This window comes from Tigriopus californicus, chromosome 1 (assembly GCF_007210705.1).
Source record: "Tigriopus californicus strain San Diego chromosome 1, Tcal_SD_v2.1, whole genome shotgun sequence".
Taxonomy (NCBI): domain Eukaryota; kingdom Metazoa; phylum Arthropoda; class Copepoda; order Harpacticoida; family Harpacticidae; genus Tigriopus; species Tigriopus californicus.
The window spans coordinates 10,805,930-10,922,329 of NC_081440.1; the positions used below are offsets into that span (position 1 = coordinate 10,805,930).

Sequence of the window (116,400 nt, forward strand, 5' to 3'; positions counted from 1 at the left end):
TAAAGCTCAAAATAAAATTGGACAACTGGAATAAAATTGAAAACAAAAACCATGAGTTGAAAGCCGTGCTGGCAGGTCTCGGGGGTGGCGGTCCAGGCATGCCAGATTACTTCACAAGACATGCTAGAAAATGCTTGAATATGCCAGATAGACATCAAAACTTGCCAGAAAATATGTCAGAAAGAAATGACAAAATATCACATAGTTGCTATTTCTATGCTCGATGGAAAAAAGGGCGCAATCAGCAGACAATCTGAAAATATCTACCTAGATGGACAACGCTGTAGCTGTCAAAACTGTCAACGTTTTTCTGGAAAGTAAATCAACTTTCAAGCAAACGATTTTTCGCGATAATTTAATCAAAATTTTAAGATAAGTAAAATATCAGTCTAATGATCAATCAAAATTGTTGTTGAATTAAGCAAATACGACACTATAATGCTATTAACTTGAATTGGAATGTACTAACTCCTTTAACAACCAATTGAGACCTAGATCTTTAGAAATCAGTGTTTCTAAACAAATTTCCTTCAACTTGTAAAGACAGAACAGCAAAAGGAACTAGGGTGACCAAGTAGTCTAAGAGCACTGCGAACAAGGCAATAATCTTCTCCCAAGGTGTTGTGGGTTCAAACCCTGTCTCCTTTTGGAGAAAGGTCAGGGAGGAGAATAGAACCAAAGACCTCTCTCATGCAAGGAACCTGCGCTCACTACTTTGCCACATCTCCTCCACTAAAAGGATTACCCCCCAACACCAGGAGGGTTTGAACCCAAAGATATGGGAATAAGATTTTTGGATGGGTTCCACTGCTTTTTAGATTGCTGGACAATTAAAGAAATGTAACATTTTCTAGAAGAAAAGCCGGAATTTCCAAAAAATCATGCCATATCTGAAAATCATGCCAAAAAATCAATGTCATAACTAGATTAGATTGTTACTAAACATTTTCAGCTATGGCATTTTTCGAGTAGATAGAAAATAACATTATCCTATGAATTAGTAGAAGATTAGTAGATTAGGCAACACTAGTTTAAAATACAATAGTTGTCTCAGACAAAAAGAGGTATATCGCGAAACAAATTTGGCCTTTTTGGCTGAAACAAAACTTTTGAGCCAAAATTTCAAGGTTAACTTTTCTAGCCATTTTTTCACTTTCTTGACTCTTTTTGAATTTTTTCTTACTATTTTGGGACTTTTTTGCCCTTTTATTATCATTTTTTTTGTTGTTGTGCGGACTTCCTTACCGCTACCGGGATTGGAATCCCAGCAGTTCAAGACGAGAAGATTATTTATTTTACTTGACTTTTATTTATATATATTATTTGATCGACCGACGAATTGGAGTTGGCTGATCTGGCTAATCCTTGAATATAAGGTTGATCCGGAATTTTAGTCAAAACTTGTCCAAGTCTGACTTAAATCTTCTACTGGATCACCCTACCCTACGAATATTTGAAGGCAGCAAATTGAACAATGAAGGAGGCCAAGGAATTGCGAAGAGAGTTGGATTTCATTGTTATAACTAGCTTGGATTCTTGAGGGCTTGAAGGTGCTCTCAAAACGCAAGTTAAGCTTCTACGGTCACTGGCATTGACCCTAAATCCTAGGTTGGGATAAAGCTCATGAATGCTTTTAAAAACGTACAAAATCAGATACCTTTTGCACCCTCTCTGAATACTCTGCAATCCCAACTTTTTTAGTCTCTCCCAATACGAGAGCTCTCTCATTGCTGTGATGTTCCTAGTGAAACATCTTTGGACCTGCTCAAGCTTTTGCAAACCTGCTGAACTAATTTGAGCCCAAATGGGAGAGGCATATTCAAGATGTGGCTGAACAATCAACTTGTACAAAGTTAGCATCGTGATACTATCTCTGGACTTAAACGTGCGATTTATCTAACCATATGTTTGAAAAGCTTTACCAACATTCAACTGGATATGCTTATCAAACTTTCCATTATCTTGGAGGACTACATCTAAATCCTTCATGGATGTGACCTGCTCAATGTCCTTACCTTCATCATCTAATAGTGGAGTGTCTAATGGCGTCGACCCAAAGTTCATTGAGCGAAATTTCATTCCATTCAGTGCCATGTTACTCGCAGCAACACAACAGTAGATTTGGTCTAGAACCTCTACCAGACAACCGGAATTCTGACCATTCCTACCAACTACCAATTTTGTATCATCAGCATAGGAAGAGATACTGACACTACTACTACCAAGCTTCTGAAGCGGAGCAATGAAGATGATGAAAAGGCGAGGACCCAAAATGGAGCCCTGAGGAACACCTGACTTGACATCATGTATGTCACTAAGGAATCCCTCAACCTTAACCGATTGCTTCCAACCAGAAATGAAACTTCTAAACCAATTGAGAACCTTGCCTTGGATCCCAATCTCATGGAGTCTGTTAACTAAAAGGCCATGATCGTCCTTGTCCAAAGCCTTGGCAAAATCAAGATAGACAACATCGACCGACTCAAGGCTCTCTAGTTTCTCAATAATCTGTTCTATATGTTCAATCAGTTGAGTCAACGTTTTTTCATGGGAAATTTATTGCATATGTATCCCATCCTGGCCCTGGCCTTAGTTATTGTGGATTTGAGGTGATTGATGGAGAGTTGAGTTGAAAATGTGAAACCGACATAATTAAAATTATTGACGATTTCAATCGGACTATTGTTAATATAGACGGAGGTGGGAGGCAGACGACCTTTATGGAAAACCATGGCCTTCGTCTTGATGGTGTTGACTTGAAGGTAGTTCTCTTGGCAATAACCGTGGAGTGCATTGATGGCATTTTGCAATTCCACGGCTGAATTAACCAAGAGAACCAGGTCGTCTGCATATTGAAGATATTGAACCAGAAAATGGTTGATTGTGGGGCCTTGGTGGGTGAGGGCTGCGGGCAGGTCGGATACATAAAGATTGAAAAGAATTGGCGATAGTGGATCCCCCTGCGGAAGGCCAATGGAAGTGAAGTAGCAGGGATATGTCCTCACCAGACCGAATGGAGCATCTGAGTCCCGCATAGATGTTGGACAGCAGGACACAGTTTGAATGCGGAACTCCCCACAGTTGGAGTTTGAGGAATAACCACGTTCGGTCCACCCTGTCGAATGCTTTGGAGAATGCTTCCCAAACAAGTACCCAATTAGGAGGCAACGCAACACTCACATGTCATGTAGCATGTCTTCTGGTTGGACCAATCTTGGAAGATTGTACTCGGCAGTAGAATTAAGGGTGACTAGGAATACGGCTCGTCCAAAATTTGCACTTGCAAGCTGCACTTTGAGTCTAGAATACCGCTTTTCCAAGTCTGCACTTGAACTTCAAACTCATAAGCTCAAGGTCGAATCAAGAATACCACTTTTTCAGTGAGATGTACTTCAAGTAAGGGCTTGTACTTAAATCAGCTCTTCAAGATCCAAGTGCGATTTAAGCATACCGGCCCTGATGATGGGTGTCCCAATTTAGGGGTATTTCCAATCCTTTGTCACAACAAAGATGTGATATCAATTATCACCTCACCCTTGGGAATGATCCAACGATGTTGTATGTAGGGAATGATTGCAGGTTTGGCCATTTAAGCTGTTAAGGCAGCAACTTATGCTGTAATTAATTAAATATTGCAAAGAAGCTTGGACTTGGTTAGCCTGGGATCGAACCAGGGTTGCAGATTGGTAAGCAGATGCTCCACCAAAAAGGCGTATATTCGGTTGTAATAAGCGCTGACCCAAGGAAATGTTAAAACAGAGTTTTGAATTAATAAATAAAGGCTTTTTTGAGTGAGCTCATTGTCAGATAATGAGTTATATAACAAGTGAGCTTACTTACTTCATAAACCAAGATCTTGGGCGAACCTTTATATTTTTGCATTAACACAGTTGGACCCACGTATTTCCTCTCACTTCATGATAAATATTTAGCCAGGTATGTGGCACACCAACGGGCACACATCCCATGGGCACAGTTTGAAGCAATATTGGACAGATGCACTCTAGATTCAAATGATTATGGCACAAATAATGAAAATGAGCAGATTCTTTTTTCTCTTCTCTTCTTTCAGTATTTTTCGGCGCATTTTGTTGTGCTTGCTAGTACTGATGTGATGAATCTGCCTGCGCCTCAAATTTTCAAACCAGTACTGCCAAGTTTGATCCAAACTGGATTTTTGAAGGTGAAGGAAACTGTCATTTTCTGACCAAAAACAATCTAGCTTGGATCAAACTTGGCAGTACTGGTTTGAAAATTTGAGGCGCAGGCAGATTGATCCGATTGATCACATTAGTACTTGCTAGCGTTTGAAATGTTCAGGATCGCGGTTTAGTTTTTTGGTTGGAAAAGAAGGAACTGCCCAAAATGTCCCCTTGTTCAAATAAACCATGCCAACGTCTCAAAGCATGAACTTTTTTTATAATTTTACTTCAAATTAGCGTAATCATGGTCTATGAATGTGGATGTGGCTGCTAAGGAGTTGTTGGAGTCATTGAAGTTAAGATACTTCTCATTTGTCATGACAAACCAAACTTTTACTCCTCTTGGAATCTTCCAAGGCCTCTGGCCAAAAATGTCGAGCTTTAGTAGCCCTACTACTGAAGGTGGGAATTCCAATATTTTTGAACCAAACTGAACAAGTAATTTAGTTGTACTTGGTGTGGGCGACGTGGTTGCACCTTTACATAATCAAGGTGATCTCGATATCTCTGGGAGGTCAACCTGAATAGATTCTTATACCCTTTTGTTTCAGTTATTGAACAAGGTCATTAGAAGAAGCTTGAGGATAAAAGCGCTCAACAAGATATCTTTCAAATTAACTAGTTACCATTCAAGATAAAGAAAGGCAAAGCTCACAAAAACCGCCTTTTGGATGAGAAATGTGCTTTAGTGATGTGTACCGTAAAAAATGTGTAAAGTAAAACTGGAAAAATGATTCTAGCAGAGGAAAAACGTGGAATCCTTGATTTGATATTTTTTTCCAATTTAGGGATCGTCTTGTGCATGCAATAACCATCTCGTTCAATGGTAAACAGTCAAAAGGATGTGCTTGGTTATAGAAAAAGAAATCGCATTTTTCAAAGTTGAATTGACCATGACATGATAACACCCTTTTTAGACTAAGAAAGAGCAAAATTCAATTTTGAGAAGAGCTGTCCTCATTACAGATTAATGTCCATGTGGGGAGTTCGCTGACTAGAGCACACTGTGCTTGATGCGTAATCACGAACTTAAAGAAATACACCACAGACCATATAATGACTAGACCTCGCATAGCGCAAGGAAAAATGCGAACGCTTGCCTTCATCAGCTGGTACATAAATTTTGGTGTACAGTGACTCATGCTTTTTCATCCGCCAGCGTGGCCGGATTCAGAGTGAGCTTGTCACTGATAGCGTTCGTTGAAGGCCCAGCGATTGTAGGTTGTTACTATTGATCAGGCAGTCACCCTCCTCTTTTTTGGTGTACAGAGTTGTTGACACAAAATCCATTTTCCTCTGCACTGAGGTCGGGCCAATGCGACATCTAGTCGTTATATGATCTGTGAAATACACACTGTGAACGAGCTTCCCGCCAACGTAGATCTCTCAAATTAAAGTCAGGTCACATTATATTATTTACTTGTAAAGTGGCTCGTTTCAGGAAGAATATTAGAAGTTCATTTAATGTATAATATAGGTACAGTTTTTGGCTCAAATTTGGCCAAGTTCATCTACCCAACAAGATTTTGTTGTGAAGTGCTATTTGGAATAAAGTGAACGATTTAGAAGACAAGAATTTTTTGCGTTTGTTTGCAGTCGATATCTCTAGAAGTTCCTGGTATAAACCAACATTTGCCGCATGACACAGTCATTGGGGCTCAAAGACTGGAAAGTTCACAGGCATTTCTGCCAGCTTCTTCACAATCATGTCCATACTAACGCAATGCTCTCAGGCTGTCCAGAGATTTGGCTGACGTTGAGGTCAATTCTGGTCACCAGGTGGCAGGATTACCTGGACTACGTATGTCGCAAAAGGATTTTCGCTGCTTGCCCCTGAATCAAGTCGTCAGTCCAAAGTAGAGGGCTCTAGTCCAAAGGAATTTGATTGAGAAGAAGTAAATTTTGGGGCATTGAAGCAGGAAAGGAAGATGACGTCACTGTCAAATTTTGGGAAGCTACCTGCTCTATTGAGACTTCATAGTTCTTTGTTAAGGGATCAAATAAGACTTCCAATTCATCTATCCATAAAAGGAATGGGTCATTTAGTATTGTATTTTTATAAACTGTCACAGTATTATTTATTAACATGCTTAGAAATAGCTATTTATTTGAAAAGGCAGTTTTTGGACTTGTTTTTCCTCCTCTGGAATGTTCTATTTTCACATTAGACTTTTTGAAGCATTAAAAACGTTTTTTGTCTAATATTGTGCTTGGTATCTAGGGATTTTATAACCTCCACTGTTTTGCTAAGCAGCCCAGCTACCTTCCAAAATTTGTACTGATATCATCATTCAGCTGCTACTTAAAGGAGTCAATACTAGAATACGTAGGCGAGGTAATCCTGCCATCTGGCGGCCATAATTGACCTCAAACTCAGCTGTTTGTTATGATTTGGTTTTGGGTGGGCAGATTTTGAAGTCCACAACCGTCAGAACGGACATTGTCCCTCGTTTTCAAGACATTTCAGCGTCATCAAACTAGAAGAAGAGCATAGGACCGCCAAAACGGACATTTCTCTTCGTTTTCGAGATACTTCAGCGACATCCACAGTTTTACTGCTATCAAAAGGAAGGTTTTATCTCACACACTCGTTCGTGGAGTGAATGAGACACATGAGGACGGAAATCTTTATGTTTTGAAGAACATGCCGTGATGCAAAGACATTGATCTGCCAGATTGGCATATCGAAAGCAACGGAATCGACCCTCAACCAAATTGGAAAGTGGACGACAGTCAATCCCATAGTTAGGCAACACATCCAAAACCAACAGGGCCATTGGGGACGTTGGGGCCGTCACCCGCTCTTTGAAGCAAGGGACTACAATAAAGGCAAAATGCAGGCAAAACAATTGATTCGACCTTCGCTCTATTGTCAATCCAAGTAGATCTCATGAAGAGTGAGTGGCCCAAAAATAGTGGACGGGAAGAAAAAAGAACTGATATCCAATGCTCTTTCCAGCCAAATCTCTGGACAGCCTGAGAGCATGGCGTTAATACGGACGGGATTGGGAAGAAGTGGCCAGAGGAGCCTTTGAACCTTCGATTCCTTGAGCCCCAATGACTGGGTTATGCGGCAAATGTTGGATTATACCACGAACTTCTAGAGATGTCAACTGCAAACAAAAGCAAACATTTATTATCTCCTAAATTGTTCACTTTTTTCCAAATAAGCTTGACATACGACCACAAAATCTTGCTGAAGAGATGATCTTGGCCAAATTTGAGCCAAAAACCATGCCTTGGGAACTCAAGAAACATGCACTGAAAACAAGTTTGAATTTTCCGCCTGAAACGAACCACTTAAAAGTGAATGATATAAAGTGACCTGCCTGTAATTGAAGAGATCTCTACGTTTCTTATGTTACAGTTTGATTCGGAAAGTGGCTCGGAGTTGCTACGACCAAGCGCAGGCCGATTTGGCGGGAAGCTTGTTGACATTCCATATTTCAAGTACATTGTGCCATAGTTGACAAACTCATCAGATGGACATGAATCTGTACTAAGGAAAGCCTCAAAATTGAATTTCGCTCTTTTTAGTGTGAAAAGAGTGTTATCATTTGGATTAGATACACATGATTCATTTCAAAAGAGTGTCAGTGTCATGGCCAATTCGACCTAGAAAAATGAGATTTCTTTTTTTTTATAGCCAAGCACACTCAGGGTTGACTGATTACCATTGAACGAGATGGTTATTGGATACAAAAGACGATCCCTAAATTGGAAAAAATATACCTAATCAGGTATTCCATTTTTTTCCTCTGCTGGAATCATTTTTCCGGTTTTACTTTCGATCCATATGACTAAAGCACATTTCTCATCCAAATGGCGGTTTTTGTGAGCTTTGACTTTCTTTATCTTGAATGATAACTCGTTAATTTGAAAGATATCTGGTTGAGCGCTTTTATCCTCAAGCTTCTTCATTTTGATTTTGACCTTGTTCACTATCATTGGCGCCAATCACTCTTCACGGGATCTATCCGAAATGTCAAATCAGAACAAAGATCAAAACGTAGGTGAGTGCCTGTGAAGAGCCATGCAGTTTGTTGAATGGTGCTTTTTGGTAGCCGCTGGCTTGGAGAGCCACAGTTGATTCAAAAGGCAGGTGACGGCCCCGAGAGCCCCGGTGATGATGAAGTGTTGCCTTACAATTGAATTGACTGTCATCCGCCTTTCGTTTTTGTGGAGGGTCAATTCCATAGTGTTGGATATGCTCTTCTGGAGAATCATTGTCTTAGCATCGCGGTATGTTCGACATCACCTGATGTTATCCATCCTCTCGGGTCTCATTCACTCCATGAACAAGTTTGGCATCAAGTGAGTTTTTTGAAAAAGCTGCCATACTTTGTAGATGGAAAACGCCCTTTCAATAGAGGTACAACTGGTTTGATGACGCTGAAATGTCTTGAAAACGAGGGACAATGTCCATTCTGACGGTTGTGGGCTTCAAAATCTGCCCACCCAAAACCAAATCATAACAAACAGCTGAGTTTGAGGTCAATTATGGCCGCCAGGTGGCAGGATTACCTCGCCTAGGTATAGCAAAAGCTATGGGAGGAGACGTGGTTTAGTGGTTAGCGCAACTTCCTAGTATGAGAGAGTTCCCCGATTTGATTCTCCTCCCCGACCTTTCTCAAGGAAACTATTAGACGCTCACCACACCCACAAACGGAGAATCAATCTGATCCGGACCATGACACTGCCAATCGGAAATAAATTGGACGATGTAATGGGTAGCTATGCTGGCCGGGCGAGGTTCACCCCTCCGACCCTAACACCCAAAATACAAAAAAAAGATTCAAAACCAAGAACACACCCAGGGTGTTAAGTGCACGCACAATTTTCAACCCTTTCATTGCTCATAATATGCTAGATGGAAATAACCAAAAGTGGCAATTTCTGTTAAGCCTTAAGTTTCCTCAGCTGTCACGAGATACACGAAAAATTAATGGCGGTTCTGCAGAGCCAAAAAAAAGGAACGAGTAACGAGTAATTCTATTAACTTTTGGGTCGTTAAAATTACACAAGTTTGAAATGTAATGGAATTACAGTTCCTTTTTCTAAAAAAAGGAACGACTTACTGTAATATGGTTACAAATGCCCTGTCTATTGGTAATATGGTGTTTCTTTTCTTCTCCAAAATTTATTCGCAACTTACTCTGCAGCCAATTTGAATACTTCCACTTCAATCAAAACATGGTCACCTTATGAATTCCCCGCCAAAACTCTGCGGTATCCAGTTAAACATTCGAAAAGTGCGATCGTCGAAGGAACAAAATGCCGTCCAAGAAAAGCAAGTCAGGCAAATCTTCGGCTTGGTCTGGTAAGGTCAAAATCACTGGAAAAGCCAATCCGAAGAAAGAAGTCGACCTGTCTTTGTCGTCTTCACCGTGGAAGACATTTGATTTCACGTCTAGCGCCAGCGAAGCAGAAGAACATGAAGAAATGGGTCCCTATCGCCCCTCTATATGCAAAAGCAAAAAGCGCCCTTCGGGTAAGTCCGTGCCAGGTAATGTCACTCTCTTCGCATTTTTGGGGGGTCACAATAAGTTTATTCGAGGCCATCATCAAATTAGTAGGTGCTATCAAACGAGCGGCCGGACGTCCCCGTGTGGATCCGTTATTGAAAATGGAACGGGCCAAGGCCAAGGAACGTGAGAATTACGAGGCCATCACGGCTTGCCTGAAGATGCTCTCTCAAAGTGTTCCTGGAGCTTACCTGTGTTCGGGAAAATCCACTGTCATGGACATGGCTGCGAAATATGTAGCGTTTTTACTTCAAAAACTTAAACAGAATGCTCCTTAACTTTTTTAACGCTCATATTAACATTATTTGAGACAAAAGAAAGTCAGTTGCGAAGAGACGACAGGAAATTGGTTAAATAGAGAACCCCTTGATGAATATCTGTTCCTTGTGGCTTCATTGTATGTTTGGAGCTCTACTCAAAGATACAGACATTTTGAGATACCTCATCTTTTCCAAATAGACTTTAGCCATGGTCAAAACAAAAATGAATTGACTGGGCCAAATTTGGGCTCAAAACCTCCCTTTGGGAACTCAGGAGAGTTAGTCAAAGATATATCTCTATATATGAGAAATGAAGGGCGTGGCACAAAACTAGGGCTGCGCCATGTTATTTGGGGAAGGAGATCAAACAAGGGATGAACCAATGCCTCTGGATGAAGAACCAAAGTGAGTCTGTATTTCGACAACAGAGAAAACTGACCCCACACGAGCAGATCGTTGACCAGAACCATAGAAAACTTCAATATGTAGTATGTCTACAAAAATATCAATCTTCTTCCTCTTTATGGTTAAGGATGTAACGTTGGAACGTGCCACTTTGCAATGGAATGTTTCAAAAGTGACTTGCATTTAATTGAATTGAAACGATGTGAATTTTCGGTTTTATTGATTTGTTGTGTAAAGAGAACCAGAGTTACTCTGACCCGAAGCAGACCGATTTGATGGAAAATTCGTTTTATTCAAAATTTCTAGAAGACTGTCTAAAGGCGAGACAGAGTCAATCTAACAACAAGGCAATAGTCTGGTATTTTTTGATTGAAGGAGAATCAATTGCATCTCTTGTGCGTAGAGTTCTAGGACATTTTCTTGTGTGGAGAGTGAAAACATGTATCAATAGGCCAAAAAAAGTTCCTGACATTGACCATTGGTGATTGTGCACTTTAGACTAGCAACTCGAAGGATTGCTTGATGCTAAATGCTTGGCATACTTGAACTAGAGAACACCGTTCAGTGTGCCAATGTCACCATGATTTGGTGATTTAGTTTTCGTTCATGTTGGATCAAAAAAATCGCGCTCGTGAATCAACACGTTAAACCAAATGAAAGATATAAATAACCCCACTGTAACTTTAAAGATCATCAGTTCATTTGAGGTCTTCTGGTGGTAACACGTGAAAGAAAACGTGTATCGAAAGAAACAATCATCTCCAGTGATTCTACACGACTAAAGTGCCTTCAAAACCCACCCTTGTCTTCGTACTCTTAACTGGAAGAATGTCTTTCCAAAGCAAAAACCTGATGGCATGCACCGTAGCTGTGGTGGTGTTTATGATCCTAGTATTGGATCAAACTAGCGGGGTAGAGGCTGGGCATGGACATGGGCATGGGCACGGTCATGGTCATGGACACAAGGCCCATGGTACGGCCTGCATCGTCAAAGGCTCGTACTGCTCTTGTCATTACTGCAAGTGCGAAAAAGGTCACATCCATTGTGGAGGTTACGGCAAGAAGGGATACGGCAAGAAGTACTGCTACGGATCCATGGAGGGGGAATACTGTCATTGTGATTACTGCAAGTGCAAGCATGGTTATGGATCCTCTGGTTATGGCAAGTGTCATTAAACTCTGCCACTCTGCAACTTAAATCATCAACGGCCTCATTTCCATCATTTGTTCCTGGATCGCACCGCCTCTTCCCTTCTTTTAAAGAACGGGCGAAGCAACATGGAATCTCTGTTTGAGTCCGACAAGAATCAATCAAATTTTGATTCATAGAGGGCAGATGTTGTTATCCATCTATGCTTAGGGTGGTGGAGTGAAATTCAATGTGCTATACACACTTCTCACTGATCCGGGTTGATCATTATAGACAACAAATTTTTATTCTTTTAAAATGTTATTCTTTACCTTCCCTGAGTTCCACTAGGTGTACCAAGTCCAACGAAATATTTCTCATCAAGAACTAATATATGTGACAAAAATAAACATACGATTCATAGTCCTTGGTTGTATTATAGTCGATTTTTTTTCGAGTTTTTCTTTGCAACAAGTAATATCATCATAGGTAAAGGCCTCGTGCGGCTCCTCTATTCTCCTCTTTTCACCTCTATTTGCTTTTTGGGTACTTTGAATACCTTTTTTGTCTCCTCTGAGGAGTGCAAACTCCTCTTTTCTTAAAAAAAAACTTCTCTTCTCCGAAAAGAAGCTTCTTTGTTGACCATTACGAATTGAAAATTAATCGTAATTGAATGGATTTCTTTCCAGCTTATTGAGCAGCAACCTTGGCTAAAAAGGTCCAGAGCGCTACTTACTTCAATGCCTACTTTGGTTTTGTCTATGGTTTCTGACCTTTTTCGCTGGCCGGGCGAGACTCAACCCGCCGACCCCCAGTGCGCAAACAAATTATGATCCATTTTTGGTAATTTTTCGAAAAATCGAATAATGGTCCTTTTTCGCTTCGGTTTTGTATTTTCCTGTGTTAGTTCATACTTTCTTTCGTCCAGTTTGGTCCGGCTCCCGTTATGGATGACCATCATGGCACTTGAATGCTTTAGAACCTGAACTTCTAAAAAAAAATGGGCGGTGAGCGGGCTTTCTCTCAAAATGGCCAGGCCCTCGTCAGAGGAATTCTGAGCCACATTTTGAATTGTAGAATAAGATAAGAAACTTAGGTCTCCTCTATTTAAGGCAAGTCCTTTTATTTCATTTCCTGGTAAGATGGCTTGTTTCAGAGGGCTGATGTCAAGGGCTTATGTAGTTGACTAAGAGGAGGCCGAAATTTAAATTTTATGCAATGAATACCTTATAACGTTGATCACTAATCCCGAGTACCTTGAGCATTATTTCGGCCTAATTTCGTCAAGTTCATCAATTCGAAAATATTTGTTTTACAATGAAATTTTAAAGTTAGCCGAAGTGAAAGGTGAAGGAGATACGAATTATCGAATCCGTTTGCAGTCCATATCTCTGAAAGGCCATAGTTGGAATGGGAGTGTCTCAAAAGGTAAAGGGATGCCGATAGGGTTTGGAGGAGATAAGGTGTCCCCAGGAATCGCCGATTTCATTTGTAATAAATTCATTATACTTATTTTTATTCTCTCTTCTTTCTCTGGCTCCTTCATTGTTCAATTTGCTCCCTTCAAATATTCGTAGAATATATGTAGGCGTTGATCCAGTAGCAGCATTTAAGTCAGACTTGGACAAGTTCTTGCCGAAAATTCCTGATCAACCTCATATTCAAGGGTTAGCCAGATCAGCCAACACTAATTCGTTGGTCGATCAAATAATATATATAAATAAATAAATGAATAAATTTAAATTTATCGTCTAGAACTGCTGGGATTCCAATCCCAGCAGCGGTGAGGAAGTCCGCAAAAAAAATATTGGGTCTTATGTTAAGAAAAAGGGAATGAACTCGGCCATAGTTTTTAACTCTTGTAGTATGTATAGTGACTGGCAAAAAGTCTCACTTGAAATCTCTTCAGACTAGTCTCAAATGAAAAAGAACCAGGGTTGGCTAAAACCCGCCTGGTGGATAAAAAAAAACCCAAAACCTACCCAAAAACGGGCATGGGCGGGTTTTTACGGGTGGGTTAATTGAAAATCTTTCTCAATTTTTACGTTACTTTCCGATGACCTACCTCTTTATTTGGCTGTAATTTGATTGATAATGAAACTGGAAGAGCAATGTCTTGATTTCATGGACTAAATGGTACGAAACTCTTCCTTTATGGTGTTCAATCCTTAATGTTCTAAAGGTAGATTTTGGGTTTCCTGTACGGAATGTTTTTAAATTGCGTATCAAATGAAATAGCTTATTTGCTCCAGTTCTTTGACTCATGCATTAATCCTAAATCAGCTGGGCAACTATCAAAAACTTTTTACTTCTGCTGGTAAACATTTCGACTATTTACTTCTGAAATGAGACAAGTTCGTCTTATTCCCCCTCCAAAGTACCTGTATTGGTATGGCGTTACTATGTTTAAAAAGTAAGGTAACGGAGTAGTTTTTTAGTAACAGTTTTTGTCTTTGGCTCAAAATTAAAAACAAAGGTCTAACCTTAACATTTGATTAAAAATTAATAAAATCCGTCCGATTAAAAAACCCAATTAAACCCATCAAGCCAAAAAAACCGTCCCACCTGCCCATTAAAACCCTAAAAACCCACCCCGGGATTAACCCATTTGCCAACCCTGATGAAGAACGCAATGCGTGTACTAAATTCTGAAATGCTAGTTCTCCACCTAAATTCCCCGTCCATATTCCAGTGGTTCCTGGTAGTGGGTAGGTTTCAAAGTGAAATTTTTCAACAAAAAATATCATGTCAAGTGTTCTAAATAACGATCAATAGTGATGAAATGAAAATTTAACGAGAGTATGAATGGGAACAATGAATATATTTCGTGATTTCGCAACTTGTAGTGCTTGATGGTTACTATCAGTATCTCCCCTAGACCGCCATAAGCCGCATGGCTTGTTTTCATGGAAATCTTCATCGAAGACGGAGAAAGAAAGAGCCAAAGTGTAGGCCACCCTCACAATGACGCAAAAGATATGTTAAACAACAAAAGCTCAAAGAATAGAGTGTCACACGCAGTGTGTCACTTATCACTACATTCACCGGAGCATCTTTATCACAGATTAAACAGTGGGTCAAAATAATCAATCAAATTACGGTAAGGGAGGATGAAAGACAACACAGCAGATAATACAGAGGATCAATCTTATGCAAAAACTTCTCCTCATAGAAGTGTCCAAATAGGTGTCATGTCAAACCATGTTGACTGCTGGTTGGGTCAGGCTTAAACCTTAGAATCTAAAACTTAGCTCGTGAAATGACATTGTAAACTCTAGTATCTTTGTTTAAACATGAATTGGCATAAACACTTAAAAATAATAATTATAAAGCTTTAAACCTTCTTGACACCGTATTGTATTGTTTATACGAACGACCTTCTGTCCTCAAACTTATGTGTGTTCTTTCAAATTTGCCGTCGATTCCAAAATATTTTCTACCGGAACTTCTGTGAGTGGAAATTAAAATACAGTCTGCTCTGTACTTAATTCTCACTTTCAACTTTCAAATATCAAATCACATGATATTCAACGCCTCTAAGAGCAAAGTGCTACGCCTTGCTTCGGGTAAGGGTGGTATACCCATTTATCCCTTTGATCTTGATGCCTGTTATCATTAGAAGTTGTCCTTCTCGACTTTCTGCCTCACTATGTCCAGTCGTGCCAATTCTGTGTCTGGGATTATAAATCTCTTGTTCTCAAAGGTCCGCACTCCCTTGACCAAGTTTTCTTTCCGAATTCACTCTTTCTTTCCCCGAGCCATTGATCCATGAAACGTTCCTCCCATTGCGACTTGTCTTTCCAGTTCTTGTTCCGCGTTCAAAAATTTGGTTGGGAACGAATGGCTCGTATATTTCGTGCCGTTTTCTTTATGCTCTTGCGTGTAACCCCATGACTCGTGCTTTTTTGTTTTTGTGTGCACTAAACGGTTTTTTATATTAGGACTATTTCCATTATTTGCACCAATTTCCTTATTTTACCATTCTGCCAATACTTGTTTTTACACATTGTATTTTCAAGTGGTTTTAAAGAAAACAAATGTGATAAAATGTATTTAATTTTGTTTTTTTTGTTTATTTTGGTATTTGCCGACTTGGTTGCACCAATGGGAATGAGATCTTCAGCAGTTCAAGACGGAAAATTCATATATCTTATTTTTACTCTGCAGTCATATAATTAATGCCTAATCGACCAACGAATTAGAGTTGGGCGATCTGGTTTGCCCTTGAATATATGTTGGTATGATGTAGAATTTTGGTCAAAAAACTTGTCCAAATCTGACTTCAAATGCTGTTACAGGATCAACGCCAATGCATTCTCTACGAAAATTAGAGGGAAGCAAATTGAACAGTGAAAAGCCTGAGACGTAAGAAAAGAGGACTTCATGTTTTCCCTAAAGGGGAATCTGCAGGGCTCGAAGAGGATTTCAAAATGTAAGTGAAGGTCATTGAGTGGAATTTCATTCCGTTCAAGGCCATCTTACGCTCAGCAATCCATCAGTAAGTAGATTAGATTTCACCAGATTATTGAAACTTCGACAATTCCTACCACAGGTTAATATTGTATCATCAGCGTAACATACTGACATACTATTAGGATTTGAAGTGGACCTATGAAAATGATGAGAAGGAGAGGACCCTGACCCTGAGAAACGCCCGACTTGACAACATATGAGCCACTAAGAGAGCCCTCGACCTAAATTAATAGCTTCCTACCACGAATTGAGAACCTTACCTTAGATCTCTTTGTCATAGAGTCTGTTAACTAAAGGCCATGATCTACATTGTCAAAGGCCTTGCCGAAGTCGAGATAGACTTTATCAACTGACTCATGACTCTCCGGTCCCTCAATGATTATTTAAAAATGGTTAGACTCAATGACTAGCTCTATATATTCAATCCGCGCTGAATGACGCTCGAAGCCCACACTGACCTAATGGACTGTAATAAGATCGGCTCGTTTCAACTTCATGATCTTGTCAAACACCAAAGGGCCCTACAACTACTGGAGAGTGACTTCTCTCTGCCCACCGAAACTGTCCGTTTGAAAATTAGCCATTTTTTGAAGTACAGTACTGAACATGAAGAAGGCAGCCTTGCTGTTGAAATTTGGAAATATCAAACTTAATTATTTCAGTTTAGGACTCGAAATGATATGTCATGTTTTGGGTCTAAGTTTCTTTTATGCGGAACCTATGCTATATGCCATAATGGAGTGGAAAATATTATTTTGAGGCATTATCTGGCTTTTTTATTGGGTAATCATTAACTGTGATTGATCACTGATTAATACTTTGATAAATAAAGAGTCTTGAAAACATTTAATAAGATTATTTTCAGATAGTTCGCCATTTCGAGGCATATTAGAATGTTCAGTGAAATATTTTCTGCTCAAATTCCTTAAAAGTTCCTGCTTTCTGTTTTATGATCACGATGCTGTTTTTTATCACGCTCCGCATCAGCGTCCTCATCTAAACATAGTTCAAGTACTACCAGTGATGTGTCTAGGTTTTTGTTTCATGCATAACACTTGTACAATAATTCTGAAGTGAGAAATGTTCACACCCAAATGGAGTCAAAAGTAGTGGTTGGTCCTTGTCATGATTGAAAAGATAGAACTTCAGACTCGGCTTGACCCATTAATCCACATATCAGTCTGAAAAGCTCGCCCTGATTACGATCGATCCATTATTGCATGAATAACTCTGACCAAAATTAGACGCTGGTGTGGAACAGGGTTAGCAAATAACAGTGGGGTTTACTACTCAATGCGCATTTGGTTCTTCAAAAAGATTTTGTTAGACAGTTTTTCCCATTTGCACGACTTGGTCAACCCCAAATTAGTGTTTGCGATAGGCCTAATATGTTTAAATGATATTAGCTTTGTCGTTTTTGTCTGGCAAAAGTCAAGCAACGTTTGCCTGGTGGTTAAACGTCCGCGTCCACTTTCAATTTGCTGCCTCTGGTTCGAATCTAGACTAACCAAGTTCAAGCTTCTTTGCAGCATTCGAATTACTGCACAAGTTGCTACTTTAATGGGCGAGCCTGTGGTCGTTTCTAAGGGTGAGCTAAGGATTAGTGATAGCTGTGATGACGGAGCGGGAAGATTCCTCAATTGGGACACCCATCATCAGATGACGTCCCGAGCGAGAGAGCTGCCATCTGACTCCGATTTTGTTCTTGATCTTCCTCAAGCTCATTCCTGGAAGTCCATTTTACCTCGGACATGATATTGTTGGTACCTCATATTTTAAATTTACTCGTGTCTGCTGATATTTGCGAAATAGATTATTTTCGCAAAACAGGGTTTTAATTAAAACCGAAGATTTTATAAAAAGGGTGGAGTCAAAGGCATTATTTAAAAAAAAAAACAATAAAAGACACTCGTCCTTTCGAATTCGAGTCCTGACAATCTCCACACTAGTCTATGTCTGTTTGCATAAAAATCTAATGGGGCGAGTGCGTCAGCTCTAAAAATAGTCATTAGCCACATTTTCGCGTGTTTGATTCTTTTTTTTTTGAGACTTTTATTGCGTCTTTTACAGATTTTGGTACTTTAGAAATAGGGCTCTTGCCAATTGTCAAAACACTTCTCAAAGTAACAGCACATAGCTTTGTGTTTGCAAACTTTTTATACATGCCAAGGAAATGAGAATGTATTAATCTTCGGATCAGGGCTTGTTCTCGAATTTATTTTAAACTTTCAATTATAGATAAATAATGGTAGCCAAGAAGCCAAAGACAACTTGGTTCCCTTGAAAAAGTTCTTATTGCTAATGTTTTTACAAACGCGTTTAGTTAGAAGTTGTTGACAAATGGTTTTTTTTTTTTCATTTTTCGTAAAACCAAATTTTGCATGTAACTAATTACTACAGATATGATTTGAAAAAAGTGATATTTCTTCAAAAATGAACTGGAAATGTCTTTTAAAGTTAATACCATGGATAACCTTTAACTGCAAGGCTACTGCACTGAAAATCACGATGCTTTTCAAGGAAAGTGCATTCAAACAGATCGCGCTCGCTAATTCACACGTGAAAACAGATGTAGGGTATAAATACCAGCAATGCGAAAAGAAAGATCATCAGTTCATCTGGGGCTTTTCAGTAAAAACACACGATATAAAACATACAACGAAAACGAATTTAAAAATCGTCAGTGCTTTTCAAGAGTAAACTGCCTTCATAACCCTCGCCTTTGTACTCCTAAGTGAAAGAATATGTCCTTTCAAAGTAAAAACCTGATGGCATGCACCGTGGCTGTGGTGGTGTTTATGATCCTCATACTGGATCAACCTAGCGGGGCGGAAGCTGGCCATAAGCATGGACACAAGGCCCATGGTACGGCCTGCATCGTCAAAGGCTCGTACTGCTCTTGTCATTACTGCAAGTGCGAAAAAGGTCACATCCATTGTGGAGGTTATGGCAAGAAGGGATACGGCAAGAAGTACTGCTACGGATCCATGGAGGGGGAATACTGTCATTGTGATTACTGCAAGTGCAAGCATGGTTATGGATCCTCTGGTTATGGCAAGTGTCATTAAACTCTGCCACTCTGCAACTTAAATCATCAACGGCCTCATTTCCATCATTTGTTCCTGGATCGCACCGCCTCTTCCCTTCTTTTAAAGAACGGGCGAAGCAACATGGAATCTCTGTTTGAGTCCGACAAGAATCAATCAAATTTTGATTCATAGAGGGCAGATGTTGTTATCCATCTATGCTTAGGGTGGTGGAGTGAAATTCAATGTGCTATACACACTTCTCACTGATCTGGGTTGATCAGTATACGGTAGACAACAAATTGTGGATGTTTAACTTTCTCTTCAATAAATATTATTTGTGTCTTAAATAAACTTCTATTTCATATTCTTTAAGCGTGCTATATTTCACAGAGATTTTGATTCAACAAATCTTTGCAAAAATCGTGTAGAATGTCCTTAAGTCATTAAATAGATTGATCAGAATCCTTAAATAAAGACATTTTAAACGTAAATTTGCTGTTTTGCCGACGTTAAAAAATGTTATGGATTAGGAATTGTTCGTTTAAAAAAAATTCAATCTAATGTTGTTTGATTATACAATCTTACATAAGGAACGCGTTATTGTCATTTGCTTTGAGCGGAGATAGCGCCCTCGGCTTTGTCTAGGTGCGGACGAAAAAACGTAGAAATGAGAGAATACGCTCTAAGATGCCAGACTTCATAAAGAGATTATTGAAAGAACAATTTATTGCTTAAGTATTGTGAAACAATTGACATGCTACTAACTCCTCTGGGAGACCCTTCAATTCCTCTAAAGACTAAATTCTGAACAACTATTACTTGTAAGTAAGAAAGAAACAAGATGTATTTTGTCTAATTAATAATACGTCAACACTTTTGCAATGATCATTCATAGATACTTTTTCACAAGAAAAAAGATTATTCTAGCCACATGCAACAATCATTATTAGCTGAATATCATGTAGACGAAATTTTAACAAAATTATACAAGGAAAAGCATAGTTTCACAAGGTTTTGTGACTAACTTTAAAACTTTTGCTAAATGGTACTGAATATCCTGCTATCTTATGGCGAGTGTCACAGTGAAGAAAAATTCCCGCTCTGATAGCTAATAAGCAGGAACTATAGAGAGGCTTGAACTCTGCTATCAAGGGATAGAAAGAAGCACGAGTAGCATGATGAAAAGCGAATGTTATACGAATACATTACTGCTGCTAACCTGAAAAAGATAGCATTGTGTACAAGGAGTTTTATTTCATTTTTTCTCCAAGAGAGTGTAAATATTCAAACAGTTGATGTGTAATCTCTTCAGTTGGTTTCTTTGTTGAACTTGTTTTCATCTGGATTGCATGATGATTGCCTTTGAAAGCAATGTTCTGTCCTCATTAGACCCCGAAGAAACTGTTGTTTTTTCGTGTAAAGCTGAAATTTTAGAAGTTTGCCCGGTTTGCCCCCATTGACATAAACTACGAAGCGCCTAGAAACACATACCTGCAGCGTTCGTGGAGGTGAAACTCAGAAATTTGACACCGAGATTTAAAAATGCTTTTTATCAAGAGAAAGGATAAATCTAGCCAGATGCTAATCCTTATCAGCTTTACCCAAGAACTAAAATGATTTAACCTTACAAGGGCATTTATTAATCTTGGTGTCAAACTCTCAAATTGGACCCAACAAATGGTTCAGGCCACGGACTTCTAGAAATATGGAGTGTGAACGTACTTTCCGCCAAATTGGCCTGCTCTTAGTCATAGCAAATCTGAGCCACTTTTCGAATTAAAATAATGAAGTAAGGAACGTAGATCTCTTTCATTAAGGGTAGGTTATTATTATATCATATACTTGTAAAGTGGATCATTTCAAAGTAATCTTGTTAAAAGCTTATATTACTTACCCAGAGCAGATCGAAAATTCTAAATTTATGTACTGTTTACTATATAACTTTGACCATGTTTCCTGAGTTCCCAAAGCGTAGGTTTGGACTCAAATCCGGCCAAGTTCATCTATTCAACAAGATCTTGTGGCAATATGAAGTGTTTATTTAGAATAAGATGAACGGTTTAGGTGATCCGAAATTTTGCAGTCCATATCTCTAGAAGTCTGCGCTCAGACCTAAAGAGCACGTCAAGTCGTCATTGGCATGGAGTCCATCAGGATTGAAGGGGAAAGCTTTTTGAACACTTGCTGGATGGCGTTCCAGCTTTGCATTACCTCCTAATCTGTTGCATGAATGTGAAGATTGAAAATATAGTCCGCGACGGACGCTGCTTTAATGCTAACATGCTGAATCCTGTCCCATTTACACTGCAAAAACTGAAGTTTTTGAATCATTGTCACCCAGCATTTAAGGTTTCCAAATGCTTGATGAAGAAACAATTGATAATTGTACAAAACTAGATAAAGAATTCATTCGACTTTATTTAGGATGAAACTGATGCGGCTGACCACTTAGGTCCACCAGCATAATGAGTTCAAGGATAGTAGTTAACTAGTACACTGCTTTATTTATGGGAAAAACACGTATTTATATGAGGGAGAAAAACAACTGCTGGAGTATGAAGGAGAAAGAGCATTGAGGTGAGTAGGAAGAAGTGGTAGGTGGTAAGCAGAGCCGGGTTGCTACAGGGCTCCCTCAGTTTCTGAGTAAGTGTTGAGGTCAGTTGGTGCAAGGTTGGCCAGCGGTCACCAATGTTGCAGACCACTTAGGTCTGCCAAAATATTGAGTTAGAGGATGGTAGACTGCTTTATTTAAGGGAAAGACACATATTTACAGAAAGGAGAAACAGCATAGACGCAAGTAGGAGGAATCAGTAGGTGAAGAGCAGAGCATGGTCCCTAAGCTGCAAATTTAAAGACAAGTGCACGTCTGTTCCTTTTTTAATTTGAGGGTGCTTTTGTGCTAGATTAATTTTTTGTTATACATTGCGCATTGTTTTCAAAAAGCTGCAAGAATTCAAAACTGGTTTTAATTAAGCATGTTAATTCAATTTGAAAATGTGACAAAGGTTTCAATGCGCTACTGCGTGTCAATATCAATTAGAAATTAATTCAAATCAGTTAAATAAAGCCTTGGTCTTGGCCATGGTCCAAAGGCTTTGTCAAAATTTTGAGGTGAATCAATATGACTGATCTTGAAACTACTAGGGGCTCATACAATGTCAAGGTGTAAATAAAATGAGTTGTAGTCCCCTTTTTTCAGCTATCTAACATTTCCACAATTGTTTGTCAAATCATGTGTCCAAATTTAGTTGTTAAAATGTGTCATTAGCCTAGCTCACCCCTTGTAGCCACCCTGGATTGAACTTGCCAGCTTCAGAGGACCTCCTGCCTCCTCCTCAGCTGACTTGGTAGCTCAGGGTAGGAGGCTTATGGTGCATTTTTTACCCTTGTTTTGACACAAATTGTGGTCACACACAATGGTCACATACAGACATACTCTTGACAACACTGCCACATATTTGAGTTGGAACCTCCTCCAATTTTCTGCGATGTGTGAAACAATCCTTGGTGACATTAGCATAATTGTCTAATGCAAGATTGAGTTGAACCAAAGTAAGACTAAGTAATTGATATGGGTGTTTTCTTCAAAGCCTCCATCCAATTGGGTTATATAGTTTGTTAATGAGTTCAACACAAGCTTTGATGGGACTAGCTAAACAACATTTGATGATTGTTTTAGAAATAACACATCTCAAGAGAACTTTTGTAAAATGAATGCGGTCTCCCTGGGGGGCAGTGAGTGATGAAAAGTGCATCCATTTCAATAATAAATGACTATTGTGCACTTTTGGCACCCAATTGGAATAATTAATAGCCCATTCTTAACATGGAAATCACATTGACTAATGGCCCACTTTCAACCTTAAAGCCCATGCCAGAAAAGCATTTTGTCCTCTTTTTCAGATGTTTTCAGATTTTTCCGAAATTATTGGTCAAGTTATGTGTCCAAATCAGCAAGTGAAGGAAGTTCAAGGAAAAATGTGGTCCGGCACCCTGATTTTGGACATTTTAGGGAGGGAGAACTAAGACAAACATCACAGTCAACTCAAACCATCCACCCATTGAATAAAGAGTTATTGTTTAAAGCCAACAAAATTAATATGTTTGGTGTTAATCAGTGAACGCACTATCAAATTGGCTCAATACCACAATGCTATTTGCTTAGACAAGCAGGTAAAATGAAATAAATGTCAAACTTCAATGCATACACAGTGCGGTTTGGCTAGTTATGTTGTCTTTGATTTTACGCCATGGAATAACGTCAGCTGTTCATGCACGCGTTCATTGGACAAGCTCAATATATTTTGTATAGATGTGCCTTATTTTTCAGTGCATCAAGAAGTACATACACCTGTATTCGGGTTTCTTCTCCTTTTAGGTTATGATTAAGCACTCTCTCTCTGGGCATGCATTGAATGAGGAATAACGCAATGCCAAAACGTTATCCAGCGAGATTTTGAAGAATTTCAGACAGCTTTCCACTCCAGGCCTGGCGACCTCCTTGTCTTTTGTTGCATTAACCAGTTTCTTACCTACGTATGCTGAGGCCTTTTTTTAATAGGTATTGATAAACTCATTGCCAGTAGCCGTCTCTTAGCTTCGTATCAAGAAGTTACATGATAATGATTGACCATAAACTGAGTTTCCAAAACATTTGAATTGCCAAGCTACGAAGCTCACAAGGTGAAGACGTTTTGATCTGTTACGATGGTAGTAAATATGCGAGGTAGTTTTTGACTTGACAAAATCTAATACCATGAGAGTGGCACCAAGAGATTCCATTGCGCAGTCAACCGATTAATGTTCAGATTCTATCAGAGGTAAAGCATGGAAAAAGCTTTTTACATGGCTTTTTACAAGGCAGAAGACAAGTGAAGTTTGAGGTACTTATTTATGATTCAAAAATCAGTCTCAGGGACACTCAAGGGTCAATTATGGGGCTCATTTTATTGAATTTTACTCTTTAAACCTATCGTTGACCTACATTCTACCAAATACACGCGACACAAAATAGGTCTTCGATGAGGACAAAAAACATATCAATGGGTGATGGAGAGTAAGAGACGGGTATTAATTTCAAGTTTAGACTTTTGAAAAATAAAAAGTCATTCGCTGTCATACGCAGATGGTTCCAATAAAGAAATTGAAGTAGTCAGTAATGCTAAGGATTTGGGGGTTTGTCACCCAAAACGAGCACCAATTTTTGATTAGCTGTATGGAGTTACAAAAAAGTGATTAAGGCATTTCAAACCTGCTCATGGATGTACCATACTTTTCAATCGAGAGATAGTTTTACAATGATGAGCCTTAACAAGGCATTTTTTCAAACGCATCTAGAATACCCGCATTAATCACCAATTTGACCTCCCATGGGGTCTAGACATGTTAAAAAAACTAAAGTCGTCGGAGATCTGAGCCCAATTTTTTAAAGCCAAGGAATGAATCTTAGGTCGAAAAGTGATCGTACTATACTACACTGGTTGCATCTTTTCTCGATCCAAGTTCCACTCCTTGGCTTTAAAAAATTGGGCTCAGATCTCCAGCGACTGGTACAGTAATCAACGAAGACATGAACGTTAGCTTATTGTACCGGGTGCGTCATAAAGAACTGGACTGTTCACTCTTTTTGTTCTACCTCCAGAAATAAATAAGTTAGCGAGAAAAATAAAATAAAATGACTGATGAGGGTTAGACGGAAAGTAAATAAAAAAACCAAACTTCAAAAACCCGATTTTAACCACGACAAAAGGCAAATCAAGAGGCTCTTGCTGTGCATTTTTCATGAAGCTAATTTTAAAGATCGGAAATTTTGGATATTGCCTCTCTCAATATCTCAACATGCTCTTTTGAGCAAGTGAGTTTCGGTTGCAAAGTGTTTGCTTGTTCTTGTCATTCAGGTTCACAAGCATTGGCCATTTGAAGATCTGAGGCCCAATATGTTTGTGAGTCATATTTTTTATCTTTGCTGTTATTCTTTGTATTTTTTTTAATCATTTGTTCTTAATAGGAAACGGTTCAAATCTGTCTGAGTTTCATTGAAAGAGTTTTCAGCATCAGGCGAATTTACACTTATGAAAGATGATCGCCAATTCAAATAATGGGTTGTAATAGGCTTTTTGATTGTTTTTGAAGAAGAATGAAAAACTTCTAAAGGCAAATCCAGAATTAAATATGTGTGCAGTGGCAGTTCAGATCAGAATACTTGATTTTCCTGTTGAACAAATCATCAAATCCGTCAGCTGGTCAAGCTTTAGGAAGATGAATAAATGTGTAACATCCATATTGTCTGCTCTAAGGTCATCCTCTTCACAATTGAGGGCTTTGATGCTGGCACAATCATCTTTCATTCAGACCAAAAGACATTTGTTTTTGATCAAGCCTACAACCAGTTTACAACCCTCAGAATTCCAAGCAAATCCGGTTTTGGGCCCCAGAAAAAAACAGGAATAAAGCTGGGTCAATATGTCTTTGTGATTGCATCTAAGCATCCTACCTCAACATCTTTATTTGGGATCCTAGCATCAGCAAATGAGTCGTCCAACCATGTATAGGATGAGAATGAATTCCGTCTCTCTGTGGCCAATTATGTGGATATGATGACAAGTCAAATTGTTTCTTGAATGCTAAAAGTGACTGAGGACCATGGCAGAATGTTTCTATTCAAAGAAGACGGGACCCTGGTCCCCACAACTAACAATGAAGGACTATTCTAAGCCATTGAATAACCCATTTTTGATCAAGGACCAAAAGTGAAACAATGCACTTTATCTGACAATGTAATATTACTCACTTTAGCAGCGTGTTACAGCCACAGCCTGCAAAACATAATTCTGCTTCAAAAAAGCCTTGGTGGTCACACTCACCCACACCTATAGGGGCTTCAAATCAGCTCCCTGTTCATCCTCAACAATGTCTCCATGTTCCATCATCATCTGGAGGCATGTATGAACGCCAAGACCAGGCCTGATTTATAAATTGAATTGATTAATGTCTCATGTAGTGTTTCCCAAAAAACTGGTTTTTGAAGAACCGGTTTTCAGTTCCAGTTAGAGATATGGCCATTTCAAACTTTTTGGTCCCAAAATCCAGTTTTTCTTGCGCACGTGGTATATGCGTTTCAATTGACTAACTGTTTGCGTCCAAATCGTGGTATTTATGAAATGAGAAAAGAGGGCTATCATATAAATATAGACTGAATGATGATGCAAATCCTCAAGGCCTAATGCCAGGGAAGAATGTAGAAAAAACTTTTAAGGTAAATCGTGCTCTTTCTGCCTTGTGATCTAAAGCGGACTCGTACAGCGTTTAAATTGCTATTAACATGTCTTTAGCTGCTATTGATATTGTCATAATCGCCCTGTCCTACAAAAAAAACCATTCGATGGTGTTGAAAATGAAGACCTAAGTTTTACATCGTCAAACAGAAAAAGATAAGCTCATTGGCTTGACTAGAATAAAAGAAATGCTTTCACAGAGGGCCTCTGTATTTATGTATTCTCTACATCTATGGCCCAGAACACTCGTTCAAAACTCATTTGAATCGGAATTTGTCAAAAATATCTGACCAAACCCTTGTTCATGGCTTGTTTGATCAATTCTTGCCAACTCGTAGGTAGACAAAGTATTTCATAGTTATTCAACTTTTTTGTTATGTTTCACACCTTCAGAGATGAATATTTGTATGTAACACTATACATTAAGCGCATCTTTATAACATGTTGTCAAAAAAAATGGCTAATCCAACAAACAGAAACATTTCATCTGAAACTGAAGAGGATTCCAATCACAAGAGCGGAAAGGAAGTGTGCAAAAAGCTGGAATAAAAAGAAGAAAACCTACAGAGTTCGTGGATTTTTCTTTTGTTTGTGAACTCCGTTTTACGAACAATCTCCATACAAAAAGGTCAAAATTACAAAAAACACCACTAATATGCTATCTTCCTGAGATGGTGGATCAGAAGAAGAAAATCCAGAAGCATTATATTTACTTTATTTCTTAAATGTATCAAAGAGTCTGCGGAAGACTCATACTAAAGAGACGTGTAAAATACCGCATCGGATTAGTCAGGCTGCGCCGCAATCGCGTCAAGAACTACCATGATATTAGCACATCCAGTGCTTCCAAATTTTCGTTGACAAATTTGTTCGCCATTTTAGGAAATCGTACGACAAATATTTTGAACCATTTCAGTCCAACATTCATTTGATAAAGATGCCATACATGTCAAGTGACAAGAACATCCAGAAAATCCAAAAAAAATATTTGGGGCCAACTTATTGTCATCAGGAGGAAGTGTGGTGACACTTCATTCATGGTTGAACCAGAGGGCGCACTGGTATGAACTCCCAAAGCTTTACACGTTTCTATACCTATGAATAACCTTTTACTTCAGGGCTAGTGCGCTGAAAATCACGATGCCGTTTAAACAAAATGCATTCAGAATGATCGCCCTCGCCAATCCACCCTCGAAAATAGACGTAGGGTATAAATACCAGCAATGCAAAGTGGAAGATCATCAGTTCATCTGGGGCCTTCCAGTGAAAACACATAGCGATTCTAAATTCCCAGTGATTTTCACGAGTCAAGTGCCTCCAATGAACATGTCTTTCCGAAGTAAAAACCTGATGACATGCACCGTGGCTGTGGTGGTGTTTATGATCCTCATACTGGATCAACCTAGCGGGGCGGAGGCTGGTCATGGACACGGTCATGGGCACGGTCATGGTCATGGACACAAGGCTCATGGTACGGCCTGCATCGTCAAAGGCTCGTACTGCTCTTGTCATTACTGCAAGTGCGAAAAAGGTCACATCCATTGCGGAGGTTACGGCAAGAAGGGATACGGCAAGAAGTACTGCTACGGATCCATGGAGGGAGAATACTGTCATTGTGATTACTGCAAGTGCAAGCACGGTTATGGATCCTCTGGTTATGGCAAGTGTCATTAAACTCTGCCACTCTGACCTCAGACTGAAATCATCAACGGCCTCATTTCCCTCATTTGTTCCTGGATCGCACCGCCCCTTCCCTTCTTTTAAAGAACGGGTGAAGCAACATGGAATCTCTGTTTGAGTCCGACAAGAATCAATCAAATTTTTGATTCATAGAGGGCAGATACTGTTATCCATCTATGCCTAGGGTGATGGAACTGAAATTCAATGTGCTATTCATACTTATCACTGATCCGGGCTGATCAGCATAGACAACAAATTGTGAATGCTTATCTTTGCCTTCCTTCATCTTAGATAGTTGTACCAAGTCCAACGAAATATTTCTCATATATAACTATGATGTGTGTCCAAAATAAACATGCAATTTTTTGCCTCAATGATACGTTATATTACATGAAGTTTCATTCAACAAATTCATAGAAAATAATGTAGGTAGCCCATTAGTCATCATTTTAATCGTTCATTTTTGTTGACATCAAGAAATGGCATTGGTGAAGGATCGTTTAAATTGAATTTTAAGTTATAACGGTAAGCTAAACGTGACACAATTGATGTGCTTGCGTACCTTGTCCTCTTACAGCAAGGTACAATCAAGGTGCACATTTACAGTACATTTTAACTTGCAGATATAAAATATTACACGATTTGATTTCAAAACATTTCATGTAGCTTAAGAACCATGCTACTTCTGTGAAGTTAGGAAAACTGACACTAATTCTTCAAAGCAAAGAGTGAATCTTAAATTGAGAAGACATTTTCAAAAAATGGAGCTTTTTTTCGATCGAACATTCACTCTTGTGCTTAAAAGAATGGGCACTACTTTTTAGTAAAGAAAGGAGATAGGCTAAAAACCTGACATTGAACCCTTCAGATCGTTTTGACATGACCAACGTCAAGTTTTCTCCTTTAACAAATGTTGATTTGCAGTGATCCTTTTTTATCAATAAAAATGTGATGTCAGAATAACGGCAATCAAAGACAATGATCTTCAAATGCATAATTGTATTGATCCGAATGATTTTGAGAGGCTTGAGAGTAGTCGAATCCAACATGGAACAACAGACCAAACATTTTCATTAACCTTGGATGATTTGATCAACCAAGCTTGACTTGAAACATTTGATGCTCCATTTGAAGCAGTGTATGCGTAGATGGGAAGGGAGATATTTTTTCCAGTTCGTCAAGATAGCTTCAGCTTTCGTTGTTCTTGGAAGAGGTCGGCATTATTTGAGCAAGCTGACGTATTGCTTCTGCTGTGGTGGACAACATTCAGAAATATCCAATTGTGATTTGCCCCAAGGTTCCACTCATCAACCTCACAATGAAACAATATCAAAAGAAACTAACTACTTGGACTTCTTCAACAGAAGTATTGGGTACGAGGGGACAGAGAGTTTGGTTGCCAAAGATGTCAGACCCAAGTGGCAGCACCCCTTCTGATACAAGAAATCGTCAAAGCATCGTTCTATCATAGCTTCATCGACATTTTTGGTCCTCTTGAAATCGTGGGGATTCGCAATATAGCGGGAAAACGTAGTTACACTTATGAGTATCCGAGCCATTCACATAGAGCAAACACCATCATTGCCCAGTCAGGATATCTTTTACCGCTTTTAGAAGTTGCGTAAATATCTTTCCATACACTATCTTCGGGTAAAAGTAGGAAATTTAGTCGGTGTAGGAGAATTTCGATAAGGGAAATGGAAATTCCAAATCCCTAGTAGTCCTACCATTGGGTTTTTGTTCATGAAACCCTCGTCTGTTCTGCTAGGACCGCTATGAATAATGTCCTTGACCAAGTGCTGAATGCTTGTCGACACCTGCGACAACCGATTTGTTGACAGAAAATCTCTAAAGACATGAGTTATGTTTTAAGGACTAGCTTTTAGCCCTAATTGAGTGGTTGGAGACGTTGCTTCTTTTCATGGCATTCACAGACTACAAGAAAGGTATTTGTTCGTCTACATTCGAATTGCTTCGCCTGATTACTACGTGACTTAGTAGGATTACAGACCCTTGTTAGCACTTCAACAATTAAGGAATGGCTAAAGTAATGTCTTTAATTTGACCAGTTGTGTAATTATTCGTCGATTCCATTTTTTTAATTTGCAGCCTCTTAGAGGTGGGAGTTATGGAGCTTAATAGTGCTCTTCATATTTTTCAGCGTTTGATGGAGTGGATTTAGTCGGAGACAAAATGATGCATTTTATTGAAATTATCTAACGTGCTTCATCACTAAGGCCGGCCAAAACTTGAAGATAAATATGGTATTTATTGATACCAAATTTTGAGGGCCAAATAATCACTAACAAAAAATTTTGAAAGCACGTTATACCTTTTTCCGTAAGAAGAAAAATTCTCAACTGCAAAGACATGAGCCTGTTTAAAAGCAAAAAAGACACATAGGTATAAAACCAACGTGAAACTAATTTTGTAAAAGTTTGAAGCAATTACCAAAGGTTTCAATACATTTCATTATTTCAAAATCTTAAAAAACAAAAGCCCTCAAAGTTGTCCTCTAACTTGGACCCCCAAATTAATACCCTGAACCAGGCAGGTTTCTAGATGAAATTTGGTTCCTCTGGTGAAGAGACCTCTAAAATGCAAATATTTGTATATTTTCTCTTTTGTGTGTAAAGTATGGAGATTCTAGTTGTATTTTCAGGAAAAGCTTGAGCTTTTGCCAACAGGACAAGCAGGAATAATGTGAGAATTAGAGAGCAACTACTTTATTGCGACAAACCTAGAAGATTGGGACAATGCAGTATTTCAAGTAGGTGCAGGAGGTATCTTTTACAATACATTTTCAAAAATATCCATTAGCTTTTTCTCAACCAGGTTTTAATAATCAATTGCAATAAATGTAAAGGTTCACAGTTTTGAGCTCTCCAAAATATCAAGGCTAGTCGAAACAATGAAGCACTTGCTACTCTTTGGCTTCCTTCAATGTTGAATTTTGAAACTGTTAAAATGTGTGTCCTTGATCCTTCCTTTAATATGAGGTTGATTTGATACTCAATTTATTTGTTTCGTCAGTTCCCGCCTTTTGTGTGCCCGTGTGAAATCACGTTGGTTTCAACTTGATTTGAAAAGACACCAGATATGAGCACAAGACGACCGAGTGCAATGTTTTAATAATTCCGAAATATATCCTTGTGTGAAAACCCCATCACATTGAATTCAGATAAAAATAGCTATTTAAGATGAATGGAATAAAAAGCCATGAAAGTACAAAAATTAATTTTTGTTAAAGAGATTTAAAAAAAAATATCAGGCAATAAAATTTCATATATTTTTCTAAAATTGACCAGAATTCTTGAAAATTATTCACAAATATTTTATATTTTTTGCTGAAATGGCTCAAAATGCACAATATATTGCAGAATATGTAAATTATTGCTCTTAAATTTGCAAAATTTGCAGAGAAATCTCGAATGTGCATTTTTTTGCAAAATTTGCTCAATATGCAGAATGCAACTTTTGGCCGGCCCTATTCATCACATTAATGATCAGTTGATCAATCGTCTTTAAGAGTCTTGTCATAAAGCGAAAGAATCCATATATTTCATGCATTGCAAAAAAAAAATTTTGGGGGCATTACCTCAAAAATTGTTTATTCGACCAATTGTAAGACAAAGCGGAGCTTTTAGATTTTCAAACTGATCAAGCATCTGTTAAATACATAATGACGAAATACTACAAATGCAAAGGAAAAAAAAACTGATGATGCTGATCGATGACGAGTTTAGAAACTATTCACATAAGTGAAATATATTTCATTCAATATATTTATTTATGATTAAACGAAAAAAGAAAAAAAAGTACACGAAGAAAAATGCGACTTAAAACTTTGGCATTTGAGAATTGACAACGCAGACAATCGAAATGTATACAAAAAGCTATCCTTGCATCCATCTAATTGGATTATGAGCCATTGTCATTGATTTTGAATGACCTTTGAGGCACTTTTTTGTACTGTGGAGTTGTAAAAAATCCTTAAAATTGGACTTGCTCCCAGCAAGTCTTTCTGGGCTCTAACTGGTTAAAAATGGCTCGCGAGCTTTTTCCATAAAAAAGGGGATTCTTGTGTTTATGAAAAAGTGAATCAGTTTAATAGCTCTTTTATTAGTGGTGGGGGTTGTGTAAATTATCCCGGGGATGCTAATTCGTGTTAACTCAACGATGACTCAAAAAGGAAAGGTTGAAATCTAAATCATTTGAACAAAGTCTAACATTTTATCTATAGCCCGTCAGCGCAAGCTAATTGGTGAAAACTGTAATATCTTACAACGCTTAATCAATTATCAAGTGACAAACTCTGAGCAATACTAAAACTAGTTTGATCTATCTTGTGATTTCTGTTTTAAAATAGATAAAAACTAATTCAGATAAATGTCCAAAACATTAAATTCCATTTGTGAACCACACTCGATAGTTGGGCCTGAGCATACAAAAGCTCCATAAAGAAATTGGGGACTATCTTCCTGAATTGACGGAAATGCAGATAAGAAAGAAAAATAAGAAGTGTTTTTCTTCAAAAGTCTATCAGAGGCTTAGAAGGCCTCATCATCACGCTGAATAACCTTTTACTTCAGGGCTAGTGCGCTGAAAATCACGATGCCGTTTAAGCAAAATGCATTCAGAATGATCGCCCTCGCCAATCCACCCTCGAAAATAGACGTAGGGTATAAATACCAGCAATGCAAAGTGGAAGATCATCAGTTCATCTGGGGCCTTCCAGTGAAAACACATAGCGATTCTAAATTCCCAGTGATTTTCACGAGTCAAGTGCCTCCAATGAACATGTCTTTCCGAAGTAAAAACCTGATGACATGCACCGTGGCTGTGGTGGTGTTTATGATCCTCATACTGGATCAACCTAGCGGGGCGGAGGCTGGTCATGGACACGGTCATGGGCACGGTCATGGTCATGGACACAAGGCCCATGGTACGGCCTGCATCGTCAAAGGCTCGTACTGCTCTTGTCATTACTGCAAGTGCGAAAAAGGTCACATCCATTGCGGAGGTTACGGCAAGAAGGGATACGGCAAGAAGTACTGCTACGGATCCATGGAGGGGGAATACTGTCATTGTGATTACTGCAAGTGCAAGCACGGTTATGGATCCTCTGGTTATGGCAAGTGTCATTAAACTCTGCCACTCTGCAACTTAAATCATCAACGGCCTCACTTCCATCATTTGTTCCTGGATCGCACCGCCCCTTCCCTTCTTTTAAAGAACGGGTGAAGCAACATGGAATCTCTGTTTGAGTCCGACAAGAATCAATCAAATTTTGATTCATAGAGGGCAGATGTTGTTATCCATCTATGCTTAGGGTGGTGGAGTGAAATTCAATGTGCTATACACACTTCTCACTCACTCCGGGCTGATCAGCATAGACAACAAATTGTGAATGCTTATCTTTGCCTTCCTTCATCTTAGATAGTTGTACCGAGTTCAACGAAATGTTTCTCATATATAACTTAAATGTGTGTCCAAAATAAACATACAATTTGTAGCTCTTACTTTTTCATTGTCCATTTTGACAACCACTCCATCACCATGTACTGACTCAAAAAGGAGCTTAGGCAGTGTGATAGAAATTGTGATTATCTACAAAAAGTGGGTAGTTCGTGTGTTGAACTGTATAATTAGCCGAGCATGCGATATGTGATTGCTCTGGTTATTTTTCTTATGATACTTCCGTTCAGTTCAACAATCGTTCTTTATGGATATTGTAACAAATTTCAATAGACTGATATAAGGAATAGGCATAAGGAATGGGACATTTGTGTCTTTTTTTCATAGAGCTGTTCAAATGCAATTCAGATGATTCGCATATGTAGTGAGAGGTCTGAAGGATTACAAAAGTACCGCTTACAATTTGGTGTCGGTCTGTCCGGACTCGATCCTCTATTTGTATATTTCCCTCTAAATGAGCATGCTTTATCGTAAGACCTCTCCGAAGGGGCGACACTTTGTTTCGTTCACTGTACACTTTTTTTTTACTAAAGTCTTTATTGCGAGATTCTGCTTCTCATTGGACCACAATAGTTTTACAATTTGTTCAATGTTACATATATATGCTGTCCCATTTAGGGTTCAGGGTCCGCCGTTCGAGGCAATGATCCACTGCAGGGGGGGAGGGGAGACCTAGGATCGAACCTATGAACCCGAGCATAGCTCGGTCGCGCGTTAATCAACTGCGCTACAACCATTTCCCTTTTAGAAAATATATGTCGCAACTATCGTATGGACTATAATCGTTCACATGCTACTTGTAGTTGTGTATCACTGAATATTTTATTACAGGGTGGATTTTATAAGGTGTTACAGAATTTGCTTTGGCAACAGTGACTATATGATTGAACCATTTACTTTCAAAATTGGTGCCCCGATTGCCGACGGTATTGGCTTTGCATTGAAACCATTGCAACATTTTTTTAACAACAGCTTTCGACGTACGGAAGCCAAGGTCAGCAAGTCATTTCTAGGGACAGTACAGAGCGTTCCAGAGGTGAGGCTGACAGTGGGTGTTTTCTGTGCATATTTTTTGTCAAGAGCGAATAATTTGACTAATCTTTTTTACACTGAAAGGGAATTTATCGAAGAGCCTAAATCCAGAATCTGGTGTATTTAGAGCAATTTTCATAGCGGCAATAGATGCTTTTGTTTGTAACACTTTATCCCGTTCACCCTGTACAATCGATCAATCGTCAAAGATTCTTTTCATCGAATTTCAACAAATTTTCCAGGTGATGCCCAAATGTGAAATAGTATTTTATATGTTTTTCATCATGTTTTAACTGAACACGTAGCCTGTTGTACATGCACGTGTGGTTGAAAAGCCTTTTTCGTATGAATTTGCGACCAAGTAACATGCCAAATGTGTTTGATGTTTCCCTCAACCAATAGATTATTGAAATGTTTATTGAGCAAAAGTACACCATACCAATAAAAAAAACACTCACAACACATTTGTTTGTCTCAGACATAGGTATGGGGTAAAAATTAGAATGAGGCAACACCAGCAGAGAATAACTCAAGCCTTAGTTCGCTTAATGCGAACGAAAGCAAAAAGGATACCTACTTCTATTTAGATCAGTAGAACCCCCTTTGACATCAGAGTCTGGGGCGTCACACTCCCAAGCAATCAAACTTTATCTGGACGAAGTGTCAGAGAATGGCACAGCCAGAAGACTATGACAAATACCCTGTACGATACATCATCGAAACGTTCGAATTAGGAGGGGATCAATTAAAGACATGATAGAACCAGAAGAAGAATAAATGACTTATTAAACCAAGATGACGAAATCCAAACAGAGTGGTCCAGATATTTCCGTTTTGGGCCAAGAAGCGAATCAATTATTTTTTGGAACAGAAGTGTTTTTGCGTCGTACAGCTTACAATACTTTTCGTGCCGTTCTTATGTGGGCGCATCTATTTTCATGCCTCAACTTTTTCTGTTTAAATTTTTTCATGCTCTGCTTTATACTTTTGGACACCCTGTGTTTTTTTTTTGTTAAATAGACATTTTCATTTCTTTACAATTCACTAATGTAGTGATTGTTACATCATGTTTTCGAACTAACAAAAAGTTCATTACAATGAGACCTTGCATGGTCAAATTTGCTCAATTGGTTTCCTTAAATATTCATGGATCGAACCAGGTACGACAATAACTGCTTTGTTTTGACACGCTGATTGACCCTCAAAAGCGGTTCCTGAAACAAGGGCTAAACTCGACGTCTTTGATGACACAATTACAATGAGGTCAATGATATTGCCCTAATTAGGCCAACAAGGAGTAACCTTAACGACACACGGTGTACATTTGCCAAATTGAAAATGAAATGACGTGAAGGCTTGCCTCGTGGTTACAAAATTATGAAGTGCTCGATGAAAGATGGCTTAAGACAAGGCTCGGGTGTAGGAAAATGTGTAAATCACAAGCCCAGTATGGAAATGCAATATTAAAAAAAAATGAAGAAACACTCTAGATTCGGATTTATTTGTACAATTTCGGAAACAATCAGAATATGCAATTAACCAAACCAAAAAAAGGAAATGAATTGAGGACATTTCAAAAGCTGAATGTCAAGGTTCCGTGCGAGTTGTCGGCCCAACCACTGAATTATTCAATCGATATCTGACGTTCATCGTCGAATGTCTTTGTACTATATATCGTGAGAACTCGAACAAAGGTTTTGTTCCCTCTTTCAGTAATCGCTTAGGGCAAACCCAGGAAAGACCTGCCTTGGAAGTAGCGATAATCTCCACTAAGTGACATTGTTAGCTTTTTAACCCAGGGTTAATGAACATTACAAAAACGAATTGGATTTCGAGTTCAAATCCAACACCAACTTCTACGACTACTAGCACATTGAGTTCCAAAACACGGATCGATTGTCGCAATCTGACAATTGGGAAGTGATTCAGTTCCAACATGAACAACAGAGAAGAACCATTGGTGTGTCTTTCCAATTTGAACGAGGTGGATGAACTGGACCAAACGGAAGAACCTATAGTCGATAAGGCAGAAGATGACCTTTTCTGTCCACCATTGAGCTCAAGACTTGCTAAAAGTAACGAAAAATCTTGTCCAGCTCAACCCGCACCAAATTACAGATTGGTAATGCTTTGGTCAGTTGTGTTCTCGTTGCTTTACATTGAAATAATGAACCGTATTTTCTAAAGTACGCGGTTTATTGTGTGGAGCTGATTCCAGCCTTTGTGGCCGGCACTCAATTGACTTATGGAACCATTGCCCTCCCCGCTCATCAATTGGACCACTCATTTATTAAATTAGATATTGAGATTGGATCATGGTTTGGTAGGTTACGCAAGAGGTCTTTTGATCTGCCTACATTCTGCTGAAACACCGTGCCTTCCTGATTTCAGTTAGCCTATTGTCCATATTCATTGTCCTCGGCAGCCTTTTCAGTGGGTTGATGTCATCTTTGCTTGGCCGTCGATTGTGCCTTTTTGTGGCTAATAACTTCGTCCTGCTAGGGCTCATGGCGCTTCACGTGGCATGGTCCGCCCATTTCCTTTTGGTTGGCCGCATTCTGTGCGGCTTTGGCTCGGGTCTTGGATTACCCACCTCTTATTTATTTCTCCACGAGAGTGCCATTCCACGCCATCGATCGGCCTTAGCGGCGTGGAACATTTTTTCTCTCAACTGTGGCAATTTGTTCAGTCTCGTGCTTGGTTGGGTGGTTCCCTACCCTTGGATGCCGTTCACATGTGCTGTTCCGTGCTTGATTTTCTGTCTTTGTATCTTCAAAGTGCCTGAGAGCCCGGTTTTCCTGCTGGAAAGACGAAAAGAGCCTCAAGCCAAAGAGAATCTCATCAATCTATGGAGAGACAAAGAGATTGCGCTCCTGGAAATGGCCTGTCTTAAGGCACACCTGGCAACCCATTTATCTCATGATTCATGGGTTGTATCGCTGGGAAAGCGATTGACCTGGCATAATTTCAAGTATATGAGCATGGTATGTGTCCTGATGCTGATCCAATCGTTTTCGGGTTCGGATACAGTGTATAACTACATCATCCTCATCGCTCAAATGGCCCACTTCTCCATGAATGAGAATCTGATCAGTGTCCTCCATCAGTGTGGTTTCAACCTGGGCTTCATAGTGGCCCCATTTTTGGTGAAGCACACGCGTCGGAAAACCCACTTTCTCTATGCATCAATCGGCATCACAATCGCGTCTTTGCTTCTCGCATTGGGCATGTCTCATCACGACCTTGGAGAGAGGTTTCCTGAGCACAGCTTTTTATTGTTCCAGGTAAGTAAACTTGTCAACTCGTTGATGTATGACTCTTAGGGTTTTCTAATGGTCTCTGTTTCCATTTTGAGATATTTTTCGAACCATCTTTTCCAGTTTTTGCCTGCCATCAGCATTTGCTTGTACAGCTTCTTTTATGGCTGCGGCATCGGATCAGTGCCTTACACAATGATGGGTGAGCTCTTGCCCGATGCAATTCGGAACATGGGGAACTCGCTGGCGATGCTGTTTCGTTATGGATCAGTGTTCATCTTATTGAAGCAATTTCCTGCCATGACCTCAACCATGGGTCTGAATGGGTTGTTTTTGTTCCATGCCTGCTGCTGTGCCATGGGTGCAATCTTTGTCCAGTTTCTTGTCCCCGAAACCAAGCCCATTGACACATTGAATGACTCTATCGAGGGATGTCCAGCTCCAAAAACCATTCATCACCAGGAATCTGTGAAGACCATGGAGATCGATTTGGATGAGCTCTGAGCGACCCTACCTTTTGCTTCAACCTCTTCAATGAACGGCACAATTCAGAAGACGGAACTTATCATGCCGCATGTATATTTCTTATGGTCCTTAGTATGATGTATGTAGAAGAACGATTTACTGAGCGTGGAGCTTGCTTTACTTGGGCACAACCTTTACTCGTATTACAGCCGCTGGTGATTGTTGCTCTTCGTTCTCCCCGTCAACCAGACGGCAAATGTGAGTGTCCTCGTATTCCTTCAAGATACAAATTAGTTGCTCCTTGAACTTTTGCTCGACCTCGTACGCCAAATGCAACAAATAGCGAGGACTTTCCACGGCCAATTCTGATCCCCTTTGTGAGTTCTTCAAGTTCAGAAAAAGAGCTTTGTCCAAGAAATGGGCCACACTGCATCCGATGAAGATTTTGTCGAACTTCTGATGATATTTGCTTTTGACCAAGAGGTCCTTTTCTCCGCTGGAAACGGGAAGGAAAGTGATTGTGTGTGGTTGAGGTGCCGAGGACTCCGTCCTCAATGTGGCACGGGAATCCAGTCGGGATTGAAAGTAATTGAGTGTTTTGCTGGTGGCAGTTCGCTTCAATCTAGTTTGGGTCAAATCTATTGAAGAGGCGAGTGGTTGGGTACTGCTTGGGTAGCCGAAGGAAAAAAATGGCCCCGTCACAATATCCCCCCAGAATCCGTATTGAGGAACCTTCTTCCGGCTTGATGGATCCTTGACCAAAAGACTGGAGATTAAGGTCGGATTGGTTTGAGCTGGGGAATATGGAGAAAAATCATCTATCTTCCATCTCATTTTATCCACTTATGCAAGATGAGAATGGCTTGTGGCAAGGAACGATCAAATACGGATATGTAGTACTTACCCTTGGTTACCGAAGCCAACAACAGAATTAGGTGTTTACGTTTCCTCATCAAATAAACAGATGTAAAGAAATACGTATTTCAAAATCAAATTTCGGGTACTGAATTTTTGCCACGTTTTGTCGTGTTTACTTTCCTGTTCCATTGTTCGGTTGTTCTAGTCTCTACATAGTTTATGCACGATATACGACACGTTATTTGCAATCAAAAATTGAAAATTATATTGTTTGCTCAAGTTAGATTATATTATGTCAATAAAACATTGAAAATCAGAGCTTTGTCAAAGAAAAGATCGATTATTTTGCAGGGAAAAGCTGCCACGAAAAAACTTGGCGGTGTTTCAAATTATTGATCTTTCGTTACTAACTGAATATTTTTTTCTCTCCATTCCATCGGCCGTACTTACTTGGGGTACTTACTTTTGTTCATCTCCTCCCCTTGGTCTTTTTCCTCGTCAAATATGAATGCATTTCCCGAGAGTCTCCAGTCCGAGTACTCCAGCAAAGATATGATAGATCCTCCTCGTTCCACTAAACGGAGACGGTAATCCATATCTATTACACCTTCCTTCGTAGCACATATAGATGGATGAAGAAAAAACGAGCAACTTATAGTTTACTTCCTGCTTAGCTGAACGTGGGAGCTAGCTGGAAGATTTCCGCCATCATAAACCCGTGACAACCACTCTACCTATGTACGTATAATTCTACCCTGGATGGTGCTGAGTGTGTGTGTAGTGGGTTCGTACCATATAATGGATTATGTGCCCACACTATCCAATTATGGCTTAGTGAAATTTGTGTCCCGTTTGAATGATGACATCCCAATTCTCTTACGTATGATACACGTACGCTGTACGTATGTACATACCCTGGCTCCAAATTGATCCAAAAGGAGTCGTCGCGTCCGTTCCTCCCAAAATCCAGATGCTGCATCTTCGTATTCGGTGGGGAACTGTTTCCAATGTTTGAAGACATCTGCTAGATCATCACGTTCTTTAGATTTCAGTTTTCCCAGAGCCACGCCCGATAAGAAGGAGCCATTTGTGTCCCCTGTTGGTCTCTCATGGACCCATTGTTCCAGTTTTGCACTCCAGCTACGAATAGCATGAGCGGTCTTGGATGAGACACGGAGATTGCCGAAGGTTTCCATGAATATTTTGGCCTTATCAGAGGCCTCTGCGTGCCTCCATATGGCCAGAAAAAGTAACTGACGTGCATACAAGGCCACGTTTTGTTCCAACACGTAAAAGTTCACCTGACCAGAGTCCGAATCTGGCCCCAGCAAGAAGTCCAAGATGTGTCGGCCATCGCCTGATCCCACCAAAAGAACGTGGTTGCATCCCTCATCTGTAATTGGTCTCGAGGATATAACGTGATCGATGGATCAGTGAAGTGCTCCTCCTCGAAATTCCTTTCGATTCTCTCTCTCTCTCTCTCTCGCTCTCGCTCTCTTTCGAGAAGATGCCACTTGTCTATTTCATGCTTGAGTGATTGCTCTCAACCAAAAGCGTTGGATCCATTAGCATTGAAGGGTGAACAGCGAACGAACACTGCCCTCCTTCATTTCTGGTTGGGAACCTAATCAAAGTTTTCTTGGCCATGATCCAACGTACCTTTCGGCAAGTCCGAGAGAACGCCCGTCGTTGGGCTAAAGCCCCACCATGTGATTCCGCCCAGTCCTGCCTGGAGAGCTCCCATATCCACATCCGAAACTTCAGACATGGCGATTGTTTTCTTTTTGAATCCAGGAACCTGATGTTTGATCAATGACTAGAACTTTCAAGCACGAACGTGTAGCCATGGAAAACTGTACCTGTGTTGGTACAAAAGAACTCGGAATTTGAAGGATAAAAGGAAAGGAAGGGCTCGAGGCTGGTGAAAACAAGTTGTTGTTTTTTTCACCTGCCAATTCACAACGTAATTGAATTGATCGAATTGAAGGGTGTTGACGCTAATTTCGGATCCGTGATGGTTGGAATATTCTAGACTGGAGTGCCAATCATCTTGACATTTATCACTAGTCTCGCCTGGTTGATGAACATACTCGTAGCAGACATGAAAACAGTCAAATCTGTTGGAGCGTGATCTCAAATTCCGTTAGTTGACCTAATTGCCACTAAATTGGTAATGCAATTGAACGTTGCTTGCATGTTTGCACGATCTGGAAATTATTCTGCATACTCATCCCCATTGACTAATCCTTGCGCTAACAAAGCTGATTTTTTTGTCATTCGCTCGGAGACACTTCTCGCATGCGATTGGCAATCCCTCTCGGTAACCATGAATCATTCTTAATTGCAACGAAGTTGGGCCCAATATGAGTAGGGCATGTTAATCGACCCTAATTGAAGCAAAGTCGCTAGTACCAACAAAAGAAGTAAACCACTTGCACGACCATGCGTTAATTGCAATATGATACCGCAAATATTTTTTTTTTGCTTCTGTTTCAAAATTCTGAATTCCCCTTTTGAAGCGTTTTAAGGAACTCACGTTGAACATGGCCTTCAAGAAGATGAAAGCAGCCTCTTCAAGATCTGGGGTTTCTCCCTCCCAACTTCACTTCTCCGGACCTAAGCCCAGTCATTCACTCCTCCAACATCCATTCAGCAACACCCTTCATTCTTCTTTGTTTGCACCAGAGTGGATGGAGTCAGCCGTTATCTTCATCATCCTCAAGAGGAGGCCCAGGGATGTTCCACCCAACCATCGAAACATCGCCAAGAAAAACCGCTTTTGGAAGACAACGTCTACTTTGTTAGATGCCCGCTACTCTGAATTGGTCGAGAATAAGGGTCCCCTTCCCTAATTCCACTTCTGATTTCGGAGAAATCGTTTTATCACCACAGCAGCTACTCTCATCTTTAAAATTGTGCAATACAACCGAAGCAATAAGACCAGAATTTATGGATGCTTTGTGGATATCCCCAAAGCTTTTAAGAGGAGTGTACCGAATATAATGAATCTGCAAACTCCAGCTATTGGGAATCCTTCATTCAATCTGGGTCCTGCTAGCGAACATCTACGAGGGGCTCAGATGCTCCATTCGTTATGGTGATGCTCCTTAGTATTTCACTTAGATCGGTCTCCCGCAGGGGGATCCACTATCGCCAATTTTGTTCAACCAGTACGCACCCAGCCTCCCCAAAGCCTTCAATCGCCAAGGTCCCATCTTCAACCATCTTTCGGTGCAGTCTTTTCAATATGCAGACGACCTGAATCTCTTGGCTGATTCTGCAGTGGAATTACAAAATGCTAGCAATGAACCCCGGTGTTAATAACAACAAGACAAGGGCCATTGTCTTCTATTTAAATGTCGTCTACCTCCCACCTCCTTTCGCCACATCAGCAAATTGTCCAATTGAAATCGTCAAGAATTGTATCCACGTCGGTTTCACCTTTTCCATCCAAATCCCCTTCCGCCAAGTACCGTAACTCTTCAATGGCCAGGATGCAATAACGCATCAAATGCTAATATTTACACTCACATCTTTCTTCGTTAAAGGAAAAATGATCAAGTTCAGACAAAAGACATAAATATTAAAGCTGCTCACATTAGCATACTAAATCACTTAAGGTAAATGAAAATGATTCACCGTACAAAACTTAGTCAAATGATATTATCAGTGCTTTAAGGCAAGATACTGACACAAAATTTCATAATCGTTTATTTATCAGAAGCTTGCTTATTAGTTACACCTTGTTACAAAAAAATAGATCTGGAAACGACCTACTTTAAGTTATTGGCAAGACAACTGATTTATATCTTTTCTGGCATAAAGAAGTAAAATGTTCTTTCACTTTCTCAAAGACTTCTTTAAAAAGACAAATATAGGAAATATTGTCATTTAAAACTTGTGGCTTAAAAAAACACTTGTGTGATTGTGGCCACCCTGGCTGCACCCTCTCGTAGAGTCTAAATCTGTGCACCCACTTGCCCAGAACGCGTTGATGCTCACTCGAGAATTGAGACCGAGAGAGAAAACTTTTTTACTGAATGCTGAAACGTTGTTCTGTCTTTACCAACGTTCTACACGATGTAAATTTGCCGATCACTTTTTCATAAACCTGAAAAGCTACACTAACCAGTTATGATTTGTAAACATTATATAGCAATAGCCCTCTTTACTGATGGGGATCAAATTAATATTCACAGGAGGTTGCGACCAGGGCTACCAATTTACATTTTCAATAGACTATGAAATTACTGGAGGAATGACCGATACCCGTTAGTTTGCCTCGAAAGTAACCCTGATTTTCTTTCGTCAAACCAGGGCTGCTTTTTGCTAAAACTTAACTTTTTGCGTCATGAGGGAATAAGCAGGTGCTTTCACTTTCCACGTTTTCTGGCAACCTTGAATTTGAAATTTGATTTGATCCCATCACTAGCCCTCTCACGTTGCACGAAATATGCTTTAGTTTATGCACTTCTGAGGGCGCGTTGTGAGTGAGCCTCTAGCAAATAAAAGGCCGATTGTATTATGATGCGTTTGTGTTGTTTACTGGCAAATTCTTTCAAAATATGATGTATAAGTATTGACGTGGGCCACATAATGTCCGGAAAAGAAATCTCTTTCATGCCACGTCACGTGTGGTTTGTTTAGCAATCTGCCGTTTGTTAGTTTGTTAGGAGTCAGGCGGCAGATTGATTACTGCGTTCCGATAAAGGGTGTGCCAATCAAGAGATATTCCCGCTCCTTAGTCACCTTTTAATTTTGCCCCCATAGATACAGTAACTCCCATATGATAGATTGCTTGAGGAATCCGAGGAGTTGCTTTAGCGACCATTTGGGCATTTGTGGCAAAGTCGGATGATGAAACCATGTCCATCGTCTTGTTATTAAACCTGGGCATTCAGCTTATAGATGCAGCTAGTAAATGCCATGGAGTCTCGTCGTACTCATTGCACAGCATGCAACTTGGGTCGTTTTCGTCGTTTACGATATGTCAGTCAGTGTCTTTGTAAGTTGCAATGACCTGTTATAAATTGTATGCATTTGCCTAGGTCCGTCTTAGGAGTAGTGCCTAGGATTTTAGTGATTGATTAATTACGTTTTCAAAAATGTAACCTACCTTTAGGTTTCAAATGGATTGATATGCTAATATGAGCTAATTTCAAACACTTGTTTTTACACAAGTTTGTACGCTTGGGTTCTCGTTCTCGTCGTTTCTTCTAGTGGACGGAACTAACTCTAATCATCACTTCATTGTGGACTCAAAATCTAGTCAAACCATTTTATACTCGAACCAGATTTCATGTCTGCTTACTCCTTCATACAATTAAAGATTATATTTGTACGTTTTATGTTTTACTTAGACTCACAGTAGAGATTGATTAGAGAATGGACATATATTCCTATACAATGTTTGGATTATTTTGATCTCTCGAGGGAGGAAAAAAACTTGTTGGTTTTGATGACATTTTGGTTATAAGTTGGTCATGGCTTTTCTAATTGTGTACTTCAATGTCTCAACGGATTTGTGGGATTTGGAGTTGACTTTAGCGTGAAACTCTGCTTAGACGGGAAAGAACGATTCGGTCAAAGTTGGGCTATCTGAAAAGTTAAATATTTTTTAACCAAGCTCCAAATTCTTCAAACTCTGCGGCGATACGCCATTAGACCTCTTCATTAAATGTGCGGCAGCAACGCGTGGTTGGACAAAAGTCTGCTTATTATTTCGTAACTATGTGTGGTTGCATAAAATTACTGAGTATGTCAATATTGAACTTGAGACCGTCGTCAATGGGCAGGGAAGGAATGGCATGGCAAACATAGCTTAAAAATTGGCATTTTAGAGCCAATTAGATTGATGAAAAACCATGAAGCGTTAATTATCCATAACGAATAAGGAATAACTTGAATGTTCAGTGAATATTTGTTCAAACAAATAACTAGTTTTCCATACATTTTATTCATGAAGAATTTCACCGATGTAGTTTGAGTACAACACGTAGCAAATTCATAATACTATCTAAATCGTATCCTAACACAAGCGCGGATTGCCTCGGCTCTCTTTCAGTATCAAATGCTATTGCGTGGAAACGGATATCTAGCCGAACGATATGACAGACGCTCCACCAAATCCAGTCGAACTGGTCACTCCGGTATCGGATGGAACGGGAGCGTTAGGCTCTTCATTCGAGGCAAGATCTTGCTCCACTCTAGCACGTCGAGAATCACGGTTTCTATTGCCAATGGTGGTGGGGGAGGTTAGCATCTCGAAATTGACCTTTTCCGGATCCGGAGCTTGCTTAGCGGGTGACGGCTGAGGCTCGAGTCTGACTCGAGCTAATCCAGATTCTTGATCACCTTCGACCAAGATTCGTGGTAATCGGCTTTGGCGACGAACACTGAACGAGTCGTGAGCGCTGGATGCAATGATAATAACAGCAAAATTGAATGTATCGGTAATGATGATGATGATAGGATGATAATAATTGTTAGAGGGATGATCATCTGAATTTTAAGGAGCTTCTCGGTATCTATGATTAGACTTATCCTCCATAGATTCTAATCAAAGACAAGGGCTTTATAATGGTAAATGATGGTCGATAGGTATGCAATAGACGAAGAGATCTTAGACCAAGCGAAAAGGGAGTAAATTTCTTGTCAAAGAAGGAGTTAATAGAGGAAATAACAAGAGTCAAGTCCTCCTCACAGAGTCCGTTTGGAGAAATGGCGTCGGGGTCGAACTGCTTGATCTCGCAAAGGTTCGTGAGTCTTTTGTGGACCCTCTTGGTCTTGCTCAACATCCCGATGGAAGTTCAGATTAACTGGCTCGAAGGTCTCGACGTCAAAATTGACAGTTTTTCCATCATTCCTCATCCTACTGACGTCATCCGAGCTGTCGGTTGCTGTCGGCAAAACGGAGACAAATTCTGTGGCAGCAGTATCGGTGTGATCCATTTCATCACCGTTCATCTTTTCGTGGTGATGAATGGTCAAAGAGTTGGTCACATTCAAGGGATCTTGAGTCGGTACATGGGTGGGTACAGGCCCATGGGCATGCTGCAAGTAGGCTCCCATTTTGCTGTAACTATAATAAGGAAAACGTGTCATGCAGACGAGGACAAAGAGACAGCAAGGTGGTTATGTTGAATAAAGTCAGTTAATCAGTCAGCAACAAACGAGGACGCTCACAAAAGGTCAGAGTTGGGCTATTCAGTATAGATCATCATGCTCTATCGCTATCCCAGGATTGTTAGATGGCACATGCTCTTGTTACCTGGAATCCACCAAGGAATTGCTGCAGGGCCTCCATTGATCAAAACCAGCCTCGCCCACGTAACACCTACAAAAAGAGCAAGAAAGAGTTGTTCTACTGGAAGAGCCACTTAAGAAAAAGTCCCTTCCTAGACTCGTTAGTTCGAGTGCGGTTTTTGGCCACATTGAAAGGGAGATTATAAGGGCAAAGTGGATGGGATTTACGTGGTGCAAAACTCTTAGGCAGGCTCTAGTTCTTGCTTCTCTTCAACGGGGATAAACAAAGTTCTTGCCCGTGACTTGGACGGAAGAGAGGGGATTGGTGACTGATGCTTACCAGGGATACTCGTAACCATCGCTGTATCCACACGTGTTACCAGGCCGACAACAATAGTCCCATCCTTTGTCATCTCGAGTGCGACAATACCAATATCGCACATCGGGATTCAATTCCGCCCCGTATTCGCACGCCTTGCCCGAAACGGAGTAACCTCGGGAAAAGCCCGACCCTACGGGATCTAAAGAACATAATACAAGTATGTGAGTGGAGAGTTAAGTATGCAAATAAGTACAAAAAACATCCTCGTGCTTCAATCCCAACCACAACAATGGCAGACTATTTACCGAAAGTTCTCTGCTGACAACGGACATCACTTCCGCCTTGAAATTCCCATACTTCCGTATTGTAATCTCGTTCCAACTCGGAATCCACATTTCTTCCAAAGAAATCACTGAGCATGCAGTTCCGTGTCAAACTCGAAGTATATTGCCTGAAAACGAAACGAACGGAGTTGGCACTCTTTCTGAGTTTGCACTTGGTAGTTAATAAGTGCTGAAAGTAAGGAAAGTAAGAGAATGTCACAAGGACGTACCGATAAGAAAATGCTTGGCATTGCTCTCGGGCTCCAAGTCGAAGACGATCGCATTCGGATGCACAATCTTCCAAAGTCCTGGCCACGACCTCAGTGAGAATGGCTCGGGACCGAAAGGTGTGATCACTGCTGATGCGATTATAACAACTCAATCGTTCCACTTCCAAGATCCCACCACCACCTCCCCCTCCTCCCAGGGGGATACCGGGTATTCCGGGAATGGCCGTGAAGGACGTGTCTCCACGGCAGGCCCCTGCGTAATCCACTCGTTCATAAATGTTCCAACCCTTGGGGTCAGAGCGGTAAAATAATGTCTCATGGTCGAGGTAGGCTATTAAAAAAGCAATTTCAAAACCAACCTGGGTCACATCGATATCCGTCAAACTACTGAGGCTTGTTATGGGACGGTCTGTCAGTTCGCAATTTCGGTAAGCCCCTGAAGAAGATCTAAAAGGACGGAAATAAAATATTGAGACCGATACCAAAGCTAGTCGAGGAAAAGGTGGTCCGAGGTGTGACATTAACCATTGCTCTATCTTGGATCCAATAAAGTACCTGAATGAAAATCCGGTGCATCTGAACCTGGAGGCTGCCAAACAGTTTTCCTCGCATTGAAAAGAGTCTCTGGCGTCCGTGACCTCTTTTACCACTTGGTATTCAAAGCGGTAGCCACTTTGAAAGAGCTGAGAGCACGCTGAAATCAGTGGCAAACTGGATAGACAAAGGAAAAAAAGGAACGACTTTTCACCATTCACAATAACCCATGCATCACTCTAGAGAGTCAAGTGTTAGTCATCGAATATTTCAAATGATGATGTTAAGATGTAGGCCAAGTCCATAGTTTTGATCCAAAAACCAAAGTCAAAGCCGATAGATTCTGGTAGGAAAGTACGATGGTCCAAGAAAACTTGCAATCTAGTTTAAGATCTCTCTGGACGGGTAAAGGAGTGGAAGAGCCAAAGGACGGTTGTTTTTGATCCCTCCCCAGTTTTTGTCCTAAGGGCGCTTTGGTCAATATTAAGTCTACTCTGTGACTGGACTGTCCATATCGCAGGAAAAAATATGATACCCCACGACCTTCAATCGGTTTTTTTCCATATTCACCCTTGAACATTTCGTCGCAGTTCTCTGCAGTAAGCATGGCCTACTGGTTGTGAAGTAACTTACTGGTGGCCAAGCCAGGTATTGGATTGGGACTGGGATTGGGGCTCCCGCCTGAGAGTCGACATTGCGTACTCGACCTCCTCTCGTAGATCTTGTAGTCAACGTCAGGAATCAGGTCCAACCGAACGTTCAGCACTTGGGGGTCCTCGGCCGTGAGATCGCAATTTCGCGACGTGGCCCCATCCCGATATGAGAACGACCGACAATCGAAGAAGCGTGTATCCAAGCACGAATTTTCACAATCCCGAATGTGGAACGCCGAGAGGGTCTCCCTGATCTTTAAGCCATTGAAGCGATAACCACTGGAGTAGACGAGAAAGCATTCTGGAAACAAACGAGCGTCGAAGAGAAACTTCGTGTCAGACTGGGCCCGCCTATTCCATGTCTTGGATTCCCTACCTCCATGCTGTGTATTGTGTATGGTGTATGGTATATTGTGCTCACCTCCCGTCCGATCGATGGATCCTCCGCCACCAATTACACCCCCTCCAATGTGCTCGTCGCAACGGCCGCCAAAAATGGGTCGATACACGCCCCAATCTCGATTGTACTCTAAATTGAAGTCATCCGACGAGGTCGTCACACGGATGTCAGAAAGGATGCAATTGTCTCGATCCGTCAAGTCTCGGAAGCTAAAAGACACGCAATACGACGCTCGTCGGCAGTATGTTTCACAATCCTTGATACTGAAGGCATCACGGTATTGGCGCGCGGCGGAGCTGCGGTGTTTATACGAATCCTTGAGACGCTCAAAGCAATCTGGAAGATCAGACGTGAGTTAGGCCCTACAGTATGATGAACTTATCCGGCCCGCAATCGGATCATTGTGCTCAAAGTTTGATTCCCAAGGCTCTGCTGGTGGCTCACCATCGATGGAGTTTCCTCCCTCCGTCCTTCGACACGAGATACTGTCGATGATTTGCTCGAAGATATCCCAGTTGGAATCGCGAGTCTTGTCACGAAATTCGATGGATCGCCCATCCAGATTCGAGAGGAGGCAATTATCAATAGTCGACGAGGCAAAGTATTGATAGCTGAACGTGTTACAAGCCCGTCGAGTGAGACATTCCAGGGAACAGTCGTCTTTGTCTCGCGTGCGAATGGATTCCTCGTAAGCTGAGGCTAGATGTCGGTATCCGGCTTCGATTTGCCGATAACATTCACCTGCAACAAAAGACACGGCCTCATTGTGGTTTCTTTTTCACCTTGCACACTATCCTTTAGTAAGCCAATAATGGACAGGATGTTTCCTTTCCCTCGAGGGCCTCGGGTTAACTGGGATGTGAGTCGTTCTTTCTTTCCATTTTCGAGGCCAATAAGGAGAAGCCAATTGTCATTTGCCTGTCTTCCACTCTTCAACGGGCTTTTGACTTATGATAAGAATCCACATTTTCTCCTGAGACCTTCCTTTGGATGTTTATGTATTCTTGCTGGCCAACGACATGTAAGTGCTCTTAGCAATCACCTATTCGTACTTGTCAAAATAAACATTCTGAAAGGTTGAGCTAAGGGTTTACTTAGGAAATATTATTCCTCTTGTTCCTATCTGATTAACGGATGCTATTGGTTCTCTGATTGAACCGCATGTACATGTTATTGGTGATTGTGAAAATATTTACACAGGGCGAGAGGATTTTCCAGCCAACAGGAAGTGGCCGATGGGAATGTCGAATGAAAAGAACTCAAACACACTTCTCAAAATATGCCTTCTTTCGTTCCCATTTCCACATCAATATCTGAGGGGTGCTTTTCATTGACCTTTCTTTACATACTCCCAAGAGTGAAGGGCATAATTGAGGGAGTTGCTTACCGTCAGAATTTCGTCCTCCGCCAGACGAGCATCGACTTCCTAATAGTTTCTCAAAAATGTCCCAGTCTCCATCCGAGACAATATCGGCAATAAGGATGCTAGAGGGAGCCAAGCTGGAAACCTGGCAGTTATCGGAAAGACTCGATGCCAATCGAACTCTAAGAATCGGAAAATAGAACACGATATCGTAACTTGTGAGATCATCCAATAGCGAAAGGTTTGGTCGTGTCACCTAAAAGCAAACGACCGGCAATTGCTGTGGCGTTGACACTCATACGAGCATTCGGTGACGCTTTGAACACGATAAGTCGTGGTCAGAGAGGAAGTGTAGAATTTCACATTCCTTCGAGTGACGCGGAAGCACTCTGGAAAGTGGAACAAAATCGACTTTAAATCACCCACCGGGAGAGCCTGTACACCTAATGTCGTCGCCTCCTACCGTCATCATCCACTAGACCCGGGTCATTGCGGCAAATTCGGGAGTCCTCTTGGTCGTAGATGGCCCAATCAGCATCGGCCAGAATGTCATCACGAGGCCGAATGTCGCGAGTGTCTAGGGCTGTGAGTTGGCAATTGGTCGATGAACCAAGTGGGCGATAACTGCGGTTGAGCAAGAAAATCGATATATTTAGCAAGAAAGGCTCGATATTATCAGATCTGTGGGACTCACCTAAAGGCGAACGATTTACAAAAAGTGGAGCGTTTGCAATCGTTCGAACACTCTTGGGCATCACGAACGCTAATGGTGGTTCGGGCGATGGATGGGTAAAACTTGTAGCCTAATCGATCTCGGATGAAGCAATTGCCTCGTTCCGATGACCCTCCTCCGCCGCCAATACCGCCCCCAATCGAGTCGTCCCCACATTGATCTCGGCTAGCGAATGGCACCAATTCGTAAACATTCCAGTCAGTATCCACTCGAAGGTCGCTCTCACGAATGTCGGTCCCATCCAGGGCGGAAAAAGCGCAATTATCGATGGAACCAAATTGCCGAAAGCTAAAGGATTTGCAAAACCCGGCTCGATAGCATTTTTGAGAGCAATCCAGAACGTCTCGAGCGTCCACGAACTCTTTGATCACGGTTGTGTAGTGCTTACGGTCTTGCTCCAAGCTTCGGTAACATCCTAAATCAGATGGATTGGAACAATGGTAAGAGCTAGAGCATTCTTCAAAAGGAAAACCTTCCCCCCCCCCCCTCCCTGTATAGATATTGAAGTTTATCACTAGTTGGAAAAGAGACAGGGAAAGCAAGAAGAAGAGGAAACGCATCACCATTGTAAACAAGGACACAACTACTATACCCTCTTTTTCGGGGGGGATGCTCGTTCCACTTTCAGCGGAGCACACGGCTCCCCCGTCCAATTTCTGATAGAGTTCCCACTCGTCGTCGAAAACCACGTCTCGATTCACGTCAAAGTCCAAGACGGAGACCGTGCTGATTAAACAGTTGCCTGGGCTTTGAAAGTTGCGGAAACTGAATGATTCACATCCAGATTCGGCTCCCAAAGCCACTGGGACGAGACGGTGACATTCACGGGCACATTCCCCCACAGACATCACTGTTATGGAATCACGGACCAGAGGCTCAACGTGTTTGAAATTATCCCTGTCGAGCCTGAAGCAAGCTAAGCGGAGGAGAAAAGGCCGTGGCGTAATGAATCTTTCATTATGAACAGACTAGGCTCATGCAAAGGACTTCTTCCTGAGGGGACATGGGACAAGAGATCTAATTCTAAATAATGTACAGTTGACAAAGGTCCGCTAATAAGCGACTAAACTAAAAGTGTTATAATGGCTTACTTATCATGTATTCGAGCATTTTATGGACAAGGCACAAGAGCTTTCTTTTCCCAGATTAGTTATTTGGTATGTACTGTACATTTAACATGTTTACCCAAATCTCTGTACAAAGAACGATCACCGAGTAGTCGCATTTAACTGTTTGCGTATGTGACCGTATGTACCATGTACACTTTGTGAGTTTTTTAAGTGTGTATGTATGTATGTGTGTATGAGTGAGTGAGAGAAAGAGAAAGAGAGGGAATGAGTGTGTTTACCATTTCCACTTGGTCCTCGTGCACATGACGATCCTTGGATGCTCTCATAGAGATCCCAAGCCGAGTCCGCCGTGACGGAATCCGAGGACAGAGCGCGTGACACTGTCAAGCTGGACAAGTGGCAATTATCTCGTCGGCCATCAGTGGAGGCACGAGCATATCTGGAAAATGAGATGGGAACATGGAACCTCCGTCACAACATTTGATTTTCCGTGGCGGGTGAGAACAAGTCAGCTTGGGAGTATGGCTGACCTTGTTCGGAGGGAACTGATTTTGGGTCGTCTCTTTTGGTTTATGATTGCAGATCATGCTGACAGATCTTTCTGACAGGTTTATTGGATTTGTGATCCTTCGATAGGGGTCAGCTCACTTTCTTTCACTTCTTGGATGGTTCGAGACATCATACTAATGGCGCTTAATGAATCGAGTAACAAGCCAATTAGCAACAATAACATGATTGGGGACCAATTGAAGAGATCTGGAGATCATCATCATAAGTAATGTGTTTCCTACTTGATCTTCATGAACGACATGACTTGGTAGCACCTAGCAGCATTGTTGTAACGGATTGTCTTCTATGACAGTATACACGTACGTTGTACCCTCATGTCTTACCTAAAACTGAATGAAGAACAATCTCGAGATCTTTGGCACTCCTCCGAGCAATCACCAACATTACCCACTGATAGAGTCCTTCGGATCGCCGTGAAGTAATGCTTGTAACCCACGCGTTCTCTTCGGTAGCAATCTACAAATGGTTAAGGATAAAATGTCAAAATGATTTGCGATGCCCATTGTTAAAAACGGAAGCACTTTCTTTTCAGCCGCCCGTTTTGATTTATGTCTCAACAGTCTCAGATCATAATCTTTGAGGGTTTGCTGAAACCACTTCAGCAGAAATTGAACATGTTCTTTCGTATTCAAGATGTTACATTTCATTTACTACGGAATGTGCTGCATATTGACCAAGCATTGCAGTAGAACCCTAATCAAACATATGTATCCATCACCAATGAATACATTAAACGTCAAGCCACCACCTGTTTTTCGAAAGAGCTTTTCATCAGTAGTGCCATGCTTAAGTAAATCAGGAACGCTCCTTAGTCCAGGGTTAAAAAGCTCACTTGAGGCTTTGACTCGAGGATAAAGTCAAGACAAGAGTTATGAACGTGGCCTTAGCTCACTGCATTCGAACATTCTGCCATAGTCGTAAACCGATGGGAATGGAGTCCTGGATGGAATGAAATAGGAGAGAGATCCCGAGGGCTCAATTTTAAATTTTATTTGGATAAGCCGAATCCATTTTCATACAACGAGAATGGAAGGAAATTCATGGATCCAGACTTCTTTCAAGCAAAGTCCATCTCCTTTTCGTAAAGAAGGGCTAGCCTGTGTTAGTACTGCTCATATATATATAGTTTGTGCACTTCATACAATACAACATTTTGTCTCTCCAAGTGGACCAATTTATATTGCAATACAGAATCAATATAGGACTACCGTTAAGAATATACACTATAGTAAATACGTGAAGACAATACAATAGCCAGTCACCCTTTAAGTGAACGAGGTTATGATAACTAATTCATAGAAACACTTCAAAAACTTCGTCTTTCTTCCAGTAGAACATCTTAAGCACAAAGAACAGTGTACATGTATTTTGGTTTGATTTTTAATGGACTTTTCCTAACCGCTACGACAAATATAATCCCAAGTGCTATTTAGATCAACGATCATAATTCTTCTATTTTCAACGCTTGATATTAAGCCGACGAACTGAAGTTGGCGGACTGGCCTTGCTTTTGTGAAGAGGATTCGATTTGGAATGTTGACCAAAAATGGGTCCAAATCTAACTGGAAACCTAATAAGGGATCAACGCATACGAATAGTGGAGAGCACGAAATTGAACAATGAAAGAGCCAAAGAAAAAAGAGAAGAGAACTTCATCGGTCAAAATTAATCAGGATTCTTGAGGGCTTAATAGTGCTTTGTTAAAGGGCCAAGTTACTATTCCAGGTCATTTATTCTTGAAACGATTGCTCATCTAACATTTTTTAACAAATGCATTTCTACTCCATTGCATGCTGGAAACTTACTTTTCACCCAAAAGAAGCTGTTTTTGATTTATTTTTGTTTCTTTTGATTTTTTTATCCGCACAATTATTTTCCCACTTTAATGCATAGGGATAAGAGGGAGGAATATGCTTTGGTTTATGCACTATGTGGAAAAACTCATTTTAACTCGTGCCATTTCAATTATTCAAGTTTCCTACTCCCCAGGTACATTTAGAGCTTTACAAGTGATACAACCTCGACAAACAGAAAAATTAGACGGACTGGCGTGAATAAAAATGACGATTGAAGTTTCAAAATATTGGTTGTGTCAGTGGTTGCCAAGGACAAACAAGCACAAGCTGAAGTGGACTTGTTAAGTGCTAGAGAGCAAAAAAAGGACCAACTACTTCAAATGTGGATAAAATCATAGTCTAATAAGGTTGGTGACTTCGTAATTTGATTTTTTTTTGAAAGTTTAGGCAATTGAGTTGAAGTAAGTGAGATTTTTGCATTGTTTTGGGAACCAATTTTTTTTTTGATACACCCTGTACGGTACATGGGTTCAAAATCTATTGGAATCTACGACGACAATTGGATCGACATCCAGTTAAATTGCCACCTCCATAGCACTTCTTAAAACAGTAAGACTTCCTCAGCATGATTGTCCCGATAATTGGTTATTTTATATCTGTGGATTGATTTTTGGTCTGTAGTTATTTTTTTTTCCTTTGGTACATGTTTTGGTAATTGTCGCTCTTGGATTTACGCTCATATCTTTCATGATGTATTGAATTATATTCGGGATTGTAGCAACTCATTTCACGAGCAAAACTAGAAGAACATGGTCCATCTCTTAGATAGAGCGACTGCAACTGCAAAAATTGTATGTCCGTTTCCTTATTCCTGTTTGACGCCCAGTGTGAATGGAAGTTACGATTCAAGTGGGGCCCAAAGTCCAGCCCAACGGGTCTCTCATAAATACCAGCATGTCGCCACCATCTCTGAATCACTGGATTCATTTCATTTGCATGTCCCAGCTCTAATTCAAACGCCAGTGGGATGCTCGCGAGACATAAACTTGGCCAAATTAGAAACAAGAGTTGGCTTCCACGAAATGAAGAGGCTGAACGTGCAATGTGGTTCACGTGGAGTCGGTTTTATCATGCCTTCTAAGTAGCGTTCTACGATTGGATTCATTCAAGCCCAGCTTCGAACCTATCAATGGGCAGTTGCCATGTGACATCAAACTAAGATTGAACATTGGTGATGACCATATCTCTATTATTTAGCGTTTACGGGTAGCGATCCAGAAAATGCGCCTATCTCATCGGCTAATATGACATTAATTTCGATAATATGTTCCAAAAAATGACTTACTTTTCAATTACATTGACATGTTATTGATTACAATTTGAAAAGGAAGAGATAAATAATTACTGAAACATATCTAAATTGCAATTAAGAGCAAATATACGTTCTTAATAGTGAAACGTAACTTGACTTGCAATTACAATTGCACCAAATGTCTTTCCATACCCGCTTCTCCTTTTTGATGTGGATGGCTAAGCAGAAAGGGCAAAAAATCAAGCCTCATTGAAGCCCTTCTCAGGAAATGACCCAAGTTCTGGTCTGATGTCCATCCAAGGTCAACTCGTTCTCAATTCCCCACCGGACGGTCCATTGTACGTAGTTAAAATCCTTGTGAGACCAGGTAAAATACGCAAGGACCATTTATTCTGTATCCAGACTCAACTTTGGTCCCCCTAGAGCGATATGCAATTGAAAACCTACCATGAGCACTGAACGATACTTCCACGACCATAATGCTGAGAGTTGAAGGAAAGAATTGGAATCGACGGTGGGACTGGTTGGGTTGGGTTGATCTTAATGATTTGGCACAAAAGCTCAAGGGACAGATGTCCTTAATGGACCGTAGTATTAATACCAAGCAAGGCAATCCTTCAAGGTGTGTCTCTCGGGATTCAAGGAAGAGTTATGGCTTGGAATAATTGGCTGAAGAACGACTGCGACGACATCCAATTCAAGGACACTCTTCTCAAGACTCGAGGCAGTTTTATGGGTGTGCCAGTCACAAGGTCATTCCTGGATATAGTACGTTCTTGTGTGCATTTGGGGATCGGGGGAAGCGAAGATGGTATTATGATGCACTTGTCATTGCTATGAAAAGTTCAGGACGACAATCTTTAGGGAATAGTAGCGGTGATGAAATTTGAAATGATCATCCCAACCTTAACAAGGAGAGAAACGAGAACCATCATAGGGCACAGAATCCGAGGTATTGGTTATTCTGGGAGCGACATGATAACTCTCGGCTTAGTACCTAGAAAAGGATTATAGCGGCTCAACCGCCATGTTGATGCGTTCTGCTTTGATGATTCATCTAATTGTCTCCTTGGCTTGGGGATTTCTCTCGTTCGCAGTACGTATACCTGGCCTTGATCGACCTTGAAGCCTCCTAACAGGCATTACAGAACCCTGGCTCTGATCATTTGCTTTGACAAGGGGATTCGAATTCAAAAGAGAAATGCTTCCTCATTATTCGTTTTGACATACCATAAACTCCAGGTCTATGTGCTTAAGCAGTATGTGGCAACGATGGTTGCCATTCTGACTAGCTGTTCGCTCGTACGAAAGGGACATCTACTGTACTACACATGTATGCACTGCTCAGTGCATCAAACCACTGTGGTTGTAAAACCAGAAATTGCATGCATTGAAGATAATCAAGATAGAGCCCGCTCAAAAAAATGCAAAGATTTTATGGCTGATGCGACGTGTAATTTAGTGCGAGATATTGATGGCAATAGCAGACTTTCAACTTCAAGTTTCGCTTCCACCAATTCAGTCGATAGAAAGAAAAACTTAAACCTGCTAAGCCTACGCTGCAAGTTGACAATCACCTTTGGTTTGCTTTCCCTAGGGAGTGTACCACTATTTAGATGCTCACCTTAACCAGAAATCGGAAAACATCATAGTCAGATGTGAATGCTTCTTGCGTTGTGACATCTAACCACTTTCTATCGGGGAAGGAAGTATGATAGTCGTTTGAGCACGTTTTAAGATGATAATGATGATGTTGTTTTTACGTATTGCATAGTGAGTCCAATAGGTGCACCAGTGCGCAAGCCATGACCTTGGAGAGGACCACGTGGTGCTTTGGATTTGATTCCGGGACTCCGTGACCAAGTGCATCATGTACTGTACAATATTAGTTACCCGATTTGATCGGAGCTGTCGTTAGAATGTGATCGTCGGCTCGGCATTGTTGGTCAAGTGTCACAAACACGTTCCAGTCTTTATCAATGATCAAATTGTCAGTCGGATCGAGATCGTCGTCAGCAGAAACAGCAGCAGCAGCAGCAGTCGCGAGGTTCAACTCGAGGGCAGAGAGGTAACAATTGTAGTTACCCAAGTCAAATCCCACACTTCTGATATATGGATTAAAACAAATGGAAGATTAATTGCCAAACTACAGGAGAATTGCTTCCTTCACCTTGTACTAATTCACTACATTTATTGATCATGTTGGTCAAAAGCTTTTTTTGTAAATAAGCGCGCTTGGGCCTGTTTCCAGGTTTCGGGATGAAAATGATTGCTACATTCCAAGGAGCATGAAAGTGGTGAAATTGGAAACGGGTGGCCTAAAGCACTCATTCAAAAAAAGATTGAACCGATTTTGCCATGAAACTTCTTTGAAAAAAGACAATGATATTTTCTGTAGTCAATTCAATAATGATCGAGTTTCATTTATTAGGCTTACGCCTACTCTCCTCCTACTCTGTTGTGATCTTTTTCCTTTGCCCCTCTCATTAGAATGTTGAGACATCATTTACGAAACGAGGAGATGAGTGGGGTTTTTACATGAACTACAGTAGAACATGCTCTACATATATCTCAGCATAAAAGTAAGCCCAAAGCAAAGTAAGGAAATTAGACGGGAAGTAGGCCGGTAGATACGCATTCTCGTAATTTCATCACTATCTCTCTTGGAATAGATTTATCCAACGACTTGTATCTATTGTACGTACACAGCTAGGGCCAAGGCCAGGCCATCTTATAATGGAACCGTAATGGCGCGTCGATTCAGGCTATAAAAAGAAGCTTGGCCCAATGAACGAACTTTTCTGAAAGCAAGTTCGCGCTTGTAAAGACACATTAAGCCCTTATGACAGGACTGAATGTGCTTGTGCATCCATTGATTGTTCAGTGATAATGTCAACTTACTTATAGCTAAAAGTTTGGCAGTTCTCCTTTTTGTGGCACTGCTCGGCGCAATCCAACAGAGATCCACTTTTTTGCCGTGAAAAAGTGGATCCAGGAACGAGTTGGGAAGAGGTTCGATACATTCGGTAACACGCTGTCAGGAATGGAAGGTCATGACTTGAGTCAAGAGTGATGATCAAAGGTTCATGCAAGGTTAAAAAGCCATTTATGATCGTCGGTGAGAGGAGCGTTCTCATTAATGGGATAGGCATTCATGTTGGTAAGTGGGAATGTCTACCACTGGTGATGGACCATGGGAACATTCTCTCATTCGAACTGACAACTCAAGAGAGTTATGGTGTATATATATGGGTGTGTGTGTGCATGTACGTTTACACCGAGTTAGCGATCAGATACGAGTCACGGGTAAGCATAGATTAAGAGAGGCTATCCTTTGTTCGATGAATCGTTTGTTGGTTGGTCTCGTTCCAAGTAGTTTCGTGGGGGGCAAACTTCTTTTCCCACCCGGTAGTTCCAAACAAAGTGTCACTTTAGTTTATCCACGTCCACTCTCTAGCTTAATGAGGGACTCTGGAGAAACCTGCGGAAGGTATTTGGAACCAAACAACCAATTCTATGACAACCTTGTGTGTTTCTGAGCGGTCATCCACCACTCGAACACTCGAATGTCTGTAGATTGAGTGTCATGGCCTCATCCTACCCATGCTTGATCAGTCAGTCAGTCAAATAGTCAGCCAGTCAACCAGTCAGCCAGTCAGGCAGCCAGTCGGCGGGCCAGTGAACTAGGCTGGAACAGATTTATTTTCCTCGATGACCTTGACTGGCTCTTCCAGTAAGGAGAAGAAAATATGCCATCGCCACGAGCACTCTTACTATCACATATGAATGAAGTGGGAAGGAAGGAACCGATCCCTGTTTCCGTTTTCCCATCGAAAATGAAAGGTTCCCAGGGTTTCTGAATGATACCGTGGAACAGATTGCTTTTATGGTTCACAGAGAAAATGGGAGATTGCTCGGGAAAAAGAAGGCCACCTTATTTTAGAAACAGGTACCATCATTTAGGTTATATTGGTTGGCACCCGGGAAATCACCCATGCAATGCGTAATTGAAGAACGGCTGTGTCATGGCTTGAATCATCTGCAAGCTAAATATACCATCACCAAAATATGACCCGATGATTTGCAGTGAGAGAAAAAAAACCAGGTTCCTTTGGACAAAGACCATTCAGTGATCTCTATCTGCTGGCTGTCAATTCATACTCATTCAAATGGGAGTATGTATGTCATCTTTTGAACAGTTTTACATTCTCCCGTCGATAAATATGTTCACTTCAAAAGCAAAATGCTACAAATTGGTGAATTATGTTTCCACAATTGTGCCCAATTAGTAAAACAACTCTCACAACAAGACATTAAGGCATTTAAAGACATGATAATTGTCATTATCATTTGCACGGTTGGCAAGTTAAAGCAGCTTTGGAAGTAAGCAAATCGACCAAAGGAACGAAACCACCCCGGTCTATAAGTGTTTTCTAATGAACTTACCATTGCGGCCAGTATTAAAATCCTCGCAACGTCCTCCACTCTTGAGGTCAAACACGTCCCAATCGCCCGCTGTAAGAGCCGTGGAAACGAGATCCTGGTCCGTGAGCTCAAAACCGTTCTTATCGCTCAAAAGACAGTTGCCAATGTCCGAGGTACTGGTGGTTCCATAACTGAAAAAAAATGCAAGTTTACCATTGCTTTTCCAGTTTGAATGGACTAAATATGTATGGGCAGGTTCTTACCGGTAGCTGAAAGTGCTGCAATAAGTAGTTTGACGACATGCCAATCCACACTGAGCCACCGAGGTCACGGTTTTGTAGTCTCGGTATGTGTAATGCTTGTAGGCGGTCCGGATTCGCGTGTAGCAATCTGGCAAAGTGAAAAAAAGAGGCTATTTTTCATTTTTTGTAAGACTGATATTGCAATGACTGAAATTAGTCGCGCTCTTCTTCTCTTAATGCCTCGTCTTTCTTGAAGGACCGTTTTATCTCGTCGAGATGCACACTCAGGGAAACTCTCTCCAAGCCTTGGAATTCGGTGAGTTATAGGCCCTGAGAACTTTTGAAAGTTGAAAGACTGTCCTTAAAGGGCGGCTAAGAAGACACAAAGCAAGCATTAGGGAACCCCCTTTTCAGGGCAAATTAATTTCTTACTCTGCGGAAAAATGCTCCTTATAGAATTTGAGAATGAATTGAAAAGAGAAAGGGGGGGGGAGGGGGGGACAGGTAGGCACGGGGTACCTGCTAGGAACTGAGCGTAGGCGGGATAACCCGAGGGAGGAGCGTAAGTCGATTTATGTTAATGCTCAAGAGTGTTTTCAAAGGACCTAGAAGAATGGTAATTCGTTGTAAGCGCTTCACTCCAGTGTCGTCGGAGAGCCCGAGATGGAAAAGGATCTATGGGACACTTACTACTCTTGCTAGGCCTATTGAAGCATGAACCTGTAGATTAGTTGTGAATCGGAGAGAAACCCGGATGAACCTGGTGCATAGTCGGCATTGATTTACTTCCTTCATTATCAAGTGCGATCACCCGAAACAAGTCCATCACCGAGAAATCCCAACCAAAGTTGAACCCACTCAAGTAGAGCAAGTGGGCTCGGTGAATAGTTAGTGTAGTTAGTCTTTCGGGGTACCTGGATCCAAAACTGGGTTGTAAGCAGTGTTGGGATTGATGATTGTGCTGGGTGTGGTGGCAGGTGTGGTCTCGGACCCTCCACACTCGTTGGATCGCTCGTAAAAGTCGGTCACGGCGCTTTCGTAAAAGTCATAGCTGTTATATTGGTCTAAGGTCTGGGTGTCTTGTTCAGTCAAGTCGCAATTCAAAATCTCGCCTTGGCTCAACGGACGCCTGGAACAATTGTGAAGGGCCAAATTATGCAAATTCCCTCCAGTCTAGACTCCATTCAAAATACACAACACTGCATGTATTGTCAATGAAGGAGTGGGGGATTCATAAACTGAAATCGTTGAAGCTCACTCTGTCTAACCTATTTGAAAGACTACTTTGACACTCATGGGATCTTTTAGTGGAGACTGAGTACCATGAATGAGGTGCTGATGGATGTAAGCAACCTCTTCAAATGAGGGTTTATCATGGATTATTCATGCTCCGTGACTTGTTTATTCATAAATCTTCAAGGCGCTAATGCTCATGATGAATCACCTGCTCCGAAAGTGGGTCACTACTCCTTGGTTCCCAGTGGAACAGTTTTTCATAAATACGTTCTCGCTAACGAGAAACTTGTTTGATCTGGCTCAAGTTCAAGCAGTTCCAGTCCATTTTTGTGGACCAGGCGTGGAATTTGGAATCAGGGTGCTCTTTTTCCCTTCGGGGACAAAGGATTACCCGTTCAAAAGATGTCAAATCAAAACCTACAATTTTATGAAATGGAACATCATATCAGCTCTCAGATCCGATGACACAAACCAACATCTCAGTCTTTGTGCGCTTTGATGTCCTCAAAAAAAATCCAATAACGGGAACAAAAAAAAAGTTCAATGTTTGTCTGGGCAACCCTACTCAAACATGGGATTCAATTTGAGACTACCTCATCATCACAGTTCCATTAGTTGGCACAAGGAATCACAATTGTGGGATGTGAGTGAGAGGAAGGTGTTAGATCCCGATTAAGTCGATCGAAAAATTGCTCAAGTTTAATCCTAAAATATTACCCCTCTAAAGCGGAATTACCCGCCGATCCGGATTATTCCTACGAAGTTCGCTATTCTGTGGGGAACATGAACATCCCTCCTTGGTTGTGGCTGATGTTTGACCACGGGGTCTCTAGTCCAGACTAATCTTCGCCAATGCAATACCGTCTATCTCTGTCTAAACTCAGAACCTGACCTGTAAGCGAAGCCATTGCACACAAATTCGGTTTCCTTGGCACAAAAGTCCTTGCATGAGTCAAGTGAGTAGGTGGTCTCGGATTTCTTGATGTAACGATCCGCCAATCGTCGACTGGACACGGCCAATCGGAAGCAAACTGGAAAGAGAGTCAAGGAAAACGGTCGTACTCATGCTAAGCTAAGACAAAGACATAGACAGACACAGCAGGCAGAAGAGTCCAAAAGTAGCATACACGAGTCTGGAATACTAAGCGTCTTTGAAGTCTCTGTGAGTGGTTTAGTGTCATTACTCAGTCCAATGAACGAGAGTCGTCTAGGTCAGCGGACATTCATAAACATTACTCCTCTACGTACACTCTCGTGTACGTAGGGTAGTCTACGTAGTAGTGTCGACACAACATACAGGGCAATACACGCAACGAGGGATGTCCTAAAAGCGTCGATGATTTTTCATTATCCTTTTGGCTTTCCATTTCTTTTCCTCCTCTGAGCATTGGTACAAAAATCACATAAGTCTAGGCCATTGGAATAATGGCCGCCCAGACGAAGAGATGCAGCAGATGGAAGGCCAAAGGATGGTTCAATTAAGAAACGAGTCTGAGCGATTGCCCTCATGACAAAGAGATTCGTGCGATCATTGGATTATGTGTCTGGGGATTGAATCTGATGATGTTCTCCCACGTCTTGAATGCGTTGGCGGCCTGTTGTCTTTGTACGTATGTACTGTATGTACAAGTGCATTAAGGATATGAAAACAAAAGTGATGTTTCTCTCTATGTTTGGGGTTTAGGAGGCAAACAAGTGATACATGGAATGGGTGGTCGATTTACAATGTTGATTCAAAAAAGAACAACAAAGGATTCTCTCCGGAAGGCGAAAAACGAGGCTGAGACTGTTGACATTGTTGCTGGCAGCAGTGAGCTTATTTCCAGACCAAGCTCCAAGTTCAAGATCGTTGGCTCCAACAAAGACCGGCGAAGGTTCAAAAGTTGATTTCGCAATATTCTTTTGTAGTACGTACGGACGCACGTACATCCTGAAATCTCTCGTAGAGCCTTGATTTGACTGTCAAAGGCAGCCGAGCTTGTTCCATTCCAATGCATTTCTTTCTCGAGTGAGAAGGGGGTACCGCACGCCACTAGTACTGCACTTCTCTGACTGTTAACATGTTACTAATACACTGGTACATACACTGACTGTCCGACCATGGATAGAGAGAGGCTCAACGAACGTTTGATGAACTCTCCCATTGGAGTGGAGGAGCCAGATCTTGAGCTTCAAGGAGAACCAAAGGATGTTACCTCTTGTTCAAAACACACCCAAGTTTTGCGATGCATTTGCTCACTTGCTAGTTTCTACCAATCTCATTAGAAAACTGAAAACCACACGGCCTCTCAGGTGCCAACTCCTTTGCTCGCTTAGAAGAGAGACCGTATTGGATGTCGATAATGCTCGAAGACCTCTTCGCGGCTCTCCAAAACCTTTCAGGCTTTCTGACAAATTCCGCGTGGATTTTTGGGAGGGGAATGTTAAGGCTGGACCATCGGTCTCAATCCTGTCTGGATCAATCACTTGAAACTTCCGTTGAAAGGAAGTATATACAGTATGTTTATATATATTTACATCAACAAGTCCGAGCGCTTCATCTATTTTGGTAACTAACTATTTTTGGGGCCATCCTAGCTCGTTTATCGCCCCAAAATCAAGCGTGGACTGGGGCTACCTTTCAATAATGATGAGAGTGTTCCAATCTCAAGTTGTTGGAGGTTTCCAGGTGGCAAATTTGACGATCCAGGTTGGAAAAAAAGCCCTGCCTTCGTACGTTGCGTTATGAACCGAAAAGTAGACTCGTCCTATTTACTGTCGATGCTCACCAAAGTTTCTTCTTTGAAAAGTACTTTCAATACAAAACAATGAACAAACCCACTTTCTGTGCTCTGGCAACTTACGCGTCCCTTCCAAGAGTAATGGTTTCCGTTCCGACCAGGCTGTGGTCGAAACCACGAGACCCAGGAGCAAGAAAGTGTGCCAAAACATAAAGCCAGCACAGGCACTGCGCACACACACTCGAAAACTCTTTTTGGTTCCGGCTCAAAAACTCTTATTATGAAGTGTGAAAAGGTAAACTTGTTGGCTCTTCACTTTCCTCGTGGTTCATTCACCATTGGCCAAAACCAACAGAGCTGACTTTTTTGGCGAGCCACTTCACAAAACAACTCCCACTACCATCACCACAACAAATGGGCCTTTTGATTAGGCACCTTCCGAGGCATGGCTGTCTCTGTATCTCTCTCACAGCACTGCAAGTCTGCAACAACTCACGCTCACACTACTGATCGCTGATGATCGTGGTTACTTCAATGTACCAACAGTACATAACAGAGGCCTTTGAGGTGTTGTCAGGCCTGAGAACGATCTGGGGTGTCACGAAAGATGCGCCAATTGTGCGATCTTTCCGCAAGTCATGCACCCCGTTACTAATGCCGTCTTCCAATTTGTCGTTCATTTCTTGGACACGGGAGCTCTCCATTCTAAGCATTTACTTAAACCATCACGTTTTGCAGAAAATAGGATTTGAAAGCGTTGGTATCGTGTTATTACTGATGACTGAGATGGGCCGCCAACGTTACTCGTTCTACATTTAAGTGTTTTAGCATCCACATCCGCTGGAGCAAGGTTTTAATTCCGATTTGTAATTAGGTCCTCTTTATGAGAGCTATGAAACCCACGTGTTGGCTTCAAATGGCGTCTTACAATGTTTGAACGTACTCCCGACTGTACAGTTTGGTGGGAACAAAACATACACGGTAGTTGTTGGTGGCTGCTTAAGAGAACCAACAAAGAAATCAAAGAAGCGGAACAAGCTACAGTGGAGTTAGTGTGCTCCTTAAAAACCTCTTCGTCTTCTATTTCGTATCATAGTCATGTACTCATTACTATCATTATTACTATCACCATTATCGTCATCGTCATCCTCAAACACAACAGAACAATCTCCTTCCACCCGTGCCTCTCTCTTGTCTCTGTCTACTGTGTCGCATATACGTTCATACATAGCAGTATAGTGAGAGCTAATACAGACGAGAAAGATGTCGACAAAGATTAAAGCTTTGAAGTGAGACTACTCCAGCACTCCAATACTGGATGATGAGGGCAAGGTCAAAGTCAACCCCTCCCAGGCCTCATGATGATGCCTTGTATGTACAAAAGCACCAACACCGCAAAGTATTATTCTATCATATAACACTGCGATAGCTTCAAGCCGACTGGATAGCTGGAGGAGCTTCATTCCCATTTCCGGAAGATGTGCTCCATCTTGATTTCAGCTACTAGCCTCAATGTTTTCAGAAAAAAGCACCATACAGTTCAAGTTACCGGAGTCGGCTTTGAAACACCCTATGGTTACGAACGGCAAAAAACTATAAAAAAGTGTTTCCGAATTGCCTCTCGTCGGCAGTGGGCCTGTTACGTAAAAACACACCCCGCCCTGGAAATTCCCTGCAGATTTAAGACAACATCTTTGCGTTGCATACATCGTTTAATCATGGAGATTTCCGGTTTCTTTTTCACCTTTCAAATCAAGTACATGCGGCAATTTGCATCTCCTGGGGAATGTGCTACAGCAGAACCATTCGAATATCGCCTGACAAATGGCCATCTTTGATATCTGGCTTTGAGAAATGGGCGCAATTCGAATCCCGGGAGTCCCATAGACACTCGCATGAAGATAAATGATGCCGTTAAACCTGCCAATTTTTACCTTATCACCAACCCGAAAAAAAAATCATTCGCCAAGCCTTTCGCACCTTGATGCCAATCTCTCCGCTGCCAAATAAAAAGTCATGGAACGTGGAGCATCAACGAGATGAGAATGGTTGGCAAGACTTTGCACGGATTGGTGCAACGCTTGTCACCTCGTTCCACACACTAGAGTATCTCATCTCATTTCAAAAGTCCAATGTAGAGTGGTACAATGCATATGACCTTGAATTAAGTAAACAGCCTTAAACAGCCGTGGTCTTACTTCTCGAGTCTTCAAAGAAGGTCTGACTAGGACCCAATCCCGCGGACAAGTCGCTATCCAAGATCTCAGGGCCGTTCTCCTCATTTCGGTAGTAGTATCCTTGCCCGAGGTTGTAGAGGCGCCTATTGCCGCCTCCGAGGGTTTGCCTGTCATCCCGGGGCCGAGGGAAGCCCGTGAGGATTCGTCCCTGTGCTCCGCAGTAATCCTGTCTTTCGAAGACGGAAAATCGAGCGTTTACTGTCGTGTTGAGCGATCGTTTCGAGTCATCGGTTAGATAGCACCTGGGACTCTTGGCATACTCCTCCAAGTACCTGCAAACCGTAAGAAAATGGAGAACCTCAGGTGGGATTCACATCAAATGAGGAACAACAACACCGTGGAACAATGAGACTAGTCTCCGGCGTGGAAATTCTCGCATCGTCAAGATAAGAGAACCAACCAAACATTTTCGAAGAACTTCAGTTGTTCGTCATTGCTGTTCCGATTCGGCTAGTCAAGGCCTAACACTATTTCATGGCCGTGTCCATTTATCGTCTAACCTGAACTTTACATAAGATTTTGCGTTTAAAATAAAGACGATGGCCAATTCCATTCGATCTTTCATCACTCCTGAATTCCCGAAAATGTTGTATATAAAAACAGGGCCCTGGAGTCTCGTCCCGAGCATGTTTGATTTACAGTTTTTTTCCGTTGGGCCTGTCTAATCGATGGGCCTAGCGAACCAAATGGCCACATTTCTGAACATCATGCTGATCTAGTGGAAGTATCATACAAACTTCCTTGGTCGGATTGAGCATCTTCATCACGTAAAACTGTCATTGCGAGAGAGAAGTCCGATCTATTTTCTGGGGCAAGTCTTTCCGACTGAGTCGGAAAGTGTGGGATTTCATCGGAAATTTCCGATGGCGCATTCATCCTCGGTGTTCAACCAGAAAATCAGTACCATATATGCTAGAGGTCAATACATCCATCTACCCATCTGTCTGTCTGTCTATCTATCTATCCATCTATCTATCCATCCATGGGTCCATCCGTTGTGGTGTATTCATTATCTTTTCCCAGCCCATTGAATCAGTTCCAATTGTAATGACCTTGGGTGAATGCTTTGCCATGCCTTTTATGCAAAGCCAATCGGTTGTTAAATGGGGGAATTGCACTTTAATTTCCGCTAACCACAGCCAATCAGACTTCCTCCGATGCAATGGCGTCTAATTTGGCATTGACATCTCTTTCCAGGTGTGATGGGAAGCCCCTGCAAAAGATCTCAAGATCTTTTTTTTCTAAAGGCAATCAATTTTTTGGCCATTTTCTTACTCCCGATACAAGTGTGTGTGTTCGTGTGTGTGTATATGTACAGTACATGTACAAGACTTAGCGGTGGTGCAATCATTAAGCTCTTCAAGTCCCAAGCCAGGTAGATGGATGTGTCATGGATATTTGCCGATTGAAGTTAGATCACCAGTCAATCGAGACGGGCACATTGAAATGGGAATAACAATACCCTAAATACCAAGTGGCAAGTCATCAAACAAAGTTGTACCCTCCCCATCCATCTTTCTATCTAACCGGCATACAAACCAACCTATCATGCTGTAAATACTCTATCGAGAGCCATTCATCAAATAGATTTCGAAAATACGGGACTTTTGAATGTTTGGGCCTTTTCTATCATTTGACTAACTGGTGACCGATATTTAAGAGAGCCTCAAACTTTGGCCTCTCTTGGTACAAGAACGATTGAAATAGTAGTAAGAAACCATTCAGCTGCTTCCTTGTGCTTTTCCAAAAACATGTTCTATATGCTTCCAAAAAACAACTCAGGAATAAAAGAGAGGAAAGCGACCTAAGCTTTGTGATGTGCCAATTTGTGAAATAAAACTACTCGAACGACGCTTTTCTATGTCGGGCCCTGTGGATTTCAGATGGGCGGAGCTGGCGTGATTTGGGCGAGCATCGAATTAACGTTTAAATGATTTCGAAGCGATGAGCCTTGCTGTTGTTTTGTCGGCCTCGGTCGTTTTCCTAACATTTGGGATATATGAATGAGACACACATACAAAACAGCGATTGAGACACTGACTTGATTTGCGAACATAGAGAAGAATAACGAGGTGCAGCCAGACAGAAAAAGTTGGTGCTTAGAGCTCAATGGCCAATGGCAACTTGTACGAAAGTCCATTCAAATGTGCTCGAGCATTTAAAAGCTATGGCATTAAAAATTGTCCATCTTTTTGAACTGAAGCTTTTTGAGAACGAAATCAAGTTGTCGTCAAATTCATTGAAAGCTTTAAACTTAATGACCATGAAAATTGACCAAAGTGGATAAAAAGATCCCAAAGAGCATTTCGTTGGAAACATCTCAAAAAAGTGGATTGCGCAACTTTTGAATTTGCCGTTTCATTTCATAGACCGTGGCTTTCATTGCGTCAAAATATATATTTGCTTGTTTGAGTTGGGCCAGAAAGAAACGCCATGTAACTTCAATTAAGAATTGATGATTATCTTCCCTAAATGCAGTTATTGGCCAAAAGATTTCCTTTTCTAGGAGTTTGACATACCAGACAGTATCGACAAAATGCCGACCATCAGTCTTCTTTTTCGCTTCAATTATTCTCAGATGTTGACTACATCTGACTCGCATGAAAGGAATTTTCTGGCTAAACTCAAAGCACTAGTTCCTGAAGCTCTCGAATTTGACTTTTGTGTCTACATCAAGCTCTAATCAACAGTTTTCGAAAACAGGCTTTAAAGCGCTTTTCATCTGCATGCAAATTCTATTTCGCTCAAAGAACTACCTTTCCTCTAGTTTTCTCAGCACGTGGTACTTTTTCTAATTCAATTGTTGCAATTACAACACCCCTGACTTATGCCAAAAAAGGTAGGTTTAATTAGCATGCATGTTTTCATATTAGCCGTAATGTCCTCATAACGACAACAAATTTAAGAAAAGCGATAAGAAAAGAGTGTCTCTTCCTATTTGCTTAAACGATAGGCATGGCCTTTGAAGTAACTGTTGGTATCTAAGTTCATACAATCATTCTGAAAATAGTCAAACCATCTCGAATAGAATGTGCATTACGAAATAACGGCGAATGGACCAGAAACTCGCTCTCGAAGATTTGAAGACTCTTTGCCAATGTTTGGCAACCCTTTTCTGACCCTGATGAAGATATGACGGGTGATGTCATCTCTTTCTTTGTTGGTCTTCACTTCAATGCATTGCTTCAATGATTCAAAGTTGGACAAGCTCTCTAATTGCACGAGGACGTTGGGCTTAAACTTTGAGATCGAACTTGGTGGTAACAAAAGGAAACTTACCCAAAGCTGTAAAAAGTGCATCGAAATGACGATGATGATGGTGCTGTGGATCTCTGGCAGACCTCTTGACACTGGCTGTCCGTGGAGAGATCGAAAGTCTTCTTGATGCTCGAGCCAAACAAGGATCTCCCGGACACAAAGTTCGTGAAACATGAGGACGCATCGCTCCTTGAGGGCGGGACTGGAATAAAATGCAACAACAACGGCTTTGAGTCTTGGGGGTAATAAATACACTTGCTTCAAGTTAAGATAGATGTTCATTGGCCAAAAGAATCCGAAACTGACAAGCGGCCGTGACTTGCAATTTCTAGGTGCCATATATTAGACCAAGACCTTGATTGGACGTACTTGACCGTAGAGAAACACCTTAAATCAAAGAATGACATCATTGCTTTTGATCTACAAACTGAATAGTCAATGGGCACTAACATCATTTTCATCGTCATGATTCGACAAGACATCAAGTCAAAAAACTACCCAAATTTTAGATGCATTCACTTAAAGAGGCGGCTATCATTCTTGACGTAAGAGTTGCAGCCTTAAAACTTTCTCAAAGGTTCGAACGAACTGGAAAGTAGAATCAAATGGATTAGACCGGTACAATGAAATGGCAATTTCGTCCAGATTTGGCAACTTTTTAGTAAAGTGTAAGGCCCTTGATAAAGCCTTCAAGTTTTAGGTACTGTGTGCACTGTACATAGTGGAAATATTCCCATATTTACCAATACTTTTTTTTCTAAATCAAACCTGAGGAATCTTCCTTTCTGTGGGTTTTACCGGTTTTACCTCCTTGCCATAAACACTTCAGAGCATTTTCTACAAGAATTTACTTGCATGTCAAAGATAAAGGGAGCCGAAACGGAAGAAAGAGTTTGCTTATTTTGTTCTTTATTAAGGCAATAAGATCTTTATAGTTTTATTATTAGGGCAACAAAATCTTCGTTGTTTTTTTCATAGACCCGGAAAACAACAAAGGCTGAATTCTTTTTATCATTTCTCATGTTTTTATGCCTGAAGCAATGGGATTTTCGTTCGGATTGTTCTCTGCATATTCTCAAGACAAGTAGCAATCGTCAATAGTTGTTTCATAATTTTAGCACGTTGCCTTTCCTTGTTCGTCTCGTCTCTGTGACCTTCAATTCAACGTGACTATTTTGATGATTTGAGACATTTCTTGTCTTGCCAAGTTACAGATAAGATGTAATATTTCAATCTGAAGCTCAACCTAGATTTCGAAGAAGACCGCTGAAACAGAAATGACTTCTTTTCTCCAGTTAATGTATTATGGCGGAAGCTCGGAATGCCAGTCAACCATGTTGGATATCTTGGAAGTCTTACGACCAGAATCCTCTCCCTCTTTTTCAATTAAGTTTCATCTTAAATTTCAAAAATTCAAAGTCTAGACTCTGTTTGATAAGGAGACATTTGATTGGGCCCCGTAACGCAAGGCTTTCCATCATAACTTTTGTCATTGGTCTATTTGAATGAAAGCGACCTCCCGTGACGAAAAGGCCACCGAGAAATGGCGGAGTGCCAATCTTTGCCCGTCATTGATAGTGTTTGGCATTGATTTCTAAGCCGAAGGGAGTGGAGCGTTAACGTTCCAAGTTGCATTGAGCATCCTTCATTATGTATTGCCAAACTTGATGAATTGTAAGAAGTTTCCCACCCAGCCTACCAAGGTTGAACCAAGGTTAACATCTGTCCTAGTGATTGGATTGGGATTGGCAAGGCCGTACATATGACAGTGCACCATAATAGGTCTGAAGAAAGTTAGTAGTAGCTTGGAACACATTGGACCAAGGCCTTGAAACAGAAGATGACGAGTGACAGGCAGGACGGCCAACAGAGGAACGACCACGACGTCGAGAGGAGATCCGTTTTCAAACGGTGAGAAAAGTTTCTTCATTTCAAGTCCCTTTGTCCATGGAGCCGACCGACATTTTTCCATCGGTTGTTCTGGGCTGTCGCTAACCCGCTAACCTGTTAGGTGTCATTCACACACTACACCACCCAAGTCAGCCAGGCGAGCTTGAGATGGACGGTAAAACTGTCTGTCTATGGTCGAACGAAGGTCGTCGCCCTAAGTCACCCATCCATTCTTCTTGGCCTTTGGGGAAAAGTGTCGCAATGTCAAGCAGTCCTGCTTCTTCTGGTTTCTTTAAAGCAAACTTTTCCTCTCCCACTCTTCTTTCGTTTCCTTCATTTCAGACAAGTTTCATTCTCTGGCATTGGCTCTATTCAGGGTAGTTTCGTGGGATTGGGGAAAGGCGACTGACTCATAGCTGAAGATGGGTTTCAAGGCCTTCACGGCAATACAGGACAGAACCGATTGAGGGCCTCACAAACTCTAGTTTGATGGATTGGATTGAGTTTGATCTTATTTCGGGTATTGGTGTTACGAGATGTCTCGCGTTAGAGGTCATTCAAAATTGGCTCCTCGGGACTTAGAGCACTTCAACCTCACTTACTAACGGCTATATGCCCATCGAGAGATAGAGGAGATCACGTTTTTTCGGTAGGGCAGATTCTTAACAAAAGAGAGGTCCTGGGTTTGATTCTCCTCGCTCGCCTTTTTTAACAAGATTTTTTGGTGCTAACCACAAGCACAGACAAAGAACCATCTGACATTAAATTATAGCATTGTATATTGGAAAAATCCGAAGATAGGATGGCCAACTTTGTTAACGAATATGGCTCATATCTAAGATCTTTTGAAGGATTTAGAGCCTTTTTATCTGCACATTTTGAACATCTCTTAAGCATGTTTCAGGTAATAGAGCGATTTTCTTTTCTCCATATTTTGACCAGCTGTTATGAATATTTTAGCGCCTAAAACGGAGTCTTTTAAAGCGTGTGTTAACCTTCAACAACTCGAGTTTACTTAAAGCCCGCCGATTGTGTTGTTGTTTTAGTTGGTTCAAGACTACTACGTACATACTAGAACACGTCAGATAACTTGAGCAAAGCGAGCTATTTTTACGGCTTCAATTCTCTACAAGTAGCTCTTGAGCGATGATGGAGCACATGGTTATGTCAGTGAGGATGATGACCCATTTTTAATTAGATATGACTCGAGGTTATTCACCCCTTGGTAACGAACCGAGGCACCCATTTTGAATTCAGTGTATTAAAAACATGTGCATTCACATTGGAGTTTTCAAAAAAAACCAGATCAAACCAAAACAGTCGTAAACTGCAGGAAACATCTGTGAATGGCTGGAATAACCGTCCAGTAGAGTAATTCCACATCAAATGGGACAATCTAACAAATGATATATCATAACGGACGAAAAAGCGCCTCCATCCCGGCTGTGAAAAAGAAATGAAAATGGACGAAAGCTTTCTCTTTTTGCCAGCGACAGGAAATGCACATGGAACATTGTTTTTTTTTAGCTCTGCTTGTGACTTTTATGATTGACAAAAACTTGTTTGTACCAGTATGCCTGTTCATGTATTTCCAAGTTAAGGGTGGACTAGACCTAGCTTGGAGGGTTTTCAAGACTTTTACCCAAAGCGAACGAATGGGCTTGTTCTTAATTTTCCCAACTATGGACGTAGTACGTCTCCGCGTCTCCCTCCAAGTTGACAAAGTTCTCGGCTCATTTGCTCTCAACCGGGCAAAATACGTATGAAGGTTTGTCAAGCTGACGGGAAAGTTTAGAGCAAGCGGCAACGAACAACGAAACATAATCCTCGTTCTTGGCTCTTTCTTCTGTAATGTATGTGTCTTCTCTTAAATGGATGGCAAGTCAAATCGAAATCGAAGTTTGTTGGTCGTACTCACGTTCGACTTTGTCCAATCTCGATTCCTCTCGGCTGAATGAACTTGAGGGGAAATTTCGGTGAGCTTCGGGATTAGGCAGAGCCTCCACTCCATCTCGATTGTTGACCACAGCATCTTCAAGGGTGAGTCTCAGGGTGGTGGGCGTCGTCGGCGTCGTCGGTGTCGTCGTGGTCGCCGATGGGAACAAAGTTGACGAAGAACTTGTTCCTCTGATTGCCCCGTCCAAGGCCGCCGACTCCTTGGTCACAGTTGGAGCAAAGTTAAAGAAAGCACTCACGTAGACAGGCTCATCCACGATTAAAATCAAGACAAACAATCCTATCCATCCACTCCCACGGGAGCATGATCGATGGAACATCCGTCCGGGGCCCCTGGAACATTCAGCCATCTTGGTAGGCCGCGTGTTCCAACGAATAATAATTCTCACAGATCTTGAATTCCCGAGATCGGAAAAGTTAACAGTTGAAGAAAATCAAGAGGGGATCCGGTCGCAGTGGCACAGCATCAACACATCTCTCTGTTTATGAGTGAGGCCTGATCAAGTTAAGAACCACGGAAAACGAGGGTCGAGATGCTGCTATTTCCGCGTTAAACTCACTACTGTGGGGAAAAAAATCACAACCCTAACGAACTAACCGTTGGTTGGTAGGTGATGCATGCACGTAGTAGTAGTAGGAGAAGGCCTGCAATGCGAGATATTGTATTTTGTTCGTAGTCCACATCATACTACGGCGTGGCAAAATCCCGAGTTCAAAGGAGCACAAACCCCACGCGCAAACGTTTATTCAACTTGTTGGTGAATTTGATTTTTCCCATTGATAGTTCAGGTCGCTTAGCGTGTTTCGTGTCGGGCACGAGGTGCATCACCCCCGCAGTTGACATGGCTCGCATAAGAGTGCTCTATGGGAATTACGTATCTCATGTCGTCCGACCACAACACAAGACTGCACCAAGTCCGCGCGTGGTAGACTTTAGATAAAAGATGATGTGAATGTGTCATTATCAGTGAGATGAGATGGGAAGTAAGACTGGTTTGGTTGTCTTGGCGTTCGGTTCGGACGACATGAAAACTTAAAAGAATCCTCTGGTAGATATCGGTGAAAGCATATTTGCACAGGAAAAGTTGCATGTGATTATTAAGGGGTAGGAAATTATGTGCTTTTAAAAGCCAAAATATATCCATGTTCATGGGATGTAAATGGTATTCATGTGATTAANGGTAGACTTTAGATAAAAGATGATGTGAATGTGTCATTATCAGTGAGATGAGATGGGAAGTAAGACTGGTTTGGTTGTCTTGGCGTTCGGTTCGTTAGTTTCCCGTGGCAACCAACTGTTGTTTGTAGTGCGAACTAGGTTTGACATGAGTTCATTCGCAACCATGCCATGTGGTAAGGCTTTGGATCTGAAGTCACTCACCGGTCAGAGATACTGTACATGCCAATTGAGGGCCAATTTCAATTATTGGACAAAGGAAACCAGATAAGGTTTTGGAGAAAACTTAAAAGAATCCTCTGGTAGATATCAGTGAAAGCATATTTGCACAGGAAAAGTTGCGTGTGATTATTAAGGGGTAGGAAATTATGTGCTTTTAAAAGCCAAAATATATCCATGTTCATGGGATGTAAATGGTATTCATGTGATTAAAATGAGAAACTATTTATCTTTAATTCATCTTAAGGTTCAATGTTCAGCAACATGCAAGTACTAATTAAATTTCCAAGCTTGTACTTTGCTTACCTTGCGAAGGCAAGTGGATCGCAGAAAGTATGTATTATGGGAAAAATATGTTTATGTGTTTCAAAACTTCTCCCATCCTTTATGTCTATGACATGTTACGCCCAATTCGGCGGAAGGGGAAGTTTTATTTTCGTCACGCTTTCTGAGCCAATTTCATGCGTTGATTGAGGTGGCACTCATATTGTCTCAACAGGTAGTACTTAACAGTATCGATTTTTCTGACAAAAATTAAAAAAAAACCATCCTCTGACCTCAATTTCGATTATAAGCGTTGCTTATGTGCTTGCATGATTTTTGAGCTGGGTTTTTCCTATTGTAATTGAGATTAAATAATTTGTTTCACCCACCAGGCGGTTCTAAGTTCGACCTCCCATGGGCAAGAGTAACTTATTTGAGACTACACCAGAATGACTCTAATGACATCGGGTTTCCCGAAGAGTCATATTTACTTGATGGAAATTGGAAGTCCTCCTCTTCCATTAGGGGTTTAGTCCCAAGGGCAGCACTTACTGAATTGAAGCCACCTTCATATTGCCAAGGAAGATTGCCAATTTTCCCAATCCCTCGCCTTAATTTGAGTAATCCTCTCCAAATACTACGTAGATATGGCTCCACTTGAACAAAGGTTTGGTTGGTACACGATTGGTTGGACAAAAACCATTTTCCAGACCAAGAATTTGCATTCCTCTTGAAAACAAGAGGATGCACAGTCGGACTTCGAATAAAAAGTCAAACATTCCCAACATGTTATAGCATCACCTCGCACAGAGGCCTCAACAACTCAAAGAGCAAATATTCCGATTCAATCCAGGATTCTGACTGAGCTGACAGAGCTGATCTGAGGAAGGAACTGCCAGATTTGGCGGAAAAATTGACGTTGAGGAAGAGTTTTGACGATTTGAGGCAGAACTCTCAATTTGTGTCCCAACTTGGTACTGTAACATACGGATGAACATTTGAAGAAAACCCTTAACTTGGCCAGAATAGTTCAGATCTGAGCAGGCGAAATTGTATTATCTTCTCAGACGGAAAGATCCAACCTCTCAAGATCGTTTGGACGAGAGGAAAGGTCTTAAAACAATAGGTATCGTCAAAAGCAATGGTTCCCGAAGATTATTCTTAAAAATGATATTTTATTGTAATTACTATTGAGTAATAACCGATTGATACTGACGATTGTTCAGCATTGTGCGTTGTTATAGTGTGTTCAACCTGCACAATACACCACGGACTTCTAGAGATGTGGACTGCGAACGGAAGCAAAAAAATCATATTTTCAAAACCATTCGCTTTAATCCAGATAAGCACTTATGTACGACCTCAAGATCTGGTTGAACAGATGAACTTGCCTAAATTTGAGCCCAAACCTATGCTTAGGGAACTCAGGAGATATATCCACAGTCATGCAGTAAACAGTACATAAAATTCAGATTCTCGCCCTGCTCTTGGTCAGCTACTTACCCTTTTGACAGTATAACTGTGAAACGAACTACTTTACAAATAAATGATGTAGACATTACCTACCTTTAATTGAAGAGATCTGCATTCCCTATTTTATTACTTTGATTCGAAAACAGACTCGGAGTCGCTATGACCAAGACGAGGCCGATTTGGCTCGTTCAAAGTCCATATTTCTAGAAGTTCGTGAATACATAAACAGCTCGGCAATCGCCAATGTTACAAATTAGGTCAATACTCCTCGATCCATATATACTTTTTACCTTCAGGAGGCGTGGCGAATTTCGCTTTACATTATTCACGAGGTCCTAGTTTGAGTGATATGTAAGCGATAAAGGCTATGATAAAGGATGTCAAGTTGACTTTGGTACCATTAAAAGGCCGTGGCGCATTATCGCACGAAGGCTAGTTACCACAACGCTTCCTGAAAACTAATGAACGAAAAGTTGGAAATTTTCGACTAAAAATGAAGGTAGGTGTCGATACTGGCTGAAACTGATGACGCCAAGTTGAAATCGCTCATTGAGGTGGAGTTAAGTTAATTTCATTGGCATGACTACTAATATGTGATCAATCAAACGTATTCCACAGTTCCGCCAAAGAGATTGAGATACATCATTCAAGGACAGCTTGAAAAAGTCTTTATGGTATTTCTCTAACTTTTCTGTTCGTCCACTTCAGCGATTTCTTCTATGAAGTGATTGAAGAAACTCCCGTTGTAGGCAAAAATGCCCTTTGCGAAATAGTATGTAAAGAGCACCCTCTGCATGTTCCTTGTATACGCGTCGATCAAGGCAAAATAGATGACCCTTGATGCTAGGACTTGCTGATCAAGATTGATAGGACAGATCTTAACCAAACAGGACGAGACTCTTGATTTTTATTGTGGTTTCCAAAATTTATTCACTTAAGAGCATGCTATGCGTGAAGTACTCGTAAATTGATACGATACCGTAATGATAAAATTGGACATGTCCGATATTCGTGAGCTTGGCGACATTTCAAGTGATGTTCAAGTTTCTTTCTCGTCTGTACCATTATGCAGACCGCATGTCACGACGAGTGGACGACAATTTTGTTCAAGCACTGGTCTGGTTGACCTCGATCAAGTTTAGTAAATAATTGATGAATTTGCTTCCGACTTCAACGTCTTCTTCACCTTTTCATCACTTTCATCATCTTTGGAAACCATTTGACCTCTTTCGAATTATGTTCTCCTGTCAAAGTACTAGGTCAGTTGCCAAAGCAGTCACAGTATTTTCAATATCTTCAAACAAGCTTTGTTAAGGTCGAAATTAGCACTATTTGTCAAACTTTTCTTGTTCAGGGGGATCCAAGTCAGTGTTTCTAAACCTGTAATTGCGCTCCATACGTTCCAGCTTTATTGCCCTTTTCAGTGAACACGTGTAGGCTCGGACAAACAAATACATAAACAAGAATCACCTCAAAATTGCTACACTGTATCCAAGTATTCATCTCAAACGAGCAATGTGTTCAAATTCGACATAAAATACAAATACATAAAGCAAAATCACAAACACTTATCACATCCACATGAGAATCAATCGAGGAGAGAGGAACTTCGATGGCTACAGAAATGTCAGAGGGCCTTTTTCTTCCATCTTTTCTTGAAGATTCATGCACAAGAATTTAAGTTAAAATTTGAATATCATCGCTCCAACAACGGGCACGTGCATAAGTTTCACCTTAAGGAATAAACAATATGAAATTCTTAAAAGCGTTTCAATAACTTGCTGCAATTATCATTTCGTATCAAATCATCCTTAAGACGTATTGAGTTTGGCTATTATTATCTCACATCAAAGTGAAATAAGCTTGTTTGGCAAAATTTCTCTTTCAGAACTCAACTTCATTCTTTGGAAATGTTCGTGCTGCTAATATTAACCACAAAGCTAAGAGTTGGCTGCTTTCCGAGTAAAAGGTTCATTCTTACACACAGATGATAAATAAATTACCGTCTCTGCTTTCAGGGAACGAAACGATAAGACATCACAAAGGAAACTGTATCATCGATTCAAAGAGTACAGCAAACAAATCCTATTCAGCTTTTGATTATGGGCCAGGTTTTGTATTTCCTTGAGTTATCGATAGATGTTTACACGAACGGATAGATTTTGGCAAAAAAACACTGATCGTCATTTCGTTATTTTGAGCATGAAATAATGCTTGAAATGCTTTCAAAGAGTTGAAGGATGTTTTGGCCAATATATCGATTACTCATCCTTCTAATGGTTTTTGTCAATGACAATTGATTGCTTGGCAACATTCCGTCTCATTGAAATAACTAGCCTGAAGGTAAGATGGGAACAAAACATGTACGTTCAATGTTGTTGTTTTCTTGCACTTTTTCAGACAAAATGCCCAGGCTTTTAAGTTTAATCAGGGAATAATCATAAAAGCCCATTCAAACCTATTACTTTTTTTTTAAGTTTCTGTTGAAAGGTCGAAAATTTTCCTCCTCACATTGAATTAGGCGTTGGATTTAAAAGGTTTCTACACCAAATAACCTTAAAACACGTGACAATATTTTTTCACGTTTGAACTATAAAGAAACATATTTGATCGTCGAGTAAAGTCAATAGATGTTCAGAGCCTTTGACAAGTTGTTTTACATTTAGATTACATTTTTGCCAATTTGATCCACATCAAAAAGACTTCAAAAAACGTTGATGGGCAATTTTGGGAGTTACGAATCTTGGAAACTTCCTTGACTCTACTCTAATGTGTCGAAGTTGAACTTTGAGTATTCTTCAAAGCACTTTGATGAGAGGGAAAAACGAGTAATGAGCCCCAATTTTTGTCGCTTTCTGTTCTCCCAATTTTGTAACCAGGGTTTTTTTCCATTTATTCCAAGCTCCAAGTGTCGTGTGAGAGATTTCACATCTATATACCCAAAACCAACTGGACAAAACAGACATCTTTATTTGTGGTTTTAATCGAAGCGTTTAGATAAACGAGACCATCCTAATTTCCGTCGTACATGTTCTGAATAGGAACTTTTGAATTGTGAAGATAAGGGAGGCATACCCAAAAGTGCAGACCGATAGAATTGAGGAAAAGTGAAGAGGGTGAAATGAGAATTCGTCATCCAACTCATCAACATCCTGAAGAACTGCGAAAACAAAGGCCAACCTTGATGAAGTTCTGGATTTTGAATAACAAATCAAGGCTTGTTGACTGGAGAACCACGGAAGTTCAAACTCTGGTTTTTCGTTATTGTCTTTAAACCCCACAGTCGGCAAAGGTCTGATAAGGTTTACCAACATGGAAAGAGTGATGTTCGTGATTTCCCTTCACCGTCCTCCCTGGCCTTCCTCGCAAGATCATGAAGGTTTGAAGGCCGTGGGCGAGCGACGCTGAGATTGAAGGCGCTTCGTCGCCTCCGTGGAATGTTGACGAAAGGCCGAGAGATGAGGCGAAGGCCGTGTTCCAGACCAGAAGATGGCAAAAGTTTAGACGATCTCGGTCCGTTCTTAGGACATGGAACGAACGCAACAGTTCCAAAGCGTCACTCCACGAATGTAAACACGTTGATTTACCTTGACTCGGGATACTTAAACGAACGGACATGGTGAAGTGTGATGAGACAGCTTCTTTGTTGTGGATCTAGTCCAAGTCCAATGCAGTACCTGGAATAACGGTCAGCCAGGAGCGAAGGATGATGCATCGTCTACGGATCCATGATGACCTGTCCATATCAAGCTCTTGAGAGCGGTTTCATTTCTTTGCGAAGGATTGGAAAACTTAATCTGTGATGACTTGGCGCTCTAATTGAAAGCGAAAGAAAATGGTGCCCAACTTAGCGTTCCACATCTTCATCATCTTGTGGTGAGTTGCTTTGCTTGGGTTAGATAAGAAAAATGGGCTCCGTTCCACGTGGAACGAGAAGCAGAGATGCGACTAGGTGTTCGCTTCAAGAAACAATCCCAATGTTGACAAAAGGTTCTGGAAATCAGTTGAGCCCTTCTGTCTCGTGTCATTTTGTCAAAACTTTCCAATGAGGTACTTTTCGTGGAAATAACTTTCAGATGTTTAGTCTCGTCATATTCTTTTGGGATTGCTTTAGAGTTCCTCGAGTGCACGAATGCCTCCACTTCAGTGCTGAACTAACCTATTATTTCTTGGAAACCTAACACGCCACCGGGACATTGGTAACCAGAGTCGAGACAAGAGCTCTTGGAGTCTCATTTCTTCATCAATTTCAAGGATCATTTTGGAGCACATCTTAGATGTACGAGCAACTCGGAGCATTTTTACGATGTCTCCATCCATGCAAAGACTTACACAGATCTGAGATATCAAGGTGCCATCCATCATCGTGCGCAGTCAAATGCATTCGATTATTAATGTTGTTTCTTTGCCGTTGGCTGAATTGCGCAGGATTCGTCGAGCGAAAATCTCAATGCAAAGGAAATGGAAAATGGAAATGAATTGAATTGATCCTTTCATGATTGCTTGTTCTAAACCTTGAGCTATTGCATAGCTTTTCATGAAATATGAATCTAAGCCCTGGAAGGGATTCATTCACAAATCAACATGCAATCTAGTGAAATTAGTTCAACGAGACCAAGGCATTTTCCAGTCAAAATTTACATGAAGAGTCGTAAAATTGGAAACCAACCGTAACCACGATGCTTAGTATTGTTCAACGAATGGATCCTCTGACTTTGTTGAATGGGCTCAGAATAGGCAAATTGAAGTATGTCGATAGCGTCGGTTCATGGATAGTAAAGGAATCGATGGGTTTCAGTTCCAGTCATGACAAAATCATTGAAAATTATACTTTGAAACTTTACTCGGGCACGCCCTTTTTTATGTGTGGTTATAGAAAGTATCATAACATTGCCGTTGCCCGGGATAGTCATGAATTGATCCCAGACTACATTTGCAGGGTTGAGATTTTAGCAAACTTTAGGGGACAAAAGCAACCAAATTTGAATTTGAGCGCTTTTATTAGACTGGCGCTATTCCAAGACTTAAGGCGGGCATTTGAATTGGGTTGGCCAATTCGACCCAAATTAAAAAACTGAGTAGCAGAGATATTGTGAAAAACAAAACTAAGACAATTTCAAGTATTTTGGCTGCTCAGCTAGAGTACTCGCTCTTCAAGCATGGTGATATATTTTTGAAATGTTTAGGGTCGGAGGCAACTGTCACCACTGTGAAAATTCGATTATAAATGTTTATTTCGCCTATGGAATTAAAGTATAGACGAAAAGTGTATTTGATCGTAGGATAGTGCCTTTCTGTTATCGAATCGTTTTTCGGTTAGCCACCTTTCTTTTTCTCTTGTAATTTTTTTTTTCTTCCAAAAAGGGTACAAAAACTCTTTATAATTCAGTCCACGGATGAATTGTCAAAAATCTATTATCTAGCAATTTCTCTTATTAAACAAGACTCTTTGTAAGGGAAATATGATCAGCTATGTATTGCATAATTGGACAATTCAGAAGCGAGTAGTTCCTTTCTTTTTGATATCGGGCAGTCTCATCCAGAGTAGAAAAGCATCTCATAATTTGTAACCATTCCTTAAAAAAACAACTACCCAAAAGTTAAACTGCCCGGTTTATTTGCATCCCACAATGACTTCAATCTATTAGGTACACATACATTCTGTTTTCCATTTGCAGGTCGATTGCAAAGACTCAATCCGAGTCGTCGTCTTCGTCTTTGTCTCGTACCAATGAAGCCTACACGGCTTGTGTCAAGAAGAGCCTCGTTGTCTCCGAGGTCTTTTGCCTTCCCGAAGATTACAGAAAAGACGTGCCTCCTCCAAGTGAGTACTTACCATGCTCACTCCACTAAATGCACACACACCCGCACGAGGCAGCAGTCAGTGGCCGTGAGAGGCTGCCGCTCTACGTAGTAGACACGCCGTGTAATAGTCGGATCCTAGAGAGCGAGACAGATCTGAGCAAGGCCCTACACCCTCAAGGGCATCGAGCTGAGTGCATTGTGCAAGGTTTATGCAGCACTAGAAAGTCCGTTGTCCTTATGATGCTTGGACACACTGTATCCTTACTTTTCTACATCCAAGATAGTTCGATATATCATATGCACATGAATGCTTTGGCCAATCCAGGTCTAGGAGCCTAGACGAGGAACTATGTAGGTATACGGTACGCCCATTTGGGTTCACATACTGCATATCTCATTCAAAATGCAACGTACAAGAGATCTACATACCTACACACATATTGTATAAGGAGATGGGTATCATAATATTTTCTCTGGACCCAAAGGGATATAGAAGAATCAATCGATCGAAGCCGATACCCTATGAAATGAGTTTGTGCTAGGGCGTGTGTGTGTGTGTGTACTTCTACACATAACCTTGGGTCAAGGTGGGTTGATGTCAAGTATGTGCTTGAGTTTGTCCTTTTCTTTATTTGGAGTCCTTTCATGTGCTGCTGTTTGGACTCCTCGGGTCCATGTGTCCTTTTACGAGTACAAGAGAATGGCCAGTATATACGGTAGAAACCCTCAACAGCAGAATGTTCCCGCTCTCGTTGATATCAAGACCTGATGGTCTTTAAATAATGAAAGATCATTTTTGGTTGGTTGTGCCCTCAATTGGTTTGACCATTAACCAACAGACGAATACCACGAGAACCCTGGCTTCCCAGGCAAGGAAAGCTACTCCATCCGAACTCGAAATTCGAACTCGAATCCACGTCATCGATCGGAGCCAGTTGAAGTAACAGACGGTGAAAAACGATATGAACATCGTGCGCAAGTCCAAATCAGTCTTCATTCACACATTTCCAGACTCTCTTCTAGACCCGCCATACAAAGTCCCCTCATTATCCTGGCCTGAGTTAATGGTCTTTTGAGCAGGGTTGGCAAAACGTCTGAAAGGGACTCGTTCTGTTCTGATCTCAGTCCTCGATTTCAAAAGTACTCAAGCATGATTTCATAGTCGGAGCTATGCTCTGCAGTATTGGGACACTAAAGTGGAGGGTTTGGTTCCTACAGAAGGACAGGAGTCTCTTGGGGGTTTGAAAAGTTGGATATTTCCATTAGTGTTCTGGACCGTGTTGGGAAAAGGCCAAATAATCTAGGGTTACGGTATTGATGTTTATATTAAGCTTGATATTTTGAAAGTCCATGCGCAAGGTAAAAAACCTTTTGGTTGCTCGTTTCTCATTCTGTCTTTTTTATGTTAGAGCAAAAGAAGGATTAATAACTTTTGAGGGTATTAGAATCAAATATCCAATCACCTCTGCGTAGGTGGTATACATGTGAGGAATGTTTACATAGTGGCGTCATCTGACATTCAGCCCATTGTACAATTAATCAACCTCATCTTTCCTCACTAAAATTGGCAAAGATAGCAAGCAATTTTAATACACTCTGAATCAAAATTATCTTGGTATTGCTTATCAAGAGAGGACGTCATCTACCAAAACTTTTCGAAATGGTTGCTTGTGAGCTAGCTGGCCATGGTTCAATTTCCATCCCTGGGTTGAAGTATGGAGAAAATTGTTACTGCCAGCCGTGGAACCGAAGTCTAATTGATAAAGCATGTCAAGATGAAGTCCAACGGAAATAGAAAAAGAGAGAAGAAGGAGGACAATTGGCCGTGAAATGGCGGGCTCTTCACTTGACGGCTTCTCACTCACCGTTTACAATCTGGTTCCATAATCATGCAAAGCATTAGAGAGGACCTATTGTGAAATCCCATCCCTTGCACCGGTGACGAGTTCATACAAGGCACGTCCAAGCCTGTCTTAAATGACATAGTACAAAATATAAGACTCTCTACATTCACGGTCAAGCCTTATTCCACTAACTCGAATGGACATGAACGATCCCGTCTGACCTTGGCAACACCCAGGGTTCTTTGTATATCAAAGCAGGGTGAAAAACGCATTTTGTTTCTTTCCCCCATCAGTCAGAGTTCGTGTCATGCATGTACGTACTGAATCGATCTGCCCAATCCGGACTCGTGAGAGCAGGCTGTCCACGAAATAAAATCTTGGGGAGCGTGGAACTAGCCACCCGGAAAATCTTGATCGGCTGAAAATTCTCTTCTCTGCTTTTGTATGTTTGTTTGTTTGTTTGTTTGCTACGGCGTCCGATGGTAGCGCTTTCGCTCGGCCTGCCGTCTGATGATGGGTGTCCCAATTGAGGAATATTCTGTTATCACAACCAACATTAATTCTTAACCTTACCCTCGGGAATGAACCAATGTTCATCCATCTAAGTTGTTATAGCAGCCACTAATGCTATGATTTAAATTCTGCAAAGACGCTTGGATTCGGCTAGCCTGGAGTTGAGGTAACAACTAAGATAAAGAATAAATATAACATTTTTTACGGCATCCATTGAGATAAATGAGTGACGTTCAACTAAAGGAGTGCACCGGTTTGGTTATTCCATGAGATAACTAACAATACAGTGAAATGCCGCAATCCATCTGATATCTGCCTACCAAGACCAAGAACTATGTTTGGTATGTGAATGGAGATACATCAAAGCTGTCTGTCTGCATCTGCGCTATTTCCCGCCTTTGTCGTTTGATGTGTTCGAGTCAACCCTCAATGGTCTAAGTCCATTGCTCGGACATATTCGTTTGGCAAAATAGGGAACGTGCTCCATGATCCATCATAACCCGCTCAGTGGCGTAATTGCGTTCCAGTTGAGCATGGTGCTCTCGTCAAGGATTTGCACAAGCCACACTTATTTCCCGGAGGACCCTCCCTTCTCAGCCTTCAGGCCATGTGTGGGGTCTTTGGTCTTGTCCTATCCTTCATCCAGAGCTCTCTCGGCCTATCTATCTACTAGTTTGCACGGGAAGGAGATGAAAGTCATTTCCCATCATAGCGAACGATGCGATACATACAGATATACACACTGTATGAACGTATATAAGACTCACGTTCATAAGAAGAGTTCTTGCGCTCGCTCAATGTGTACTTACTTAGTCGTTCTTCAAACATTTTGATCTGTCCCCGGAGCTATTTTTACGTGTTCGTCGAATGAAGAAGACTTTCCTTAGTTTTGTAACGAATGATGATCGAGTCAACTTTGAGTGTGACATAAAAGATTTCATGGCCCATCCATAGGCCTGCCATATTGAGTACACTTGACGTTGAGCCTTCCGGAAAGCCCTAATACAATATCGGGGTTTGTGGACCAAAATCCACATGTCTGTCAGGCAGTCTATCCATTCATCCATTCACCCATCTATCTATCCATCCATCCAAGCAGAATGATCACTTCTGAGGTCTTTTCAAGCACAAACATTTCAGCTTATAGAGTGCGGTATACCGTTTACACTGTACACTGTACACCGCAGAGGTCAGTTCCAAGGTCTGGTTTTAACGCTGGGCGAGATATCCTGGAAGATAAATTTCACCTAATTGTTACTACTTTGGTCACTGACCACGTTAAGAGCACTTTAGGATCCTCTGGGGCCAAATGAGCTTTAGCCCAGAGTCAAGTCTGGCACGTTTTATGATCCCTCGTATCGCGAAATGAATGGCCTCCCATAAAGAGAGGTCTCTCTCATGACGAAGATGTTCCATTTACTCAAGTGGTGCGCTCTAAGAGGGTCTCTATATGTGATATGTGTTCTCATTTCTTTGCAGTGTCCGGACCAGTTGATGTGTATTTGAAATTACCAGTCAGCGAGATCAGCAACATCGACGACCAACGATCGGTGAGTGACCATTAGGGGCTTCGAAACAATAATGGAAACGGATCATAAATCAAGAACGCCGCGTCATGTGGGCTTAAAGGGGTCAGGCAGAGCAGGGCCCACGAATGTATGTGCAATATCAAATTGTGTAGGAAGAAGGCCTGCATTTTGGATCAAGGGTCTCTCGAGGAGGGGAAGGTCAACCGACGAGTGAGAAGATTTGGTAATTGTTCAGCCAACTCAATATGAACTGCTGCCCATTTTATTCCGTTCCACAAGTAACCAAATAACCATTGATTTGATCAGCTAACCTTACGAGCAGACCGAGAACCTTGTCACACGGAATGTTAGAGTGTTTCTTTATGCGGAATGCGTATACCACATACAGTACATGGAATGAGATTTGTGAGAAACACCACAGAAAAATCGAGACTACTCGATATGCATTAGATAAGATGTGAAACCTGATCCCAGATTAGGGTTATATGTTGGGGATATGAGACATCATGCGGCCACAAAGATTGAATTTGTTAGTCTTACATCCAAGTAGAGCTACCTAATTCGTTTCTATTAACGTAGAGGACAGCTTTGGTTCCTCTATATACTGCAACATGAGTAGAATGTGATTGACTCATTCGTTAGGTAAAACGATGTTGGTGGCAAAGGTCTGTCATTAATTGATAGGACTGTAAGTGAGGTCTACAAATGTGACCAGAGTCGTACGAGTTTCTTTTTTACTACGAGTGCCATGACTCTTTCGAACCAAAATTGATATGAAAAGGACTCGCAAGATTTTTGGATTGAAATGTTGATCCTCGAGTCTAAATACAAAAATAATAAGATTAGAGAAGTCCTTAATTTTCGGTGGAGGTTGACAGGTCAACACTCAAGTCATATGAGGTTAATCGCCAAGACGCGAATCATTACCAATATCTATGATGTTTCAGAATCTTTGAAAAAATCGTGAAATGGCTCGAGCCTTACGTATCAACCCGATGACTCTTCAGAACACTAGTAATACGAACATTAATTTATGTCGTTGAGCCAAATCCTGATTCAATAGCTGCATCTCAAATAAAAGCCCCAACAATCAATGACGAATAACGAAAACATTATTTCAATCCAAAGGGCTTTTTCTTAGCATTAGCACGCACTGTACACTATATTCGAATGGTCAACCAATTGGTTCAACAAATTCAAGAGGCCTTCTCCACATTGTTCAAGATCTCGCACGAAAGGTTTTCTGAATGTATCTGTTAGTAAGTAGAAGGGCCGATTCCACACGAAAAACAATTCCCAAGACCTCCTTAAAAATTCAGGTCGGATGCTCGGGGAAAATGTAATTACCCTTCAGATCGTGATGTCTATCTAAGACGACATTGGTGAACTAAAGAGCGAGAATATTCATTCACTCACCAACACAAGACGCCGCAAGTTCCCTAAAGATCTCATCACGGTGCTTTTACTTATTCATTTCTTGGGTCACATGTTTAGCTAATAATGTGATAGCAACACTTCCCAAATACTTCTGAAGCTTCAAGGACTAACAGGAAGGTGGGTTTTTATGCTCGAGAGTGATCAAGACCTTCATTTTGTAATCAGTGCTAACATTCATGAAATTTTGACATCCGTTTTGACCATTCTAACATGAAATAAATACTTCTTTACAAAGCAATAGAAAGCTAAGACAAATTACATTGTGCACATATCAAGCTTTTGAGCTTGAAGTCTTGTTTAAACTAGCTTCGAGAAATCTCTCTTCACGTGGCCCTTCATGATTTGTGGTAGCCTGATGCACGTCAGGAGTTATAGCTCAGACAAGTACGTATCAAAAAGCTCCCGCACTACCTCGCACACATCAAATTCCAATTACATTTCTCTCCTCTAGCAAATGCATCAGGAAACATGTACGAGTGGGTACCAGGTATTGACCATCCCAACCTTCTGTAGTCTCACATTCCCTCGGGAGCCAGCGAACCCGGAACCCAGACTTATCTATCTCTGCTTTAGGGTGCTCCATATCTTCAGGAAAAGGCATCAAGAGGGGCTTTTGTTTTCCAAATAAGAATCCCTCGCAACGCCAGTGGAATGACAATTTGTAGCTTAGGACAAAAGTCACAGGACGTACGTAGGCAGAGCACTTCACCGTGCCAAGGCGAAATAATGGGTTTTCTCGTATCCCATTGGCACAACATTTATCCATCCATGATCTGGCAAAGGCTTCCTTCAGAGCAAGGTCATTATTCGCCTGCCGGGTTCATAGTGGAATAAGGATTTTTCAACTTGAAATGAGATTGCTCCAATCACTGTAGTACATTCCTCGTTCCAGCAAATCAGCCTTCGCCTCACTTACAAGCTGTTGTGGCCCGAGCCTCGAATGATTCTCAATGAATCTGCAGATTGGTCCCAAGGGGAGATCAACGTCCGAGGCGACATGGTGGATCATTTCTGGACGCCTGACATCATCATTCATGATTTGGTCAGCTTCTATAAACCGGAAGTCCTCAATCAAGTGGCAGCTCTCGAGATCAAGCACAAGAAGAGGCTCTACTACAAAGTCAGGTTCGAAGTCAAATCGAATGTTTTACTGTTATGTATCATGTTTATAATTAAAGCAAAAAGGGCCAGAGGAAAATCTGAACACGTTGGTGAAGCTTTTCAGGTCCCTCGTCGTTCTTTTCCTGGCTTTGTATGATGCTCGAAGGAAAGCAATACAGCATAATGAACGTCTAATTGAGGACAAATATCAATCTTTTTCCTCATTTGCCCAGGGCAATGATGCTCAGGTTGGCATTAAGCGACCAAAAGCTGACTTTCAAATTACACACTATTGGGAGCTGATATGAAAAGAAGGCCATGCTGAAAAAAAAGATGATTAGATGAAAAGGCAACAAAGTGAGTGATCAAGGGCCCTATTAAGTTATCGAAGAAAAGGTGAATGTTGAATAGCTTCACAAATTGATATCAATTGAAGAGAGCGTCTTCAAGAGAATTGATACAAATTTTCTTGTGGCCTTACAATGATTTGATATCATTTTACAGTAGTGTGTCATTTGATCTTGGTTCAGTATTATCCGTGGTATTAAGGTCGATCTCTCAATATCTCTCCAAATATTGGCCTAGATTACGGTTTGAGGTGTTTTCTTCCGGTTTCAAGATTTCTTTGGTTCGGCATTCTTCAATTGATTTCCAGTCAAGCCCGACTTTTTTTTCAGCTCGTATCTACATACATATCTAGCTAGCTCTCAAGAGCACTTACAGATTCGAAATGTGGCATGCTACTAGATTTCTCGTCGCTAGAAATCGATGACAGAGAGACGATCCCCTCGGGGAAAGACATGTCTGGCAAGAGATGATGTTTGTCTCTTGGGTCTCAAAACATAGGAACTCAATCGGACCTTTCCCCCTTTCCTCTCCTTCCAGGAGTGACTTGACGACCGTTTGCAAAGGGATGAAGTTCCATCGTTTTCCATTGGATGAACACGTCTGCTATCTGAAACTGACGAGCTGTAAGTTAATTGCTTCATATCTACGTTATATCGACATTTGTGAATAGATTGTGATAGATCTGACATCAAATATTGATAACATCCCACCGTATTGAACACCCCAGGAGCGTTAAGATGTTACAATATACGTACAATAGAGCCTTCTTAACAAAGGTCTTTTGAAATTGTGCCCCTCCCGTTTCGGTAGTTAAGCAGATAAGATGAGTGATGTCCTAGAAATCGATTGTCCTCATTCCAAGACTGATTGATGGAGGTTTCATAAGAAATCAGCCTTTGAGGTTTATTCCAAGGTTACACTTATTCAATCAAAAGGATCCTTTTCAATCACTTTGTCAACAAGTTGAGACTTTGCTTCTCCGAAAGCTGATCTTCTTCAGTGGAAGAAAAAGCTTCAACTTCTAAGCGTTATTGTAGTAGTTGTTGTGGTTATTATTTTTTCTGTTGTTTGCTGCTGTACCGTACATCCGTGTGGTTATTATTTTTTTTCTGTTGTTTGGGATGGTTTGTGTCCATTTGAACCCGCGTTTGTTATGGAGCTGTGTTCCACCCAGTGATGTGAACCATTAACACGTTTCCCTCTGGACTCTTTGGATGTCTAGCCGTAATACGGAAGTAAACCAGGGGGAGTGAACTTTTCTTGTTCCATCATGCAGTCTCTGAAAAAGAAAAGTGATTCTCAAGGCAATGAAAGGCCACATTATCAAATACGTATATTTGAGGGGCTTGTGTTTGGTAAAACTTGGTTTAGGTCCCATTACTCGAGTGTGAAAAGATCAATTACGCAGTGTACTCTTCGTTACAATTTGAGCGAAATCATGAAAACAGCTTTCTCTTTGTAAGTGTTCACAGTATATTTGTTCAAGTGCATTTCAAATTTTTTTCTGATTAAACCAAGAACGGATCGAAAAATCACTAACAGAGCGACATAACCTTATTGGACAAAATGGTGTCAATTGAAATGGTACGAAATGGAAATCAAATTGAGAAATCAATTTCTTTGAAATAGTTCAAATGCGGAACCATTTGTAAATTGAAATACCTCTAAGGGGCACTTTCGGAAGAGCTTTTTACCTCGTCTGAAAACTGCATACTTATATCTTCTGCCCTTTTGAATTTGATCAGATCTACTCACACTTAATTGATATACATCTCTTAGTTGTCAACAATGAAGACGAAGAAAGCTAATGCCGGAATTATGTTCAACTGACATTTTTTTTGGTTGACGATGCTTGTTTTGCCTTAACTGCTAATTTGGAAAATTGCCAATTTTCTATAATCCCCTTTTTCCTCTAATTGTATGACTTAAATGAAATGTAGGACATATTTTTGAAATTCTGAAATCCGTTTACATAGTTTACATAATTGATCTGGCAGAAGTTGTTTTCTATTGTAAGGGCCTTCATTTTTGTCCAAAAGAACCAGAGGCTTACTTTCAGGCTGAGGTTAACCCTTTACTAAGTTCTGCAATTCTCCAATAACCATTATGGAAAAGTCGGAAAATGGTTTGATAGCTTCTAAATTTTGAAATGTCCAATTGAACTTCTGCTGTTATCATCATTCATTTGCTCACAGCTTTGCAACCCAATCTAATATCATAAGTGCCTCCTCGGCATCCAAATATAAGTTGAAGTGGTCGGCTTAATTAATGAGCGAACCATTGGAAGCCATTTCACTTTCTCAAAGTTTATTCAAACAACGTTTTGGGGGTAGAATTACAACACAAGTTCTAATATCTTTACCAGGGTTGAAAGCTGTTTTGACAACCTCAATACGTCGTTGACTTGGTACCTTGAATACGATTGAGATATTTAACTGCTTTTAAAACTGATCTATTATTAACAAGAGGAGCAATCTCCCTGGTATGATGAGCCATCCCATTATAGCCCATTCAGTAGACAGCACAGCTGGCTCGAAAAACAGGAGTACTCAAGGTGGAAAAGAAGACCCGGATAACATGTTTTGGGATCCAAGGAAGTAGGCCAACATCCTTCAGAGGATTCTGAGGCCCCCACTGAGTGGAAAAGGAAAATGTTCCACTGTACCCATGTACTTCTCTGTCTACCTTGCGAAGGTTATTGGTTTGGCATATAGGCGGTTCATTCAGTCCTTTCCTGTATTTACAAAAGTCATCTTGGCAGCCTGCCAGTGAGCAAACAAAAGGACGGACTCGAGATGATATTTCACATATTGGCCTTTCCTGGGGCGAACTCACGAAACTGGTGTGTTCCCTTCGGTAAGATAAATCTCATCTGCACTCGCCGCTCTTTCTCGTCCTGACTCATTGGCCTTATCAGATTGTATTGAAAAGCCTACTCGTCTATTCTAGTGGTTGGACATATCCTGAATTGATATGCAGATTTTGAGAATGCCTCCCAGATCTGACCGGTGAGTCGAGGTTGGACTCTCAAATACTGTTCCATAGGGCCCGACAATGGAAAGCCGAATGATCTATCATCATAAGGGTCCCTGGGCATATAGCCACCACCATCAGACACAAATGTATACGCCAACAGAAAATAACTGCCACAACAACATGACCTGAAGTTAATTTTCTTCTCTGCTTGGTTTCATTGTAACACAGACGTGTTGTTGCAGCCCTTAGCATTGAGGCTCTAATGGGCAGATAAACTCCTCGCCATGGGAGGTGGGTGAGCATAATTACCCAATCAAGTTATTACTCGCACGAGAAAACCAAAATTCCTCAAAAGAGGGGTTTCTATTCTGTACTGAACTCGATTAAGCATATTTTCTGCCTCCTTGATTCCTTTGATGAGGATTATGCAGAAGAAGATTCCGTTGGTTTGTTGGAACGCACCTGCTGCTCACCGACATCCATTTGAGGTTGTTACCCTTAAAGCTCAAACACCGGAAAGAAACAATAATAGACGGACTGTGATGGATCACATCACTTTGTTATTAGCATACCTTCATACAGACATACTTAGCTCAACACAACATGTGTGGCTGGTTGAGGACACAACCAAATGATTTGGCCACGTGTCGCACTCCACCACTCATCCGTGCAAAGAAAAATGCTCTCGTTTGAGCCAGCCCAACTGGAGGGAACATAGCATTAGATAGACCATCAGAGGCTGTGAGGCTGAGAGGCTGACAATCAAATCAAGTTGATGCTCCAGCCTTCATGTTCATTTCTCATACACGGGAGGGATGAGAGATAGGATCCAATAATCTTGGAATAGACGAGGAAGTGGTCCCTTTTCCGGAATGGCCACTAGTCGAGTTTAGTAATAAACATCCGCGTCATTGGACTTCTCCTTGACTACGGGCACGATGCAAAACTTTGAAAGCACGTAATTGGAACACTCAGTCGCGATTGCCATCCAACAACGAATTCAGGCCTTCCCAAATTAGGCAATTTTGGGTTGCCAAGCTTCATTTTGAAGGCATAAATTGCCATACCCCTCGACCTGGAACACTTTTCTAGAGGTCCAAATAAGTCAATTGGAAGAGATATGAGCCAGTGTTGGTCATCACTCATTTGAGGCTTGAAGGGCTCCGATCATCAGTTAGTGGTTTCTTTCTTTATCGGGTTCTCTTGGACAGCCGTTTGTGCGGGATCAGAGTTCTAAAACCCTGTTCCAGATCAAGAATATATTTTCTTCTCTACGATCTGTGGAAATTGGACAGCTCTGGCATATCAGAGTATCGTTGCATAGTAATATACAATGACGAGATGGTGTCCCTTGTCAAATCTGAGATTTATCGTAGTAGTTTGCGTACAATATGACGACATTTTTCGTATGTCTCTCAGTCCCTTCCCTCCTTCAGAAATTACTATAGACTTCGCCAGATTTCCTTCCACAGTATGGATCATTCCAAGCAATGACGTTCTTTTCCCCTCTTCCCTTTCAGTCGGCTACAATGACCAGGAGATGACCCTGGATGGCCAATTCAGTTATGATAACAGCAACCAAAGAGCCCTTCCATTCAATGTTTTGATCAAGGAAATCAGTGGACCTCTTAGGACCTACCGAGGATCAAACAGTAAGTTGGAGTATTGTGGAAAATGCCGACTTTTGGCTTGTTGTAAGTAGGATGATCACGAGACTTGGAACCGTAGCGCCAACGACAACTTATGCTACATAGCATTTCTTCATCTGTGTGGGATGTAGGAAGACGCTTATGTCTAGCAAACAGAGAAGCGAATGGAATCGTTTTCCTAACACAGACAGAGTTGTTGTGCAACAGCATATCTTCGGCAAATGGAACCAGAAATGAGAGTGAGGGAGATTTTCTGATTAGGGACTACATGATCAACCTCAAACCTCTAGCGAGCGAGGCATGTAGCAAAGCCATACCTAGGCATTGTGCCTCTCACATTCAGATAATTGAATATTCACTGGCCCATCAAGGTCGTCGGAGTAAGCAAAGGAGGAAAAGTTGCTAAATATTTCAGTGCTTACTTCACGACCGTCGATCAGATCTTGGACTCTCCTCAAAGGATCAAAATGTGTGGGGAAGGGGGAGGGGGAGGAGGGGCAGCTAGTGTACACAGTGTCAACAAATTGATATCCTGTTCAGAAATTTAACGTTACATTTAGCAGGGCATGAAGCGGTTGATAAATAGCTAATTTGACTGTTTTTGGATTAGTTTGCAAACCCTGCTTAACAATGAAAAACAAATTGGAGGAGGAAGAGAACGAACGAGAGCAGAGGAGACGACCGTATCCAAGAATCCAGCCTAAGTAGTTAAAGTAGTAACAAAGCGATTTTGTTTTGTTATAGCTCGTTTTTGGATGCATTAATGGAAAAGGTAGAATGAATTTAGGGCAAAACGCACACCTTCTATTTCAGCAATGATTATCTTATGTTTAGGATAACACTCCAGACTTTTCAGTCCATAAATCGAAATCCTTAAATAATTCTGCTTTGTATAGGATAGCTCTAAGTTTTATTATGTACGAATATTTCCTATTCGTAAATAGGAAAAAATATATTTTAAATCTCGATTGTGCTTAATCGGCCACATCAGTTACAGGTGAACATTTCAATATTTCCTTCTTTTGAATCAGGGTCAAGTAAAGTTGAACTTTAGATTTGGCAAGTTTTACATGCATTGGGTTCCTACGATGCTTAAAACTGTCACAGGAGAAATAGGACGACCAAATCATAACGAACTTTGAGGCCATTGTCAGTTGAATTTGTGCCTTTTCCAAAGACTACTCTTCTGGACGATTTTTCCTCACTCTCCCAACCTTAGTTGGACAACCTCAACCGCTTTTGCACGTCTTGTAGTAGTACGAGTTCAGAGGCCAGTTTTTTAAAGCTCTTACCTTGTAGTTAGGCGCTTGGACGTCAACCGGTATAAAGATACTCTGGCCAAAGGGGTGAGCAGATGCTCATTCTTGGTAAAGTCCAAGCCTTAACTTAGAGGTAAGAGCGTTTAAAAACCACGCCATTGGTGCCAAGCTTTCTCGCAATAGTTTTGTTTCGAACCTTTTAGATTTGATTGACTTTGCCGTAACCCTAAGGGCCATGGCAATACTTGAAATGGGGCACCCCCACGTAGTTTCGTGAACGCATATTTTGAAATGCGACAGTACTGAATTTTACCTAGTCGCATTTCAAGATGTGCGTTGACGAAACTATCTGATACTCGCAGTAGGTGCAACTGGGTACAAATCGCATCTCAAAATATGCACTCACGAAACCATGCGGGGGTGCCCCATTGGCAACCCGCCCATAAGCATGCCAAAATCATGGCAACGGGTAGCTTTCTGAATGGCGCTCTTTCACCATCCTAGACATCTGTCACACATGAAACTTTGGCTTAATATTTATATTGGGAGATTTCACTGAAAGCTAACAAAAATATGAATCATTTAGTAGTTTGATGGTCACGCAAGACTCAAGAGTTCATTTAGAAAAATCCAAATTAGTTATTTATAACTCACCTAAGGTTTTATCAAATAAAACGTCAAATTTCTGGCAAAGATTCTCACCACTTTTAGACCCAGACATATCTTCTTGCTATCTCCTCAAAATATGTCAATTGAACCCACAAATGTGTTGTCTATCCACAGCAACTTTTTTGTATCAAGAATATGTTTCCATAGCTCGATCGACGTCAGCCCAAAGGACTCTTTTTGGAAGGAGAGAGGCAAAAGTTGGCTGTTTTTCGGCTTAAAGTGAATTATATGTACGGAGAGTCCATCTACTAGTACATTCTCGTGCGATACTGATCATTGCCTCTGCGGCAAAGAAATGCAACTGTCTGTGGAAGTAATGCAATCAAGTGGTAATTAATTACGTTTGGTGATCGTTCCCAAGCAATTGGATTTGATTACACATCAGAAGTAAATGACTTTGTTATGTCTTGCGATTCTCTTGTACTCAATGGCTCGTTATGAGTGGGTAAGTAAATGGATGGGTGGGTGGGTCACCCAAGGGCTAAGTCAGTAGGCCAGCATTTGTACTTTCAACAGAGTCTCGACAACTTTCGTTGGTATCTTAAGTGATACGGGAAATGCACTACAAAATGATGATCTGAAGGGGATCTGTTGTGTTGTCAGACTTTTCACTGGCGTTTCTTAGTGTTTAATTAGTGTTTATACAAGACGGCCCATAGTTATATGGTTGCTCATGAGGACTGACCACATCCAAGGAAGACTGTTTTTGGTCATGTGGTAATTTCCAGACAATGGTTCCGTAAGCGACGAGATTGCTACACGTTATGTGGAGCGAAGCTTACACTTTTACCAAACAATGCCAACATTCGTGCACGGAAGATTTAGGATTACATTTTACGATCCTTTTGACGGAGACTAGTCCACATGCCATTAGGCCATCAAACAGAAACACTTAGTAAGAGCAATATAAATGTTTGGCTATGTCGCAAAAGTTTATAAGCAAGCTATAAACCTGACAAGGAAAATTCATGAACCGAACGGTAAACAGCTCTTATCAATGGCACTAATATATTTTTTTGTGGGACTTTTATAGTATGCCTACGTATGAGCGCTAAATGAAAAAGAAATCAAAATGGTTACTTGTCTTTTTATTAATGCATAACTTCTGATACAATTTGGGAAGTTGAAATTAAAAGATCTTGAGGTTGACCAAATGTAACTGAAAACTCTATATGGAACAATGGCAACGCCCTCCCTACGAATATTAAAAGATAGCAAATAAAACTATGACGAAGCCCGAGAGAGAAGTGAGGGGAACCTAATAGTTCTATCTTCTTTCATTAAAGCTATGTTTAAGTAATCCTAAGAGTGCTTAAATTTGAGTCAAACCGACAAAGTTGATTGACTCAAATTTAAGCACTCTTAGGATTACTTAAACATAGCTTTAATGAAAGAAGATAGAACTATTAGGTTCCCCTCACTTCTCTCTCGGGCTTCGTCATAGTTTTATTTGCTATCTTTTAATATTCGTAGGGAGGGCGTTGCCATTGTTCCATATAGAGTTTTCAGTTACATTTGGTCAACCTGAAATTTAAATGACTAATGCAGAAGCATTGAGAAAAGAAGAGTTTATAATGTAAAGCAATGTGTTTTAAGGTGTGTCATATTGTTTTTGAAGTACACGTACGTAAATGTATCAATCACTTGTTTCCTTTGAAATCCTGATCGTAAGATTATCCCCAAAGTATCGTTCGCTTGAAGTTTCACTTTGGCATTCCTCCTCTGTACCGTTTCCTGAACACGAACCAACGGTCGGTACTGTGTACTTTTGGCTCATTGCAAAAAAAAGTTTGGCAAAAATCAGTTGTCGATAGGAATACTTTTCATTTGTACAGTTTTGGCTTTTTTGTTAATATGCACGTACTTGGAAGATGTTTTTGAGTTTTGAATTGAAAAATATATTTGAAATTCAATCTACACCTTTTGGTAAAGAGAACATATTTATGGTAATTATTTAAAAGCGTGACATGTAACGTGCCGCTTACGTACTCGTAGTACTCAATATAAACGAAGAAAAAGGAAGTATATTTATTTTTGACAGATTTTTTATATGAGCTTTTTCCGAGCTGAGAACGATCGGTATCTTTGTTTTTAGCAACAATAGTAACACCGTTGCTTGTGATAAATAATGATGAAAAGTTGCTAAAGCAGGAGGCACTTTGTTTTGTTACACTCACTCCGTTGTAAAACATTGCACTGATGGATGTACGTACAGTGACAAAAGAAACAAATGAACGTCAAACATGAACCTTATTGGAGTGCAAGAATGTCCAATTCAATACATGCGCCCACCTTGAAACATCTGCAACATGTTCTAAGCCCTTTAAGAACTGGAGAAACACCACACTGTGAAAAAACACTTGAATGCTTTTGTTCAGTTCTTCTCTATTTTGTAATAGGAGTGTTTCTGGAAAAGGGTCTAAGAGTTAAGGCACGCGCAGTCAGCGAATCCACATGAGGATGATAGGACGGTCATAGACAAATATAAGATTGGTTCTCCATTTATGGCTGTAGATTTAGTTTCCTTGGAAAAGAATCGAACAAGAGACCTTTCCCAATTCCCATGACAATTTAACAAGCCCAGAATTACACCACGGTTCCTAACAATGACTCGTACTAGATAGATTTCATGATTTTTTCGGAAGACTCAAGAAACAGTAGCCAGTGTATCGCCCCGCTAAAGAGGATCCGACCAAGTTTCCCCTACCAGAATAAAGAGCCATCCTGTTCCCCTCCTTTTTTTAAATAAGGCTAAACACTGAAAAGGCGGGGCTCTAATGACAGAAGGTGCCCAACCCTTCTCCTTCATCCCCTTGGTGAGGAAGATGTACGAGTAACATTTCGGTGGTTTCATTAGATTTATCTAGACGGTTTACAGTATCAAAATAGAAACGAGATGTTCTTTTGCCATACGCCCCATTTGAATTTTCCCTGAAGTTGACGACGAAAGCAAGTCTTGTTCGGCCCAGTTTCGGCCAATGTCGTGGCAAATCCTGAAGAGCCTTTCTCATCACAGGATTTGCAAAGGTTTTACGATCTGTTCTGAGGCAATTCAATTTTTGAGGAAAACACTTTTCTGCCAATTTAAGTTTGAAATTCGAAACCGAGAGTTTGCCGTAGTGCAGCAGCACTGCAAACATATTTAGAGGAGAGGTGGCATAGTGGTTATCACTGTCCTTACGTGAGTGAGGTCCCCGGTTCGATTCTCCTCCCCGATCTTTCTCTAAAGAAAATTTTGAGACAACAATTACGTCCAGAAACGAAGAAAATAATCGGATACCGGACTTACCACTGTCCTATCGACACTAACTAACTGGACATAACTGTAAGGGCATGAATGAATACCTGGTACTTCACTCCCTTCCTTCCCTTTCCCTTTTCTAGGACTATAGCTTACCAAACCCAGTAGGTTTGTCGTTAATGAGATAAGGGCTTGTTTTTAGTGGCAATCACGTGGCTAATCGGTATATATATTAGATACACCTAACAATGATTAATTTTTGGGGTGGTTCAATCTTGTTCATAATTCTGTGTATCATGGATGGCATTTTCCAGTTATCAACAAATCTTTTAACTCGAAAGTAGGATTCAGAGAACAACAATGCACCCACGGGTACCCAAATCATCATCCACTCTAGCATCCAAAGCACTCGATTTGGCCTTTCAAAAAGGTATTGACGAGAATAGAGTGCCACGACGTACAGTACGTACATGGCTACGGCCACAAGGTCAAATGTCTGGCCTTGACTCTAACTCTAACCATTAGAAAGGCCGAGACAACCTCTTGACCCTCGACTCGATCCACGACGAGTACGATAGTCCTCATCCCTTACCCTTTCTCCGCTTTGGTTACAGGTAATTACTCCGTATATGGACTCGAGATACATCTCTCGCGATGTGTGTCCCCATATCTTTTGAACGTGTATTTGCCCACCGCCATATTCGTGGTCATGTCTTGGGTGTCGTTTCTAATCCCAACTGAAGTTGTACCTGCTCGGATAGTTCTCCTCGTCACGCTCTGTTTGGTTATCATCAATACGTTCAATAACGTAACGTAAGTAACAACATCCCTAGGCCCTCTATTCAGAAAAAGGGACAGCTATGAACGGACACCTCATCTTTCTGGCCTCTTTTCTTGGTTATCCCCACGAATTGGATAACAATTGGGTCACGCGAATACTTCCAAACACCCACCCAGAGAGATCCATGTGTCAGAATGCAAACGCGTCCCTGACATTGATTGACACGGAATTTAGCCATGAATGGTATTTTCAAGTCAAATGGGACTGAATGAATGATTGCGATAGTCAGACACACTCGGTTGCTTGGACGGAAGCGTTGATCACCTTTCCCCAGAGTAAATCAATAAAAAAAATTATATATACCGTATATGTACTCCCCCGAGTACAAATCAATAATTGATAATCATCATCATCATCATAGTATGTTGTTCGGATCAAGGCCAAAGACCTTGAACAGGTTCTCTGAAACGTAACGAGCTCGTCCACATGCAGTCCATTTGCTTTCAGAACCAAACTTACCGTTAATGAATCTTTAACGGTCCTGTCTTTTTCATTATTGGCATTATAAATGCTTTACTATTGTGCGTGGAAGTAGTCTCGTTGGACATACTTAGCCCATCATGTGTGCAAATATTTGTAGGATATCAGGACGTGTTTTTCTCCGTTGATGAAAGAGAATCTTTGTCTGAGCCCTAGATTGATTGAATGATGACCAACCCCCCAAAACAAACTTATTTCTTTCAGAGCTCGAATTCCAGTGGCGAGCCAAGTGACTGCCCTGGAGATCTGGTTGTTGGCCTGTATTCTACTTGTGTTCGGAGCCTTGGCCGAATATGCCTTTATCTTACGTCAAGTGATTCGATTGAGTCGTCAGCAACGAAAAGAGGAAGAGCTTTCCTCCATTCAAGATGGTAGTCCGACCTCCACCTCCGGGAAAAGAGCTGGCAATGCAATGGGCGCGCCGGCCACGCCTATCAATCTTTGCTCACGACCAAGTAGCCAAATCAGTGGAAAGATGGGTATCGCCTTTCAACTCAATGGCCGAATGGGTGAAAGCGTGCCCGACGATCTGTGCAACCACGAACCCCATGGACCGAACCAATTACGAGGCGGGGTACTCAATGATCACGAGCAACGTCTGCTACCCACCCAACATCAACACCATCACCACCACCATCATTTCCATGGCCATTCCCACCGTCCATATCATTGCAGTGGGGAACGGGTGCCTTTGCAGGCCTTTGGGGCGCGGACCAATGGCCTTGAAGGCGGGCATAACAGCCATAGCGAGCCGAATGTGGCTCCAACTGAGGCATGTCTGGTTGGCGAGCTATGTAGTAATGTACATCGTAGACGAACTCATCCTGCCTGGAATGTGACACCTTCCTCTCACTCGCAATTATCGCCCATTTTCGGCGACATTGCCTCTGCCAACAAGCAGGCCTCCTTCAGCGTGTCAAGTGGTCCAGCCGGCGGAGATTTGGGTGTTCCAAATGTTTCTCGAGACCATCAGACTGGAACAGACGCAATGAAGAAACCACCACAGACACCAGGAGGATGCATGAACTGCTTTGTATGTGTAGATATGTACAGTATAGTATGGTTCTCACTCTTTTTTTTTTTTAACTAAGCACTGCACCAAGCCAAAAAAATGCACTTATCAGGGCTGGTCCGACTCGTTCCCAAATGTACGCTGATACTTATGCGTTCATAGAACGAAATGTCCTTTGAGGATTTTTTATGCAAAAACGGAAATCAAGAAACTTTCCACCCTTCAAAGTTTCTTTGTGGGTAATGTCGTTCCAGTGTTTTTCTAAACAATATCTATATCGTAAGCAAAGTTTTCTTTGAACAACGGTGCAAAAGTTGATGATAGTGGTTACTCAAAAACAACTTGCCTTATCTGGGGTACGAAAACCATTCATGAAATTGATTTGGGTTAGAATGGGATTGTCTAGCGGCCAATATTTTCTTGAACCTCGTTTGAGCTTGGAATATTTGACTTTTATACTATATGGTCCTTTTGATTTGCTTTCATTGGCTTGTTCGGTGGTGCAATGTTTGGTGCGATATTAGCAGTTGTACATATTTTTATGTTCTTATGTTAACATCCCGTGAGCTTACGTTCTGTTTTTGTATAGCATAGATGAACTTTGAGTCCTAGCGTTTGTTTTGCTACTTTTATGCAAAGTGTACGTGTACATTAGTTCCCTAGTTGACATATTTTTTACCGTTGACAGTATGGCCCTTAGAACACGATGTGACGAGATTTTGGAAATCGCTATTTCAGACCAAACTATTGATTTTCAAACTATCGTCAATTAGCTCTTTTATAAGGCTGCCTTGGTTCCCAGATGAGGGAGAAAGACCAATTTTGAACTCTGGGCAATCTGAGCCGCCTTTAATGAATGCTCCAAAACATGATCCTACCCCTTTGAAACTACACAAAATAGATCCATCGAGGGGAAGTAAAGCCCAAGCATGATATCCAAGTAAGCATTGGTTACACTATGGTTCCCAAGAAGAGCTTGTGGGCAAGAGAAAACATGAAGAGTTTTTCCCATGCTACTCCCTTTTCAATAGAAATATGTGAGGCTCGTCACCAAAAAAAAAAACGATATTTTTTTTTTACTTGTAGTGGCTGCGGACAACTCATTTGGATGCTAAAGCGTGACTCTTTTTATTGGCACTCAAGACATATTCTTTCTTTTTGGGACAATTTTCACTTAAACATTCTTGGAAAAGAAGGAAACAGTTGATAAGAAAGTGATTGTAAACCTCTTGAAAGGACTTGAATATTGGGGTCCGATTAGCCATGGGAAAACCATAAATAATGGTCAAATCAATGTTAAAACGCTATTCTTGATAAAAGAACAGAAGCCGCTATTCAACAATGTTCGAATGAGAAGGTGAAGTTCTTTGAAAGTCACACCCTATTCCGTCACAGTAACCACGTGGTCTAGAAGCTTCCAAAAACTATTATTTTTTGTTTCGAAAGTGATAGAGCAGGCTCTGGGTCTTGTTCCCACTTTCTTATTTAGCTGAAAACTAAGGTATATACTGCATGTACCGTAACGTACTCATGGACTCCAAGCAGTACGTACTCAATTCTGGGTTACCTTTGGTTTCAACCTCGAACTCGGTGGCAAAATTGGATCAGAATCATTTTCTGATTTAAACAGAGTGCCTGACAGTACCCATAGCGGGAAAACCTCGATGCATTACACACAAACCTGCCTTGGCACTCCATCCATTAAGTTACACCATTAGGACACTAGGGAACTGAGTTTTTGGAGAGCGTAGGAACAAGTTTTGGAAATGACTTGTAGAGGGTTGAGAGAGAGAAGGAAAGCGATGTAATTTGGCCACATCAACAAACAGGCATGGTGTGAAATGAGAGAGGTTATTCATCTTGATAAAGAAGAATGTCAGATGGCAAGGGAAACAGGATTTATCAGTTCCCCCACTAGATTTTACCATTTTACCCAAATGAACAGATAGTGAGCCTATGACATTGTTCGAGGCGATAAATCATTGAACGCAGGGTAGAACAAGTCGAGAGTTGGGAGGGAAGTGACAAGGGAAAAACGCAAAGCAACACGAGGGCTCAAAAACCCGCTTTATTCCCTGGGAAACCAGAATCAAATTTATCTGTTTTGGCAGCCTTGATTAAGGCACCTTGAGATGTTCATCTATGGCAGACTTTCAGGCTCATAAAACGCTTAGAGATTGAAAATAGTCTGAGATAAGTGGAAACAAAAAGAAATAAAAAGAGGAGCAGATGAAGAATCGTAGGATATTTGGCTTTTTAATATGTGGTTTTGTAGAGTAAGAAAACCTCATCAAACTGATGAAGATCTCGCAATCAAACTTTGAACCAACATTGCTACTCTCATAAGTCTTTCAAAAAAGAGATGTGTTGTTATTTAGAGCATCCAACAGAAAGATATATTTCTGAATCTTCTTCACAGTTAACGCAATATACCAGTTCACAAGGATACAACTATGTGGAGGATTGAACATGAGCTAAGCCACTTTACGTTTGTAATACTTCAAACCTTAAAATATTGCCTTGAAACGATAATTTCTTATTTCAATATGATTTTTTTCAAAGTTTCATAACAATGGGACAGGTTACGATTCAATTTACGAGCTATCGTGGTTTAACTGAAGTTGCCTCAATTGGTGTATCAAAAGTTCTGGAGTATGACCAACACATCTTTTTTCGCACTTACTTAAAAAGTGTGCAATTCGTACAAACTAACATTGCACTATTAATTGTTTGCTTTACGGCATCCCAAGAATCCCACAAACAGAAAATGTAGACAGTTCCAAGACACGTAAAAATTATTCAAAAGTAAATAGTAATAAATTATTGCCAAAAACACGCAGGTATCTAGTCAGTATTTCGTGGCATTTGAGATACTACTTTCTTGTACGTGATTGATCTGATTAATACCCTTGTTCCTCCAGGATTCTTGTTGTTCTCCCATGGATGATCTCGAACCTCGTCATTCCTGTATAGCGACAGCGGCCGTTGGGGCGGGTCAGTCAGCCGTGATGGTAGCCCGGAAACCGCCCACTCCGCCCAAGAAGTCCCAAGAGCAGCTGATGAAGAGATATCAAGAGCACGTGGATGGCAACGCCCTCGTTATCTTCCCATTGAGCTTTCTGATTTTTAACATTGCCTATTGGGGCCACTTTCTCGCAGATTTCTGGCCCACTTAAAAATGCGGCTTGAGCACGTAAATTATGTAGCGCCAACGAAAGAACTTTGACTTTATTCAGTTTGAAGTTCAGCGGAAACCAGGCTCGGAAACCACCTCCAGAGTTGAAATGCCAAAGAATTGCAGGTGCAACTAGCACGTAGGGAATGAAACTTCTAAGGTCATTCATTCCTTCCTTCATTGATGATCAGCTTGCAATGCCAATTTTGAAATCCCCGTTCTTCAACGAGATGGCGTCAATCAAGTAAATTATAACAATCAAACCATAGGGAACAAAACAGCCTTTGCAAGAGAATTGAAGTCACTCTTTTTTGCTTCTTCTTCATCTTTTAACAATATTACTCCTACCACTATTACTACTGCTACTACTACTACTACTACTACTACTACTACTACTACTACTACTACTACTACTGATACTACCACCACTACAACAACACCTACAAGAAAAACAAGCATTATAATTAATATTACCACTTCGTCTTCATGTGCCATGTCGTAGTCATTTTTGAACTCCATGAATCTGTATTGTATTTATAGTTCCACTTGTTCCTTTCTTTTTTCGTTCTGTATGAAGTACTAAGCTTCTTTCTAGGCAAGCGACTGTCTTGTAATATGGCCAGGAAAACGATTGTTGTGATATCTGTAGGAAACAGACCTTTTTCTTTTCTTGTGGAGCAAAATATTTGTTTATTCGTAAGAAAAACGAATCCATCGTTGGGTGTCTCTTTGGGATACCTCAAGTCGATATCGATTTCGCTAATTGTCAGGGAAACTCCCACACATTTGTTTCCAAATACATGGAACCGACCGTTTGATTTTCCATAAACATCTGACGAAACGCTAAATAAAGTGCATGAAATAAAATTATTATATTCAGAGTTATGCTTTGTACACCTCATTGTTTACAGAATGCGAGCTCGATAAGTCGCTCATCTCAACAATTTTTAGCACAATAAGGGTGATTCATGTAATATGCCATGACAACGCTCTACAAAAAATAGGTGTATCCCAGATTTCCTCTCGTGTTTTAGATCAAGTTATACACTACAACACTTGGGCTTGTTACTTGTGAAAAGAAAGGCCTGTAGTTGGTGACAAATGAAAGGTGTTAGAAGATAAAAGCTTAACAAAAGGAGCTCAAATGGATCTTTGAAGATGTCGGAGACCTCAAAATAAAGCCTCAAAATAGACCGTGGATCAAATTGAACCCATTCATATACCTTCTAAACCCTTGCAATGGCTAGTACCATCAACTCTACCATGTCCATTGCCAAGATGTGTCTTCAATCGTAGTGCACATTCGGATCTACGGAAAAAGGACCGAAAGTTCCCTCAAAGAGGATTGAAAGACTTCTTTTTCTCAGGAAAATTGAGGCTTATGTCTCTCAAAGAGGATTGAAAGACTTCTTTTTCTCAGGAAAATTGAGGCTTATGTCTCCTCATGACCTCGAAGTTCTTTAACTTGCTCGATAAAAGAACTGCAGGGGGTCGTAATATTTTCCACTGAAAGGGCCTTCAATGTGGGCATGAACCACCATAACAACGGTAAAATCTCTTTTGGGACAGGGACAAGCTGAACAAAGCCATATTTCAGATTTGTGGTCAACATCAATACCTTCGATGTTCTTCTTCACTAAAGTGATGTGCGAAGAAAACAGGAAAGACATGTTCAAAGAATTGGCCCCGATTTTCTATCCTTGATAAAAGTGCTTCGGAGACAGTCTATTCATTTAAAAATTCTGCACAAAGTGGCATGATCTGAATTCGAAGCCACTTCGAATTCAAGTATTTAATTATGTTACATTAGTGAAAGTTTGCAAATGGAAAGTAAAGAGGTAAAAAGGGTAAATCTCATCAGCGGTCTTTCTAACAATAAAAAGAGCACGCAGTAGGTCAACTGCTAGTTTAGGAAGCAAGAAGAATTAGTCGGGTTCAAGATTTACCTTAAAACAATTTCCTGATTCGATTATTATTATCCTTAGTGTTGCTATGCCTCTCCAAAGACACCTCTCTCTCTCCTTGGCCTCTCATTTGTAGGTTCCAATAATGTCTAGATTCGCTTATTGCGACTCAAATTAATTCAAACTGCTTCTGACTTTTTCTGAATTTCCACATCTGTTTCCAATTCTGAAATCTTATTTTCTCCCATTTCCTAAATATCCTGAAATGTATCTTAACCATGTCCACACTCGATGATGGCCTTTGCGCAAGATGTTTGTGTCTTACCTCTCAACCTTTCTATCAAGCTTTGAGACACTGATTCAACATTGGTTCCAAAGGTTTTACCGTATGGACGTTAATTTTTCCCGCATTGTGGGGATGGCTTTGACTTATTCTTTCTTCTTGGCTTTCAAAACAGCTGGAGTGGCTAATATTACAACTAAAACTGTAAAGGAGAAATTAGAGCCACACTATTTTTGAGGTGAGAATTATGCGTCAAAAGTCTCGCCGTAAAAGAATCAGCAGGTCCAAGTACATATTGACATTTCTGATATTAGGTTTTTTTCACCTCCGACGAAGGATCTAAGACTGTGCTTTATGCCTTAATATCGGTCTTAATGTGCGTATGATTATGAAGCAGATTCAATGTCAAGTCTGTCCCTACTTGTACAAGGCGTCCGCATTAAGGTTTTTCAACTGATGGGACAATATCAACCAATGTCCCACGTCAAAAGTATAAATTAGGTGCCACTTCTTTAAACGTGCATTTCAGTTTTGATGTGGCTTAGAAATGAAAAGGAAAAAGTATGAAAAATCTTTAACATCAATGGTTAAGTCAAAGCAGATTATGTGACAAGAATATTTTTTTTCAGTGCTAACCATAGAAACTTTAAACGATGATTTTTGGCCAATTATCATATTAAGTTTTATTTGTTTTTCCTTAAGGCGTTGTTCTCAACTCGGGAGCTTCTAGGTCGACATTTTCGTGCTTCTCATGGAAATCAGCTATTTAGCTTGAAGGACCTCAGTTAGGGTTCTCAACTTAAGCAAAAAAAGGCACTGCCGAGCATTGAGCAATCCAAGATCAAGAACAAATCTTGAAGAAACCATGTGTTCGAGTCCTAGAAAGGCAGGGTCACGTATTGACATTCGGTTAAGCATTTTGATTTTTACTTCTTTAGTCTCTTTTGCTAAATATGGGAGCCCAAGCTAAGGTCCTTTAAGCAAAAAAGCCGCCTTTCCGATTCAGTACACAATAGCTGAAGGGCACAGGGCTAAAGGGCTGGACACAAATATTCTAATAGCAATATGTTTGATTCCAATGGACCAGCATCTGAACAATAATCAAAGACTAAACATCCATAACAATCATAAGTATTGTCAATACAACAGCTTTTTCAAGTTTGGATGGCTGGTGTCAGGGTGTTCGGCATGGGTACTGTGATCAGTGATCACGGCATTGACAGGAAAACTCAAAAATCTCCCGGAGATCACCAGTTTTTACACCCTAGGAAACCTACCTGTTATGATCAGAAATCGACTTCAGACAATATCATTCTTTGAAAGTGCTCAGTGGGTTGCTGTTTATAAGGTTCTTTTTGATAAAATATGCTCATTCAACATCTCCATTTTGTTTTACAATCATCTATGTGCCTTAGGAAAGAGATGGTGGGCGGGACCATAAGTTGTCAAGTGCAGACATACGTCAAGGGCGCCAATTTCTCATTAAAATAGTGAAAATACAAATTTTCTGCCCTAACAAAATAAGTCAAAAGAAGCCTAAAATGCATGAAAATGTGAAAACAGACCAAAGATGCAAATGATGCAAATAGAGGTTCAGGATGCAAAAAGATGCACTTAAGGGCCTAGGATGCACATAAATGTTATTTGGGTAAGTTTGAGAACATTACTCATAATAGTCTCTAACAATCAATAGCTAGTTTAGGTTGGTGTCAACACAACAAGTCTGACCTACTGCATCAACATCTACACACTCCTACATAAAATGGAGCCTTGAGGAACACCAAACTAGACATCATGTATGTCACTAAGGGATTCCTAGACCTTAGCCAATTGCTTCCTTCGACAAATGAGCTTCTTAAACCAATTGAGAACCTTGCCTTAGATCTCAATCCATTGGAGGATGTTAAAATAAAAGACCATGATCTGCCTTGTCAAAGGCCTTGGCAAAATCAAGATAAACGATATCAACTGACGCATGCCTTTCCAGTCCCTCAATGACCTGCTCTAAATACTCAATTAGTTGGGTGACCGTGATAAAATGTGCTCGGAACCCATATTGGCGAGGAGGAATGACTTCATTGACTTCGATAGACTCTACAAGTTTGGACTTCATGATCTTCTCAAACACCTTCACAGTATTCAGAGAAATTAGCCTATGGTTACTGGGGAGCGATTTTTCTCTCCCTTTGAAAATTGGAGCAACATGAGCTAACTTCAGCTTCACGTTTTTGGACCAGTAAGGGATGTTGTCCACCAACCACTTCTGAGCCACCTTGGAGGCTTGTGCTAGTGCCCCATATTGTTGGATCACCGCATTCCCATCTGGATAGCTGGCCTGAACACTGGGCAACAAGTTTCCACGAAGGCCTTCATGTAGTCATTCCCCATGGGCCTGCATCAGACCGGGAACCAGACCAGGGGGGGGGTCTAACCATCAGAAGCCACAAAGGCCAGGGACATGACGGAGGCAAGGTGCTGAGTGGCGCTAAGTGTTCGAACGGCCACATCAACTTAGCCAAAGCTCAGAAATCTCTGTCGGAGTTATTCCAGAATCAAAAAGTGCGCAGATCGAAGTTCGTTTGCCTCGTTCTGAAGTTATTTCCTTGGACAATTTTCCACCTAGAGAGCTGAATTGTCTTTTCTTTACTTCATTTCTGCTTCTATTTTATCGGATATATTTAGGAATTGCCTGTTTGAGAGCGCAACCTTTAACAATTAAGCAAAAACTAAGTGTAAAGATTTTTTCCGAACGCCCGGTATTCCAATGGTCGCATGACTTGCATATATAAAGCATTTTTAAACTTTATTTGAATCCTGGGCTTGTTTTTTCGTATCTTTATTTGGATATTGAGGTCCTTTTTATGTATAATTTTGAGAACCTTAATCATAAGGATAACAATACGCCTAATATTCTAACCTATGTTGAATAGGAATGAACTTATGAGACGTGCTGTGCACGTGATGGTCTAGTTTCGGTGGAAACAGGAAGTTTATTGAACACATAGAGAGGTTAGGCGAATTAGAGAACTCAATGTAAACCATAGATGAAGAACCAAAACTTCCCTAGTCTAGTATTCTTTTGTTAGTTCCATCCGCAGATATCAAGGTTGCGACACTTGAACGAGTTTTTGATGGTGATTTCATCTATTTCTCAAGGTGAAATGACTTGGGCCTATAGAAGTTAGTATCAAAACGGTTCCAGGATAACTCGACCCAGCGGACAACTCGATCCAGGGCAACTTGACCCAGGGCAACTCGATCCAGGGCAACTCGACCCACCGGACAACTCGACCCAGGACAAGTCAACCCACCGGACAACTCGACCCAGTACAATAATTAAACACAACATTGTGACCAAAAAAGAACGTGATTATGGAATAAAACTAAAGCTTGATGAGTCAATATTTGATTTGCATGCCAAAATGTTAGCATCAATAAGGCATTAAATAAAAGATCAATTTTGATTAAAACATTCCCAACCTTGATTTTCACACCATGATTGATTTAAACGTAACTTGCTTTTAAAGATCAATTGATGAATTGTCTAAAAACTTGCAAATTTCGACATGTTTTGCATCACAGTTTCAATTTTGCTCCATAAGTATGAACTATTTGTAAGCCATTATATTGGGCTTAATTTTTGTTCTGGGTCGAGTTGTCCTCGAACCGTTTTTGTTACTTACTTCTTTAGGCCCAAGTCATTTCACCTTGACAAATAGCTGAGATAAAGCACTCAGAGTAACCATATTTGATCCAGAAACCGGCATGGTATTTATTAACTTGGGAGCCCAAGCTAGGAGACGGAGGCTTTTTTGTTTTTTTTTGTTTTTTCACGGGCTTTTCTGACCGCTACAGGGAATGTACGTAATCCCCAGTTTTGATTTCAAAGATTTTGAAATAATGAAATATCTTGAAACTTTTACTTATTAATTTAAAATTTTGCAAAATTTGTTCCATGTTGTCATTTTACGTGTCTTCTTGCGTTTAGTATGGCTTACATCTTTGCGTTAGAGAAATGAAACCAAAATGCAACTCATAATGTTAGACAAAAAACTTTCCTGCGTTTTCGGAAAAGCATTTGTAAAAATAAGACACTTAAAAGTAACAAAAATGAGTCCACAAACAGCATTTTAGGCTTTAAGGAACCTTTTATGTAAGTTAATAAGAAAAATTGTGGCAGTGTATGAAATGAATTGCTTCCCGCTCTAATGTCCCAACAGTCCGAGCGAGCCTGAGGCGGTTAGTTCCGTCGATTAAAAAGCTTAAGAGATTTGGTTGGTGGGTATCTAATTAATATTTTTTACTGAAATATGAGCCTAGGGGTCTTTGTTTTGACTGAGAACTATAACATTCATAACTCAGGTCAGGACAGTGGTAATGTGTTATCGATCCAAACTTGACAAATCACAAACCTTCATTCAGCAATCATCATCATATATAGGCGTATAAACGCTTAGTGGATCTTCTTAGATACCTTTCATTCTCAACCCTTTCTGGTAACCTTCTAGTCTTTGTCTTTAACTTTTTGTCAATTGTCAATTACTAGGCTAGCGGTAGGTCGAAACCCCGTGAGTTAGCCTCAAACTGTAACCCTGGTTTATCTTTCGCCAAAATAGAGTCACCTTGTTGCTCAAACCTAGTTACTTATATAATATTGGGATCGGTTGGAGCCTTTACCAGGTGCAGGGCAAATGTTAAGAAAATTGCAGTGGGTAACTTTATCAAGGTGTATTTCCACGGACATGGCATTGAGAACTCCATAATTCCAGGCACGGTTCAGCATCCGGATTGGCATTCTTTCACTCAGTAAAATCTTTCGCTGTAATGAAACCCTCCAGGCGCTTTCTGAAGGCTATGCAAGTGGCTCTGGTGTACATAGTTCACGGACATGTTGGTGCCCACATTATCATGGGGAAATGCTAGACTTTTCTCTAACTGCCCCAATCTGCCAATCTTAATTTTACAAGAACCCTACACGTTTAAGGGAAAAAAGAAGTTAGACATCCCTAACTACACAACTTACATTTCAGAAACCAATCACCGAGCACTAACTGGTGTGCCAAAAAATATATTTTGCCATCAGATTCTGGACCTCTCAAGTCGGGACCTGGTGACCTGCTGCATCAAACAAAACCCATCAGACAGAGGCATCATTATTGCGTCATCTTACCTGGATATCTTGGACAAAGAGGTGATAAATGAAAATGTGTTAAAGTTGACGGCCTATGTAGAAGCACAAGGCCTGCCGCTAATAATTGGCTTAGACTCAAATGCTCACTCTGAGCTCTGGGGCTGTGACTCGGCCAATGCCAGGGGTGAAAAAATTGAAAACTGGATTTTCCAAAATGATTTGAGCATTTAGAATGTCGGAAATCAACCCACCTTTGTCTCAAGCCGAGCAAAGTCAATCATAGACATTACTTCAACACTGCAAATTATTACAACAAATAGGTTCCTGATCCTTGATCTAACCAAATGGTATGTGAACCCAAATGATCAATTTAGTGACCATAAAAGAATTTAATTTAAATACAAAAAAATCTTTAATCAGGAAATCAAGACAAGTAACTTCAAAAAATGCCAACTGGTCCAAATGAACGCGACTCTAGAGCTTACAAGCAGGAAAATCCACCCAATAAAAGTATGGGATAAATATTATAAGAAGCAAACAAGAAGCGTTGAGCCTTCAAAAAATTTTTTTTAACGCTCTTGCCGTTGCGTGTCCTATAGTTGTCTTAAAAAGATGAACAATAGGATGCAACCTAAATGGTGGACAGATGAAATAAGGAAACTACGAGTAGAATGTCGCAGATCTGCAAGAAGGAAATACCAAATCTCTAAGGAAGCTAATCAATTTGACTACAAAATGAAACGTAAGCTTCTTCAAAGGGAGATTCGTTCGTCCAGAAGAAGAACCTAGAAAGAGTTTTGCAACTCAATCGAGGGGCATAATAGCATGGCAAATCTTAAAAAATGCCTTGAAGGTAAATCCTCTCAAAAATTAGAAATGTTTACAAAAGCTGATAAAACTCTGACCAAACATGGAAATGAAGTAGCAAATGAAATGTTCAGTGCACACTTTTCGGGCTCTAAAACACAGAAAGTCGCCAGAAATTATAATATCCGTCCACTTGAAGTGAACAACCAAATTATTCCAAATCACTCCGAGGTTAGCTTCATAACCCCTTCCAAGGTCAAAGACGTTTTTAGGGAATCTCATCCCGATAATCGTCCGGACCCGATGGAATCAAACCAATAGTTCTACACCATTTAGATGGTATCACAATCAGTCACATCGTCAAAGTATGCAAGCTGCGCCTGCTCCCTGGCCATGTTCAAGAAGTATGGTGCAAAACAAAAGTAATTTTTCTTCCCAAACATGGCAAGGACAATTATCAAAACCCAAGGTCATTTCGACCAATCAGCCTGAGCTCTTTCCTCAAAAAAGGGCTTGAAAAGCTCATTTTATGGCAACTGGAGGACAATTGCTTGCTCGAGAATCCACTTTATGAACGGCAGCATGCCTTTCGAAAGCAAAAGAGCACAGACTCAGCCCTTTCTGAGGTCTGTGACAAAATTGAGTCTGGCATACTTCAAGGACAATTCACACTGGGTGTGTTCTAAGACATCCAGGATGCCAAACAGCATGAGGGAAAAGAATTTTCCTCCTACAATTGTGCAATGGTATGGATGCTACCTCCAAAACAGGATGGCAACGACACAAATTCAGGGAGAAGAGTTTGACGGATTCCTCACAATGGGACTCCGCAGGGTGGTGTGCTCTCGCCACTGTCGTGGAATCTTCCATTCGACTCGATTCTACGAAAACTTGACAAAGGCCCAGTACTCACTGTAGCCTTTGCAGACGACGCCTGCCTCCTATGGTTGATCTAATGCAAGATCATACAAAAAAAATCATTAAATGAGGCTCTCACACTGGCCTGAGTTTCAATGCCCCAAAAACGACGGCCATTGTGTTCACCAACAAACGGAAATTTACAAACAAAAGGATCTCCATCTATGGAGAGAAAATACCCTATTCCCAAGAAGTAAAGTATCTGGGTCAAACTTTTGATTCTAAACTAAAATGGAACAAACATGTTCAAATCAAGGTTGTGAACTGTAAAAAAGTAATGTATTATCTGAAAAGGGCAATAGGCAAAAACTGGGGGCCGAATCCCTAAACACGCCGGTGGGCCTTTACCGGCTTGGTGAGGCCCATCCTGTTGGACACCCAATAAGGGCTTGATGGATTGGAAAAAACAGGGTGTAATCTACTGTTAAACCGATGGGTCAAAAATTAAAGACAGGGCTGGATTCGGCCTAGTCATTTTTCGAAACAACAAAACATTACATCAAGACACAGCATATATGGGCCAAATGGCCACAGTTTTCCAAGCTGAGGTTCTTGCTCTTGAGCGGGCCTGTTTGTGGCTTCTCAGGCAAGGGAATCAAAGAATTATAATTAAAAGTGAGAGCGCTTCAGCCATTCAAGCTAGCCACGGGAAGTTGATCACATCCCGGAGCGTGCTCAAAGTATGGCAATTACTAGACCGACTTAGCAAGAATAACAAAGTGGCAATTCGATGGGTAAAAACCCACTATGGGCTGAAAGGCAACGAATTGGCAGATAAATTGACGAAACAAGGGGCTACACAAATCCGGCTTGGCCCTGAACCGTTTCTTCCAGTCTCATGAAATGTCTACAAAGAAGCAATCAAGAAAGGTATCAATAAACAATGGTCAAAATACTGGACTGTTCAATGAGAACGACGAGACTCCCTGGCATTTATTAGCTGAATGCCCAGGGTTAATAACTAGACGTTGGACAAGTTTGCAACATCGGACTCTGCCACATATGCCCAAATGGTCACTAAAGCAGCTCCTCGGATTCCTGAAGGAATCTATCATATGGAAGTTGCTGGATCTACGGGGGCAATAATGACTAAGGAGCTGGAATAAATCTTAATTGGGACACCATCTATCAGAACGCAGTTCTCAATCTACTGCCTGACTCCTAACAAACAAACAAATAAACAAACAAAAAAACTATCATGGGGATGGCAGCTAGCCTTCCCCTTCACCCGCCCTCAGAAGTGAATTTGAAAGGATTGGCTTCAGGGGAGTAGAGAGGACACATGGGCATGTCCTAGAAGTCCATGTTCTTGCTGAATAAAGTCTGGACCTTGTCATTGAAATGGGCGGGTAAAGGGCTCACAAGTGGAGGACTACCATCCTTGGCACATTGCCTGGATAGCACCGAGGTGCACAATAAATCCCCTCATGGGGCCCATCTGTTGCTGAACAATTGAGACATTTTCAACGACATTGAAGTGCCATTTTGTTTCCTTAATATTGTCAAGGTTAACATATCCGTATTTCACAATACCGGGTGTGCCATAAGTCCTCAGACACGTCTTTAATACCTTGTAGCTCGGTGATTAAGAAAGGTGTTTGACTTAATTGTAGGGGTTTCTTGTCATTTCTAGCTAAATCTTTTGTTTCAATAACTGATCTTAGTTTCCACTTGAGTTTGAAAACAATGATGGAAAAAATCTGCGAAAAATAGTTTTGTGGATCAAGGCTGGCGACAGCGCAAGGACCGTCGTGACCAACTTCAGCATCACCAGGAGCACCGTTTACAGGTTCAAGAATACATACGAGGTATGCCCATTCTAAAATCAGAATATCGAAATAACTCAAATATGCGGATGCGGGTGCGGAACTTATCTATTTACATTTTTCCACATCATCATCCTCGTTATCAATGCATTTATTAATCCGCTTCATCCATAACAAATATGCGGTTTTGAAGTCATCTTCTGATAGAAGTTTCCATACTGCCACAATCTAGACATGGCTTTCTGTGTCCCCAGTGATATTCTTCCAAGTAATGAGTGATTTGACCTTTGGGGAAAAAAAATCGCATGGGGGTCAAGTCTGGGCTATAGGGTGGATGTGGGATGTCCCAATTTGCTGGGAAGAATAAAACTGGGGATACAGTCAACCATGTCTGGAATGGGGCAGTGAGGAAACTTCTATCAGAAGATGACTTCAAAACCGCAAATTTGCCATGAATGAATCGGAGTAATGAAAGTATGAATAAAGACGGTGATTACGTGGAATAATTAAAAAGATAGATTGTTCTAAATTGTCTACTTCTCATCTTATTTTAATATCACTTGAACCTGCGACCCGTTGTTCTCCAAGTAGATCTTGTTGAAGTTATGGTACACCCGGCAATTACCCAAAAGTTAAAGAGCTTCTATTTTTCATACAAAGACCGCCCTTATGCTTGCCATTCGAGAAACCAAATTGATGATAGCAACTCAAAGAAAGCATCAGCTAATGAGATAAATGCAAAAGCAGATGATTCAAAACAATGTCCATGATACTACTAACGAGGTTTCTCTTTCTCCGCTAATGTTCCGGTGAAAAAAGGTCTCTTGGAGATTATAGTCGAAGCAAAGTAGTCGTTACTTCAAAACTGCCGTTGACTTTTAAACTTTGCATCAAAAGCTCATGCACAAACATCATTTTAATCAAAGGAGAGTAGTGTGAATGCAAAGCAAGTAGGAAAAGTTTTGTTCTTTCCTCCCCAGATGTCTAATTCCAAGAG

The 116,400-nt window shown here is 40.9% G+C and overlaps 7 protein-coding genes and 1 long non-coding RNA gene across 13 annotated transcripts; 5 read left to right on the top strand and 3 right to left on the bottom strand.

Moving 5' to 3' along the window:
• Positions 1–7,316: 7,316 nt before the first annotated feature.
• On the bottom strand, positions 7,317–8,581 carry LOC131880537 (uncharacterized). Its single transcript, XR_009373275.1, has 2 exons — positions 7,935–8,581; positions 7,317–7,696 (listed from the first exon to the last, which is right to left on the bottom strand). It is a non-coding gene; the product is annotated as an uncharacterized LOC131880537 (long non-coding RNA).
• Positions 8,582–9,371: 790 nt separating this feature from the next.
• On the top strand, positions 9,372–10,103 carry LOC131885373 (uncharacterized). 4 transcript variants are annotated; one of them, XM_059233414.1, is made up of 2 exons: positions 9,372–9,708; positions 9,779–10,103. In XM_059233414.1, exons 1-2 carry the CDS (start codon positions 9,477–9,479, stop codon positions 10,003–10,005), a joined length of 459 nt encoding a protein of 152 aa, XP_059089397.1. In that variant the 5' UTR covers positions 9,372–9,476; the 3' UTR covers positions 10,006–10,103. The 4 variants fall into 4 exon arrangements, with proteins under 4 accessions (XP_059089397.1, XP_059089405.1, XP_059089390.1 ...); XM_059233422.1 differs by having other exon boundaries at positions 9,375–9,693; positions 9,776–10,103; XM_059233407.1 differs by having other exon boundaries at positions 9,376–9,708; positions 9,776–10,103.
• A 17,257-nt stretch (positions 10,104–27,360) lies between these two features.
• On the top strand, positions 27,361–28,326 carry LOC131882708 (uncharacterized). The gene has a single exon (XM_059229949.1). The coding sequence runs from the start codon at positions 27,438–27,440 to the stop codon at positions 27,969–27,971; it is 534 nt and encodes a 177-aa protein (XP_059085932.1). The 5' UTR covers positions 27,361–27,437; the 3' UTR covers positions 27,972–28,326.
• Positions 28,327–32,481: 4,155 nt separating this feature from the next.
• LOC131882804 (uncharacterized) lies at positions 32,482–33,329 on the top strand. Its single transcript, XM_059230073.1, has one exon. It carries the CDS (start codon positions 32,592–32,594, stop codon positions 33,123–33,125), a length of 534 nt encoding a protein of 177 aa, XP_059086056.1. The 5' UTR covers positions 32,482–32,591; the 3' UTR covers positions 33,126–33,329.
• Positions 33,330–37,468: 4,139 nt separating this feature from the next.
• On the top strand, positions 37,469–38,248 carry LOC131882201 (facilitated trehalose transporter Tret1-like). Its single transcript, XM_059229311.1, has 2 exons — positions 37,469–37,771; positions 37,868–38,248. The coding sequence occupies exons 1-2, from the start codon at positions 37,469–37,471 to the stop codon at positions 38,246–38,248; spliced, it is 684 nt and encodes a 227-aa protein (XP_059085294.1).
• Positions 37,755–40,915, bottom strand: LOC131885535 (dynein axonemal assembly factor 3-like). Its single transcript, XM_059233604.1, has 4 exons — positions 40,727–40,915; positions 39,982–40,460; positions 39,531–39,678; positions 37,755–39,003 (listed from the first exon to the last, which is right to left on the bottom strand). Exons 1-4 carry the CDS (start codon positions 40,833–40,835, stop codon positions 38,387–38,389), a joined length of 1,353 nt encoding a protein of 450 aa, XP_059089587.1. The 5' UTR covers positions 40,836–40,915; the 3' UTR covers positions 37,755–38,386.
• Positions 40,916–45,336: 4,421 nt separating this feature from the next.
• Positions 45,337–74,144, bottom strand: LOC131882895 (uncharacterized). 2 transcript variants are annotated; one of them, XM_059230184.1, is made up of 24 exons: positions 73,545–74,144; positions 69,758–69,938; positions 66,440–66,750; positions 62,414–62,552; positions 61,200–61,414; positions 60,307–60,433; positions 60,065–60,234; positions 52,834–52,966; positions 52,219–52,379; positions 51,463–51,786; positions 50,832–51,285; positions 50,601–50,761; positions 50,394–50,526; positions 50,162–50,319; positions 49,219–49,515; positions 48,796–49,110; positions 48,355–48,675; positions 47,743–47,881; positions 47,547–47,634; positions 47,188–47,474; positions 46,940–47,085; positions 46,653–46,833; positions 46,338–46,403; positions 45,337–46,148 (listed from the first exon to the last, which is right to left on the bottom strand). In XM_059230184.1, the coding sequence occupies exons 1-24, from the start codon at positions 73,930–73,932 to the stop codon at positions 45,767–45,769; spliced, it is 5,277 nt and encodes a 1,758-aa protein (XP_059086167.1). In that variant the 5' UTR covers positions 73,933–74,144; the 3' UTR covers positions 45,337–45,766. The 2 variants fall into 2 exon arrangements, with proteins under 2 accessions (XP_059086167.1, XP_059086174.1); XM_059230191.1 differs by lacking the exon at positions 51,463–51,786 and having other exon boundaries at positions 73,545–74,142.
• A 6,107-nt stretch (positions 74,145–80,251) lies between these two features.
• Positions 80,252–105,475, top strand: LOC131883790 (glycine receptor subunit alpha-4-like). Of its 2 annotated transcripts, none has more exons than XM_059231353.1 (9): positions 80,252–80,591; positions 82,394–82,539; positions 86,357–86,427; positions 88,736–88,968; positions 89,830–89,915; positions 93,789–93,920; positions 99,701–99,899; positions 100,612–101,440; positions 104,341–105,475. In XM_059231353.1, exons 1-9 carry the CDS (start codon positions 80,551–80,553, stop codon positions 104,593–104,595), a joined length of 1,992 nt encoding a protein of 663 aa, XP_059087336.1. In that variant the 5' UTR covers positions 80,252–80,550; the 3' UTR covers positions 104,596–105,475. The 2 variants fall into 2 exon arrangements, with proteins under 2 accessions (XP_059087336.1, XP_059087344.1); XM_059231361.1 differs by having other exon boundaries at positions 100,612–101,179.
• The last annotated feature ends 10,925 nt before the right edge of the window (positions 105,476–116,400 follow it).

Coding starts and splice junctions, on each gene's coding strand:
- LOC131885373 (XM_059233407.1), top strand. CDS start 9,477: ATGCCGTCCAAGAAAAGCAAGTCAGGCAAATCTTCGGCTTGGTCTGGT. Junction 9,709..9,775: donor TTCGGGTAAGTCCGTGCCAG/GTAATGTCACTC, acceptor TCATCAAATTAG/TAGGTGCTATCAAACGAGCG.
- LOC131882708 (XM_059229949.1), top strand. CDS start 27,438: ATGCCGTTTAAACAAAATGCATTCAGAATGATCGCCCTCGCCAATCCA.
- LOC131882804 (XM_059230073.1), top strand. CDS start 32,592: ATGCCGTTTAAGCAAAATGCATTCAGAATGATCGCCCTCGCCAATCCA.
- LOC131882201 (XM_059229311.1), top strand. CDS start 37,469: ATGGTATGTGTCCTGATGCTGATCCAATCGTTTTCGGGTTCGGATACA. Junction 37,772..37,867: donor ACAGCTTTTTATTGTTCCAG/GTAAGTAAACTT, acceptor CATCTTTTCCAG/TTTTTGCCTGCCATCAGCAT.
- LOC131885535 (XM_059233604.1), bottom strand. CDS start 40,835: ATGTCTGAAGTTTCGGATGTGGATATGGGAGCTCTCCAGGCAGGACTG. Junction 40,461..40,726: donor TCTCTCGGACTTGCCGAAAG/GTACGTTGGATC, acceptor GACCAATTACAG/ATGAGGGATGCAACCACGTT. Junction 39,679..39,981: donor TGGATCAATTTGGAGCCAGG/GTATGTACATAC, acceptor TGTGCTACGAAG/GAAGGTGTAATAGATATGGA.
- LOC131882895 (XM_059230184.1), bottom strand. CDS start 73,932: ATGGCTGAATGTTCCAGGGGCCCCGGACGGATGTTCCATCGATCATGC. Junction 69,939..73,544: donor GAGATTGGACAAAGTCGAAC/GTGAGTACGACC, acceptor ATTTTATTCCAG/TCCCGCCCTCAAGGAGCGAT. Junction 60,235..60,306: donor TGCAGCACTTTCAGCTACCG/GTAAGAACCTGC, acceptor ATTTTTTTTCAG/TTATGGAACCACCAGTACCT.
- LOC131883790 (XM_059231353.1), top strand. CDS start 80,551: ATGGTGCCCAACTTAGCGTTCCACATCTTCATCATCTTGTG. Junction 80,592..82,393: donor CACATCTTCATCATCTTGTG/GTGAGTTGCTTT, acceptor TTCCATTTGCAG/GTCGATTGCAAAGACTCAAT. Junction 93,921..99,700: donor GACCTACCGAGGATCAAACA/GTAAGTTGGAGT, acceptor CTTTGGTTACAG/GTAATTACTCCGTATATGGA.